The 129251-nt window shown below is 36.5% G+C and overlaps 11 protein-coding genes, 1 long non-coding RNA gene and 1 pseudogene across 16 annotated transcripts; 5 read left to right on the plus strand and 8 right to left on the minus strand.

The window, feature by feature from the left end:
• Nucleotides 1–4441: 4441 nt before the first annotated feature.
• On the plus strand, nt 4442–5449 carry LOC120012444. Its single transcript, XM_038863871.1, has one exon. It carries the CDS (start codon nt 4442–4444, stop codon nt 5447–5449), a length of 1008 nt encoding a protein of 335 aa, XP_038719799.1.
• Nucleotides 5450–6841: 1392 nt separating this feature from the next.
• On the minus strand, nt 6842–20445 carry LOC120013120 (villin-2-like). Its single transcript, XM_038864795.1, has 24 exons — nt 20063–20445; nt 17734–17876; nt 17431–17530; nt 16582–16650; nt 16226–16462; nt 15935–16112; nt 15520–15652; nt 15057–15216; nt 14826–14976; nt 14644–14744; nt 14373–14531; nt 13307–13375; nt 13168–13236; nt 12904–13041; nt 11347–11475; nt 10704–10851; nt 10551–10561; nt 10335–10475; nt 10131–10256; nt 9843–9905; nt 8988–9089; nt 7917–8160; nt 7523–7743; nt 6842–7398 (listed from the first exon to the last, which is right to left on the minus strand). The coding sequence occupies exons 2-24, from the start codon at nt 17787–17789 to the stop codon at nt 7285–7287; spliced, it is 2919 nt and encodes a 972-aa protein (XP_038720723.1). The 5' UTR covers nt 17790–17876; nt 20063–20445; the 3' UTR covers nt 6842–7284.
• A 10230-nt stretch (nt 20446–30675) lies between these two features.
• On the plus strand, nt 30676–36206 carry LOC120013278 (magnesium-chelatase subunit ChlH, chloroplastic). The gene is made up of 5 exons (XM_038865032.1): nt 30676–32265; nt 32512–32594; nt 33080–34882; nt 35015–35491; nt 35654–36206. Exons 1-5 carry the CDS (start codon nt 30861–30863, stop codon nt 36029–36031), a joined length of 4146 nt encoding a protein of 1381 aa, XP_038720960.1. The 5' UTR covers nt 30676–30860; the 3' UTR covers nt 36032–36206.
• On the plus strand, nt 36147–37962 carry LOC120012445 (annotated as a pseudogene).
• An 8129-nt stretch (nt 37963–46091) lies between these two features.
• LOC120012274 (glutathione S-transferase T3-like) lies at nt 46092–50045 on the minus strand. Of its 5 annotated transcripts, none has more exons than XM_038863613.1 (4): nt 49808–50045; nt 49489–49626; nt 48600–49190; nt 47833–48468 (listed from the first exon to the last, which is right to left on the minus strand). In XM_038863613.1, the coding sequence occupies exons 3-4, from the start codon at nt 48990–48992 to the stop codon at nt 47980–47982; spliced, it is 882 nt and encodes a 293-aa protein (XP_038719541.1). In that variant the 5' UTR covers nt 48993–49190; nt 49489–49626; nt 49808–50045; the 3' UTR covers nt 47833–47979. The 5 variants fall into 5 exon arrangements, 3 of the variants coding, with proteins under 3 accessions (XP_038719543.1, XP_038719541.1, XP_038719542.1); XM_038863614.1 differs by having other exon boundaries at nt 48600–48994; nt 49808–50043; XR_005471242.1 differs by lacking the exon at nt 47833–48468 and adding an exon at nt 46092–46544 and having other exon boundaries at nt 48600–49626; nt 49808–50021.
• Nucleotides 50046–54376: 4331 nt separating this feature from the next.
• LOC120012058 lies at nt 54377–56638 on the minus strand. Its single transcript, XM_038863299.1, has 3 exons — nt 56360–56638; nt 55012–55109; nt 54377–54915 (listed from the first exon to the last, which is right to left on the minus strand). Exons 2-3 carry the CDS (start codon nt 55100–55102, stop codon nt 54770–54772), a joined length of 237 nt encoding a protein of 78 aa, XP_038719227.1. The 5' UTR covers nt 55103–55109; nt 56360–56638; the 3' UTR covers nt 54377–54769.
• A 979-nt stretch (nt 56639–57617) lies between these two features.
• On the minus strand, nt 57618–72956 carry LOC120013435 (protein SEMI-ROLLED LEAF 2-like). The gene is made up of 20 exons (XM_038865240.1): nt 72723–72956; nt 72024–72315; nt 71072–71146; nt 70019–70134; nt 67888–68002; nt 67634–67762; nt 65736–65783; nt 64277–64479; nt 63983–64179; nt 63569–63861; nt 63192–63341; nt 62671–63099; nt 61521–61670; nt 60668–60743; nt 59899–60026; nt 59524–59724; nt 59281–59421; nt 59083–59208; nt 58649–58843; nt 57618–58433 (listed from the first exon to the last, which is right to left on the minus strand). Exons 2-20 carry the CDS (start codon nt 72168–72170, stop codon nt 58272–58274), a joined length of 3081 nt encoding a protein of 1026 aa, XP_038721168.1. The 5' UTR covers nt 72171–72315; nt 72723–72956; the 3' UTR covers nt 57618–58271.
• An 11238-nt stretch (nt 72957–84194) lies between these two features.
• LOC120011698 (zinc finger AN1 and C2H2 domain-containing stress-associated protein 11-like) lies at nt 84195–86171 on the minus strand. The gene is made up of 2 exons (XM_038862796.1): nt 85935–86171; nt 84195–85234 (listed from the first exon to the last, which is right to left on the minus strand). Exons 1-2 carry the CDS (start codon nt 86031–86033, stop codon nt 84452–84454), a joined length of 882 nt encoding a protein of 293 aa, XP_038718724.1. The 5' UTR covers nt 86034–86171; the 3' UTR covers nt 84195–84451.
• A 4574-nt stretch (nt 86172–90745) lies between these two features.
• LOC120012446 lies at nt 90746–92260 on the minus strand. Its single transcript, XM_038863872.1, has 2 exons — nt 91108–92260; nt 90746–90796 (listed from the first exon to the last, which is right to left on the minus strand). The coding sequence occupies exons 1-2, from the start codon at nt 92258–92260 to the stop codon at nt 90759–90761; spliced, it is 1191 nt and encodes a 396-aa protein (XP_038719800.1). The 3' UTR covers nt 90746–90758.
• A 1022-nt stretch (nt 92261–93282) lies between these two features.
• On the minus strand, nt 93283–99957 carry LOC120012734 (probable galactinol--sucrose galactosyltransferase 2). Its single transcript, XM_038864189.1, has 14 exons — nt 99745–99957; nt 98134–98341; nt 97405–97652; nt 96991–97081; nt 96825–96873; nt 96630–96721; nt 96404–96511; nt 95902–96024; nt 95165–95717; nt 94944–95011; nt 94684–94818; nt 94356–94573; nt 94040–94128; nt 93283–93953 (listed from the first exon to the last, which is right to left on the minus strand). The coding sequence occupies exons 2-14, from the start codon at nt 98322–98324 to the stop codon at nt 93594–93596; spliced, it is 2325 nt and encodes a 774-aa protein (XP_038720117.1). The 5' UTR covers nt 98325–98341; nt 99745–99957; the 3' UTR covers nt 93283–93593.
• Nucleotides 99958–110415: 10458 nt separating this feature from the next.
• On the plus strand, nt 110416–113634 carry LOC120012447 (protein FAR1-RELATED SEQUENCE 5-like). The gene is made up of 3 exons (XM_038863874.1): nt 110416–110475; nt 112229–112418; nt 112700–113634. Exons 1-3 carry the CDS (start codon nt 110416–110418, stop codon nt 113632–113634), a joined length of 1185 nt encoding a protein of 394 aa, XP_038719802.1.
• Nucleotides 113633–114140, plus strand: LOC120013665. Its single transcript, XR_005471470.1, has 2 exons — nt 113633–113831; nt 113937–114140. It is a non-coding gene; the product is annotated as an uncharacterized LOC120013665 (long non-coding RNA).
• Nucleotides 114141–118001: 3861 nt separating this feature from the next.
• LOC120013570 (calcium-dependent protein kinase 32-like) lies at nt 118002–123186 on the minus strand. The gene is made up of 8 exons (XM_038865416.1): nt 122150–123186; nt 121328–121451; nt 121047–121190; nt 119919–120071; nt 119671–119786; nt 119328–119495; nt 118664–118894; nt 118002–118466 (listed from the first exon to the last, which is right to left on the minus strand). The coding sequence occupies exons 1-8, from the start codon at nt 122654–122656 to the stop codon at nt 118326–118328; spliced, it is 1584 nt and encodes a 527-aa protein (XP_038721344.1). The 5' UTR covers nt 122657–123186; the 3' UTR covers nt 118002–118325.
• Nucleotides 123187–129251: the final 6065 nt, after the last annotated feature.

Consider the following 129251-nt stretch of genomic DNA (forward strand, 5'->3'; position numbering starts at 1 on the left):
GAAATAATGACTAAGAAAATGGGACGGAGGATGTATGTATTAACTTAATAATCAGAGTTCGAATTCCGTCTCTGTTTCAAAAACAAAAAGTAAGGTGTAGAATTTAAAAATTATCTCCAGTTACCAAGGTAGCGTGTGCGGTCTCATTTAACAGCACGTGTGATTTGTCTTATGGAACCTTCCTCCCACGTTAGATTGATTGTTTGAGTAGTATAGATTACTGGGACCCATCATTTATTTCGTGAGATGAGCGGTGATCTCGCCTCCTGAAATCATGTCGGTTCCTCGGCATTTGACACCTCACACTCACCATTATATTTGTTTTATTTTTATTTTTTGGGTCAAAAAAGGACAAGTAGCCTAAGATTTAGTGCAGATAGATTAATGTGTCATGAAGAGCATGATTGGACAACGGTAGTGTAGTACAGGTAACAATTTCATTAACTGTGGATCTATTCACATCCTTTAGTTTTCTTGTTTCACCCTCTATTATTTTTTGACATTAATTATTGGTTTATGAAATGATCTCATTTTTTTTTGTCATTTTTTGTCTGAAATTCAAAAAAAAATGAGGACTTTTTTTTTTGTCTTTTTAATTTAAAAATAAAATGACTATTGATGTGACAAAATAAGAGAGAGGGACGTTTTTGTCTTAATTTTTAAAAATATAAGATTCATATGACGGCTTAGATATTCAATGTAATCTCCCACCACTCTTACAATTATGTAAATTATAATACAATGGTTTCAGAATGAAATATAGAACGTCTACATTGAATGTATGTTGCAAGTTGTTAAGTGTACGATGTAACCCATGCAGCTGCATAATCGTACATATATCTAAACCATTGAATCATAACGGAAGGCATCGGGTAACCCTCTGTCAAGGCAATATGGACAAAGTGATTATTATTAACAAACCTGACAGTGATGGTAACATTTTCATACGACGGTAGAGACATTGATCGAAGTGGTAAAAATGTCAAGCATTGTTCAAAATTAAGGAGATGTAATATGACATTGTACTTTGAAGCAATCAAATGACTCATGTCTGGCATTGTCATCCAGTTCTAAAGTGTTAGTTTATCGGATTCACAGAAGTTCAGTGAGTTGTAAATGGAACATGTCCAATCATAACCACCAAATAGATCAACATACTCTACAGAACAGTTTCATCGCCTTGGAAAATACTTGGGCATACGATCTCATCAATGTCAAATCTCTATCAGTGATAATAATAACTCTTGGAAAAGTGGATTCATCCATTGTTGACCGCAAATAATTCAGTGTCCAAGTATAATTGTCCTCCTTTTCTGATTGCAAGAGTACAAATCCTATGTAAAATGTCATCTTCGTTGAAGTCACGCCCACAATCTCAAATAAAGGCATCCTAAACCTGTTAGTTTTATATGTAGCATCCATCAATAACACATGCGAGAATGCATGCAATAGTTCTAATGAGCTTGGATGTGCAAATAATAATTCTTCAAACACATTAGTCTGAGCAGTGCTTCGATTAAAGAAAACGTACTCGTACTGGTATAGGCATGACATGAGTTGTTGCATATGAGATTTACCAGCTTTCTCTGTAGTCCGAATTCTTTGACATATCTACCAATATGTCATTTTTAGCAGCATAAAGTTTACCGACATATGAATAACCCTCTATATATAATGTCGCGGAATGGTTATGCATTCCACTTACTACTCTTATCATCCAATCATCATCTGTCTTCAATTTCATCCCTTTTACTCTGAATGGACAATCTCGTTTTTTGTGCCAGTTACCCTTGTGGAGGTTTTCTTACTAATGTAGGTGCAACCACGATCACATTGTAACAATAATTTATGTCTCCTCCTGAATCCATCAATCTCTGACCTTTTAGTAATAATAACAAAACCCAAATTACGTCCAGTATTTTACACCCATTCAATTAACGATTGACGTGAATTGAATACCTAAGAATGTATTAATTTTGTTAGAAATTAACAAAATATAGTATGTATTAATTTAGTTATTTAGCATACCATATCGCTGAAAAATTCATTTATAACATCCAGTTCAATATCTTCTTCACTTTCATCTACAAGATCAGGTTCTTCTTCTTGTTTTATTTCATTTATCAATATCATACTGCCAACAATACAAATTCACTTTAATATATGTAATTAATCAAAATAAAAATTGATATATTTACATTATCACTAGAACCACTTGACAATCTTAGATCTTCACCCCATAATTTCAGATGTCCATTTTTTCTCAACCTCGGATGAGAGAAGGGTGATTATAAGCAAAAAAAAGAGATAGGATTGGTATAGGCAGAATTGAAGATATAAATGTCTATAGTTATACTAAGTGAGGAGAAATGTGATTATAAGCAAAAAAAAAAAAAAAGAAGACATGATTGGGGTATACAGTATTGAAGATAGAAATGTGTATAATTATATTGAATGAGGTTAGACGCACTATCAAATTTCACATAATACGTACATAGACTAACACGTCTGACATCATATGCATACCATTAATTTACATTTTTCATTTTTATTTTTAAAAAACTGATATGACAAGATTGATAGAAAAATGATTGAAATAAATTTAAATAAATTTGAAACAATTAACACGATTATCAACATTGAAATGATGACTTTTCCAAAAGGAGAGTTGACAAAGTAACGAGGATGTCGATAGCAGCACCCTTTCATTAAATGGCTTTTGGTACACCACACATCCACACCAATTGTCTCTGACTGCATTTTCAACGACAAGCACTGCGCTTATTCACAATTGACACCCCACCAAAGCGTCGGTAGTCAAACGTCTCTTGTACTATAAGTGATATGGATTGGATACGCAACGCACTTTTAGAGAGGTATGATTGGTGTGGAAATTTAGGACTTAATGGTCATCAATGCAGTTGTTAAATGATGTTGCACTTAAAATTGATTTAGAATTTAAGGTTTACGATTGATTTTAGTGTTTGTGATTTAAAATATAGAATTTACGAAATGATTTAAATTTTAGATTTTAGTGTTTGTAGATTTAAATACGGGTTTAGAATTATTTAATCAATTTTAATATCAAATTTTTTAAGGTTTGAGGTTTTAAAAATAGAGTATCTTACACAAATCCCAATAAAAACGTACTTAATATATGTGTGTGCGTGTGAGTGTGTCTATACATAATTACATACATAATATGGGGTTAAAAGGAAGTAGAAAAAGAAAATCACATACACAAACGATTAGATTACTTAGCTTGCATAATATATATATATAAGTCATGTTAGCTTCACAGAACAACCTAATGAGAGTAAGAATTCAAATGCAAGTAGCTTCAATATCCATTGAAGTGGTATCTCTAATGTAAAACAAAATTAATCTGTGATATTTTCTTCCCTTATTTGATAACATCCTACATTTATAGTCCATTTAAGTGAATGAAACAAAGCTACCTTCAATTTGAGACAGCCTTGAATTGAATGACAATCCACCCCAATAAGACTTAATAGAGTAATAATAGTAATAGGGCACTGGGTGGCTGTTGGGGCATTATTGACGAAAAAAAGTTCTGTTAGTCTAATATAGTTGTAGTTAATAACAGAGGGTAAGAGAAGAATAATTCAATGACAAAACCCTTGTTTTGATTTCACATATACAAAGAAGCGTTGGTTAGAATGATGAACTTGATCATAATAACTCTTTGTAAATGTTTTTGGTCGCAAGTTCAACTCAACTCTCACCAATGTTGAGTTAGCGACTCGAATTTAGAGATGACTCAGTTCTACGATTGATATGTTGAATTGAGAAATTATCAGTTACCAAAAAAAATTGGAATTACAGTTTCACTTTTGACCTTTTTTATTTGTCGATAATGATCGCGTGGCATGTCTTTGTATTTAGTATAGGGGTAGTTTTGTCTTTTAAAATACAACCACAAAGAGCAGAAACAGTCAAAAAAATAAAATAAAAAAAGGAATGGTCACTACTCACTAGAGTTCATTTCTTGGTGACCGCTTCTCTATGTTTCGTTGCCTGTGAGTCGCAGAAAGGTATGGGTTTGACAGCAAAATCCAAATCCAGTAGCATTGAAAACTGAGGTATGGGCTTCCTCCTAGTCTTCTTCCCCGAAGAAACCACCACCACCTCCACCGCCACTGAAAAACCCAATTCCGTCTCCTCCTCCTCCTCCTCTTCTTCTTCACCTTCTCCGATACGGTCTATTAGAAGGAGTAATTCATCAAATCCAATCATAAGCAAAGCCAAATCCACAATCTCAATTTGCGCTCTCTTTGTCTTCCTTACTCTCCTCCTCTTCACTCTCTCCACCTTCGAACCCACCGCCACCGCCACAACCATTTCCTACCGCAGATTTTTGTCAAGGAAAATCCCGATTTTTAACACTACTAATCAATCCCCATCATTTGCGTTGCACGGAATGGGTACTCTGTTTAGGCGAGGAACCAGAGCCATGAACGATCTTGTTGTTGCTCATATTGAAGAGGATGTTAAAGAAGACCATTTCATGCTATTCTTAAGAACCCTTCACCGGTCTGGTCTCACTGCCAGAGCTGATATTGTGTTAGTTTTTCATGATTCTTCCAGATTTGGAGATATTATTCGAGAAGAGAACGACTCGTTCTTGAAACTCGTTCGAAATTACATGCAATTGAAAGGGGCGGCGAGTCGGAATTCTAGTTTTGATTTGAATCAGTTTGTGAAGAATGGGAAGAAAGAAATGGGAGAGCCTTTGTGGGGGAAGAGAATTCGAAGCAATTACAGTGAAGCAGGGGAGGAGGAAGATGAGTTCTCCGGGTTGAGTTACGGGTCGGTAGTGGCTTTCGAATCGGGTGAGCTTGACCCTGAAAATTCTCTTTCCGGGTTCCTAGATCACGTTCCGATGGGTTTGAGGAGATGGGCTTGTTATCGAATGCTACTGGGACGAGTCCGGCATAATTTCAAGCATGTAATACTAGTAGACGTGAAAAGCTCGGTGATTCTCAGTGACCCACTCGTCCGAGTTACGAACCGGAGCCCCGAATCAGTATATATCACAACCAAGCAAGAGAGTAAGCACGGAAACTCGGACAAAACTCAGTCTCATTATCCAGTCAATCCAGCAATTCTGATGGGTGGAACTCGGGGCATCCGGCGATTATCAAATGCGATGTTGACAGAAATCGTTCGAGCGGCCATGCAGCACAAGAAGAAGAACTCCGTTTCCGAGTCGGGAATTCTGAGTCAACTCATCAGTAAAGACTATATCTTGAAGGATGTTAACTTGATCAAGCCAACCGAGTCAATCCCGGAAGCGAGTTCACTCACTGGGTTAACTCCTCGGGCATTGTCGGATTACCCTATAATTCAAAGTGATAATATTAAATCTATTATTAGGAAATTAATTTGTTCATGTGAGGTGGATTCTTCTGTGTATAGGGATTGCTAGCCCAAAAATACAAACTACGTATACATTTTTTTTTAATTTTCTTTCTAAAGATATAATTTTACATGCATAAAACATTTGGTGTAGGAATGCTTATTTAAAGAGAGAATAATTTTTTTTAAAAATTAGGGTTAAATTAAATGATTTACATCTAATTTGGGTTTAGGTGGCATTTGGCAATTCCCAAATTTGACGAATATTTCAAGGTTTTTTTGATCTTATGATTGTAGGGGGAAGTCATATTATAGCCTATTTTATTCTATTTTTCACATTTTTATAAATTTTTACATGGCGATTATGATCCCATTAAAGAGATGTAATTTAGGAGTGCGCAACGACGAAAGCAAAGGCGGGAGGTGATCGTTTCCATGCAAAGAAAAAGATAATATAAATAAGAATATGGAGAGAATGTGAAAGCCATGGTTTGATTGATTTTTAATTAAAAATGAAAGCCACGTCATGTGCTGCGCTTATTCTGATTGGAAAGCATCGTCAAAAAGTGGAAACCCAAAACGTGCTTTCTGTTACACTAGGCTCCTTTGGGTTTCACCGTTTGCCAGCTCCGTCCAGCTCACTGAAAAAGAAAAAAGAAATTGAAAATACTACTGTATAATAAACATATTCACACTTTATACAGGGAAGAGTGAGAAAAGAAATGACAAATAAATAGTGCTATTAAAAAACCGCGCAAACCAAATCCATCGATTGATAAGTTATTATAAAATATATGTTAATCAGGATCGACCAAAAAAACAATCAAAAATCCAAAAAAAAAAAGATCAAACCGTCAATAACTGATCGAATGATTAGTTAAATTTATGTCAACAAATGAAAAACCGATCGAACCAACCATTTTACGCCCCTACAAATAAATGAGGTTTCTGATGGGGGGGGGGTGGGGATTCTTTTATTAAGGGTTTTAATGAGGGTCAAACGAAGGAAGTGTTGTGTGCATAATGATTGACAATGACACTCCCAATGCTGATCTCTTTTTCTCAATGCCTCTTGTGAGTATTATAACTACTGTGCTTTGCATGAGCTGCTCAGCCAATTATTAAACAAAATTTGTAAAGGTAATCACTTGCAAAATATATAAGCATTACAGTATTTAGTTCAAATGAGTTCACCACTTTCGAAATATATTTCCCACATCAGTTCAAGAAACACAGTAAATAAAAAGATCAAGCTGTAGAAACATCCCACAGAATCCACAAAGGATCAAGAGTAAATCATACCAGACAACATAGGATTTGTTCAAGCAAACCCACTTCTTCATGTTTATCTGTTTAGCAAGGTAAATCCATTGATGGGACACATATAGAACAATATGCAGAGCTTAGGTGTTAAAAAAAATTATACTTGCATCAAGTGCCATTACAAAAAAGAAGCACAATATGACAAACAACAAATTTCCATTCTTCAAATAAAGATATTCAGTACAACTGCAAATACATATCCACATTCCACTCCTTTCTTAATACATGAACAAAATAAAAAATAAAAAAAAAAACCACAAAATCAAACACATTCCCACGAAATAAAAGAATTTGACCCCCCAACTGTTCATAGAACAGCATTCCAATAAAATTACAAGAGTCGGGAAAAAGAAATTTTAATGGGAGAAATAAAGAAGAAAAATTAAAAAAAAAATCACTCCTCATGCAGCATCACAATCAATATTAACACTAACTAAACAGCTACATCTCAAAAGGGCAACGAGCAAAATGCTTGACACGACAAAGCCATCATGTCGCATCAATGAAACAACAGAGAAGCAAAAATGAATCATAGTTAGACTGCCAAGATATGAGAAGTAATCATTTCCATGCATATTAACTCTAAAATAGATCGAATTTCTTCTTCTGCATGCCTTGCTTCCATTTAGGGAGTTTATAGAACCCTTCTTTTGGCATCCCAAATATGGTTTCAAACTCCTCTTCGGACAGATATGCCTGAGAATTCACATGGAATATAAAATATAATGTACAAAGATATCAACTGTAAATATTAGAATATAATAACTACCAATAACGGTTCTGAAAACAGAATTAATTAAAAATGACAGACGGCACCAACCTCTCTTCGTTTGAAATCAATCCCAGTAACAGGATTTTCTGAATGAGCCTTCAGTTGGTCATAGCTGAATGTGCTTTGAATACTTTCACTAGCATTCTCATCCTGATCTGTATCTGGTGTACGTTCTGAATCTTCCCCATTGCTTTCTGATGCAGGTGCAGCTTCCTCCGCATTCTTGGCTTCTGCAACTTCTTCAAAATCGGCATTTTCACTCTTTGCTTCTGCCACATGAACTCACATATGAGCTCAACTTATTATCATGGATCACCAATGATAAATCCTCTCTTTTACGATCATAAAGTACCATTAAAAAATCTAAAAGTATCAATGTTTCTTGCAAGCAACCTCCCGCAAAAAAGATTTATGCAAAATTTGGATATGCTACGAAAGCTACCTTCGGAGGGAGGGCCGCTATGGGATCGGGAAGGAGAGGCATCTGGTGATTTCTTCGGCTTTTCAGCAGTAAGAACTGTTGACAATGCAGCCAAAGCGGCAGCTCTTTGTGTTCCACCTGACCCAGATGGCTTTGGAGGAGGAGTTTTGGTTCCAGAGGATGAATTAAAAGCAGAGGACAAGGCAGCTAAAGCCGAAGCTCTCTGTGTTGGTCCTTGGTTTGAGCCATTGGAGCTGTCCTGGTTCTGTCATAAAATAGAACATCGGGCATCCTCCTCACGGTAAACAATTGATTAAGAAAATAAATATCCCACTTCACAGTTTCATCGCCATCATCATCAACAACAATATCAACTTGATGCATAGCATATCAGGTGTATACATATCACAATGAAGAAACTTATCAGCAGCAAAATCATATGGCATCAAATTCAGAAGAGAAAGCCTGAGTTGTAACTCCAATTTGTATAGAATAATATCAAGTTCCTACTCTCAATTTGCAAATTTTTCATACTATACATATTACTACATCATCCGTTAACACCAGTTGAATGACTAAAGTTCGCTAAATATGTCACCAGCTATGCAACATCCAAAACTATGAATCTATGATAATCTACATAATAGCATGGCGTGCATCTCCTTCCAATTTAATATTAACCCCAATGCAGATCCTTTTGGTTTTGGTCCAAGTTCGTTAAGTTAGACAGATGTCCACACCTTGCTCTTATCAAAATTAGAACTGGAAATTCACAAATGCCTACTTCAAAATTTTCAGAATCATGGATGATTTGTCTCAAAAAGTTAAGAACTTTGCACAGCTCAATGGTCTTTGTTTAACACAAGCTTAAATCTTTGCAAAGTTAAATTATGTTTGATTAGCACAGAGAAGCCCAAGTATCCTAATCAGATTCTGGTTTATCCTAATATGATTCTGGTTTCAATAAGCCATGTATACAGTTTAGGTTCAGCCCACTTCCTTGGACAAGAAGAATGAACAGTTGGCAATGGGCCAAACACAGTAACAGAAGGAGATCCAGTAAACAGCCTTTGATATCAAAATTCTAGTTACCTGTTGACCAGGTTTCCCAGAAGTTGAGTTGAAAGCAGAATTTAAAGCAGCTAAAGCTGAAGCCCGTTGAGTTGTTCCTCCTTGATTTCCACTGGATTTATCCTGTCACAAGTGACTTGGAATATCACACAACGAATGTATAAAGTACAAGTATCCATAAGACCCTTATAAAAAATCACCGGAGGCACTGAGCATATTGAAACAACAGGAATATGCACATTGTTGTGCGAGTAAGGAGCACAGAAAAAGAAGGTAGTCTAATCAACAAATCAAGTGAATGGCAAAAGAAATTTTCACAAAAGAAAATAATGCCAAAGAAAAAAAAGAAAAGGAAAAGAATGTTTAGCAGTCAATTACACAAATACCAGACCAAACACCAGAGGGGAAAGCACCATAATCTATCATAATAGCAGGATAAGACATACAAATGCTAAGGGAAACATTTGATAGGCAAGTTCACACTGGACTCTCTATATCTATACACCATGATAATCCATCACAAGAAACCAGAAAAATCTTGAAATTGCAATTTTGAAGGTTCATTGGAACCAAAAAAATATTTTGCGTGACAGATGGTTTTAGCAGAGAAAATGGTCCGCATCCATTGCCTTGTGCAATGTCAAAGAAATGAAACAAAGAATCATGCAAAGCAGAGCGTTGAAAATTTTCACAACTACAAGAAACGGCCAAAATTTCTTCCAAAGTAAAGAAATATTAGCTCCAGTTAAATCCTGAATTTCTAACACATATTAGTATTACACACTTATTTCTCATGTAAATGTTGTCCACAGGCCCGTGTTAAGAGGAGGGTGAGTAGCCAATTTTCACGTGCAATAAATAAAATCAAGCATTTACCTCCACAGCATGGCCTACCCCAAATAGTAGTGCCGCCTTCTTCTGGAACGAGTTTCCTTGAACCTGAGATTGATATAAAAAATAATCAATTAAGCAAACGGAAAATTGAAGCAAGATTAACTTAAACTCGACTGTTAAGGAAACAGGAAATGTCTGCAAACATTTGATGCATGTTAATACTTCCTGAACTTACATCTCCCAAACTACAAGTCTCATTTTGTAAATTACTATGACAAAAAAATAACACAAATTTATTAAAGAACAACGCATCACTGTTGCAGCAGATACCATGGCTTTTGTGGCATCCCATGAAAAATATGTTGTGAAGATTGACGGTTCATTTCCTTCTGTAACTTTAAAAAGTGGTACATTTGGAGATAACCCCTCCATAGTTACAGCCATCTCTATGTATTTCTGCAAAAAAGTATCATACAATAAATTGAGTAGATATTCAATTGGTAATACAACAAAGAAAAAGCACTAAAGTATTACTTTGCCAATTTCAAAAGCATTTTGCTTTTCTTTGGAGTCCACAGACTGACCAACCCAAACAAATACTTCAGCATGTGAGTCCAGTATCAATATATCCTCGGTCAACAGATCATCTTGAGAAAAGTTATAAATTTCCTCAACCTGCCAAAGGAGTATTAAGGCCTCTATATAAATTAATAAGAGTAAGCTAAAATTGCACTTTAAATCTAAGCTCACCTCAAATTTTCCTGGGGATCCACATGGCAACAAAAGTGATCACAAAAAAGAATAATTAGAATGTTATTCCAACTAATTATTAATGATACTAACTCAGGTAGACGTTAATTGAAGTGACAAAGCTTTGACTGAACTTCAGAATAAGCAATCCACCTTTATTTGTTGAGTATGTAAACAAGTGCGGATCTCTGATGATTTCCTGAGAAATCTTTTTGCTGGTGTAACTTTGTTTTCCTCCAAGGGCAAACCAAAAGGCTGAGCTCTCTGTTCCTTCTTTCGCATGTTTCAAAGTAACTCCAGGCTGCATTCATGGTACAAATGATATTTAGATAAATTAATGGCAAAATCGGAGGTAACAAGAGATGCATTTACTTGAATTTCAAAAATTCAGCTTAACAGAATGACTTTAAGCATTTATATGCTATATTTACAACCCCATATTAGAATATAAGTAAAGGAATCATTTTTCAAAGTGAAAATAACAAGTTATTGATAGATTCTCTGGCGTCCGAGAATAGGAGAATCAAGAATTCAGGATCATTTTACAGTTGAAGCACTTTAGTAACTTTATCCTACCAGCTACAACTTAGTCACTTTTAAAAAATTAGAAAGAGTTTGCACTACATCATGATCAACAATACACGTTAGCTGTTTGCCCCTTCAAAAAAAAATAAAAAAATCAAACTAGCAGGAAAAACTATCAGATGACTTAACCAGTAAATTGACTGGCAGCTTGGCTTAAGTTATCTTTTTTGTCATTACGAGTTTAGACTACAGTTCTCAGTAAGGAGCTTACCTTCAAGAACTCAGCAATTTTCGCAGCTAATTGCTGCTGCTCAAATGTACTTTGATTTCCATGCCAAGTGAAAATTGAAGAACCAGATTGCAGTAGGAAACACTCCATAGAATTCAGCGATGTGGCCACCTAAACAAGATTATTAGTGCATATACACGATTGAAAGAGCAATAAAAAGATTCAGAGAATCATGTATCAGATAGCCATGATGCATGCAGGAATATAATATCAGGCTGTCATAGAAATGATGAAAGTTATTGAGCATCAAATTTGCCTTTAGCTTGATCTATCAGGAAGAGAGACCTCATTATTTAGTTTCCTAATTTGTCATTATGCTTTTCGTAGGACAATAAGTTCATGGACTTCAATTTATTAGAACATTTCTGCGCCACTATTATACTGGAAGGACTACAATCTATGGTACTTTAACCTTATTTCTTCTTTTCTTTCTTCCACATCTAAATTATAGGTTCACTATTCTAACTGTCCTTCAACTAAAATAAGTCCTTCTAGATATCAAATTCCTAACTCAAACCCAACAAGCTCAAATATTGTGCATGGCAGAGAAGCAACTCTAGACTGCAAGAATCATCACAGTCAGTCTTGAATCTCTTGATATTGATTCATGGAACTGTTACCAGCTCCTGAACAACCATCTGGCAATTGATCTCTCTTTTCTCTTCCTCAATCATCCCACCAGTTTCTCCTACTCTAACCTTTGAGATCGAGCCCCGACAAAAAAGCATCAAACGAAAATCAAAGCCATAATGATAGTCAGAGACTTCTAGACTTGAGTCCTTGAAGGTTTCCTATATTAATGACTCTGCTAGTCCAAACCATTAAATCTATTTTTCCAAAATCCTAACCTACCATATAACCATCAACAGACAGTTTTCTTCATCATTTCAGAAAATAGTCAAGATTACAAGTAACAGCCATCCGATAGAATATAAGCTTCAAGAAATCAAGGCTTGAGCAGCAAGCCAAACTATGGAATCTCGATTAACCCTAAATACAAATTTTAAAGTCAAAAGCACCCAAAAATGGTTAGCTGATTGATAAAAAGAAAAAAATTTCATTTAATTAATTTTTTAATTGATATCGATACCTGAGGTACCAATTGAAAAGAAAATATAAGTGTGAGAAAGAAGATAAACCAAGATTTGTATTCCTTAAAGGAATTCCAAGATTAATTTACACAAAGTTCATATTATTTTCCACTTTATGCAAAATCCAACAGTTCAGAATAAACGAAGAAAATTTTAGTGGTTGGAAAAATCATAACTAGTCAGAAGCATCAATGATCAAATGTAAGAGAACCAACAGTTGAACTGTCAGATCCACATTATGGTAACAAGATGTCTTATAAAAACATTGACCAGGTGATTATTAGCGAGAGATAGTTAATAGCTCATATAAGCAACACAGAAACATTGAAGAAAGCACTTATTTCCAAAAAACATAAAGGTATGACGAGATAAAGAACAGATGCTTTAACATGTTAACAGAACATCCATCATCATGATGAAAAAAGAAACTTCACACATAGTCACATACCGCATCAACTTGCACTGCTTTATTGGTATGACTAGAAGTCCCTGATATATTAAAGAGTGCGATACACTCGGTTGTGTATGTTTCATCTGTCAAACCTTGTTCTTCGATAATTTTTTTGTAACCAGTGCTCAAACCACCCTAGAAAAATTAAACAAATGAAAAAGGGAATTATAATCCCCAACAGCCTAAACGTTTAGTTACCATAATCAAAATCGAAACGTAAGGCTATTGCTGACAGTTTACAGGAGCATAAGACTTAAGTACCTTGAGGACCACCATAGGCTGAAAAAGTGCAATAAATTGTGGTGGTTCCTTGCCTTGAAATATGTGTCCCTGCAAGAAGAAGGTATTATTATATACGATTCTTAAAATCAGGTTCCCTTGGCAATGTATAGTACGGCACCTGAACAGGTCTCCCCTTTAATGAGTTGGACATTGTATTAGCCAACCGAGCAGCCATCTTCTGGTCCTCCTGAAGATTGGCATAGAATCATAAGCTTCAATGAACCGAAAGCGATCACAGACAAGCAAAATAAAGGAACCACGCATCTTTAATTCATTCAAATACCATCAGTACAACCAACTGACGTTTCAAAACACGCACATGAATATTCAAGTAAAGAGCAGAGAGAATTATTATAGCACCATGATTTTGAAATTTGCAAACTCATTTAGAGAGGCAACTTCAAAGGGAAAATGCTCTTGCTCTGACACGGTTGAAGAAAAAACACAAGAACAGCGCTTACAGGATGGACATAATGACACAATGATGTAACATAGCAACAAATCAAGAAGTCCTTGTTTAGTTTTAAAAAAGTTAAGGCATATTGAAAAAGAAAAAAAATTAAAAATGATCACAGAAAGAGATAAAATTATTCAAAAGAAATCATTTTTATCTTTAAAAAAGGCCAAACGATAGACTCATGTACTCTTGCTTCCAAAAAAGATAGATATGCGACATGAAGATGAGATGTTACGTCAAACAAAAGGGGGTATTGATGGCAATAAGAAATGTCATGTTTCAGATTTTTTGTGAGTGACATAAAGATGAATTAAAAGCAGAGAGGGACAATGTAATGGTGAAAGAAGGTATCAATATAATAAAAATTAGTTTAGACTTTAGACAACCCAAAAGGGAGTTGGGAAAAAGTATAAAGAAAAGTCTAAAACCAGTTTCGTGAAATCATATTAGTTTCCAAAATATCCAGCAAAAGTCATTAATGAAAAATACCCATTAGATATATACACAACTTTAAACTTCCAAGGAGAAAAAAAATTGACTTGTCTCACAAGTCCATTTGAATGATCCTTGTATTCAGGCCATATGCAGAGGCTGAAGATTCATGTATTCGATTAAATATGTCTGTTTCTACATAGATAACTGGTCGTCTATCACATATTTCTTAAGCACAATATTAATAGATGAAAGATCTTCATCTTTTCAACCCAAATTAAACAAAATATAGTACCTCAACGCTATCCTTTCCAAACCAACAGCAGAGGAAATAATCTTCTTTCCTATCACCTGAATGGTAGGTATAAAGTATGATGTAGCAATCCCCACTGTAGAATTTTCCAATATCCTCCTTGGGCAATGGAGTCTTGGCACTGCCATTGATGCACCAGACCTGGAGAAAGCAAACGATACTCAAATTTCTGCAAGATACTGATTTAACCAGCCTAATGAACATGAAAAAAAAGACCCTAGAAGTGACTGTGATAATGCAACATTAGTTATACCTCCATCTTTCCACCTGCTTCAAGCAAAGGAGGGACTTCCTCATTTACAGGCGCACTTTTTGTCGTTCCCTTGATACCAACTCCTTGTTGCTTCAGCAAAGCTAGCATTACAATAAAAAGCAACTTCAGTCATCCAGGCAGAAAGCATATGGCTTGGCCAAATTGTTGAAAGTAGAAAGTACCTGCTACTTTTCCTCGTCCCTCCTCAGCACCAGGAGCTGCAGACCCTGCTGGCCAAGAATCAAACTTCGACTTGAAAGAATGTGTTTCATAACCTTGAATAAGCCGGGTGATGCGTGTTGATTTCGGCCTACTTTGGCTCACAACAAATTCCTTGAGTGCAAAAAAGGAGATTCAGATGAGATTTCATGCTTGTTTGCAAAGAGAAGGATGAAAAAAATATTATCCTCTACCTCAGCAGCCTGACTGGCAGATTTTCTTTCCTCTACTTGCGTCACCCGACCAACCCAAACAAATACCTCAGCACCACAGTCTAGCAGATAGCATTTGTTGTTTTCCAACATGCCTTTGGACAATTCACCATCTACAATCTTTGGCTCGCCATCAGTAATGCTACAGAAATAGTTACTAAAAATCAGTACCTTATGTCAATACAAACACATCCAGCAGCATCTAAAAATCATTGATCAGCACATGGTTGATAAAGAAGTGTCAGTAGAGTATATCTCTACAAATAGGTCAAAAAACTAAAGATTTTAATAGAAAGTTTTGGAGAGTGAAGACAAGTGAAAGATGGTGAACACTGCAATCGAGAGAAATGAATTTCCATACAAGCGTCAAGGCAATATAGCAAATATATATTAAATATATATGAATCCTAACTTCCACAAAAGAAACTGCAGTATACAAATATACCTATAAAGTTTAGGAGCAGTTGTCTCTAGGACAGTATCATCTTCGCTGGTTACTTTCTTGCCAATTGGAGCAAAACCACCAAAAAGGACCCAGAACTCACCAGAGTCCGACTCAGTATCTAATTTCCCATCATCTGGCATGGGGAAAACCATAATGCTAAAAATAAGAATTTAAAATGCAGGTTTATGTCTATGATTAATTAATTAATTGAAAGGTATATAATAACATTAATAATATAATAAATCCCGGCTGGATAACCTATCCGTGTTGTGAAGTACTAAAGCAGGGGAAAGAAAAAAATATACATATTTATACTAATAACTCACAAACTTCAGTGGGGTAATCAATGCCTGTGGCAAAGTACCAAAGTGAGTGAAAATATCATCAACATAATTGTGATGTTTCGCAAGCTTACCAACGATTGCAACATCACATGTTCCCTCGTGATACTTTTCTTTCAAAAACTGAATCACTTCCAAAGCCTTGGCCCTTTCCTGAATATTGGAATTTGCACCATTAAACTGGTAGATTTTCGTTTCAGCGTCCAGGATAAATACATCATCATGATTCAGTGAAGAACGGGCAAAAGGAACCTGCAAAAGAAAACAAAGAAACATTATTTGTTTTCTTCGTACGTCTACAACAGAAACACAACCAAAGGAATTTCATGGCAGTCGCAGGAAATTCATGTCGAGCAAATGTGCACCTGCTTCAACCTGACCACTCGTTTTCCTCTACAGACATACAGCCGTGTTTCAAACTGTTCTTCCTCAGGTTTTTTAAATCCAGATGCAATACCCCCTTTCAATGGTATAATACAAGGTTTGAAGTAAGACAAAAATTTGTCAGATTCATGGCCTTGAATTTCCCTGTGCTGCACAGCGCGCCCTCCAAGTACGGCATCAAGTTCAACAGTTTTGATAGCTGCTGTTCCAGCTTCATCCTAGTAGCATGTGATCACAAACGATGGAATCATATTAACTCAAGTAACTATATGCAATAACATGAAGATATAACAAATCCAAGTTCTTGATGAGAGGAAAATATTCAATGGAAGCAGACCTGGCTTGTGTCTTTTCCAATCCAGAAGTGTATGTCATACAAATAGGCGCCTCCCTTTCCAGGTGTTGTCTGCAGAAATAAGTGAGATAAGCATTTGATAAATTAAACAACAAGTAACACTATCCAGGGTGACGAGGGGGAGGGAAATCAAGATAGACAAAATTAGCAAAAGGCAGATACTGAATAATAATGGAATTAACTCCTAGCCTAATTGGTTAGGAGGGAGTTTTCCCCTTTTGGAGGTCATCATGGGTTCAATTCTTATTGAGCTTTACATCGAATTGCCATGTGGTTACCTGGCACGGGTGGTTTGTGGCTATTACTTGGGCCCATGGGTTTACCAAGTGCACACCCAAAGGGCAGTGGTTGCGGGTTCTCATGTCTTAAAAAAATTTCTTAATAATAAACTATAGCAAGCTTTAATCCCAATATTTGGAAGAGCAACATGAATCCTAAATCAAATAATGAAGAATTATAGTTGCAAATTATTAGAAATGATACTTATTATGTACCACATTATGAGTTTTAATTGGTGCAGAGTACCACCAAAATCCCATGATGAGTGGAATTTGAAGCAAATTTGAGAACAGACGCAACTTTGAAATCAGCATTCGAAATGCTACTATGTAATAAATTATAACACTATGCAAAACTATAATAAGAAGCACGACACTGGAAAGTAAACAAAATTTCTGATACTTCAGAACTGCTATGTCAGAGTAAAGATGGTAACTACGGTAATTTAAAGCTTTTTGATATAGTGAAATCAAGAAAGAAAAAATGGTTTCACAAGCAGGGGCAGGAGGAACAGAGGAGCCTGGAAAAGTTATAGCGACAAGACCAACATACCTGCAATACAATGTAAGAATCCCCCATGTAGAATTTTCCATATTCAGATTTCAACAGCGGGACTGGCTGAAAATTCTCAATTCGCCAAATTTCAGTCCCTCTAAAATCATTAAGTCTAACATTTTCAAAGTAGAAAGTGGTAGCATGTTCAGCATTCAAAGTTTTTACCAAGAGAGTCATCTCTCAAACCCAGAAATAAAGAGAGAGAAAAAGAAAAAGAAAACAAAATATAAATAACAAGAAACGAGAGAACATTGCACTTTCAGAAGTTCAATTGTGGCTACGCTTTTTGAACAAGGATACAGTCTCTGACCCACTCCTTGGAATGCAGGGTCCAAAGCTTTTGCAGCGGTAGACATTGCCGTAAATCCTTCTTGTTACCACTTTCTTTTGGCACAGAAAAAATTGAATAGCCTTTAAAATTCCCACAATGTGCTGTCCGGAAGCTGAAGAGGGATCCAAAACAAAATTGGGAAAATGCATAAGAACCACAAAGTCTAAACCTTATTATCAGAGGTCACCACTGTAAATGAAAAAAACATGCACTGAAATTTGGATCAACTTATAATGGTCCTAGAGTCTGCAATGCACACTAAGCATATCCTGGTCTACACTACATCTCTATCAAGCCAAATTAACCGTTGGTCATTCACATGGAGACACACAGCCAATGCAATAAACACATAATAACAAGCATGCTATCCATTACTTCATCATGGTAAAGTCCTTCACCAAGACCAAGTATCACATGTTCAAATCACCGAAATAGCTCCTCCACAAAGCATAAAGGGGTATGGCTGTTTACATCTATCCTTCATGGCCCCACCAGCAGTCCGGCAGCCTTATGCATTGTTAGTTTCTATCCTCTCATAAAGTCTGTGTAATACCAGAGTTAATTTCTAACTTCTGCAAAGTGTGGTACTATGTGAGATGGTTTCTATGAAACTTCAACTGAGTTTTCATGTTTCTGCCAAAACGGTAAATATCAGAGTCCACCAACATTCATGATCTCTCTTTTTCGTTTTCTGTTTTCAGTGATTAATCTGCATCCGGATTTCATAATGACAGGACTAAGTTCATCTCATTGTGCTGAATCCAATCATACACTCCAATTTAATGAAAATAGCAATCCTTTTCACTTTTTAATTCTTCTTTATTTCCCACAACTGTCCTCTTCATTGGTGTTGCTTGACTTCTTAGCTGAGTATCAATTCACAGTAGTATACTGCATGTAGATTAGGATTGAAAGCTTCCATTATCGACTCTGTACTAAATTAATGAACCGTCATTGAAGCAAAATGGAAATATTGAGCAGTTTTGAATTGAAAGGCTGAAGGCCAAAAGAACATAACCTTGCAGACATGGTTATAAAGATCCTCCAGACCTTATCATCAAGCTTAAATGTCTTTCACACGAGCATGCAATTGAGCATCGATTTGTATGAATCCTGTGAACTCATCCTTGGAAATGAACATAAATACTTAGAATCTTAACATCTTCCATAATAAAAAAGCTAAACTGCCCTGCAATCCACAAGCTTGATCCACCAACCTACTTTGAAAGCCTATCTGAAATAATTACCAGTCCAATGTATTCTCTACATATTGTTCATGGAGTAATAAGCCGCCATAAGAAAGAAATGTCTAAAGTGGACCAACCAACTCGTCAAACTAATTGAAATATTCTTATAAATTCATCATAATTCCTGCTTTGGTAACACAGAATAGCATCAATTGAATAAGCAGAAGCCCTGTAGGATTTGCAATTATGTTCAACTATAATAATTTTCTGATTAGCCAAACTTCTGTTGCTGCCACATTTCCTAAACAAAACCCATATATGTATGACCTAACCTTACCAAATATCCCATGGAATAAAAAGAAACAGCAGGCTATGTTCCCTTGTAGCAGAGTTTCATAACTAATCACTCCATAAGGAATTTCACGGTTCAGCAGCTTGTCAGAAATAGAGCCGTTCACTATCTAATAAGTATTGATAAGAACCCTGCAATTGGTTCTAAAGTACCACTGCATTTGACGAATTCAAGCACTAAACGTCATTGATCACTTGATCTAGGCAGCGATGGTCAAAAATCAACCAACATGTGATCACAAAAACACCATGAAACTTTTCAGTACAATTAATTCCAATACTCCCAAGCAAAGATTTCCACTTTCATGCGCTTACTTACAAATCAAAACAATTTTAATGAAGATCATTGATTCAAGAAAACACAAAGAAAATCACGCTAATGATTCATGCTTCAAGCGTTCAGCAAATACTGAAACCATACGGGGCATATGAAAATAATTGGCAAACAATAAACCATTAGAACAACAAACAATAAACCATTAGAGCAATAACTAGACACAATCCCACAAGAATAATTTCAGGCCAATACCAAGCACTTAGATCAAAACAACAATTGCAAAAAAAAAAAAGCAAACCCAACGATTGCAAAAAACAAGCAAACCCATCAAATCTACGACAAGATCATGCAGACCCAGATCACTCAAAACATGATTGAACGAGCAGTAAACAGAGATCTAATCGAATTCTGCAAGACTATATCAAATTGATCAATTTATCAAAATGAACAAGGAAGGGTAAAGAAATCGAGAACTACACGTACCAAAGATCTCCCTTAAAGCAGAACTACAAGCCGATTATAGAAAAAGAAAGAGACGAGAGAAATGGGTATGGAGAGGACGAGGTACAGTGCTGGCAAAAAAAGAGAGAAAGGGAACAACAACAACAACAACAAAAAGCGAATTATTGCTCCCTGTGTGTAAATGTGGGCATGGGTTTCGCCAGCTTTTCTCAACTTTTTAAGATGGGCTTTTTGAGATTTGCAATTCAGCGAGATTAGAAATTATGATGATGATGTTGTGATGATGTTGCAGAGATAGATAGACACAGAGAGAGACCGAAAAGTCGTTATTGATGAGTGAAATGGAAACGGAAATGGCAATGGTAATGGCCTGGCCAATAGGCAAAGTCAGTTATTTTAAGGCCGAAAAGATCCGGTGACGATGGCTCCGGCCATGTTGGCTTCGCCTTCCAAAATCCATGGATTTTTTTGGGGTTTTCTCGTCTTTTCCAGTCGCCATTTTATGAATATACAAAAAAAAAAAAACCATTTTACAAACTCTTTAGTTTTATTTTTTTTTTGCTTAATTTTCATATTTGTTTTGCTTAATCAAAATCTTGCCATTCAATTTTATATAAGAAAACTTTATCTATCCCTAACTATTTCTTCCATAACCGGTCATAACAATATTACTTTATCTAATTACATTGAATTTTGTTATTACATTGTCTAATTACATTGACTTTCATTATTATGTTATCTAATTACATGTTATAACGGATTATGAATGAATTTATTATGGATATGTAGTGCTCCCGTTTTATGTATGATACAAATTCAATTTCATCCACTTTAAAAATAGTTCTAAAAATAGTCTCCTCTTCAATTGTAACTGAAAAGCATTTTGACAATTAAATTTGTGGATTTTATTGATTTAATTTCTGTGAAAAAAATTTTAAAAAAACATTTTTAGTCTTGGGATATCTTTGCATATTCTCTTCTAGTGGGCCAATTGATTTACTATAAAAGTTTGGGACTGACCTGTCAACTGTTAAGTGTCCCCAAACCAACTTCTTCCTCCTCTTTTTTAAAAATGAATAACAAACTTCTTATTTTTTGGCATAATTTAGACAAGAAGTGATAGCGGGATCTCAATCATCCTAGTAATCAATCATGTCCCTTGATTAATGTACAGCGGTTTTATGGGCAATTAATGGTCAAGATTGACTATTGAGATTACTGGGATCCATAATATTTTTGAATTTTCACTTATGTATTTTTCCTCTTTAGCAAATTAAAAAAATAAAATAAAACCTAAGAATTTTAAGTATGGTTTATGCTTAGAATGGCATTGTGTCAAACTCCTATTTTTCTAACTAAATAAATTAGGAAATTAATTTTTGAAGAGAAATTTGTGATTTGAGTGATAGCCAACTCCTTTGAACATCAAATGGGCTTAAGTGGACCCATTACTATCCCTTGTATGGTTGTATCTTTGTTGGCTTAGAAGTTAAACCATTGTTTAGTGTACATCATGGACCACGGGGAGGAGTAGTGGTGGGCCACTATGACTATCAGAATTGTTAGTCACTATAAAATAAATAAATTATATGTTATATATTAATTTTTATGAATTTATGTGTGCATGTTTGATTTGACTCAGCTTTGAAAAGAAATTGATTGTCTTTAATAATCTTTAAAATACAATCTGAAATTCTCCTAGTAATTTTACATTTTTTTTTTTTTAAAAATCTTATAAAAACATTGGATTTTGAAAAAATATTTCACACATATTTTACTGGCTCCCTCCTCCTACCAATTGAATAAAGGTAAATTTTGATACAACTATGGGCACTACATCAACGTTGCAGCTGCCATAACTCGTTGTTCATCAGGAGAAATCATGTTTGCTTCAGTTTATTGTAGTGCTAGGTGGATTCTACAGTGGGTGAGGCAACAACGTTATGGTTGGGAGCTCAAAGATGTTTAGAGTTTCAGTTGCATGATGTGCAGTTTGAGGAGATGCTTTAATTGTGATTAATGCAGTTGTTTGACCTGATTTGGTTTCCAATTAGGCTATCGAGAATTTGATTGAGGACACGCGTACTAATTTGAATGGACTTCGAAGCTCGAGTATTGTAAAGATTAATAGGTAACAAAATGCCTATGCGAATGCTTTCGCCAAATGGGCTGCTGCCTTGAGACTCTCAGACAACATTCCCATACTCTTTCAAATTTCCAATGCTGATTGCATAGTGGCCATGATCCACCAGATCATCTCTATGGTCTGTCGTGGTGTGTTTCTTTCTTAGTATGTATTTGTGTGTGCCAGATAAAAAAACACTACTAGTCCATGATGCAAATATATTTGAAAATAAAAGAATATTTTTGTACATGTATGGAGACCAACAACAGTGCATGAATTATGCATCAAGAAAATTAAAAACTAAATTGAAATTAAAATAAATGCAAATAATTTTTTGATCCATTGTTGTGGCAAGTCCCACATTCTTTTGGCTGCCCATGTGAGAGGTCACAAAACATTACACGATAAGATTAAGCTTTCTTTGTCATAAATTGTTTGTTTGTTTCAGTCTTATTCGTAACAAACCAAATATAAAAATAAAAAGTAAACATAATACTAGAATTTTCAAGATATCATTCTAATACACTTCAACCCTATTAATTAAATTCATTCCTATATCTTGCATATGTGATTGAGCGTCCTACAAAAGGCCTTGTTTCAAACTATTCGCAGTTGGCTATACGAGTTTGTGAGAAAAATTAATAAGAATTCATTTAATCGGGTCTTACAAGAGTTTTTTTTTACTTTCTGTTTACAATCACCCATTATTTATTTTTGTCAAACATTGGGCTGCCAACTCATTTTCCCAAGTATGCATCGAAATGTGTCAATATGACGAGTCAAATTGGACTCTCATGATTCATTCATAGTCAATGTAACCATTCCAAATGAAAATTATGACTCATATAAATTTCAGATATTCAGGTCGTTCTACTCTTAAATGATAAATTTGTAGGATATTACTGTAAGAAAATAAATTTCAATCTTTTATTGGAAATATTTATTTCCAACGAACTCGGACACTCCTAAATGGTTATACAATATAATTTAAAAATAAATAGTAATAGCAAGAGTAGTCCTACAATGAACATGAAAGATGAGATGGCATACCAAATATAAGATGATATGAAGTTTAGAATATTTATGTTGAAGTTGCCTTCCCAACACAACACCTTTTGTAAAAAAGGGTGGCGGTGCCCACTGCCCACCATGCAAAGTGATGGTCATGCTTCCTTTCTTCACCGTCCAGGCCGTCCTTTTTTTAATTTGTTATTTCTGGCAAGTTAACAATTTAATTTTATTTGCTTACTTTTTCTGATTATTCAAACTTTCTTTTTCTCTTTAAGTTCCTTGAAAATAACAACAATATTTTTATGGTATTTTATATTTTTTTATTTCTAAAAAAGACATTTCAAATTTGGGGGAAATGAAAAAATTTCACTAATAAATAATACAAGACTGCCAAAAAATGGAAAGAAATATGAAGGTTAGAATCAAGAAGCATGATCACGTTTTTATTGTTATTTTATGTACTCTTCTTCTTCAATAACCTGGGTCTGGGCTTCATGGGCTTTAGGAACTGGGCCTATAACCTCACCATTTTCCCTCGGAACTCCAATTAGTTTGCTATCACTCTTCGGCCCATTGGGCTCAACCCCCCGCAAACACCTAGTGACTTCCTCCGCCGTGGTCACGGACCCACCACACGGCTCCTTCCTCAACACCAACTCCGACTAGTATATGCTCCCTCCCTCCGCCTCCTCATTCACACCACCATCCAAACACACCCTTAATTCGAATGTCCCAAATGTCCTTCGCTCGATCTCACCATATCCCTCGCGTGCTTTCATGTCCCATCGAACATTATCATAATCAAACCACAACCGTAGTCATCGTCATTTAACATGGTTTTGAGTTCCGATAGTGGATCCATTTAGGAGTGCTTTATATTTTGACCGGTGAGGTAAAAATCTGTGATAATGTTAGAAGAATTGTGCTAACAAAAAGTGTTTGACATGCCACCATCTCCCTCGCGTGCTTCCACTTGTTGTCTAATCTATAGGTAGTTTTGTCTTAACCCTAAATGTGGAATCTTGTGCGACTTCCTTGCTCATAACCATTGTTCACTATTTACAAGCATAAAAAACTTCCCATACTAATGATCATACTTTGTGGCCATCTAAGCAAGCTTCATAATAAGTCAGTAATTCATATATGATATATATATATATATATATATATATATATATGTATATATGGTCACTGGAGTATATTGATGAAGTAAATATAATGAATACAAATCGCTTTAGTTTTTCTTCTCATCTAGGATGACTGGCAATGTCTTTATATATGTTCGATTTCAATACATTGACTCTCATTATAGTGCAAGACACTTCAAATTTATTACATTCCTAGCAAACAAAGCTAAATCTTGCTTTGTGAAAATAACAAATAATGCCCAATAAACACTTGCATAGCTGAACTTCCCGTACATATTACTGCGGAAGCAAGCGGCACAGAAGCGCACATCTTCACCTGTACCAGAAATTGGGCAACTGGCCTTGCACTTGATGCAGAGACTTTGTTGTGAATCGTTACTCTCAGTGCTTCCTTTTGTGTCGAGTGACGAATCTATCGACTTTTGATTCGGTTCCATTTCTTCTTCGTGTCTGTAGCAGCTATTGGAATTGCAAGCTGAGCCTCTACACGCCATGCTTAAATCTCTCAAAACTGGAAGTTCCCAGCCTTGAGGGGGCGGATGTAGGTATAGCCGACTTGCTTCACGGTTTGATTCCAAATAAACTGCGCGTTTCGGGCTTTTACCAGTCCACTGATCTTGGGCCTATTAAGAAGAGAACTGGGCTAAAAAAGGCCCACTATTCTCATTTCTCTCACACAGTCGCACTCTTTAGAGGGGTAACAAAATTCTGTTCGGTTTGGATGACCGTATTTGTCCGACCGAATTAAATTAAGTTTGTACATAAATTATACTAGTCGAAATCCTGCACGATGCGCGGGTATGCTCTTTTTTTTTGTTTTGTTGAGTTTTATTTGTTAGATTTTTAGGTGTTATCTTCCACAACATCATCGTCATTTTTCGAATCCCTCTTACTTGCAATCTCCCCATCAACAATACCGTCCTAATGATCAGGAAAAAAATGTTTACCATTATTGAGGCAAAGCAATCCACACAATCAAGCATTTTATATGCATCAAGATAAATATAACTCTAGATGCATGAACATGTCACCTCTCCCGATCTTTTCTTTAACATTTGCCTTTTAACATTTTCCTCAGAAATTCGCAAAAACATGTCTAACATTACCGCACAAATTCATTTGCGAGTAATCGTCTTTCTCCAACTTTGTGGAATTTCAAAAGAGTTTTTATATTCAGTAGTAACATATATCAAAACATCTACAACTTAAGAATCTAAAATAATTTTTATACATACTTTGTTTTTCTTATATAATAGTAATACCTCATTGGTTTTCTTTTCTGGTTCTTCTAATTTGATTTAGAATGCACTTGCAACCCCAACCATGACGTCAAGATCAGTATCTAATAAATTTAATATTCTATACTCTTTGTTCCCGTATCTAATCAATCTGTTTCTTTTAGTTGAAACACGTACGAAGAACTTTGAGATTCTTGAGTTGAGGAGGAATCTCAGACGTTGAATCACCGCTTGGGCTATCAGCTGAGATGAAGGTACCAACAATCTTTTGCAACTCTGTATCAAACATTGTGAAAATAGTTTTACTCGTATCGTCGGACACCTGAACCTCAACCTTGAAACTGCAGGAACATGTCTTTCCTTAGGCATCGCTAGAAAACTAAAGCATATCAGAGAAAAGTTATCATAATCTCGATGGGAATACCTGGTAGTAGGAAAAACTGAGTTCATGTTGCATAAATTGTAGCGAAAAAGTAAGAATAAGCTTCTCCTTACAAACCTCGCCTGTAAAGTAAAACCATCCGCATTTATTTTTTGAATTCATGTGATGGTAGCATGAACAGTCACAACAATATAATTGTCCACTTATTTTTCTGGCATCTGTTATTAAGCCAAGCAATAACAAAAATTAGAAAAGCACAAATGCAAATCCATATTGGCCAACCAATGAGAATGACATTAACAAATTCCAAACAAAATATAAGAGCATTATTGAAAAGCAAGGTTCTGGCATGGAAAATTTCTCATTGAATGAAAAATTAGCGCTAATATGTTGATAAATATAGAACAACCATTTATTGATAGACAGAATATGCATAAATCTATTGCACCAAAACCTAGATATATACATAACAAATCATCACACATATGAGATATCAAAAACGTGAATATAAAAATATAATTAGATAACAACGTAAGTAGATTGACAATAATACCAGCAGAGGAAGTTTTGTATTTTGGTTAGCCTCTCAAAACTCAAAGCAGTTTGTGTAGCTAGAATGTGGTGGTTCCATGATTTGCAAAAAAGCAGAAAAAACATTACAATTTACAACAGAGAAGGAATAAAAAATTAAATGATAAGATTAGTTTGTCAAAATAACTTCTCCGTTAGTGCCATGATATTTGTTCCCCGTCAATCATCCTCGATATCTACTTTTCCGTCCATTTTTCTCCTTGCGTAATTGTTCCCTGTCTGAAATAAAAATAGAAATGAATAGCTGCTCAAAACCTCTCTTTTTATTAACCCTTCATGTGATACTGGTCACGTTAACACGATTCACCAACTTAAAATGGTACCAAATTACAGTCACCTGTTACCACATGCACATACTCCACATACATAATTTAATTCATCATTCAACCTCTTTTGTGGGTACCCAATATTTTTGTACAACCTATACTACAGTGAAATCCTAAGAAAATAGCTTGAAATTACAATATATAGAAATTGTTTTAGAACATTTGTAAGTTCTGACGACTCTAGCACCAAATTTATCTTAAATATAAAATCCAAAAGCACGCTATAAATTGATTTCAAGTAAAAGAATCACACTAAGATGACAACATGCATTAAAAAGAAGTTGCAAATAACATGTTCTAAGTTAATCTACATAACACACAAATCTTGGGTTGATGTTGAATTAAAGTTTGGGACCCATTTGGACCAATATGAATAAGTTTTGACGCAATAAGCCCCAAGTAGTGACTGAAAAAAAGTAGTAGTAAATCAAATATCACTAACCTCTTCATCGGGTAAATCATTATGATGCTCGATCAAATTATGATTTTCCACATCTGCCTGCTTGTTTAGTATCATGAGCAATATCCTTTTTTTTTCCTGAGAGTCAGTTCCCCTCCAAAAAGCTAACATTGGGACTATCCATCAGTAAAATTAAAGAAAATCAAGTTCAAACACTAACCTTGAACTGCAGTGGCCAACGGCAAGTCCATTACTTCGCGACCGTCAGCTTCAACAATTTGTCTAATCCACCAGTACCCATCAATCTATGCTTGAAGGAATAAGAAAACATATCAGGAAGGACCTCAATCGGCCAATACATGCATTTGAAAAAAGAACATTATACATGAACTTGCCATAGTATTCGTTGGAAACACGCTGCTGGGCGAAAGGGCCGAAGAGTAGAATTTGATTAAATGGAAAGTTAACAAAAAGCACCAGAACATTAGTATTCAAAAAGGAATTCCGAATCTCAACATTTATAAGGTCAAAACATGGGATCACAGTAGTCATTACGGAGATACAAAGGTGGATAACATTACCTCTCGGAGACTAAATTTCCAATATACTTTAACTTTGCTGGACTTATCAACTTTGTTAGAGAAGTAAAAGGATATGTTAGAGAAGTAAAAGATCTGTATTTCACTATATGTTGATTGTGTACAACATGCCTTATATAGGCGTTGATAAGAAAAGTAAATAAGAAAGAAAAATAATGTCAATAAAGTAAATCAAAGATTTTGTTGATATCTTTGACAAATTCAAAGATTTTGTTGATTTGTCAAAGATATCATTGATATTTTGTTGATATCTTTGACAAATTCAAAGATTTTGTTCATTTCTCAAAGATATCAAAGATTTTGTTGATATCTTTGACATCCCCCCTCAAACTCAAGTTGGTGCAGTAGAAGTAAGCTTGAGTTTGGAAACTAAGTCTCTGAAACGACCTGGCAGGAGTGGCTTGGTGAAGAGATCAGCAGGTTGGTCAAGAGTAGATATTGTCAAAGATATCAAAGATTTTGTTGATATCTTTGACAGAATTGAATAGAAAGAAACCAACAAACCGAGAAGCCAAAGAAGGAGCAGTCCGGCGACACGCACCAAAACCCAAACACAAAAGGATGGGGATCCAGCTCTGAGAATCGAGGCTACCAAAAAGCAAGAAAAAATCCACATGGGAACCCAAGAGAGCAGACAGAGGAACACCAAGACTGCACGCAGAAATCCGGAATGGGACCAAAGAGGGCAAATAGTAAAATTAACAGCAGCAAAACACCGAGAAGGGACCCATCTCTGCACGACAAGACTTCTAAATTGCACACAGATAACCAGAAGATGGCCATCAAGAAGCAGTCAGAGGGCTAAAATTTGCAAGATAAACCAACCTAGAGAAGCCTTAAAAACGCAGCAAAAGGACTCCAAGAGAGGACCGAGATCTTAGCACCAAGAGCGATGGTAGAAACAGCAGGGAAAAGCAGCCAGAAACATGGACACCACCATACAGCAGCAGGAGGCCGAAGGAACGAACTGCGAGGAACCATGCTCAAACTGATGAAAAGGCAGAAGAAGCAATCGGGTCTAGCTAGTGGTCCGAGCAAAGGAGTACCCCTGGAAGAGCACGACTTAACGGCGGAAGGAGCATCGCCACGGAGGACACCAAAACTCAAGAAAAGAGAAGAACATCTCAAAGGAGACCGCAATCGACTGGGGATGGACCCAAAACCAAGATCCCACCTAAGGAGTGTTGGACCAAGGCTGTAATAATATGTGCTGTATCAATGGTAGTACGTACACTACTCTAGAGTGCCTCAACAGGAGTCGCTCCGATACCATGTTAGAGAAGTAAAAGGATATGTTAGAGAAGTAAAAGATCTGTATTTCACTATATGTTGATTGTGTACAACATGCCTTATATAGGCGTTGATAAGAAAAGTAAATAAGAAAGAAAAATAATGTCAATAAAGTAAATCAAAGATTTTGTTGATATCTTTGACAAATTCAAAGATTTTGTTGATTTGTCAAAGATATCAAAGATATCAAAGATTTTGTTGATATCTTTGACAAACTTGATGCTTGACCAATTCTTCACATGGAAAACGTTCAATGTTATCAGACTCATGGGCTTCTAAGGAATCCTCTTTCCTAAAGCATGAAACCTTAGATTTCTGCAAGACATGAAAATCATTGAGTTATTGTGCAAATAGAGATGGAAAAAATTGCAGGGAAAATTAAAACAGAGGGAAAAGGGATATAAACCAACCTCCTATAAAAGGATCAGAAAATCAGTGTTAATTGGGGGGCTTAAGATTTCCATATGCCCAATACAATGCCTCAAAATCGCCTGCTTCTTTCTTCTCGGACAATCCCCCGAGATTCCCTTCTACCTTGCAAAATCAGTGCGGTTTTGAAATCGGTGTGAGACAATGATAGTTCCATTCCTTTGACTGCTATCCAGATAAGCGAAACGGCGGCAAGTAGAAGAGGAATCGTTGAACTGAGAGGGGAGAGAAATACGAAACGTTTGACCTGAACCTTTACTTTTTTTTTTTTGTAATTTTTTTATGGAGAAATCGTGAGAGCGTCTGAAAAAGAAATAAAGGAATTGTAGATAGTCCACGTAGGAAGAAACAGAGAGTTTTAGCAGGTCAGGTGTCAAAAAAATAGGAGCAGTTGTTAGAGCTTCTGCTTTATATATAGGTATAGATATCCGAAATCCGAGTACAAACATAAATTTTTGTCTGATTTAAAATCGCCTCGGAATCCAAACACAGAAATTTTATCCTATGTACTTGTCTGATCCTAACTAGTTCTGCAATAGAATTATCTGCATTGTCTTAAAGTTTTAATCATTAAATTCTAAAAAATATATGAATTCCACACTCATAGACAGATGTATGTGATTAAATTGCCGGGCCTTCTGCTGCAGGCCCCTCTACAGTGGGGAAAAGAGTTGCTCGCTGGACTCATTCACACAAAAAATATCAATTGCTTCACAATTAAAGTCCACAGACTGAGAAAAGAAGTACAAAAGGTGTTTTGCAGGCCAGAGACCCTCCACATCAGTGCAATAAATCATGTTATCCACACTCCACCTCACTCATAGGGGGTACTTTGGGGAAATCCGGCTCAACCAATAAGATTTCAGGAAAGTCCATCGAAGAAACCTCAAGAGATAGATCAAAATTCTCCTCCATTCTCTCTCTCTCCCCACCAAACCTCAGCCTCAAGACTGCAAGAGCTCTTACTTCTCTTGCAATACCCATTTTGCCACGTGTTCCTCCCTTTCACCACTAACCAAAATGACCAACTGTTTCGATTCTCAAAATCCTCCACTAGAAAATATTAATAAACCCACAAGCCTTCCCATTCCAGGAGGAAGAAGAAAGGAGGAGAAACACTGAAACTGTGAATCGAAACACCACCCACAAGGAGTTTGAAGCAGAAACAAATTCATCAATGCCTTTTGTTTTCATGAACTGCTTTTGTTTCTCTCTTTAATTTAGAGACAGAGAGAAACAGAAGACGCTCTTCACTTGCACAGTTTTAAGCCTATTTTTCAATGGCTTCTCTTGTATCTTCAGCATTCACTCTTTCCTGTTCAAAGACAGACCAACTCTCTTCAATCTCTCAAAAACACCACTTCCTCCACTCCTTTCTTCCCAAGAAATCCACTCAAAGCAATTGCAAGCACTACTTCAGAGTCAAATGTGCTGCGATTGGAAATGGTCTTTTCACACAGACCAGTCAAGAAGTTCGAAGAATTGTCCCAGAAAAGAGACCGGACCTCCCTACTGTTAAGATTGTCTACGTGGTTCTTGAAGCTCAGTACCAGTCCTCTCTCACTGAAGCAGTCCAGTCTCTCAACAGGAACCCCAAATTTGCATCATTTGAGGTTGTTGGCTATTTAGTCGAGGAGCTTCGAGATGAATCAACATACAAAACTTTCTGCAAGGATGTCGAGGATGCAAATATCTTTATTGGGTCGTTGATTTTTGTTGAGGAGCTTGCATTGAAAGTGAAGGCAGCAGTAGAGAAAGAAAGGGACAGGCTTGATGCAGTTCTGGTGTTCCCTTCAATGCCTGAGGTGATGAGACTTAACAAATTGGGCTCTTTTAGTATGTCACAGCTAGGCCAATCAAAGAGTCCATTCTTTCAGTTGTTTAAGAGGAAGAAGCAAGGTGCAGGTTTTGCTGACAGTATGTTGAAGCTTGTGAGGACATTGCCTAAGGTTCTCAAGTACTTGCCTAGTGATAAGGCTCAAGATGCTAGACTTTACATATTGAGTTTGCAGTTCTGGCTTGGTGGGTCACCTGATAACTTGCAGAATTTCTTGAAAATGGTATCTGGGTCTTATGTGCCTGCTTTGAAGGGGGTCAAAATTGAGTACAAGGATCCAGTTTTGTACTTGGATAGTGGAATCTGGCACCCTTTGGCTCCTTGTATGTATGATGATGTGAAGGAGTACCTCAATTGGTATGGGACCAGGAGAGATGCCAATGAAAAGCTTAAAGGGCCCGATGCACCTGTGGTTGGGCTGGTTTTGCAGAGGAGTCATATAGTTACTGGTGATGAGAGTCACTATGTAGCTGTTATAATGGAATTAGAGGCAAAAGGGGCTAAAGTGATTCCAATTTTTGCTGGTGGGCTTGACTTTTCAGGGCCAGTTGAGAGGTATCTGGTAGACCCTATTACCAAGAAACCTTTTGTTCATTCAGTGGTGTCCTTGACAGGTTTTGCTCTTGTTGGGGGGCCAGCAAGGCAGGACCATCCACGGGCCATTGAGGCACTGAAGAAGCTTGATGTTCCTTACATTGTTGCACTACCTTTGGTGTTTCAAACCACTGAGGAGTGGTTAAATAGCACTCTGGGACTGCATCCAATTCAGGTGGCATTGCAAGTTGCTCTTCCAGAGCTGGATGGTGGTATGGAGCCAATCGTTTTTGCTGGCCGCGACCCAAGAACGGGTAAACTTAAGTTTCCTTTGTAGCCTTTTGTTTTTTTTCCCTCTCTATGAACTATAATTAATCTATGCGGTAGTTAGCTCTTGTGTTTTCTTTTATTGATATTAGAATTATATTTGCATTTTATGATAACGTTATGCGAACAGTGTTTTAAACCTTTGATGCCTGTTGTTGCATAAGCTGTAATATGCCTCAAGTGGTCAATACACTGAGATCTGTTTCTTAATGGAAATTCCAATGTGTTTGCAGGGAAATCACATGCTCTACACAAGAGGGTGGAGCAGCTTTGCACTAGGGCCATCAGATGGGGTGAACTGAGAAGAAAATCCAAGGTACTTGCCTGAAGTCACTAATTTCACTTCTGAATTTGAATTGGATATTTGTCTTGGACATAGTTGTTTGATAAAGCATTATGTCTCTTCAATGTTAATTCTGTATTAGAAAAGTGGAATAATAAATAGTTTTGAAGAAAACCAGCAGTATAGATTGTCCCTGCTTGCTTTACCTTCTGAAGAAAATGATTCTTTTCCATGGGAGAGAGAGAATTATCTTCCAGCCATGAAAGAATATGGTATAAACTCTTTGAAAAGAAATATACAATGTGTTGCCCTTTAAACTTGTGTTAACAGCAGAATGAAGATCTAAATAGCCTTCATTTATTTTGCTAGTTTGCAACTTGGTGCTAATTTGCTAGCATTTTTTAGGCTTCAATTTCCGCTCGCATTTTGCTATTCATACATGAAGATTAGCTTTTAACCAATTTTAACTATCTATTTCTAATACTTATGATATATTAATACACACACATGTAATGCAGACAGAGAAGAAGTTGGCTATCACTGTCTTCAGTTTTCCTCCGGACAAAGGAAATGTCGGAACAGCCGCCTACCTGAATGTCTTCTCGTCTATTTACTCAGTTCTAAAAGAACTTAAAAGAGATGGCTATAACGTTGAAGGTCTTCCAGAGACTTCAGAAGAGTTAATTGAAGAGGTTATTCATGATAAAGAAGCTCAATTCAGCAGTCCAAATCTGAATGTTGTATACAAGATGGGTGTGCGAGAATACCAAAAACTGACTCCATATGCTACTGCATTGGAAGAAAACTGGGGAAAACCTCCTGGTAATTTGAATTCCGATGGAGAAAATCTGTTGGTTTATGGAAAACAGTATGGTAATGTCTTCATTGGTGTCCAACCAACTTTTGGTTACGAGGGCGACCCTATGCGGCTACTTTTCTCCAAATCAGCAAGTCCACATCATGGGTTTGCAGCTTATTACTCCTTTGTTGAGAAAATATTCAAAGCCGATGCAGTGCTTCATTTTGGCACTCATGGTTCTCTTGAATTCATGCCTGGAAAACAGGTGGGGATGAGTGATGTTTGTTACCCTGATAGTCTCATTGGGAATATCCCAAATGTATATTACTATGCAGCTAATAATCCTTCAGAAGCTACCATAGCCAAGCGTCGGAGTTATGCCAATACGATCAGCTATTTGACCCCGCCTGCTGAAAATGCTGGTCTTTACAAGGGCCTTAAGCAGTTGAGTGAGCTCATATCCTCTTACCAGTCCCTCAAAGACACAGGGCGTGGGCAACAGATTGTGAGCTCCATTGTCAGCACTGCAAAACAATGCAATCTTGACAAGGATGTTGACCTTCCTGATGAGGGGGTAGAAATCCCTGCAAAAGACCGAGATCTCATTGTTGGAAAGGTGTACTCAAAGATTATGGAGATTGAATCCCGACTTTTACCTTGCGGGCTTCATGTCATTGGTGAGCCTCCATCAGCAATGGAAGCAGTTGCAACCCTAGTCAACATTGCTGCATTGGATCGTCCGGAGGAAGGGATATCCTCTCTCCCATCTATACTAGCTGGGACAGTTGGTAGAGACATAGAAGATGTTTATAGAGGGAATGATAGAGGAGTCCTAAAAGATGTAGAGCTTCTTCGTCAAATAACTGAGGCATCACGTGGTTCAATCTCTGCCTTTGTGGAGCGAACAACTAATAAAAAGGGCCAAGTTGTTGATGTGGCTAATAAGCTTAGCACAATTCTTGGGTTTGGCATAAACGAACCTTGGGTGCAGTACTTGTCAAACACAAAGTTCTACCGGGCAGACCGGGATAAGCTGAGAACGGTATTCACGTTCCTTGGGGAATGTTTAAAGCTTGTGGTTGCTGACAATGAGTTGGGAAGTCTGAAACAAGCATTGGAAGGAAAGTATGTGGAACCAGGGCCCGGTGGCGACCCAATCAGAAATCCAAAAGTGTTGCCAACTGGAAAGAACATTCATGCACTGGATCCACAATCTATACCCACAACAGCGGCAATGCAGAGTGCAATGATTGTGGTTGACAGGTTGATTGAGAGACAAAAGGCTGACAATGGAGGAAATTATCCTGAGACAATTGCTCTTGTTCTTTGGGGAACTGATAACATCAAGACCTATGGTGAGTCCCTAGCTCAGGTCATGTGGATGATTGGTGTGAGGCCAGTTGCTGATTCCCTTGGTCGAGTAAATCGCGTGGAGATAGTTAGTCTTGAAGAGCTTGGAAGGCCTAGGATTGATGTTGTTGTCAATTGCTCTGGAGTGTTCAGAGACCTCTTCATCAATCAGGTATTTATTATGATGAAGCACTAGTGTAGCAGTCTAAAAGATATTACTGTACTTGAAATCTGATTTTCGATCTTTATTTTGTGCTGTGTTCTCTGTTGATCATATTTTGTGCCACATCCTTTTTGTTGACAGATGAACCTCCTTGACCGTGCGGTAAAGATGGTTGCTGAGCTTGAGGAGCCAGAAGACCAGAATTATGTGAGGAAGCATGCATTGGAACAAGCCAAGACCCTTGGCATTGATGTTCGAGAAGCTGCAACTCGGATATTCTCCAATGCCTCAGGCTCATATTCCTCGAACGTAAACCTTGCTGTAGAAAATTCCTCGTGGAATGATGAGAAACAGCTTCAAGACATGTATTTGAGCAGGAAATCCTTCGCGTTTGATTCTGATGCCCCTGGTGCAGGCATGATGGAGAAACGAAAAGTTTTTGAGATGGCTCTAAGCACAGCTGAAGCTACTTTCCAAAACCTTGATTCCTCAGAAATCTCACTCACTGATGTGAGCCATTACTTTGATTCAGACCCAACAAATCTAGTCCAGAACTTACGGAAAGATGGAAAGAAGCCTAATGCATATATTGCTGACACTACCACAGCCAATGCCCAGGTGAGCAATGTGAAATAAATGGTCTCGCCAATAATAACAACGCTTTCTGCATTTACATCTATCTTCATAGTGTCATTACAATTATAAGTTATTTGTGATTCAGAAAAACACCCAGTTATCATCTCTTACTTCTTAGCAACCTAAAAACTTGTGTTTATGCAGGTACGTACACTTTCCGAAACTGTGAGGCTTGATGCCCGAACAAAGTTGTTGAACCCCAAATGGTATGAAGGAATGCTGTCTACGGGGTATGAGGGCGTCCGAGAAATTGAGAAACGGCTTACTAACACGGTTGGTTGGAGTGCAACATCAGGCCAAGTGGACAACTGGGTCTATGAAGAAGCTAACTCGACTTTCATCAAAGATGAAGAGATGCTGAACAAGCTTATGAGCACTAACCCCAACTCTTTCAGGAAGTTGCTGCAAACATTCCTGGAAGCCAATGGACGCGGATACTGGGATACTTCTGAGCAGAATATTGAGAGGTTAAGGCAGTTGTACTCTGAAGTTGAAGACAAGATTGAAGGGATTGATAGATGAACATAAACCCTGATGTTGAAATAACATTCTTGATTCCCCTGAACATCATTCTCTTTAGATGGATTGAACTTTCTGGGAATTTTGAGATGTGTATTCTTTGTTTATATGCTGCAGAATGTCATTTAATCTAATTCAAAACGGTTGTTCAGATGATATTTCAACACATCTTGCACTTTGTACCACTGTGAAAACCTCAATAAAGTAAACAGGTTGCTTCTCGATGGCATAAACAAAATGCACATCAGCTCGTGAAGATTCACCACCAAAACCCACAAAAACCCAGATCAAAATCCTAATCCCAATTACAGCTGCGAACGTCCACCGCTTCTCTGAGGCCAAATCCCTCGACTTCTCCACATAATCGTTACAATCTTCTTCTTGATCGCCACCGTCGCCGATCTTTTCTTCCTCCGAATCAGTTGCGATACCGCCGCATTACTATTCTCCAGTCCAAAGCGCAGGAATCTCTCGAGACAGTTCAACTTCCTCGAATGAATTGGAACTTGTCTCTTCAATCACTAACAGGTCTTCTCCTTACGCCACCTTCTGATATGAGAAGTGGATTGTCGTCTCCGCCTCGGATTACCCGTCAGATTCGTTTCGGAAGCTGGTGAAGATCAAGGGATGGCAAGTACTGGCAATTGGGAACTCGAAGACACTTAAGAATTGGAGCTTGAAAGGTATGATCTATCTTTCCTTAGAGCAGCAAGCGAGTTTGGGGCTTAGAGTGGTGGATTACTTACCTTATGATTCTTATGTTAGAAAGAGTGTTGGATGCTTGTTGGCAATCCAACACGGAGCAAAGAAGACGCCGATGATCGTGGGGAAGTGATTGATTGAGATATAGGTAAACATTTTGATGTGGAATTTATTGGTGAGGATGCTTGGCAAGAGACTATATTGCAGTATAGCCATGAAAATCCCTTTAGGACTGTAGTGAACCCTTATATTCATTTCGGTCAAAGGTCAGTTTGGCCCAGAGGTTTGCCACTGGAGAATGTAGTTGAACTACGCTGAGGAGTTTTACACTGAGGTTTTTGGTGGGAAGCAATATATACAGCAAGTGATTTCAAATGGGTTTCTCGATGTTAGTGTTTTACTTTACCAGGAAATGAGGTTTCGAGGCATTTGATATCAGGTTTGGTGAACGTGCCCCCATAAGTGGCATTGCCACAAGGTATGATGGTGCCAGTGCATTCGTTTAACATGATTTACCATTCATCTGCATTTTGGGCTTTGGTTTCAATTAGTTCAATCGCTTCTGATGTTTTTAAGGGGTTATTAGGGACAAAGGCTTTTGTGAGAGATGGGTGGTTATGTTGTGGTGTATCCACCTACAATTCATAGGTATGATAGAGTAGAGGCATATCCATTTTTGGAGGGGAAAGATCTTAATGTTAATGTTGGTCGATTGTCAAGTTCTTGAATTCGTGGATGTAAAATAGACACCGGTTGTTTGAAAAGATATTGGAGTTGAGTTACCCTATATGGCAGAACAGGGGTTCTAGACTGAGAAGTTTACTGCTGCTTGGCTTCAGGATTTACTTCCTGCGGGTTACCAACGGCCAAGATTAATGTCTCCGGAATTGGATCGGCAACGACCTGCATTGGTCATGGAGATCAGAAGGAGTTTATTCCTCAGAAGCTACCTTCCACATATCTTGTGGTCGAAGAAACAGGGACTGTTATGAAATTTGGATTTTGATGAGGTGGAGGAAAATTTTCGGAAATGATGTGCTCATTATGTTTTGGAGTAGTCTGGTGGTACATACTGCCCTTGAATGGAGTTTGCTCTATGGAAGAATATTTAAAACTATGATTATATTGTCAGAGCAGAAAAATTTAAATCTTGCTGTTGAAGAAGCGAAATTGGACCAAATGTACAAGTAAGTCACTGGCATGATCGCTTCTTGCCTTTTGCTTTGTATTTATTTTTTTGTTCCGAATTGCTGAGTCTATGCATCTACTTCAATTGTTTGATCTGTTCCTTCTTGGTAGTTGAGGAGGAGGGACTTGTGCAGGTCGAAACTTTCATCAAAACAATGCTGTTTACTTGGGTATTTTGGACAAGTTTGAAGCTAGGTTTATCTGTTATTCTCAGCCTTAGAATTTAAATGAACTAACGAACTGAGTAAATTACTGATTTTTTTCGGGCCTTTAATTGTTTATTGATTTTACACTTTTGTCTGGCCCTTGTTCTGTGTGTAGGGGGGTACGTTCGTTGGAATCTCATAGAGCCAATGCGCAGAATTTAGACACATCTTACTGCAGTGCAACAACCTCACAGGGCATTTGTTATTATTCAGTAGTTAGTTGCAAATTTAATGTACATAAACATTTGGGTTCAACCAAAACAAATCATATAGGGAAGTCAGGGATTAGGCAAACATAAAGGGTGGGACAAAAAGAGCATGGGATGGAAGAGTGGAGTTTTGTTTTCTGTGGGAGCAATTCACTTTTGTTGTTGATCCTAGTTCATTACCTCTGCTGATGTGAATTAGGTAAGCAACGGAAATTCAGACTGGACTCTTAACCAAGCAGAAATGGTAAAAAGTCGATGGTGCATTGCCAGAGTTCACTTCCAAGTCAAAAATAAGGAAACTGTGAAGGACGATCAGAGCCTCACGACATGCAGTTCTGAGATATTCTACATTCCTCGACACTTTGTTGCCCACCTTGTTGATCTTGTAAGTCTAGTTGGTGGCCTAGAAATCTATCACAAGGTTGCACTACCGATGTCCTTCATATCAATGGACTCACCTCAGAATTTTGACACATTGCTTAGTTCAATGGTATATAAGCCTGAACTGCCGCCTTCTTACTCACAACAGCCTTCTATTCTACTAAAGCTCCTGCTGTTCACCCATGGAATGTGTCAAGTGAACAAGATTTCATAAAGTTGATTAGAATTATGGCACAATGACCCCCCTCCTAGTGGAGTTGTTTTAAATGTCTAAAGAACAGGAAGATAAATCTTTTCATACAGAAGGACCAGAATAGACAGGAAGAAAGGATCATGTACTATTTTGTAACTGTATACTGAATTCTCTTTTGTTCTTTTTTCCCTAATTTTCTCTATGAGGAGGATGGGTGTTCTTGGGTTTCTTTTTCTCTCTCTGTTTTTTTTTTGTATGAATGAGAAGATAATGGTTTAGACTGTCAGCCTAATTAATTTTGCTATTGAGTTTATTTATCATAAGGATGTTAGTGTTTTTTATCCCAATCATTCAAAATGACAATGTTGAGAATGACGCATATGATTTTACATGGATCATGTCGTCCATGATTTCACGTGGATCTTGTGTGTCCATCTCAATTTGTAATTTGGAACATAATACAGGGAAAAAATTGCTGCATAAATAGTTTTGTAGTTGAAACATGAAAATTATACAATTTCATCTGTCCAATTGTAAGCTGCCATGTGGACTTCTAGCAAAACTTACTTGTCACGGCAGAGTTGGCAGAAACTCACTTCTTGTAACAGAAGTACAGAACGACAACAATAGAAACCGTTATAGAGAGAAGGAGCGACAGGTGTTGCTTTCTAGAGTGAGAATCAAAAATTGTGAACTACATCAGCCCGCCAATTCCAAACAACAGATACAAATTCAAATCACTCAGAGCAAACATGGCATCATCACCATTTCCATCTCCTGTTGAACTCTCTGTGGCTTCGGCACTTCTCCTTCTTCACACAAAGCCTCCTTGCGTCTCTCCCTCTCCTCGTCCTCGAGAGTAAACGAAATTCCGAGCTCGATTTTTCAATTCGGTTCTGTTATCGTTAGTGTCTTCTGATTTTGTGTTTTAGGTTTGATTTTCATGGAAGTGCATTAAGAAAGAGAAGTCGCAGTGGAAGCAAGATCAAGAGTAGCTGTGGCAGAGAAGAGAGTAGCGACAACTTGAGCTTGAGCTCAATGTCGCAGAGCTCGAAATCATGCGCTTCTTCTCTTACAAGCGATGGATCGTCTCGTGAGATTCAAGCTCAGAAGCTGAGAGCTATTGCTATTGTGGCTCGCTGCCCTGGAATGAACCTCCAGGTGATCTCGTCTGTCTCGCTCTGCTTTTCACTCTGTTTTCTGTTTGACTAATTTGTATGAACGATTTGATTTTTTTTTATTAAATAAGAAGAAAATTATGAATTAGTTTGGTTGTGTTTAACGTGATTGGATAACTCGCTTTTTCACTGGATCTTCCCCTTAATTTGCTTGCTTGAACCGACTCTCATTTTCATCCTCTTCATGGTTCTTTAATTGCCTTTCAGATTTGTTAGTTTTGGTTGTTGAATCGCTTGTTATATGGAGATGCAGTTTTATCTTGCCTTGTGAGAGCCTCTGTGTCAATATAGTTTGTTTGCCAGAAATTTTGAATTTCAAATCATTCTCGAATTAGAGATGAAGACTATTGTGAACGATTTCTTTTGGAGTTCTTCTGATCTGATACCATCAACGCAGTCGAAACTTCACCACATTTTGGAGTTTAGTGTGATCGACTATCAATGATTCAATGTTAACAAGCTCGATCTTAAAATTGATTTTGAGGCTTGGTTATTTGTCCTTCAACCCTGCATTTTGAATCCCTGAGTTTGTTTCAATCTTTTGATATTTGGATCTCTTACAAATTCACTTTAAAATTCGAATTTCTTTATTAGAGTTTAAACTTTTAAGAGCTGCTATGGCAGGTAGCGCGCAAGAGTCGCTCGAAGGTCGTCTGGAGTTCCGATGACCAAGAACTCGTCGTAGCAAAGCCTTCAGTAACAATGTCCACAGGAACCGTGTCCACGGAGGCTTCTTGCTTGTTGAGTAGCTCTAGCGCCGTCTCAAGCGCGCGGAACCACCATTGCGTGGCCAGAGGGGAGAAGAAGCATGCACCCGCCGGCTCTGTTCCCAGCACCGGTCTCTTGCGTAGCCGTGCGGAAGACATTTTGAAGTTGCTATCTCGCGGTTGCTCCTCCGAAGTGAAGATTCGTAGAGAACTTGGTGATCGCCCTGATACAAGTAAAGCACTCAGAATGTACGACTCTCTCTCTATCTGAAATGCGCCACGTGTCTGTCTATCATTTTTTCATTGCTTTATTTCATCTCGGCCGTCTGATCACATACAAATTTATGTGGTGTTGACGTATCAGACGGTCAATCGACCGGCTACATCTCCATAAGATTAACTTGCTAGTTGATACTCTGCAGGTTGTTAAAGAGGGAAGAAGTCAAAAGATCAGGGACAGGAGGGCGTTCCGACCCCTTCATTTACACGGTAACGATGCTTCTCACACAATTCTGCACTTCCTACTATGCACGTAAATTTGGATTTTACAGTTGTTCTTAATATTTCGTTAATTAGCTTAATTATTCTTTAATAATTGTTTGGTAATTTCACTGCAGATAGCTTGAAAATTTAGGGAATATTTAGAGTCTTAGTCAAGCCTTCGATCAACCCTAAAAGTGAGAAAGAAACAACTGTTGATAATCTGAGACTGAGAGCAGCTAAGTTGATATATCATAGTTATATAGTCTTATTAATTACAAGTTACCCCATATCTGTTGTTCCTGCTGATGGGATATAATTAGCCATATAACTTTGAGAGGATAAATTTCAGGTTTCATTTTCAAGATTTGTTCTTGAGACTCGTAGTAGTAGATATAATGATATATAATAGGCTTATGGGATGCAATACGTGATCTAATGATATGGAAGGATATATAATATGTTGCATATTTTGAATTAGGATCGGATTTACATTACTTCACTGCTTTTTTATTTTTGGGTAAATCCTTTTACCGCTTTATATGCATGTTTGGCTGTTTGCAATAGGAATTACAAAATTGTTTGGTATATTATTTATCAGACCCTAGTAAAAATCACTATGTTGTGCGATTTCTTGGAGAATTGTCTATATGTGCCTACTTCATGGGCGAGCAACCATGACTCATATAGAGTATTTGAATTTCCCAATTCTCCCTAAATACTTGGACAAGTAACAGGGTATAAACGTAGAGAGTTGAATTATATTTTCAAATTGGATTATTTATTAATCAATTCGGTCTTCCCTAAGAGCTTGTTTGGATTGATCTTTTAAAGAGTTAAGCGAAGAGTGTTAAGGAGAGAGGAGTAACTTCACCTTATTTGGATTGTATGAGGGAGAGTTAACTGGGATGAAGAAGAGGGGAAGTTCCCTTTACTCAACTCTCTAACTCAACATTTTATAATCGCTCAATTTGGAGTTTTGTGAGGTGAGAGAAAAGTTTGTTTATCATTTCTTAAATCATCTGTAAAAGTTTTTCATTCATTCTAATTAAGGATATTTTTATAACTTGAACCACTTAATCAACCTTCTACCTAAGTTAAGTAAAGGTGAAGATGGGTAGTTTATTGAAAAAAAAAGACGGTGAAGATGAGTAAAGATATTCCTCTCTCATAACTTGACTTCACTTCACTTTCCTTCCCTTAATTCTACTTAACTCTTTAATTTTAAATCCAAGCAAAGCCTAAGGGTTCATGTTGTAAATGAAAATAGGGCTCCAAATATCTTGACAAGTAGCAGGACACAAATGTGGAGAGTCGAATTTAGATGTCGAAGCTGAAACAGGCTAGAGAGAATTGGGGCATCAACTTTAAAAAATTCTCCTAAAAAATATTCGAAAATTGAGAAAGAATGGTATATAATCTATTGGTGGCTTGCCCATTCATATTTATAGAGGTACTGAGTTTGATTGGTTCTCTGTTTAAAAAGTTAATAATAATATATAATCCACAACTTATAAAAAACAATTGAGGTGCAGCACCCAAAATAAATCACCAAAAGAGTTTAGGGAATTCAACTGGTGAAGCATGACCAAAGAATCAATTCCTTTTTTCTTCTAAATATAGAATCAATCCTTCCAATAACCCAGTTGCCTCAATGGAAGAAGCTTCAGAAATTGGGGCAAATCAGGGTCGCCACAAACAAGCCTATGCGTTTTTTTTTTTTCCTCGGTCTGACCTTTTCATAGGCTTTATGAAGGCAAGGGGACGCGTTTGACCAACAACAAAATTAATTAGTACCAGATCACTAGAGGTACCGAAGCTTCTTCTCTTACTATATTTATAGTTTCTAGGTCGCGTACTCGCGTAGACAATAAGCCACATATTTTCGAGAAACCAAGTTGTAAAGTAAACCCTAAACAGCGCCTCCCGTCAAAGTCACGCGGCAAATGTTTAACGCGCAAGTCAAAAGCTTGACGTGGTCTTATTTGGACCCTCGACAATGGAAACGGCCAGAATTTGAATATAAGGCCAATTTCTTTTGACATATTCGACTTTTCAGTCCTCTAGACTCTAGTTTGGCATATTTTAATTTCCTCCCCATAATGTCTATGAAATTCCAATTTAGCCCCCATTTGTGGGCAGATAATAAAACTATTCATAATTATTTTTAAACATGACTGATCACTAGCTATTGAGACTCCAGGAGAGGTGGGATATTGGGATCAATAACTCTGAGAAGCCAACCATTTATGCAAAGGAAAAAATGATTTTACATTTGAATTAGAAAAAATAAAATGAGTATTTTTTTTAATGGAATGAATTTTATATTATATGATTTAATATGTCCACTTGTCACTTCTTCGATTGAAAATTATCAAATACGCTGTCACTTGACCAAGTAATATCATACATATGAACAACTTGATGAAATCCTTAATAGTCTGAAAACATCAAATCATAGGGATTGATTCTCTTATGTTGTATGCTTTTTTCAAACACTAAAATAATGGGTAGGCAAAAAAAATTGACTACTTGAAAAGAGAGCATTATTAAACAATTGAATATAATTGTAAATGGGGAGACAACTACAATTATGAGAAAGTCAATGGACGAAAATCAAAAAAGGAACTTGCACCGAAAGGAAGCCAAAGAATAAAGGAGAGATGCTATAAAAGCAGCAGCCTTGACCCCTCTTTTGCCATTGAAATCCCAATAAACCTAATTCATATACTTGTCTGAGAGATCGAACGCAGCCTTATTCACTCTTCTTCCCTCTTGATTCGATTTCGATCTCTACAAGCAGAATAGGGATTTCGATATGGGCAAGTACATGGAGTTGTTGGATGCAGGAGTGAGAATAGCTGCCAGGTTTCATTCTCATTGCCCTCACACCGCTCGATTGTACTACCATCCGCCCTCTAACTCCGACGACCACCATCACCAACTTCTCCACCACAAGGCTCCTGCGACTGCTGAAGATCCGACCCGGATGCCCTCAAGTTTCGGACCTTGCAGTACAAAGGCTTCCAAGGGAGTTGACACTGCAGAGTTTGTTTTTTACTCTGTTGTGTAAACGAGATGCGAAACAGGAAATTTTGATACTACCCATGATCGATTCTTAATTGTTCCTGATTACAAAGATCTAATTTTGTCATTTTTCATTTTTTCCCAAAATTATTCATGTAATGGAACATGGTAATATTGGATATTTACATTATTTGTTTAAATGACGAAACTTCTCAATTCTTTTATTTATTTATTTTTTTAGATACTGTTAAGAAATATACTTTTTTATTGGAATCCAACCTTGAACAAATATGTCTAATCCAGTCGATAATCAACCAAATCACCTCTGGTTGGCAAAGGAAAGACGAGAATGGATCCAACTTGATTGAATAAAAGGGCAGAAAAAACAAAGAAAATAGTTGAAAAAAGCCAAGGCTCCTTAATTACTTGGACTCATAGATCGGATATGACTCGAGGTCTCCACAGGAGGGAATATTTGAATGCATAAGTTTGGACATCGAGGTGCAATGCTAGTCATGGCCTCAGTAAGGTTCCACAGGAGGGAATATTTGAATGCATAAGTTTGGACATTTTAAAGCATAGGAATTTACAAACTAATGCATAAATAGGATAGCTACACGGCAGTTAGCATCCAAATTTCCATTTATAATTTCAAATAAAAAAAGCTTACAAAAAAAGAGGTTTTATTTGTAAAAAAAATCTCAAGTTATACAAAATTGCATTCAATATAGCACCAGCTGAAGCATACGTAGCAAGCATTTCACAATTTCATAGTCACCTAACTATCTGCAAATAAAACCAAAGAGCGGTGGTTCGGTTGACAATCGGCTGGATTAGACATATGTGTGTTAAATGTTCGATTCCAATGAAAAGCAAACTTCTCAATGATATTTAAAAAAAAAATTATCTGCAAATATATAAAACAAAGGAGACAAAAGATCTAATAACTATATACCTTAGCAACCATTGATGAGAAGTAAAGAAAATGTAGTATACAATGTAACCAAACAATCAGGATTTTGAAGGATCCATTATTTACAACTTGCAATATTTAGCAAAATGATTGAGAATGACATTATAATTAATATGACTTGTGACAACAACATCATCAATATTGTCAAAGCAAAGTAAGGAGAACCCAACTATGTTGCTTCCAAACACAAGTTTACTCTGCATTTGATTCTTTAAAAACAATATTTCCATTAATCTAGCAAAGACCAAAAACTCTACAATGATTAGAGATCATATAAAGAGAGTTTTCATGATACAATAAGAGTGAAACATATTGGGTCAAAGTGTCTCCAATTTGAAGTCCCTCGGAATTTGGGCGCGTTGTGACCATAGTTTTTAGATCCATTCGAAGTTGAAGGTTGCCCCATATGGTATCTCTCAATTGTTGTACTGGGAGTTTATCTTAAACCAGAAATGGAAAAATTATTTTACAAACATAACAAATTTTTTTTATTTCTACCCAAGGCATACCAAAATTACCTAAGGTTGGTAATAATTCTTATTCTTAATTAATTATTGTTTTATGTTATATATCCAATTTTTTTTATATTTTAATTATAGGAGTATACTTGCTTTTGTATCTCTATTGCTGCCTATGCGAGTGTGCTGCCTAAGGGCATCTCCAACAAGAGGTATAAAAATGGATATGCATAATTGTACTATGCATACTTGAATAGTGATATACAAACCCATATACATATTTTAATGGAATCTCACTCCAACAATCTTATTATTGGTTTCCATCTAATTTACCACTTTTTTTTATTATTTTTAATTAATGTATAAATATGTGTAGCCTTCATTCATCATTTTGTGTCAAATCATTGTGTATTTTACATAAAAATCTTATCACAAACTTCAAACTTCTCCATGGATCACCCAAATGTTAGTTCTGAGATTTTGAGGGAATTCCTTGCCTTTGAGTCCGACTCTGAAGATGAGTTGGAGCAGCTTTTTAATGCACGAGAGACAGATGATCAAGAAGCAAATGGGAGGAGACGAACTGGCCACCGTGGTTCCATTCCAGGCCATAGAATTGTTCAACGTAATCATGTTGACGGTCACTCCAGATTGTGGAATGACTATTTCAAGCCAGATCCTATTTACCACGAAGGTCTATTCAGGAGAAGATTTCGAATGAGTCGAAATCTTTTTCTCCATATTGCAAATGCTGTGGTAGCGAATGATGCATATTTTGTCCAGAGACGGAATGCAGCTGGAGTTTTAGGGCTCTCTGCTCTTCAAAAGATAACCGCAGCGGTTAGGATCCTTGCATACGGGAGTCCAGCAGACTCTTTGGACGAGTATATACAGATTGGTGAGAGTACTGCAATTGCAAGTTTAAGAAGATTTGTTAAAGGAGTCGTTACAGTATTCGGAGAAAGGTACCTGAGGGCACCTGACCAAATCGATGTTCAACGTTTATTAGCACAAAATGAAGAACGTGGTTTTCCTGGTATGCTTGGAAGTAATGATTGTATGCACTGGCAATGGAGGAATTGCCCAACTGCCTGGCAAGGGATGTATACTGGACATTGTCGTTCGCCCACCATTATTTTGGAAGCAGTGGCATCACGTGATCTGTGGATTTGACATGCTTTTTTTGGAATGTCAGGGTCTCTAAATGATATCAATGTGCTTCAAAGATCTCCTGTATTCGCCGCACTAGCTAATGGTAGTGCACCTGAAGCAATTTACATGATTAATGGACATCATTACAATATAGGATATTATCTCGCCGATGGAATATATCCCCGTTGGTCAACGTTCGTGAAAACAATTCCATGCCCACAATGCCCAAAAAGGAAACATTTTGCTAAAATGCAAGAAGCTGCGCGGAAGGACGTAGAACGAGCTTTTGGGGTCCTACAAGCTCGTTTTGCCATAACACGTGGATCTGCAAGATATTGGGACATTGATACACTTGATGATATTATGACAGCTTGCATTACATAATATGATCGTTGAGGAAAACGGAGGTTCCGACCACATAGACTTTGAGGGTCTCACAACTCCACCGACCATGTCACGTACTCAAACAACTGAGTTTACAAGTTTCATCCAAACACATCATCAAATTAGAGATGCTTCAACCCATTCACAATTGCAAGATGACCTTGTAGAGCACTTATGGGCTCGCTTAGGCTCATCCGATTGAGGCCACTATAATATATAGTTTGTGGGTAGATCTGAAAAAGCCCTCACGAGACTAAAACTCGTCCACTAAGGTTTCCTTAGGGGTTTAAAGGCTTGTTGCATGTGCTAAATGTAACCGCGATTCCTGCGTCAGTGAGTTAGGTTATGTAGTAAAAGCAGTGTTATTTTAGGATTATGGGTTTAGGAATGATAATATATGATACTTTGTTTCCCTAAGTTCAATCTGACTCCAAATAGAAAAGAACAACCTAAAAGGTTGAACTCTACCACTACATGATAAAAGCCTGTTGTTTAGTCAACAAAAGAATAACATCTCTGCATTGATACTATCTTGAATACAAGCCAAAATAGAAGTCCACAACATCTTAATCAAATATTGTTCATACCTGACAAAAGCAAATAAAAGATTGTCCAATAATACATATGCCTCAATCATGATCAGAACCTCAATTATACATAAAGCTCAATAATACATAGTCTAAAACATAAAGACATTAGTACAATTAAAAAGCTCAAACATAACCCTTTTTTTCCATTATCTCCATCCTAGCATTCTTCCAATACTCAGCCACCATGGGATCCATGCCTCTAAGGTCTTTAGACATAACTTCAATTTCCCAATTCCTCTCCATCTCCCTTTCTTTTAGCTCTCTATTTCGTTGTTGTTCAAGTAGAGCTCTGTCACGTTGTTCAAATTTTGCGCGTTCGACATCAATTTTCTCTTTCAAGATCTCATCCGAAATGGAGGACTTTGATCCACTTGCAGCAAGTTTTTTTGCGGCCTTTGTGCCTAATGGTCTATCTTGATTAATTGAACGTTCATCATCATCTCCGCCAATCGATGACTCGTGAGTGTCATGTAGGGAGACACTAGAAGTCTTATGCCTCTTGTTTGAGAGAGTTTCTTGCCATTTGACTTCTTCCTTCAATAAAATCCAACAATGTTCAAGCATAAGTGGTTTACGCTCTAATTCAACGTACATGGATTTTGCATTATCAAGCTGTATCAGAAATAGCAAAACCCCAAATTGTCAAATATCATCAAATGGCAAGAAACATCAATAAGAAACAACAATATGAACAAAAATTCCAGTACAAATTTAGTCACATATTTATAAGTAGGAAAAATTACCATTCCTTGTTCGATTTGTCCGCTAGGGTGTCTTCCTTCAATTTGGCTTAAATATCCAGAAAATTTTTGACACTTCTTGTTAATGTCATTCCACCTTTGTTTTAGCGATGCTTGGGTGCGGGGGCCTCCATGGGTGTTGAAAAATTCATTAATTCTTTGCCAATATCTGTTAGAATTTTGAGCATTCCCTTGAATTGAATCTTTGCTGGTATTTAGCCAAGCGGACACAAGGAGTTTATCATCGTCAATTGAGAAATTTTGACTTCTTCGACTAGTTCTTGTTGAAGGCACAACCTCGGATGGAATTTGTGAATCCAATTGATCAATATGATGATCATCGTCTAATTCATCACTCATGAGCAACGATGCATATGAATTGTATAGGGAATTCATATCTGATCAAATTGAAGAAACAATTCAACAATATAGATAATAAGCCCATATAACCAATTCAGAGCTTTCAAAACATCACGCATGAATTCATCAAGTTGGTTTTACTCTGACAAGTTATTTGTAATCTATATATATGTCGAAGTTAAACCAATCAATTCAAACCCAAAGATTGCTCAACTTCACCATCAAACCCAAGCTCTGTTCAAACAGCACAACAATTACCCATAAGAAAATATTAAACGAACTAATATTCATCTATAGAACCCAAACTACGTTTAGAATGAGCCTTAATTCTTAAAGCCACTAACCAATCCATCAACACAAGTTGTTCTACAGAAAAATAAAGTCATCAACTGCATAGGCCATAATCAAAAGTAAACGCACACAAGTATGTTGACACAATAAAATTACCCAAATAAAAAATTAATTCCAATCACATCCTCTATCACTTAAAGCCAATCCTTATCAAAGGAGGAAATAGAATAGAAAAATCTACCTTCTTTTTTCCTTCCTGTTGATTCCCCCCGACAATAAAGCTGCACTTCCTTCTAACAAGTGGCTGAGAGTTAGCAAGCAACCTTTGGCCTCTTGGTTCGCTGTCCCCTTCCTTTCCGGTTCGGCCACCGTACGGCACCTGAACTCGAAGCTACGATCAGATCCAATCTCAACACAATTTCGGTAGATCGGAAGCTTATAAACATGCAAATGCAGAGATCTCAAACTATTCCTCTGCCAATTTGGAAATAGTGATGTGGGAGCAAGAGAAATGACAGTGTTGGTGAGCGAATAGCGATCATAAATGTGAACATTTATACCTGGTTTTTGGCACTATTCATAGCCGTTGCTCAACACCCGCGCTGGTTTGCGACCTTCGTCTCTCTCCTTGCCAGAGTCGCAAATATGGGAACCAGAAATGGGGTCGTAAATTTCTGAATTGGTTTGCGACCTCTGTTGGCTTGACGAAAATGACGAAATGGGTATGCAAATCGTCCGTTATCCATTTACGAACTGCTTTACGACTCTTGTTGGAGATGCCATAGATTATAAAAACTTCATATGTACTTCAAGTGTGATTGTTTTCGTCAAGTTGATGTCATTACTCTATTTACGAGGTGAGATAAACTATTATTATAATTTTTTGATCTATGTTCTTTCAAATTAGCTAGACTTTTTTGTATACTTAGTTTTAAGATGGCGAGCTATCATTGATAAGCAAAAATTTGGAGAAGCTTTTTTGGAATATTAAAAATAGCATAAATCAATTAGAGTCCTATAAAATAGTTCGATTTATTTTATGATTTTATAAACAATTTGGACTTCGGATAAGTTATTTATACCTCTAGACACAAAGCAAATCATGCTAGAGGGGCGTGATAATATAGAGCAAGTTGGTACCATGGAGCGGGTAGACCACGCTATGGAGTGGTTACTAATCTCTCCACTTCTATGAGGTAATGAGTTCTAACGGGGGAGGCGCATGATTTATTTTAACAATTTGGACTTTTTCTATGTAATTGATTTTATAGTAGTTGATTTGTTGATGACTTTGATAAAAATTGACATTGTACCTTTTTGTTATAATGCAGCAATATGTGCATTATTCCGCTCCATTGAAGGGTTTAGTTGTCGGATATGTTATGAGAAGAGTGCAAATGCTTTTGGAGAGGATTGGGGAGAAAGAACCATAAGAAATCATGACTTGAAAGTGCTATATGATACAAATAAGACAATTTATAGGGAGAAGAAAGTCAACTATCATTATTTGAATCCTCGTGGTTGCGTGATGGGAAGTTGTTACAACATAGCAGATTAGCAGATGTGAGAAAGTTCAACATGGTACGATGCTTAGCACGCATAAGACACTTGTACGTACGTACATGATGTGAAGTTAAAAGAAAAATTATTGTCTGCGCATAGGGTAATTACTAGTATGTTTTATTTTGTAAAACTTCATTAGTACTTATTCTTATTAATTTATTTTCTTTGCAGTTAAAGAAAAATTATTGTCAGTGTATATGATAATTACTAGTATGTTTTATTTTGTAAGACTTCATTAATACTTATTCTTATTAATTTATTTTCTTTACACTTATTCTTATTAATTTATTTTCTTTACAGTTAATGAAGTTGAATGTGAACAAGATTAACTCTATGGTGAATCTCTCCAATCACGTATTTTCAGGTCATATTGCTTATCTGGTGAAAGGATTTACGACAAATGGTTGGCCTCCACTCGTGAAATTATTTAGGACTCATCATAGATAAAATTTTATAGGGATGCCAAACCTAATTTATTGGGAATAGTGCTCAAATGGTTATAAAAAATTGTAATTTTTTTTTATCAAAATTGTATTTGTATGCATGAATGTTGAAAATTATTAAGACAAATAATGTGGGTTGGTGCGATGGAGCGGGCAAACCACGCTCGAAGTGGTTACTACTATCTCCCATCCCATTTTTATGAGGTAATGGGTTCGAATGGGGGGAACCGCATGATTTATTCCAACAATTTGAACTTTTTGTAAGTAATTAATTTGATAATAGTTGATTTGTTAAAGGTTTTGATGAGAATTGACATTGCATTTTTTTTATTATAATGCAATAATGTTGAACCAGTTTCAAAAAATATGATATATATTTTGGAAAAATACACATCGATAAAACTTTATCTGTGCACTATTCAACTCCATTGAAGGTTTTATGAGGAGAGTTGCAAATGCGGAGAGAATTGAAGTGAAAGAATGAGAAGTTATCATGACTTGAAAGTGCTATATGATACAAATGAGGCAATTAATAAGGGGAATAAAGTCAACTTTCACCATTTAAATTCTTGTGATTGTATGATGGGAAGTGGTTGCGGCATGAAAGATATGAGATGACATGCTACAATGCTTGGCATGCATGAGAGACTTGTACGTACATACTGTGAAATTAAAAGAAAACTCCTTGTTGGTGCATCGATTAATTACTAGTATGTTTCATTTTGTACAATTTCATTAGTATTTATTTTTATTAATTTATTTTCTTTGCAGTTGACCAAGTTGAATGTGAACAAGATTGACTCCATGATAGATGTTTTTAACCGTGTATTTTTAGGTCATATTGCTTGTTTGATAAAAGGGTTTACGACAAATAGTTGGCATCCACCCATTGAATCATTTAGGACTCTTTAGACTTGAGAAAAATCATTATCCCTATAAGTACAACTTAGACAAATGCCAAAATTGGGGTATTGGTAATAATGCTCAAAGGATTATAAGAAAATTATATTTTTTTAATCAAAATTGTATTTGTATGCATATATGTCGAAGATTATCTTAACTTGTTTGTACTTATTTCATTGGTGGAAGAAACCTTATTAAGTATTATAATCTATTCCCTTTTGTTTTGTTTCTCGCGAGTTGTGTCGTTCGAGAAAAGTTGGTATACCCAACTTTTAGGTGAAACATTTAGCATGTGCCTTCAATTTTTGATTGATTGGTAGTTCACTTCATTCACTCCCTTAACAGGTTATATTGATGTAATAATAAACTTGTCTATTATTGAGGATATATATAAATATGTTGTGCTTCATGTTTCTTTATTATTTATCAAAATGACTTGCAAGGTTTAGGATTTCAGCAATGTGTTGAATGTCAATATTTGCAATATAAGGTATGGAGAGGATTGATGTGGCACCTTTACTCCGACCATCGCTGCTCATTATTCTAAGTCGGTTGATCTTAATTTGTTAAAACATTTTAGTTGATAATTGGATTTCTCATTTCATAATTCTTGTTGTTTCATTAAATACTAAAACATAAAAGATATTCATGAAACCGACATTGGTAAGTAGAAGTATGTCAAGTTTCAGAATGGATCAAGAAAAGATGCTCAGAAAAGGTTGGATAAAGTAAGAAACACTCATGTTGTCAAAGAATAAGGTTGTTTGGTTACCCCTTAGTCAAAAAATGATTATGAACATTACACCATTTTATTATCACTCCTATATTTAGTTGACCCATCACTAGCTATTGAGATTGGAGACAATAAGACTTTAGGAGAGGTGGTATGCTATGATCAATAACTCCAAGAAGCCGACCATTTATGCTAATGAAAAAATGATTTTAAATATATATGATATTTACATTTGAATTTGTAAAATTTTACCATTCTATGATTGAATATGTCCGCGTGCCACTTCTTCCATTGAAAATTAATCAAATACGTTGTTGATTGACCAAGTAATATTATACATGTTAAGGGCAAATGCAATGGTGAAGTGGTATTGGGCCAACAAAGATGTTGTCTTTTGCTGATGTGGCTGTATTGTAAAATGTGTTTTGCTTATGTGGCTGTATTGGGATAAGTGTTTTGCTGATGTGGATGTATTGATATTTGATGTTTTGGTGTAGTTTTGTTGTGGATAATATGGAGGAATGGAATGTTGTTGGGTTGGGTGGAAAGATAAAGTGTGTGGGAAGAAAAAGTGTATAGAAATTTGTGTTTTGCTGATGTGACTGTATTAGAATACGTGTTTGACTTGACTTTTTGTGTAATAGAGATGGGACCGGGCCAACAAAAATATTGGCCCAGCAACCTAAATCCCATTGCTTTTGCCTAACAACTTGATGAAGTCGTTAATAGTAGTCTGAAAACATCAAATCATAGGAATTGGTTCTCTTATATTATATGACTTTTCAATACTAAAATAACGTGTAGGCCAAAAACATTGACTATTTGACTGCTGACGTGTCAGCGTATTATTAGGCCTTGGAAATAGGTAATTGAATATAATTGTAAATATGGGGAGAAAATTACAATTATGAGAAAGTTAATGGGCGAAAATGAAAAAAGGAACTTGCACCGAAAGGAAGCCAATAATACAGGAGAAATGCTATAAAAGCAGCAGTCTTGACCCTCCTCTTTCGCCATTGAAATCCCACTAACCCTAACTCATATCTTGTCTGAGAGATCGAAGGCAGCCCCTCAAAGCCTTATTCAGTCGTCTTCCCTCTTGCTTCGATCTCTGCAAGCACAATAGGTATTTCGATATGGGAAAGTACATGGAGTTGTTGGATGCAGGAGTGAGAATAGCTGCCAGGTTTCATTCTCATTGTCCTCACACCGCTCGCTTGTACTACCATCCACCCTGTAACTCCGACGACCACCATCACCAACTCCTCCATCACAAGGCTTCTACGACTCCTGAAGATCCGACCCGGATGGCCGCAAGTTTCGGACCTTGCAGTAGTACTAAGGCTGCCAAGAGGATTGACACTGCAGAGTTTGTTTTTCTCTCTGTTGTGTAAACGAGATGCGTCCTAACAGGACAATTTTGATACAAGAATCCCATGATCGATTCTTAGTTGTTACTGATTAGAAAGTTCTAAGTTTTTTTTTAAAAAAAAAAAAGTTTATTGGAGGCATTTTCTTTTTCATTTTTTCCCAAAATTATTCATATGTAATAGAACATGATAATATTGGAGATTCACGTTATTTGTTTCAATGATGATACTTCCCAATTCTTTAATATTTATTTATTTTTTCCCTCTGTAATTCCATTTTCCACGAATATCATGATTGAAACTTCCTTAAGAGAACAACCAAACAGAATGCATGCCAAGAAAGCGCTACACAAATAAGACTAGCACAGATGTATAATTCATCATCTGAACTAAGACTGGCCGTATCTTCTAAGTATCAAGTCTCAGCCAGTACACATTATTTGGTATTAAACACATGAATGGGAATAGTAAAAGAAATGAAACCAACAGCGAACAGGATCAAACTGCTCTTCAAGCTTCTGTGCGTGCCTTGACAATAAAATTCTGTCGACTAATGGGATTCATGGCCACTGGTGGCCCGGCAGTTCGAGGCCATGCCTGGAATTTCTTCTGAGTCTCTTCCCACCATTCGTCAGAAACAGTTTTTGGGGTGGTGCCTGGATACAAAAGGGCAATACATAAAACAAAGCAGCAATCAACGTCAAATTCACAGCACATTGCAGTAAAATGTCAAGGACACAAACTATACTTACCTCCAAATAGCTTCTCGTCTGCAATAACTCGGTCAACTGCATATGCAATTACAAATGATCCAACTACAGCAGCTGTGATCTTTGCTGCCATGCCGAAACTAAAATTTGAAAGATGACCCAGTTAGACATTAAACCTGACCATCACAACTTAGTCATCTGACTCATCTGCAGAATTTCTTTTTGCCCTTTTGGAAGTTAGTGGTGTCAAATCACGAAAAATTTCTCTGTATGTATGTTGCAAGATTGTGAACATCTAACCAACCTATACTTGACAAGGATGATATAAATTCGCTATATGCACAAGACTAATACAGGAGATTACTAAAAGTACAGAGTATATAAAGGAAGTCTCTGAAAACACTGCAGGCCATTATATTCATTTGCCTCAAAAATGAGCAAAACCACCTACTCCATTCGACCAGCAAAAGGAAGGAATGGGGATAAATAATAACAAAACAATACATAATTCTCCTAAGAGGTTGAATCACCAATTTTGCTAACAACTAGATGTCAGCCTAAATTTTTTCACGTGTAAACTTTAGTAGAGAAGGATGCAATTTTATCCATTTCAGTTAGAACTTAGAATGCTACATATAGGTTTATAATGGGAACAAAACAAAACATTGACCTGATAAGTATAGTAAACCAAAAAAGAGTAGCAACTATCTAACCTACGCACCATAGATTAATCACACAAACTGATGAAAAGCGAACAATGAACATAAGCTATGCAAATGTTGCATTCCAGCCTCCACCAAGAAAGACTGTCAGAATCTCCATAAGCTCACATATTAGACAAACATGGTGTCTGATGCTTCTAGAAAGTTCTAGGAACACCAATTCGAACATTTTATACGTTTTTTAGACCAACGAAGACAACATATTCTCCCAAATATCAAGACCTCAATTTAGGATTCATAACTAGGAAAATTCTCTGGCATTTGATTCAGAAGCATACAAACCAAAATAGTCACCCGTATTCAATCAATTACTAGATATCACAAATTTCCCCTCAATAAGTTATATAATGAGTGACTTCCAAGGGTTATACAGCACAAAACACAATCACATGAAGGACAGAAGGAGCTCGTTGATAATTATTCACTCGGAGTGCCAAATCGATGAACACCCCAAATCAGAAAACACAAATGTTTGTGATCAACTAACTGATCAATCTTACAACCCGATGTCCCAATCCAAAGGCACCCAACAAGCAAAAATGGCTTTCCATCGAATCTTCGTTTACTCGATTTCAATCAGTCTCGGCTACGTTGATTTATTAATGCAATCCAATAAAACCAGGAAAAAATGAAAACAGATCTGAAACAGTTACAAAAGCAAGACTCACCAGTGACAAATTGAATCTCTCGAGCTGATTAGGGCACCAAGTCTTGCTCTTTGAAACTTCTGACAATCCCTTTCTATCCTGTCGTCATATATAGAGAGGTGTCGGAGGTTAGGGTTTATGGCGTTAGTCCGGAACGGCCCGCCGCCCGTCCCATTGACCCTTCAGGGCTGGGCAGGGGTTTTCAGCCCACCAACCCGGCCCGCCTCGGGCTCGTCGGGCAAACTAACGGCTAGTTTGTTTTTCTTTTTAAAAATGAAGCGTATAAAATGCCCACTAACAAGTAAAAAGTAGAGCACCTAGTTTTGGGATATTAAAATTCCAAAATATCCTTCATAACAACTTGGTTTATGAGAATTGATCTATATGATATCTATAAATAATTTATTCAAGTACATTATTTTTATCACAAACTCTACAATCAATTGTAACTCTCTAATTTCTCTCCATCATCATTATGTCTTCATCAGCGTTGATCGTTCTGGTATCCATTATATGATGCAATCACATTAATTCTAGGCAAGTAAGGAGCATCCCGAGTTGCTTAATTGGGTTGGATTTCTTGAAATACGCATGACGCATCGTTACAATTTTCATCTTAAAATTGTTGATGGTTCGCTTGTGGATGAAGGATGTGATTAGTAACAAAGAAAGCTACACTATTCCGCTAAGAACTCTCCGTGATGAGATTGTGGTTAAAATGTTTATCCGTCTCACATTGATATTAATACTCTTTATCAATTAATTTCTCAGATCGAGTCATTCACGGAGAAGGTAAACGAAAATTACAAGGAGAAAAATAAACAAAATTCCAATATTATGTTTTAAATGAGTTATAGAAAATTACATAATATCCCAAAAAAAAAAAGACGTTTATAGTTTTATTGTGGGTATTTTAGATTTTTTCATTTTTTTTTAAAAAAAATTTGATTATGGGACCCGCTTGGCCTATCCGCAGGGCCATTCACAGATTAGGCGTCATGTTTTCATCTTCGCATGCCTGGTCCGACCAGTGAAGTGGACCAAGGCGGGCCGACCCACATTAACGGTGCGTTTTTTACCTCTTGGTTCCATTACACTAGTTTACCACATCTATTATCTATTTTAAACAAATTACTTGTTTACCACAGGACCATTTTTTACTTTTACCGGGTTAGGTTAATTTTATGAATTTTTTGGTGTTATACTCCTTTAGTGATTTAGTACAGAACAAAAGATGGTCTGAACTCTCAAACATCACAACTTATGCACTTTCGTTGCATTTGATCCAAAAAAATACAAACCAGTCACATACCTCTTCATTTTCCCAACCAATACATACCCATGATCTTTCCTCCAAAAGTAGTCCAGAAATAACAGTTACAAATAAGGATTGGCCTTCAATTCGATGGTAGTTTTGCTCAACATCTGTTCATCCACAGCAAGTCAGCAAAATGGATGGAAACAGGCTAACAGCAACAAAATACATTCTTTGTTTACCATCAGAGATGGAAACAAAAAAAAAAACAAAAAACTCTGGCAATATTGCCAGAACTCCGATGGACAAGGGAAGAAGCAGATAAGGATGAACTTCTCTTCGTGCAGTCTCACCGCAAAATTGTGAAAAATTATCTTAATAAAAGAACAAGAATGAATCGGGTACAAATGGTATGCACCACACCAAAATCCATATGTTTTCTCTCCTCTCATCCAGCTTGCTGAGAATGGTGTATAGAATGGAAGAACTTCTTTAAAAATTCCCCTATTCCTGATTGTGGCTGCCTGCATACCTAAAATATACATGTAATACATTAAGGCGAATTCAGGAACTGCGATGCCCTCAAGCGTCAGAATCGACAACCTATACGCAACACTGATGCTTGCTTTCCCTAGCCAATGAGATTATGTACTTTTCTTACAAAATGTTTCTATGGGATCAGCAGCCAGCAGCTTTTAGGAAATTATCGTAAGGATTTGTGGCCGGTAATCTGAAGACATTGGGTTGATGCTGATACTCAGCTGCACATTGCATTGGAACCCCACCACTGGATTGTTGGCTTGGATTGGTGGTGTTTTGGTCAACAAAAGGATTGCCAACCTGCACCCTCAACGTTCATAAAATTAGAGACTACAAGAGACCTTGCATATATAGCGGTATTAACTATTAACACTTTCGACAGAGGGAGGAATTGGATTTAAAAAAGAGGTTTGTGAATGCAACTCAAACAGAAACCTGAGAACTCTAGCATGGTCTGTGCAAATAAGATGCATAGATTAATGGGAACCCAAATCAACATGAGAATAAGATATCACCTTCTTTGCCTCATTTTCTTGATTTTGTTGTGAAACATTAATTGAACTCTCCTGCCTCAGCTGGACACTCATCAATTGACACATCTTTTGTTGCTTGCCCATCAGAAGTGCCTCACAATGATGGGCCATTTCTTTGTAAGGTACGTCGGGTGCAGTTACAGAAATTCTTCCAGCTTGATGTGCAGTTTCATAGACCTGTACGCAAGAAGCATAAAATCAGTTCTCTTTCTTCATAGTTTGCAGTAAGACTTGTCATGATACTGAGATGGGTCTCAAAACCCAGCCTCTATTGCCATGTTTATGAGGCTTTGACACTAGGTGGCATCTTCGTGCAACCAATAAGAAACCAGTTCTCAATTTAATTACTCTTAGAAGAACCTAAAACACTTTTAAAACAAATGGAACAGAATAAACGTTGATTATGAATAACATACAGATTCTAGAAGTTGATTAACACTTAAAAGATCAGGATTTTCGAGGGCCAACTCCATATCAGGCTTGGTTTGACTTTCACATGACTCTACAAAAGCGTCATCACCTGATGAAAAAGCTGAAGCACCCTGCATGAGGTCAATAAAGCAATTAAGTATCAACTGTCAACACCAAACATGGAAGGTATGCAAGACCATCACCTCCTCAAGGGCTTTATTGTTTTCTGAGTCAACCTGATAGACTTTTCGTGGAGTATCCACAAAAAATTGGGTTCCCAATGGGCAAGCATCATCAGGTAAGAATTCACTGAAGAGCAGCTCCAGCACAGTGGATGATCCGGACTGCAGAATGAGATAGTTAGTCAAGGCTGTGGCGATTACAAGATCTCTGAAAAAAATGATAATGGAGATCAAGACTCCTAAGAATTCAGATAAAATCTTTACATCTGAGACGTCTTCCAAACTCTTTACAATCTCGGAAGCAAAGGATTCCCTAATCTGGTGGTCGGAGATTGCTAGTTCTGAAAGATATTTTAAAGCTGAGTTATCATCTTCTTTAGATCCATAAACATTGGTGTGGTGATTAGAACCAGTATTAACAGCCTGCAACTTTTGCTCTTCAACCAAGCGTAGAAATGGGTCAACCTGATTCAGGTATACATAAGTCAGCTTTGTTAAGACTTCCCAAGGACTCGATTAGTCGAATTAGCAAGAAGGATGAAGCCCCTTCAGTAAATATAGGAGAACTTAAAAGCAACCACTAACCAAATTATGAGATAAACCAATATGACTCATTTCATGAGCATAATAAGCACATACCATAGTTTCTGTAAGAAACACCTTGGCACTATGAACAAGAGGAAGAATATTGTATGCTTTCGAGGAAAAGAGTATCATTGATGTTGCCAAAGTAAAGACGGATCTGCGACGTGCTGGTGGAAGTGGCCCTACAATAACAGCAATAACATGGCTTCAGCTAAGGCTTTTGTTATTAGACTCTTCTTTCAAGTGGTTCTGTTTCTTTTCACTCAAAAGTGCCAATCAAACATTACCTAAATATCTAATTTTGGCCAATAAAAAGCATTGGCCTAAGAATACATACTTCATCCCTATGATCAACCTTTCTTCTAATTTTCAAACCACGGACAAATATCACATCTACAGCAACATTTTATACCTCGTTTCTCAACTATATCATTTTTTTTTTATGGTTGTCACTTGAAACTGCTACCAAGTCTTTGATTAAATTTTCAATGATGCTCTCTTATTTCTGATTGAGTATGCATAACTTCTTTTTAACTTTTTTTTTTTTGCTTGTTATGGTTCGCTAACCCATCTGCAGTTATATTACTTTTTATGAATACTTGATATATATGTAAATTGATTCATAAATTCCTGTCAAAGTTTTTAATACAAGACAGTTTTATAAATCAAATTTATGATTCCCACTTGTACATAATACATATGTTCCAGATTTCTAGTAATGTGAGAAACTAAATTAGTCAAAGATATCTGCCTGTCCCATTTTAATCATAGTCCATTAAAAACCGTGGAACTGTAAGCAGGATAATTAGCTGCTGGAACTCACCTCCTTCTTTAAGAGAAATATTGCACAAGGAAAATGCAAGTTGAAAACTTCGAACTAGAACTTCATTTCTAGAATTCTACAAGACAGGATAAACTGTTGAGCATAACCAAACCAAAAGGTGGAGGAGAAGAAGATAAAGAATATAAAAGTCTAGCCACAATACATATTAATAGACAATCAATAACAGCAAGTGATAAATATGACAATATATACCGACACAGTTTGGAGAATATCTGAAAAAGAAAAAGAAAAAGCCTTAAGAGCTATAATTAACATGTTGTCATCAGACTTTACAAATAAAGTATCATGACTGCATAATAGAAAGTAGGTAGAACTCTGAGACTCAAGATGCAAAAAGCAGCTGCATTAGAAGATTAAATGTATTTCCCAGCAGTGAAAACAAGAAACAATTCCAAGAAAGGCTTTAAAGAGAAGAATCAAGCACATAGAATAATTTGTCAATTTTTATTTGTGGCTAAACACTCGCACATTTTCTCAGGCATGCAAATCAGAAGTTAACCTTGTTAAAATGAGTTCGTAAAACAAGATGTAAAATTGTCGATATAGCCCAAAAGAAATTTTTTTTATACATAATTGTCCATAATATTCCAAAAGAATTACAGCATTTGAAAATAACCCTTATTGAGAACTTCTTTGGAAAAGGGATGCTCATGGTTGGGCTGCAAAATTCCCCCTAGGTTCGAAGAACTAAGCTTGATGATAAATATAAATGTACACTGCAAGCATGCTAAAATGTGAATTTCATTACAAGGGAAACGATATCTAGGATAGTGAAACACAGAAAACATATCATGAACCATAAAACCATCACTCATTTAAAATTGAGCATTACCTTGGCCCGAGAGAACAGCAAGACAAGGCTGTATGTATGAGCAATTGCCTCATAGTTTTCAGGTGTATTTGCAGGACAGAAGGTCTGGGCCCAAATTGATGAAAGCAAGAGCAATATCTGGCGACTACTCAACCTAAGGGAATTAACCTCCTGAGGTATAATGAGTAGAACTAGAAAGTCACCCACCAAGTCACAATTGAATAGAGCAGAAGCAAATTTGAAACAGGTAAAATAAGATGATCATTGAATGTTCAGGTTTACGAAATATTACATTTATAGAGTAGCTGAGTTGGGGCAACAATTGCTCAGATCAAGCAATGCCTTGTACCAAGGGTTGCAATGAGCCAAGCCCAAATATAATGGTTCGGGCTGAACTTGGTATGGGAAGAGCTTGACATGATTTACTTAATAAACAAATCGATATCAGTTCTTGAGCTTAAGCCCACATATAATTTGTATTCAGTTCATTATATATTAGTAGCATTTTACTATTTTAGAATTCTAAATACTTAATTATCAAGCTTGAAAGCTAAATGAGAAAAATCAAGCCTGCTCGAGCTAACTTTTTTCAAATACAAAGTCAAGCCAAACTCTAGCCTCAATCTATATGCTCTGAAACTTAAGATCTCATCAAAAGAAAATTTTCTAACTGTGCTGAAATAGTCTAGTGCTCACCAAAGCATAGCCCATTGTTTTCTACCTATGCCCAGCACAACATATATTTATAAAGCGGGGGTGCGTCTGGTACCAAAATATTACCTGATTGAAGCCTAGGCCTGTTGGTAATAGAATTTTTAAAGGCCCTTTACCCTAGTTCCAGCTATCTAATAGTTTTTAAAATATGCAAGGAGTATCTATTTCTTTGTGAAGGTCTAATCATATCTCAGCAAATACAGAAACAATGATGTTTTGGGAAGAAAAATATTCAATAAGTTATTTGATTTCATAAGTCGGAGTCACCCAACCCAATGAAGATGGATTTTTGATATTGAGGATGCAGCCTAATGGAAAGTTAACTGTTGTAAAATGCCAGTCCCAAGTGTAGCACTGTTAAGACGAATGGAGTAAAAACAGATAATACCTAAACAACTAAATAAAAATAGGAAAGACAAGAAATTTGAAATGCTAGTGGCCTAGTGCCAAGACCTACTTGTTCCTTGATAAGATTGCTTGTAGAATTTCCATCGGTGGTGGAGGGCACAGGAGGATTTTTCATACTGTATACGCGATTGTAGGATGACTTCAATCTTTCGAGCACCCCGACACTGCTGTTTCCAGATTCTCCCTCATTAATGACATTTTCCCTGTCGTCTGTAAAGGCATAGTCCCTTGAGGAAGCTTTCTCCTTGCTTAACTTCTCAAAAAAGGCAGCAGAAGAAGAAAAGACAGAGACAGTTCTTGAGAGTGTCCTTGAAATATCTGAGCCTTTTCCTGATTCAGCAGAAACTGAGGATGGACGAGGACAAACTGAAGAAGGCACAAGAACAACAGAGAAGATGCGATGAGCTCCTACTCGTGTTTCATGGTCTGGGTGAACCATAGCCAGGAGTAACTGGTGAAACAAGGACTCAGGGAAAGCCTGACAGGATATCATATGTTCTGTTAGCAACAAATGTCGAGTTAACTGGTAAAATTACGTAATCTGAAAAAAACAAGTGTTACATTTGTCACCTTATTTTGGTATGACAAAGTTGGAAGGGAAGCTACAATTTGAGCAGTTCGGTAAACAACTGAGATTGTGGTTCTAGATATGACAGTAATAGTTGAGATGTTCTCCAACATTGCTGCCATAACATCAAGAATTGGACCTGCATCTCCAACCTGTCCGCCAACAGCAATTACCAGTTAACACTTTGCAGAACCACTAAGATTGATGATAACAACATAACAAGAACATTACACGACTCATTGCATTAAATATTTAAATTAAATTATAAGAAATTCATAACCTAAAAGAAGAATCAGAAGAAGCTGTTCTAGCTCATGTTTTAATAACCAGAAAACTCTGAACAGGAAGTTGATAAAAGATAGAAGAAGCTCAAAGGTACCTTATATGATAATTCAGTGAGACATTTGTCAATGGCTTCCTGAAAGTTTCTATTCCATTTTATTACGTCCGGTCCCAGGTTTGCATCATCGAGAGAGCAGTGAATGCTTTTCCGCAAATGCCTCATGACATCACTTACTGCGCTAATTATTGCCAAAGAAGACTCAGCCTTTGCATGCTGTGCAAGGAAGGTGGTAACCGCAACGATATCAAGCTGCATGTCAGGTTCTTTAAGGACATTTTTATGATCTAAATGTTTAATCAAAACAGACAGCAAAAAGTGAGTATTCTGGCCTGCAAAATACAAAAGAGAAAATGCAGGATCAGTCTATTGTCATATTACAACTAATAAGTTGAAGGAAGAACATAAGAGCAAGGCCCAATAAACACCAAAAAAAGCAAAAAAAAAAACTACCAGAGTTATCCATCAAAAACTGCATATCCTTTAGAACTTGGAAAGCAAGACCACGTTGTGGTGACCATAAATTCTCATTGTCAAAGTATCGGAACAATGATTCCAGAACACGGCGAACAGTTGTAGCTTCTTTCGCCAGCTTGGCTATGTTATGCAAGCATACCCTAGACCAGAAACATGGATTCTGCGCATCTTCCCTGAAAGAAGAAAAGAAAGACGCATCTTTGAATGGCCGATGATAGAAAACACAATAGAATATGAGCGTCTTTAGAGCACTTTTATCTGAGAAATTACGCAGTCACATTTATATCGCCTTTCTCGTTCACAATTGTCCTCCAAGAAGGAACCCTTATAAGGACATCCTGTGAAGGAGAAACATGACCTTCATTTTTAAGAACTTCCTGCACCCACCGACTCTGGGGACATGGATTATTGCTGTCAAGATTTTGCAAGTCTTTCCTGGGACCCCCATAATTTTCCAGAACCACTGAAACAACCTGCTTGATAACAAGTGTAAATGCCACCAGGTTAAAATATATATATATAAACTAAATATAGTCTTCATAGAGCAGTAGATCAGAGGGCTTCACAAATACAGCTGAACATTCAGTAAATGACAACCAACAGCCACAAATAGAGGACAATTTAAGTCCCCCTATGTAACTGTAGCATACATATATTGTTAGTGCATATACTCCCGATATGCCTGTGACATAGAATACATTCAGATGTGCCTAAAAAAAGTAATAGTGAAATTGGTTTCAAGGTACAAAGGGAATAGACTTAGATTCTTAGGGTACACTGCCTACATGCTTCAGATGAATTTGAGCTTGTTTATCATTATTATTTGAAAATATAGAATACGAATGTAAATCTGAATATATATTATTTTTCTAGATTAATAAAGATGGGCTTTGAGTCTCTTTTGTAAACAGTGCATTTAAAAGTAACATGATCAATGGTTAAGATTGCACCCAAATATAATTGGCACACAATGGATGACTAGGGACAGGGTTGGAGTCTTGATATTAGATGACCTCAAGGTATAAGTTGTACAGAGAAGACACCGGCTTCTTTTCTGATTTAACAAATTTTCAAAAGAGAGTAAAAACCCTCCAGGAGGTATCTTAATAGCGTATTGTAAAATCTATGTGGACGCTTTTTTGTAATTTTTTTTACCTGTTCACTGATTCTATATAAATGCAAATATTTTGATGCTTTAATATATTTTGAAGCCAAAACTAATAGAATGTGGATGATCAGTGAAGGAAAGCAAGAGACATATCACAAGCAAGAGAGAGAGAGAGAGAGAATACAGGACACTAATAGACTGAAACTGACAAATATAGGAGGCTATGGACAATATCAGATCAGCGAAAGTAAACAAGAACAAGAATTAGATTCATTTACACTAACAGACTCAGAAAAGTTTAGGGCACTGAAAATGCAGAAGAATATTCAGAAAATAGAAAAAATGTATGTATAACAGATATAATGTGGCATAATGCGAGTGTAAACGCACTTATTTTTATGGCATAGGTTGAAATTGTCCTAGAAAATCACAAGATTTCTCAATTTCAGTTTTTCTATTCTCTCCTTTTCTTTTTTCCTCCCCTTTTCTGTGTTGATGGGATGATGCCGGGACCTGTTCATTATGATTATGCAGCCCAATGCAAACTTGTAAAGAAAAGGCAACAGATCATGTCAAGTACAGACTAACTCGCAACTAAAATCAAACAAATGATCGGCTTACATTATCGAACTCCAAGGAAATATGAGAGTGTTGCCCCATAAACCAAACCTACAAAGCAGATTGCAAAATCCAATATCCATAAGTATACAACTCTAGATTGAAGACTACATATAGGGTGAAGGGGGATAACATAAAGGCCCTTTGACTTGCTGGCATATAGAGGTCTCTGAGACTTTTTTTTCTTAAGACAAAACCTGCTCATGTAGCGTGTGAGAATATATATATAAATAATGTGAAATGCCCCAATCCAACAAATTAACTTACTGGCAAAATAAATAATCTTAACATGGTATCGTAGCAGGAGGTCTTGGGTTCAAACCTTAACTTCCACAATTTAAACCCCCATTGTTGTTGCCCCAAGTGTGGGCCTTTGTCAAAGTAGCCCTAGTGTTGGGCCTCGTTTGTTGTGCACGTGCTGGGCAGTCGAGTGTTAGAATATATATAAATGATGTGAAATTCTCCAACCCAACACCCAATGATAAGAACCCAACCACCAACACATGACGCACAAGGCCCAACTCCCACCCACGCATGGGCTGAGCTGTCCCAAAAGGCCCACAGGCCCAACCTGGGTATACCCTGGTCCAATCCTCCTTAAAACCTTGGGTACCATGTGAAGGGGTGGACACACTTATAAAGTGCACCCTCATGCCCACATCTTTCAATGTGGTATTTATCAATACCGCCCCCTTCGAGACCAACGCCCACGTTGGTCGAGCACCATGGCCGACATTGGGACGCACCCCGTCGAACACCATGGCCGGCCACTCCGCAGGGGTCGCCCCGAAGGTGAGGATCGACATGCTCCGATACCATTGATAAGAACCCAACCACCAACACATGACGCACAAGGCCCAACTCCCACCCACGCATGGGCTGAGCTGTCCCAAAAGGCCCACAGGCCCAACCTGGGTATACCCTGGTCCAATCCTCCTTAAAACCTTGGGTACCATGTGAAGGGGTGGACACACTTATAAAGTGCACCCTCATGCCCACATCTTTCAATGTGGTATTTATCACCCAACAAGTTAACTTATTGAGTTGAATGACAAAGTAACTAATCTTAACATAGGGGTCAAATGAAATATCAATGTCATATGGTAAAAAAATATTTGGAAGATAAAAATATTGATGCATCTTCCCACGTTAAGATCAAGGCAATAAATACTATATAAGTTCATATCTTAACTTTAAATGTAATTCGATTACCCACGGCCAAAAAATAAATTAAAAATAGTCTGTCAGAAATTTATATACTTAGAAAAAATATAAAACTGAAGTTTAGTTTGGCATTGCTTATTCTTATTGAAAGCAGCTTCAATAAAATCTTATAGAGCTTACAAATTTTAGAGACCATAAAATGTATTAAGGAAACAATATGCAGAAGCAAGCTTTTTAAAGCAAACCCCTGGTTACTTTTAAAAGCACCAAACAACAAGGAGAAGTAGCTTTTCATATGCTACTTCTAAGATTTTATCAAACATCATTTCCCGCAAGAACTATAATATCTGAAAAAACAATTTCAAACTCCCTCATGGAGTAAGCTTTTATAAGGTGTTTCTTTAAGCAGCTTCAAAATGCACAAACAATTACAAACTAAGCCTAAATTCCTCCTCACTGATATATGGAGTATCCTGCCAACACTAGGAGGATATTACGATCAACAAGATGGATTAGATCCATGTACCACTATATCTTAGAAAAAGCTGTAACTCCTCTCTTGCCCCATTAAACTTATCAAAGTGATGTTAAAAAAAATTGCAATTAGAATTTTATTATTTTCATTTAACCAACACCACTAATAACTGCAGCGTAGTTGATTTTAATCTTTCTGAAACCAATAAAATAGTAAACACAATATTAAAAACTCTGTTCATGCAGCAATATGAAAAGAATACCATTGATGAAAGGGATTGCAGCCCAGCCGAACGTAAATTTGTTGCCCTTTCGTCATCTCCCACTTCCTGAGCTAACTGACAAAGTTTTGGTATAAAACCTTCTAAGTTAAACATGTAAGTCCCATCACTCTGCAAGATTCAACAACACAAAATAATTTGAAGGCAGAAGTAAAATTTAACAATAATTTGTGCAAAGCTGGACCTTCTGTTAGTCGATGAATAATCGAGTATAATACGAGGTCAACTGCACCAACCTGATTATTTATAAAGTCAAAAAGAGTCTGGCATCCTATAATTTGCATTTCATCTCTACGTGTTTGATCCATCAGAGTGTGAATGATACTTAAAAAGCTGCTCGCAAATAAAGGCCTGCAAAATGATTCCCAATTAGGAATCCGCTACCCTCAAGGAAGAAATCCAACACAGACCGCAAAGAACGAAGTTAGACGTGGGAGCAAGAAATAGAGCCCAAGTCTTCATCAGCAAGGAATGGGTTCCAATTCATGAAATTGCAAGCAAATAGCTGTTTTTCACAAGTTAAGCAGGAGTTACACACATGCATGACTAGGATTATGAATCAAACTCCAAGACCCTCTTTGCATCAACAGACTATGAGAACCAATTCCAACAAAACTATCTTGGTTGATTCCATTGCAATGTGAGTTTATCATGTGCAACATGGCAGGCTCGAATAATACTTTACCAGTAAAGTTCCCAGGACTTTCACCAATCCAAAGTGTCGCCACATAACCAAATGGTCAATTTATCCACTGAGGGCTCCTTAAGCAGAATAAGAAATATAAAATTTCCAACCTTTTTAGTTTTGGAATTTTGGATATGTATTTTTATATTGCAATTTTTATTTTTCTGGAATTAGACTTATTGGGCGTTTGTTTGAGCAGTTGTAGTTATTAAGTCTGTAATTGGTTACTTAAAGTCCAAAACTCTCTTTCTAGTAAATTTCTACTAGGTAATAGAATTGAATTAGGGTTAATATATATCTACATGTACTCTCTAAAAAGTTGGAAGAAAATTCGCTAGAATAAAATTGAGTATTTGGAATCATGCTTTCCTAGGCTTTCTTCTCATTCTCTCTTCTTTCTAGAATTCCCTTCTCTCCTCCTTCCTTATTCTTCTTCTTGCCATGCCTTATTTTTCTCAATTTCATTCCGTGTTCCATTCTGTTCTGCACCAAAACTGATATCTAAACTTTCCTACATTTTTAGTTTAATTAAAATATGACCTCTCTTTTTTTGTGTTTTTGTGATCTTTTTGTATTTTTGCAGGAAGAAGGTCTATTGGGTGTTCGTTTTACTCTTTTTAAATGTTGAATCTCTATATCAACTTACAGGCTTATTTGCAAATGTTCCTTTTTATTATCTTTATTTGGGTAATTTTTTTTCTGGGTATTGTATTAGTATTAAGGTTAGGAAGTTCTATACTGTACTGGGTATTTGGAGGCAGGCATGCCTAGTTTTTTTTTTTGTTTTTTCTGTTCTTTCTTGGTTCCTCCTCCCTCCTAATTCTTCTTCTCTTGGCCAGCTCTTCATCTCTCCCAATTATGCTCTCTTCTTAGCTTGTTTTCTCTTTTCTTTTGATGAACATATATTAGTTTTAATGTTTGTTAATTTAGCGTGTGGGAGGATTCAAATCTTCAACCGATTCGAAATCCTAAGGAGTGGCTAAAGCTTGTTTTCTCTTAATAATCAACTTCTAGTTCAGCTTTTGTTTTTAGCCACGCCTCATTTAAATTTTCAATGTGAGCATTTTGAAACCCCCATAATGGCCCTCAGCAAAATAAAAGAACATTCACAAACCCTAAAGTGAAGACAAGTAGGGAACAATGTGAAAATTTATAATTTTCCAGTAAACAATGTGCAACCTAGTTTTCTCTGAATCTCTGCTATATGTCCTGATAAGTACTTTTCCCTGCATTCCTATAAAGCATTGCATGCCTTCTTTTATTGTTCAGGGGGATGAGGATTCAAACTACTATCCTGAGGGTAGGGTGATGAGGAGCTTGACCACCTGAGCTAAAGATGCTCCTCAAGTCTACCTATTTTATAAGCCCAATCAAATCGAAATAGCTCATTGATAAAGTTTGTAATCTCATTTTCTTAAGTGTAACTATTCATGCACTTCACCTTACCTTTAAGAGGCAAGGGATACCTCGTCCTCTCCCACTATCCTTTGTTTCAATCAAATGGATTTGCAAATACCTTGAACTGTCAACTTAGGATACCCAAGAAAAATTAATATGAAATAAAGAGGTCTACCGAGAATAATTACTGATGCCTTGAATGGATCCAACAAATAGCAAAATACTACAAATTCGGAAATTCCATAATAAAGACAGCGGAAGAAGAGGAAGAATGATAAACTCACATTTGCTCTTTACAAGAGACCAACAACTTTCTGTAAATGCACAAGACAATTTTTGCAGAATGAAAATTCTCGTTTCTCAATTCCTTGTAACACCTTTGCTCAAGAGAAGTTGTTATCTGAGCAAAAAAAATTTGCAGCTTTCATCACCAACACTATTTTCCAGCATTCCTTCTCATATGGTACTAGCTTTTCCTTGAAATGTAATCAGAGTAATTTGCTTGACAAACAATGACATGAAATATTTTACTTCGGAGACAATTTCCATCAACACATGAAAGCATACAAGAAAAATATGAACATGAACATATGACAAATTCTAATCAAATAATCACTGTTACATTAGTTATCAAAATATGTAACTGGAAATTATCACATTTCTATTCAATAAAGGAGCCATGTCTGGTGGCAACAAGTGAGCAAAATATGACAACACTGAGAGGAGTCAGCCAGTATAACATTTCAGCCAAAATCAATCACCGCTGCATTGTAGGGACTTATAGAATGACTGAACTGACTACATATGTGACCTTGAACTAAAAGGATACGTTTTGCAAATCATTCCTCAAATAATCTAATATGCTAGAGTATTCTGGCACTCACAAGAAAAACCAAAATCTAACTTCGATGATGATGGTGTTCACCGAAATCGGAAATTCAACGTATATCTTAATCCAATGGAAACTTACTCCACCTCTACTTATTTTCATTTCTCATTTTCAACGTATATCTTAATCCAATGGAATCTTACTCCACGTCTACTTATTTTCAACATAGTTAGTCCCATTCCTGAAGAAAAGAGGAGTTGCAGTAGGTTTATAACCAGATTTAAATCTTGTCATGCATAATGAACATGAAACCTAAAGCAAAACCACATCAATAATCTCATTGTTTGTAATCTACTAAGTAGCCTGGTTAACTTAAGTTCTGGAAACTTCGCAACATTAAAGTGGACAAGTAACTATAAATGCCCATATTAAAAATGGAATTGCCATGCAGAGTGAAGATAACATCACATATAAGATATTATCTTGGGTTACATGACAAATATTTTACCTTTGGAATGCGCAAAGGATTTTTGGCAGCATATTCACATAGTTTCCCAATTTTTCTGTCATTAGGTCCTTCCTCCTGTCATCAAATAATAGATTTTATCAAATATAAAAATTTGAAGGTAAGAGATTTAATAAGAGCCATAAATCATAATTACTTATATAAGAGGTCGAATCAGTGTACAAGAGGAAAATGATCAGTTCATATGATTAACCTTGCTTGCTTGGTAAAACAATATTCCAAACTAGAAGAACAGAAAACTACAAGAAATGATTGTGGGTATATAAAAATTACAATGGAGCCAGAATCTAAATCAGTGAAATTCAGGAGCACACATTAGTTGCAGAGAGCTGGAGTCCATAAAAGAGAAATTAAAAAAGCTGACATTCATATAAGCATGCCTCAGTCCAACAAGAAAATGCATAACAGAGAGTCATAGCTCAAGTAACTTGCTAATGATTCTATTCTGATTCTACAAAATCATGCAATGTTTTGAAAGATTGCAAAAGGCAGTGGAACGTGGTAATCTGCATGTAATCAGTTCAAACTGAAATTCAGAAGAAAAAATATGGCATTTTCCACCATTGGATACAGAACCTCATTTTCCATCAATCAACAGAACCAAATAAAAATCATTCCACATACCAAAGTTGCATGTCAAGGAGAAACAAAAAGATCTCTTCGCTCCCAGTCAGCAACCTCAGAGAGCAATCCATGCTAAATGACAAGATTTATGAGTGAATGGCATGCATCTTTAATAGCTTAAACACATCCATAAATGGACTACCTAGTGCATACTAGAAACACAAGGAAACAAATTAAATGATCAAAGAAGCATCAGTACACATATTCATCTTCACTTATCTTCATAAAAAAAGTGACCAACAAAGCAACAATTATGCTCAGTAATGTGATTCAAAAAATGCACAATCAAATAGAAGCCAGAAATACTAACCTGTGAACGGGGAAAAATATCAGCAATGAGCTTCTTGTACCTCTTGACAGGCTGCCTAGACCTAGCCCTCAATGCAGGGCAAAAGAAACAAAGGTTTCCACATACTGGAAACACTTGCCTAGAAATCACGCCAGACACTTTACTCATTTTTGTCTTTAAGTATATTGATTTGCTTATGCTTTGCTCTATGCTCTCTTTCCCTTCCAATAAAATGATAAACTCGGATTTTAACTGCGAGAAGGGAAAGAAAGACTCAGCAGCAAATGGGTTCCACTCAAATTCACTTACCAGCCTGCATTCAACAACTTGAGGTCACCATACAATAAATTTATTTATAGAAGAATCCTAAGGTATGGAATTGAATCAGATTCAAGAATTTGGGGAAAATGAGTAATAAAACAACCACCCCTTTTCAGTTTCAGGGGGTTAGGAAAGAATTCAACAATTTGACATCAACAAACAATGTACATTGCAAGTTGAACAAAAGGGTTATCAAAACCAGAGGCATCGAATAGAATCCTCATGAGTCAAATGAAAAAACGAACAAGGGTTTGTATTATTATTATAATTGAAGCTGAATCAAGCACTGACCTTCATATGATAAAATTGGATTAAATTGGGAAGTAAAAAATCAGCGAATAATGAATTAAAAATATATAGGAAGAACAAATAAAAAAAAATGAAGGCTTCTGTTGTTACCTCGGATCAGAGCCTAAAGAGAGACGACCAGAGGCTGGAAAGAGGGGCCTAGACCATGCAATCTATGCACCGGATTTCCAGCATTACCTTCACCGTCCAATTGAATGTCCTTCTCTCTCCCCTCTCCCTAAAAAAATTGTTAAATGGGTATGTCTTTATGTGTGTATCCGTCCGCCGCCTGCCAAAGAATGATTGAAATATTCCACACGTTGAAAGCTCAACGGTATGGTGAAAGCAATCCCATTATATAAAGTGAATGTGTTTTGTATAGTACATATATTGATTTAGTTTATAATAATTGGATTGCTTTAAATGATACACAGGGGGAAAAGGGGGTAAAAAAGGGGTGGGTGGGGTGGGGGTGCAATACAACTCTTCCATTAAATGTTTGAACTTTGAACAGCTTGGAAGTTGGAAGTTTCCATTCTTTACTGATTCTACAAATATTAGTATAATAGTATCCTTTTTTTAAAATAACATTTCGCATTTTGATATGTAGGTATATATTGTGCATATAATGTAAGTATTCATCAGTATTTAAATAAGCTGTGACCCATCAATTTAACCAAAAGAGATGACAGGGTTGAATCAGACATTTTTGGAAAACCAAGTTGGTTAGCTGCTGTCTCATTAAAAACATTAATCAAAGGAGGTTATGATTTTAGTTGGTTGTTAGATTCATCCAAGTTGTTTCCACAAGCAAAGTAGCCAAATACATAATGGGCTTTACCTTATTGCAAAGAAAGAAAATAATTTATAATTACATTTCTTAAAGCAGACTCAAAACACTGAAATACTAAACATGAGTGCGAATGAGTAGAGGACAGCAGCATCCAGCTGTTTCTTTTAGCAAACTCTGTTGAATATATGTTTGAGTGATTACAACGGCATGTTTTGATTGAACTTTGATCTATTGATTGTATTGAGAAACCTAGGTGCATATGGCTACTTGATTAGTTTAGGAATTCAAGACTTATATTAAACTAGTTCAATTGTGCTTATTTGATGATTTGATTATTGAACTAACGTGGACTAATTGCAAGAAATCCTAAAAGGGTTTACATAGCATGTCTTGAGTATGATTTGTGTGTAGGGTGACCAAAACGTAAATTGGTCCTAATGTCATCCTTGACCAACATTAGTGAAGGCTTAATCAGTGTCAAACATGATTAAGAAAGTCAATTTCGTGGTCAACATAAGTCAAGTTTTGCCAAAGATGTCTTGGAGCTTAATTGGGATCAATTGAAGTAAAATTAACTTTCTAGTCAAAGTCAGAATCGACGGACGTGACGTGGCAGCTGACATGGCATTGTTGACATGGCATTAATGACATGGCATTGATGACATGGCAAAGAAGACAAGTTAACCATAGTTATATCTTAACTAGAAGACTTGGAGCCAAAAAGAGAAGAGAAGGAAAAGTTAATTTGAAAGGAGGAGACAAGAGGTACAACAAGTCTTATGACAAGTTTTTCTCTTCACATGTGTGGGAAGCTTTATTTCAAAACCATTTCTCTTTCCCACCAAGACACTCCACATCCAATGGATCATATTCTCTCTACATCAAAATCACATTTTAATCCAATGGCCAAAGATTCAAGCCTTATTCTTATCTCTCCTACTTTACATCCTATGGCCAAAATTGAATCTTCATTTGATCCAAAGGCCATCATTTATTCCACCTAAGAGACAAACTTTTCTCAAGTCAATTGTTGTATCTTTCAAGATGCCTCTAAAGTCTATATCCATCCAAAAGCCATGATTTGCTCCACCTAAAAGACAAACTTTTCTCAAGTCAATTGTTGTATCTTTCAAGATGGCCTCCAAAGTCTATATCCATCCAAAAGCCATTATTTCTTCCTACCAAAAAAGACTTGTTGTAATCATTTTCACACTTCTCTAAGCCTTCTAACGTCTATAATGATCCAAGGGTCCATATCTTTCATATCAATCCAATGGCTCTCATTTCATGAGCTTACACTCCACAATTTCTATAAAAACTAACTCTTTGTCTATGGTGCATATACTTGGCCGAAAATTACACTCTCTCTCTCTAGTGTTCTTCATCTTCTAAGCTTTCATTCTTTCACTCATTCATTCCTTGATTACATACTTGATTTTGAAGAGAGATCATACACACTAGCCAAGTAAAGCTTTATTGTTACTCTTGAGCCTTTCTTACTTGATTCTTATCATTTCCTCAAGAGCCATTTTCTTACTTGAACAATCTGATTTCCAGAACATAAATTGAGCCTAAACACTTCCATATCTAGCTACTAAAGAGCCAGCCTTTGAGCCTAAACTTATCTCATACCCGGTTATTCTTAGAGCCATTTTTGAGCTTGTATTTTGTTGATTAAGTTAGTGTGGTGAGCTACAAACCACACGGTGTGTAGAGTTTGGTGTGGTGAGCTATAAACCACACGGTGTGTAAAGTTTGGTGTTTGAGCTACAAAAACACTGGTTGTATGAGTTCCGCTTGACTCGGTTGAACAAGCTATAGTGGAGTGTTTGAAATTCCCAAGTGGGACTTGGGGAGTGGAGTAGGCTTGGGTTAAGCCGAACCACTATAAATCTCTTGCCTCTTTTACTTTCCAGCAATTTCAATTAGCATTGCATTCTCATATCATACATACTTGAAATTGATCATTTAGGTTGCTAGAGTCAAGCTTGTTCAATTAATTGTCAAATCTGATTTTGTGCCCTAATTACATTTGTTTTACAAGTGACATATACATACTTGATCATCTTGCTTGGTTCTTGATCTTAAAGTTATCTATCTTGCTTATATCAATTGTCCTTGACTTGCTTGAGCTTATTTGATTGCTTTGTGCTCAAATCTGCCATTAGGAGACCATACAATCATATTAGGATTTTATATGTGATTTGCTCGAATTGATTGTTCTACTTGATTTATATACATCTACACTAGTACTCAATTTGGTATTTAGCTTCCGCTTAGGGTGAAACAAAAAAAAAAGGTGACCTAGTCTAAAATTGACTAAGGACACAATTCACCCCCCCTCTTGTGGTGCCATCCGATCCAACAAGTGGTATCGGAGCTTGTGTTCCCTTGCATATAGAAGTAATTTTCTTGTGCATTATTAGTGATTTATATGATGGCATCTACTAGTAGTAGACATGATCATGTGTTAGAGGGTCAATCTAGTGGTAGACCTCCATTCTTTAATGGAGAAGACTATGACCATTGGAAAATGAGAATGAAACTTTATTTCATGTCTCTTGATATTGATTTGTGGTATGTCATAGAGGATGGACCTTATGAGCCTACCATCACCACCAAGATCGGTGATGTCGAAAAAGAGATTTCAAAACCTAGGGATAAATGGGATGATAATGATAAGAAAAAGATTTCTTTGAATGCTAAAGCTATGTCTATTTTATTTAATGCATTGAATTCAATTGAAGCTAAACATATTTCTACATGCATTTCGGCTCAAGATATGTGGACTAGGTTAGAGATGAAGCATGAGGGAACTAATCAAGTAAAGGAGTCTAAGATTAACATGCTCATGCATTCATATGAATTGTTCACTATGTTTCCACATGAGTCTATTACCGATATGGATATTAGACTAACCAAAATTCTGAATTCTCTTGAATCTTTAGGGAAGACATTCTCCAATCAAGAAAAGGTGCAAAAGTACTTGAGAAGTCTTCCGGAAGCATGGGATGCCAAAGTGACTGCCATCCAAGAAGCTAAAGATCTCAAAATTTTGAAGTTGGATGAGCTTGTAGGATCACTTCTGGTATATGAGACAAACTTGAAGGCAAGAGAAGCTCAAAAAGAGGACACCAAAAAGAAGAGCATTGCTTTTGCCTCCAAAGGTGATAGTGGAGATGATTTGAGTGATGAGGAAGTAGCCTTAATGACAAGGAGGTTCAAGAGATACTTGATAAACAAGAAGAAACAAGGTGGTAGACCTTTTGGCCACTCAAAGAGGGACAACTTCAAATCTGGTCGTGGGGATCAAAGCGACTCCAAAGGGAACCATGAGGAGCAAGACAAAGATTTGAGGTGCTTTGAGTGTGGCAAGAAGGGGCACATGAAGTATGAGTGTCCAAAGAAGAAAGATAAGAGCAATGAGCAATCCAAGAGAGCCTTCAAAGCTACTTGGAGTGATTCGGACTCCGAAAGCTCTTCAAGTGAGGATGAGTTTGCTAGATTTTGCTTGATGGCCAAAGGAAACTCATCCGATCCGGATGAGGAGGTAAATTCTTTTGATAATGATGATGATGATGTGTCTATTGATGATTTGCTTTCCTTACTTAATGACATGAATGATAAGAATAGGAAAATGCATAAGGAAAAGAAACAATTGAAAAATGAGATTGATTGTTTAAATGCTAAGGTAGAAGAGCATGAAAAGACCATTGATGATCTCAATGCTAAATGTGATGAAAAGTGCGATATGCTTGCTGCCATGTGTGCTAATAACATGTCTAAGTGTGATCATGAACCTTTGATTGAAGATTTGCAATTTAAATTTAGTACCTTGCAAGAAGAGTATGATGATTTGAAATTGATTGCTATTGTGCCTAATGAGAACCAAGAGTCACACGATGACTCTATTGTTCAAAATGAATTAGACGCTTTGAAATTGAGATATGAGGATCTAGAGAAATCTTTCTCGAAGTTTAGTGTGGGATCTTCTAGACTTGATTCACTCTTATCATGCCTTAGACAATCTTTGGACAAATCGGGTTTAGGTTATGTTGGTGATGATATAAAATTGAAGAAATGTGATATGCATGATATTTCTACATCTTTCGTATCACATGGATATTTGCATTCCTTGAATGACATGAAGGAGGATTGTTTTCCAAAGAAAATGATTTTTTCACCTCCTAACTACAATGCTTTGAATGATATACATGCTAGTACTTCGAAATCACATCATGAACATGTATCATTTGTCCAATCCGTGAGACATAGGCCTATTCTCATTAGGGGTGTGCCAAATCAGCCTTGGAAGAAGGATATCAATTCTGGTCCCAAGAGACCCGTAGGGTTTCCTAAGAAATTAGGGCAACCCATAAGGTATTCTAGGGCTCCTAGAGCTGCACAAGGCTCTATGTATGCTAGCACTTCATTTCATTCTTCAAATGATGCATATATGCATAACTTGAATGCCAAAGTTTTTCCAAAGTTTCAATATGTGTTTGGCAAGAAAGTTAAGCAAATGTGGGTTCCAAAGGGAACCAAGATTCTTGATGCTAACCTCCTAGGACCCAAAAGAAATTGGGTACCTAAAGCGAATTGAACTAATGTAGGTGTTCTTGAAAATCAAAAGTTCTAAGGCTTCCAAGTGGTACTTGGATAGTGGTTGCTCAAGACACATGACCGGGAACTCAAGTTCTTTTTCTTCTCTCAAGAAGTTCTCTAATGGTGGTCATGTGACTTTTGGTGACAACAAGAAGGGTAGGATCCTTGGTCAAGGATCCATAGGTGATGTATCCTCTTTCTCTATCTCTAATGTGCAATTAGTTGATGGATTATCTTTTAACCTTCTTAGTATTTCTCAATTGTGTGATGGTGGCTTGCGCATATGTTTTGATGATTCAAAGTGTGAGTTTTTAAATGCCATGAATGAATGTGTGCTTGTAGGAAAAAGAGATGGTAATGTGTATTCTATTAATTTGAAAGACTTGAATGATTGCAAACTTAAATGCTTGATTTCCAATATTAGTGATGTGAATATATGGCATAGAAGATTAGGACATATAGGAATTTCTACAATTGAAAAATTGGTTAGAAATAATCTTGTTAGAGGCATACCTTCTTTGAACTTTGACATGTATGATGCTTGTGAGCCATGCATTAGAGGAAAACACACTAGGGAGTCTTTCAAGTCTAAAAACCAGATTTCAACTACTAGGGTTTTAGAACTTTTGCATCTTGATTTGTTTGGTCCAAGTAGAGTTAAAAGTGTAGGTGGTAGATCCTATGCCTTTGTAATTGTTGATGATTATTCTAGATATACTTGGGTGATTTTCCTTGCACATAAACATGAGACCATTCATGAGTTTTCAAAACTAATCAAGAGGCTTCAAAATGAAAAGAACATAAGCATTAGCAAGATTAGGAGTGATCATGGAGGAGAATTTGATAATCATGCATTTATTGATCTATGTGATGAATATGGCATTAGACATGATTTCTCTTCACCTAGGACACCCCAACAAAATGGGGTGGTAGAAAGGAAAAATAGAACTTTACAAGAAATTGCTAGGACTATGCTTTGTGAACATGATTTGCCTAAGTTCTTGTGGGCCGAGGCCATTAATTGTGCATGCTATGTTACAAATAGATTGTCTATTAGAAAGAAGATAAATAAGACACCTTATGAGATTTGGAATGATAGAAAACCCAAGGTTGACTACTTTAGAGTTTTTGGTTGCAAATGTTATGTACTAAACACTAAGGATGACTTAGATAAATTTGATGCAAAATCTACTCCTTGTGTATTTGTTGGCTATGCTTTAACTTCTAGAGCTTATAGAGTTTACAATCCAAAGTCTAGGAGAATAGAAGAGTCCATTCATGTTAAATTTATTGAAACTCTTGCATTTGACCCTTTGCTTGAGAATGATGACATTGAGTTAGGTTTGGAGAAGTTGAGCTTAAAAGATGATAAAGATGACTCTCCTACACCTAAAGATGATGGACCAAGCAAAGAGGGAGGAAATGAGCACGAGGAGACACAAAATAGTGATGCACCCGTGGGCTTGGAAGAAAGTGAGGTTGCACCCGTGGCCTCCAATAGTGAAACTACAGCTCCTACATCATGGTTGCAAGTGAAGGACAAACATAAGCATCCCAAACAACTCATAATTGGCGATTTGCATCAAGGGGTAAGGACTCGTAGATCTCACTTAGCTCCTAATGATAATGATATGCATGCTAATGTGGTAGATAATGTGACTGCAAATTTAATGAATACTGCTTTAATTGTTGATGTGCATGGTTCTTATGCCTTAATTTCTCAAATAGAACCTAGAAACATTGATGATGCTTTGCTTGATGATAAATGGATTATTGCTATGCAAGATGAGTTGAATCAATTCACTAGGAATGAAGTTTGGCATTTAGTTCCAAGACCTAAAGACCAAACCATAATTGGAACTAAATGGGTGTTTAAGAACAAAATGAATGAAGATGGTGAAGTTATTAGAAACAAGGCTAGGTTGGTTGCACAAGGGTACAACCAAGAAGAAGGGATTGACTATGAAGAAACATTTGCCCCCGTAGCTAGGTTAGAAGCTATTAGGTTGCTTATGGCATTTGCATGTTTCAAAGGTTTTAAACTTTATCAAATGGATGTCAAAAGTGCATTTTTGAATGGTTTTATCAATGAGAATGTGTATGTAAAGCAACCACCCGGATTTGAAGATCCTAACTTTCCAAACTATGTTTATAAATTGACAAAAGCCTTGTATGGGTTGAAACAAGCACCTAGGGCATGGTATGATAGACTTTCCTCCTTCTTAATTCAAAATGGTTTTAAAAGAGGAAAAATTGATAGCACTTTGTTCTTGAAGGAAAAAGGTCATGATATGCTTATTGTTCAAATATATGTAGATGACATAATATTTGGTGCTACTAATGATGCTATGTGCAAAGAATTTGAGTTGTGCATGAAAAGTGAATTTGAGATGTCTATGATGGGTGAACTTACCTTCTTTTTAGGACTGCAAGTTAAACAAACTAAGGGAGGTATACATATTAGTCAAACCAAATATATTCATGATATGCTTAAAAAGTTTGGCTTTGATTCTTTGAACCCTTCTCCTACTCCCATGAGTGTGACAACTAAACTTGAAAAAGATGAAGATGGACAACCTTATGATTCTAAAATGTATAGGTCCATGATTGGTTCACTTTTATATTTGACATCTAGTAGACCCGACATCATGTTTAGTGTATGCATGTGTGCTAGATTTCAAAGTCAACCTATGCATTCTCATTTCCTAGCGGTTAAGAGAATATTTAGGTACCTTAGGCATACATCAACTCTTGGCATATGGTATGATAAAAATTCTTTGTTTGATTTATATGCATATAGTGATGCTGATTTTGCTGGGTGTAAGATAAATAGAAAGAGTACTTCGGGTACATGTCAATTCCTAGGAAGTATGCTTATTTCTTGGTTCTCCAAGAAACAACCTTGTGTAGCCCTATCTACCACCGAAGCCGAATATATGGCTATAGGGAGTTGTTGTGCTCAACTCTTATGGATTAGACAACAACTAAATGATTTTGGACTTAAATTAAAAGATATTCCTATATATTGTGATAACACTAGTGCCATTAGCCTTTCTAAAAATCCGGTGCATCATTCTAAGGCTAAACATATTGAAATTAGGCATCATTTTATTAGAGACCATGTGACTCAAGGGACAATTAAATTAGATTATGTGGACACAATGAACCAACTTGCGGACATACTAACGAAACCTCTAAACCAAGAGAGATTTGAATTTTTAAGAGGTAATCTTGGCATGAGAATGAGTCCTTGATATGTGTATGAATTTTATGCATTGCTTATATTGAACACCTTTTGGATGCATTTACAAAATAAAGGGGGAGAAATATACTTTGAACTTTAAAGTTTGGTATGCATAGGTTAAGGGGGAGGAACTTGAATGTCATATTGTATAGACCTTGCCTATTGATACTTTACTTGTCTTGAATTGCAATTCCCTTGTGTTTATTGAAACATATGCTTATAGGAAGTTTATTTGTGTGAAGCATAATGTGAGGGGGAGAGTTTCTCATGTGAATTAAAGAAAATAGCTCAAAGTTACATAAGTTATTTTGTAATCAACAAAAGGGGGAGAATGTTGAATATATGTTTGAGTGATTACAACGGCATGTTTTGATTGAACTTTGATCTATTGATTGTATTGAGAAACCTAGGTGCATATGGCTACTTGATTAGTTTAGGAATTCAAGACTTATATTAAACTAGTTCAATTGTGCTTATTTGATGATTTGATTATTGAACTAACGTGGACTAATTGCAAGAAATCCTAAAAGGGTTTACATAGCATGTCTTGAGTATGATTTGTGTGTAGGGTGACCAAAACGTAAATTGGTCCTAATGTCATCCTTGACCAACATTAGTGAAGGCTTAATCAGTGTCAAACATGATTAAGAAAGTCAATTTCGTGGTCAACATAAGTCAAGTTTTGCCAAAGATGTCTTGGAGCTTAATTGGGATCAATTGAAGTAAAATTAACTTTCTAGTCAAAGTCAGAATCGACGGACGTGACGTGGCAGCTGACATGGCATTGTTGACATGGCATTAATGACATGGCATTGATGACATGGCAAAGAAGACAAGTTAACCATAGTTATATCTTAACTAGAAGACTTGGAGCCAAAAAGAGAAGAGAAGGAAAAGTTAATTTGAAAGGAGGAGACAAGAGGTACAACAAGTCTTATGACAAGTTTTTCTCTTCACATGTGTGGGAAGCTTTATTTCAAAACCATTTCTCTTTCCCACCAAGACACTCCACATCCAATGGATCATATTCTCTCTACATCAAAATCACATTTTAATCCAATGGCCAAAGATTCAAGCCTTATTCTTATCTCTCCTACTTTACATCCTATGGCCAAAATTGAATCTTCATTTGATCCAAAGGCCATCATTTATTCCACCTAAGAGACAAACTTTTCTCAAGTCAATTGTTGTATCTTTCAAGATGCCTCTAAAGTCTATATCCATCCAAAAGCCATGATTTGCTCCACCTAAAAGACAAACTTTTCTCAAGTCAATTGTTGTATCTTTCAAGATGGCCTCCAAAGTCTATATCCATCCAAAAGCCATTATTTCTTCCTACCAAAAAAGACTTGTTGTAATCATTTTCACACTTCTCTAAGCCTTCTAACGTCTATAATGATCCAAGGGTCCATATCTTTCATATCAATCCAATGGCTCTCATTTCATGAGCTTACACTCCACAATTTCTATAAAAACTAACTCTTTGTCTATGGTGCATATACTTGGCCGAAAATTACACTCTCTCTCTCTAGTGTTCTTCATCTTCTAAGCTTTCATTCTTTCACTCATTCATTCCTTGATTACATACTTGATTTTGAAGAGAGATCATACACACTAGCCAAGTAAAGCTTTATTGTTACTCTTGAGCCTTTCTTACTTGATTCTTATCATTTCCTCAAGAGCCATTTTCTTACTTGAACAATCTGATTTCCAGAACATAAATTGAGCCTAAACACTTCCATATCTAGCTACTAAAGAGCCAGCCTTTGAGCCTAAACTTATCTCATACCCGGTTATTCTTAGAGCCATTTTTGAGCTTGTATTTTGTTGATTAAGTTAGTGTGGTGAGCTACAAACCACACGGTGTGTAGAGTTTGGTGTGGTGAGCTATAAACCACACGGTGTGTAAAGTTTGGTGTTTGAGCTACAAAAACACTGGTTGTATGAGTTCCGCTTGACTCGGTTGAACAAGCTATAGTGGAGTGTTTGAAATTCCCAAGTGGGACTTGGGGAGTGGAGTAGGCTTGGGTTAAGCCGAACCACTATAAATCTCTTGCCTCTTTTACTTTCCAGCAATTTCAATTAGCATTGCATTCTCATATCATACATACTTGAAATTGATCATTTAGGTTGCTAGAGTCAAGCTTGTTCAATTAATTGTCAAATCTGATTTTGTGCCCTAATTACATTTGTTTTACAAGTGACATATACATACTTGATCATCTTGCTTGGTTCTTGATCTTAAAGTTATCTATCTTGCTTATATCAATTGTCCTTGACTTGCTTGAGCTTATTTGATTGCTTTGTGCTCAAATCTGCCATTAGGAGACCATACAATCATATTAGGATTTTATATGTGATTTGCTCGAATTGATTGTTCTACTTGATTTATATACATCTACACTAGTACTCAATTTGGTATTTAGCTTCCGCTTAGGGTGAAACAAAAAAAAAAGGTGACCTAGTCTAAAATTGACTAAGGACACAATTCACCCCCCCTCTTGTGGTGCCATCCGATCCAACAAACTCTTCTCAAATGACTCTAAAAGCTAATGCATTGCTGGAAAAACAGGCTGAAAAGGGTCTAAAGTCTGAACTGTTATTTATTGTTTTTTTGGCATGCTGAGTTTTACTGGGCAGATGAATTGGACTTTGATTATCATTCGACCTAGAAAATATCCAGCAAAAGGGAAGAAAAAAAAAAGAATTCAACGAAAATAATTTTCTAAGAGAAAATTCTTCCTCTAAGCAACAATTACTATCAAATCAAAACATTGACTCAGCTTTGGCATAATATGTCTCAGTAATGTTGAGTCGTTTAAGCCAACTACTCCAGATAGAGAAACCACATTGTTTTGTGTAAGGTGCTACAATAAGAGAGAGAAGAAATATAGAACAAGCTTCAACTATAAAATTGTTGGTGGAAAGTGGGAACCTTCTATTTCTTCAACACAACAATGTGTTTAATTGATTGAATCAATAAGTTAAACAATAGTGAAATACAAATAATCAATGTGGCTCGCAACAGCTAAGGTGAACTGATACCTTTATGTGTTCAAACTTATAGATTGAGCCACTACAATTTGAATGAAGTTCTCAGAAGTTATTTGCTCTTGTGCAGCCTCCATCAATGAAAAAAATTTGATGTAGAAGTACGAGTTTGTATGGGAGAATACTTTGTTTGGTGACTAAACCTTTCTAAGCTTTCGAAGTACCACCATGATCCCTCTCAACATGCTCAACCAGGGCCACCGGATCTTGAAATCCTCTACTACACTTGGGGCATGCATCTATTGTAACCTTCTTCACATGACCTTGATTCCCTTTCTTTTCATGGACCTTCTCCACATGCTCTACCAGCGTCATTACCGAAGAAAACTTTGCACCACACTGAGGACAGTCCTCCATTTGAGCAGTTTCTCCTCTCCCGTTGCTGCTACTTGACCCCAGCCCATCTCTTGCCATTTGCCAAGCTTGGCCAATTTCACTACCCAACTTCGTCATTCCTGCTTCAGCAGATGCTCGAACATTTGAAGCTGCATTAAGAAAACTCGTAGCCCACTTTGATGAAGATGTAGGAGGAGCTTTCTTAGGTACCGAAACATCATTTCTAACCCTATTCAAAAGACCGATGAACGGAAACCCCACATCAGGTTTCTGTGGTCCAGGACAATTGTGGTCAGTTCCAAACCTGTGCTTCAAGCAGTGATCTACATTGCAGTCCTTACACTTGAGTCTGTTTGAGAATGTTAGGACCTCCTTGCAGCCAGGGACAGGACACTTCTTCTTCTTTGTGACTTTCTCATAATTAGAAGGGTCACACTCAGAATTGACATGAGTCTCCCAAGTGATGTTTGGATCCTCATCAGGATTCAGGCGAACCCCTATTGCACAAAGTGGGCAGATGACAACAGTTACGTCTTTTCTATCAGCTGTTGGACAATTGTGTTTGACATAGCTACGGTGCTCCAAACAGAACACCTGTGAAGGGTTTAGAACATAAGATTACCACATCCTAAGAGTCCCACTAAACATGAACAAAATAAAACGGCAAGATTCATGAAGAAGAATATCAAAAGCAATGAAAATTAGAAAACCAAAGCAAATGCGAACATTAAAAGCTTTGCTCAACAGAAATTTCTACTCATGCTAAAATAACAAGATTCAATTCGAAACCCACATTCAAATCCTTCAATTTCAAATTAATGGGCAATAGGCAGCAGCACCAAAAGTCTTTTTGTAGAAACTCGACAAACCATGTCAGCTACATTCCAATGTTCAAGGGTCCCCTTTCAATCAACAATTAATTAAAAGATGAAAAAAATACCTACTAATTTTCATCGTGCACCAATATAGCAGACCCAGAAATTTGGGATTAAGGCTTCGATGAAAGTGATGATTATAGATGAAATCAATGCTTTGAAGAGCTACAGAAACAGCTCGAATCATCATTCATTAATAACAAGTTGCGTTCATTGCCTGAAAGCAACGAACTTTAGATGTCTCCATAAGTCATATAAACTCCAATCGTTGCATTAACGAGAAAAGGCCTCTCAACAGTTAACAATATGTTTTAAAAAAATTATAATTCCCGGGGCATTTATCGCCAATCAAACGGAGTGAAATGAAAGTTTTGAAAAAGAAGGAAATCTCGCAGAAGTGTGTATGATTAAATCAATACCTGGCGACAGCGGTCGCAGGTAAAAGGCAAGAAATCGATCTGCTTGCAATCTTCGACGGTGCAATGCTTTCCAAGATCTGGGAATTCGGGTGTTCCCATCTGGGATTTGAATTCCGAATCCTCCGCGACGAATTCTCAAATCCCGACGAAAGGGCGGAGAATGAGAGAGAGATAAACCGCGTAAACCGAAGTCGTCAGTGAATGAATACAAAGTCTTCTCTTGTTCTTTAGTTTTTTTTGTTTTCCCAAATAACCCGATTCATATTCCACCGGTCGGGCTGTTTGGTATGTCTGGGTTGACAATTCATTTTCTTTCGATGACATAAATTTTTTTTATTTTACCATGGGTTTTTTTTTGTCTGAAAAAATAACAACAGTAAAAGATTTTTTTAAAAAATCTACAGGATCAAGATACAAAGAAGCAAAATTAAATTTTTTTATAAAAAGCTTTTTGAAAAGGCAATTGTTGGATTCCATAAAAGCTCTCTCTCTTTGCTTTTACCCCTTTAACGGTTCAAAAATAAATGCTTTTGAACAATGATGCTGTTCCCTGCCCCTGCCGCTGCCACTAGCACGTCCAGAGGAAAAATCCACTATATATTACATTTTTAAAGTGAAATTAAAGGTATAAAATATTTGATGTAAACCCAAAGATTAATCTATCAAGATCCAAAATGAATAAACACTGAAGATGCACAAGAAGAAGAAGAAGAAGAAGGGGAACAGTTTGGGCTTTCGATTGGTAACCCATATAATCTCAAGAAGCAAAGAAGCAGTACAACATAGCCAAAAGAATTAATGGTGTGCAATATGCTAAAACTCATCATTACAAGGAGATAGTTTCTTTTCTGTTTTTTTTTTTTTTTTGCTCTTTCACTTCTTTGCCTCCTCTGTAGCTGCTGGTTTTGTTTCTTCAGGAGGAGGAGGTGGTGGTGCAGCTGGGACTCCACCATCAATACAGCTCCTGCACTTCCTCTCAACCCAACCTTCAATGTCATGCTCTCCACTGCCATCAAAATGCCTTCCTCCACACAAACGAGCAACGATTCCTGCAACTACTCCTACTATTGTGATCACAGCAAGCACCACCACAAGGGTTTCAATGGATCTGTGTGAATAATAGTGACTTGGGGACTCATCATTTAGCCTCCTCCTCTCCATACTCACATAAACAAGAGACCTATAGTTTTGAACGAGATGATGATGATATTGGTAAGAAATAGAAATAAGGGGTTAGAGAGGCAGAGTCTTTAGGGAGAGACTACTACTTTCTTTCTTTTGTTGATTTAGCCACTCTGCATCTTCCTTTGTTTCATTGCTTCTTCTTTTCTACTTGGGATTTTCTAGTTTAAGTTTGGTGTGGCTTTTGAGGTGTCTGATACTTGAACACATTTCAAGTTCAAAGATTACTCATTTTCAAGTGGAAAATCTGTTGATTTCACTCTTCCCAAGTTTGTCCTTATTGAAAAATCACATGTGGGTCTTTGAACACCTGTGGCTCCCTTCCTCCCCCAATGGCCAAGCATTGTCCATTCTCATTTGACAGTATCTTTGTCTTAGAAATGGAGAACTTATTTTAGGTCTTTGTCTCAGTGGGGCATTTTGTCAGTCAACTTGTGTGCATAGCTTGGTAAAAGATGAAGACCTTTAACAGTTAACCTTTGTAAAGAAAACAGAGAAAGAGAATTGTGTATGGTGTTGAGAAAATTGTATGTTCATTTACATCTATGTTAGTGATATATATAGGAGAAGAAAGCACTAAGTCAAGCCTAAACAATGGCAAACAACTAGAAACATTGCCTAATTTATGCATGCATTTAAGGTAATGGAATCAATAATATATTCTCCTTGATATCCTCCTTAACATGTTCCTTGATATCCTCCTTAATATCCTCCTTAACATCCTCCTTAATTTCCTCTTTAATACTCCCCCTCAAGTTGGAATAGATGTTGACTATGCCCAACTTGCTAAGTAAGATGGAAAATTGTGGGACACCTACAGCCTTCGTGAAAATGTCTGCCGGTTGCTTCGAGGTTGAGATGTGAAATGTCTTGAGTAAACCGGCCTGAATTTTTTCTCTTACAAGATGACAGTCAATCTCTATGTGTTTCGTTCGTTCGTGAAATACTGGATTTGACGCTATATGTAATGCTGCTTGATTGTCACAATACAACCTAGCTGGTTGTGGATGCTTGATTCCAAGATCACATAGAATGTACTTTAACCAAGTTATTTCACAACATGCCGAAGCCATGGAACGATACTCTGCTTCCGCGCTTGAGCGGGACACTGTGTTTTGTTTCTTAGTTTTCCAAGAGATCAGTGATTGTCCGAGGAACATGCAATATCCTGTGGTGGAACGACGTGTGTCTCGACATCTAGCCCAATCCGCATCGCAAAAAACATTCAGCTGTATCAGACTAGTGGCAGAGAATAAAATACCTTGTCCGGGGGCTTGCTTGATGTACCGCAATACTCGGTAAGCTGCTTCCAGATGTGGAGTACGGGGCTTATCCATGTATTGGCTAAGAATATGGACAGCATACACTAAGTCTGGGAGAGTAAGTGTCAAGTATATCAACCTTCCAACAAGTCTTCGATAAGAAAAAGGATCACTGATGCACTCTCCATCAGTCTTGTTGAGGGATAAATTTTGTTCCATAGGAGTGTTGACTGACCTAGCAGCAAGGTAGCCTGCATCCTCCAGTATTTCAAGGGCATATTTACGTTGTGAAATAGCAATCCCCTTGCTAGAACGTGCAATCTCTATACCCAAGAAATATTTCAACTCACCGAGATCCTTCAACTTAAATTGTCTCATGAGACCATTTGTAACTTCCTCAATGTCTTGCAGACTATTCCCTGTGAGGATGACATCATCAACATAAACAAGAAGTGCAGTGAAGATGCTACCTCGGGTTCGGATGAAGAGTGAATAGTCCGACTTAGATTGATGAAAACCAGCAAGTTTGAGTGCTGTAGACAATTTTATGAACCATTGGCGAGAGGCTTGTTTGAGCCCGTACAGAGATTTGTGCAACTTGCATACACGAGTCTCCCCCTTTCGTCCGAAACCCTGAGGTAGGGACATATATACTTCTTCCTCAAGATCGCCATGGAGAAACGCGTTATTGACGTCAAGCTGACGAAGATGCCAATGTTGGGTGGCAGCCACGACAAGAAGGAGACGGACGGTAACAAGCTTGGCAACTGGGGCAAAAGTCTCCCTATAATCAAAACCTTCAATCTGACTGTAACCTTTGGCAACCAACCGTGCCTTGTAACGTTCAACCGTGCCATCAGGATTGAATTTGATTTTGTAAACCCATTTGCAGCCAATAGGTTTCTTGTGCGGTGGCAGTGGTTGGAGGGACCACGTACCATTTTCTTGGAGAGCCTGAAGCTCTTGGTCCATAGCATGGCGCCATTGGGGGTCCTTGACAGCTTGGGAAAAGGTGGTGGGTGTTTTGATGGCTGAGATGGATGTGGCAAAGGCCCTGTGGGAAGGAGACAAGTTATCATAGGATATAACATGAGATAAAGGGTGAGAAGTACCTGTATGTCCAGCCAATGATGGAGGCGATGACGGTGGATCCCGAGTGGGCAATGAAACCTCCACATGGTAGTGTTGAAGATAACTGAGAGCATGGGTTGTGCGGCGTAGCCGAGGTGCGGGTGTGGAGGTGGGATTAGGGTGTGGCGGAGACATAATGGGGTCAAGTGTGGTAGTGGTGTCACTATGGAATGATGTGTTTGGTGGAATGTTAGGTGTGTCGGAAGGAATGGGCATGGCACTCGATGCAGGTGTCGGTAATGGGTCAATAGAGACCATTGGAGTGGGAAACAACGTGGAATTGGGGGGAGGGGAAAGAGTGGCAGCGGAAGTAGTGTAGGGAAATAATTGTTCATGAAAAACAACGTCCCGAGAGATGAATATTTGACCAGTTTCGAGATTGTAAACGCGGTATCCCTTGGTACCATATGGGTATCCAAGGAATAGGCAACGGATAGAACGGGCATCAAATTTAGTAGGACGAGTATGGTGGGTGGAGGCAAAACACAAACAACCAAACACACGTAAATGTGTATAAGAAGGTGTTTTGTGAAAGAGAATTTCGTATGGAGTTTTACCTTTAAGAACAGGAGTGGGAGTACGATTGATGAGATAAGCAGCGGTAAGGATGGAATCTCCCCAAAAAAATTTAGGAAGGTTGGCTTGAAAACGTAAGGAGCGGGCAACATTTAGAAGGTGACGGTGCTTGCGTTCGGCTACTCCATTCTGTTGTGGGGTGGAAACACAAGTGGTTTGATGCATAATCCCTTTTTCAGAGTAGAAATTATGCATGGAGAATTCAGGGCCATTGTCACTCCTAATGACTTTGACGCGAGTAGAAAACTGTGTTTCAACATAGTTTATGAAGGAAAGAAGAGATCTACGTGCATCGGATTTGCTATGTAATAGATAAATCCAAGTACAACGAGAAAAATCATCAACAATTGTAAGAAAGTATTTTGCCCCATTGAGTGATTGGATATGGTATCCTCCCCAAATGTCAACATGAATTAATTCAAATGGAACTTTCGTAGTAATAGAACTCAATGGAAAAGAGTTACGAGTTTGTTTGGCAAGAGGACAAATGGCACAATCATCAACTGAACAAAAATGAATATTTTTGGTAGACAAAGATATGGCCCGTAGGCTTTTGTTAGATAAATGACCTAAACGTTGGTGCCATAAATGGGATGAGTTGGAAGGTGTAATTGTTGAGGCGGAATAACACCCAAATATCCTCGCAACGTCCAAGTAATAAAGCCCATTGCGCTCAGTTCCCATCCCAATCATCTCCCCCGATCGTTGGTCCTGAACAATGCAAGACACATCAGTAAAAATTGCAGAACATAGGGATGTTTTGGCTAATTTGGCTACTGAAATTAAGTTTAATCGGAATGATGGAACACATAAAACATTATAGAGCACAAGATTATCAGAAAACCGTATGGTGCCTATATGTGTTATGGGAGCAATGGCATGATTGGGCAGGTATACATGACGATTACGAATTGGTGTCTTGGTGGTCATAAGAGTGGATGAGCAGACCATGTGATCTGTAGCACCTGTATCAAAAATCCATTCCTTATGTGGAATAAGAGAGTTTGCACAAACTGTGTTACCTGAAACGTTGCTCATTGTAGTTGCCGCATTCACTTGACTAGCCATGTTTCCTACTTTGTTTTGATCAATAAGAGCAAGGAGATCATGATATTGATCTGCCGTGAGGTTGTAGGAAGGTGGTGTGCTATCAGTATTGTCTGGTTGAAAACTTACATGATAAGCCTTTGAACGAGAATGAGAGTTTGTGTTCAAATGATTACTCTTATCACCGTGAGAGTTGGCCCTCTTAAGCTTGCGGCAAATGTCGATTGTGTGACCTTTGTGTCCGCAGTAGTCACATTTTAAGTGTGCCCGACAGTTTTCAGTGGAGTGACCAGTAAGGTGGCAACGATGGCAACGGATAGTGGAGAGGTGGGACAAAGGAGCTTTCCCTGTATGATTGAACCTTTCTCTAGCGGTGAAAGCTGCTGCCTCTGGTGCTTTACCCAGACCTTGTGAGGAGATGACTCGTTGTTTTTCGTCTTGATTGACAAGAGAGAACACTTTGTTAGCAGGAGGTAGTGGATCCATGAGAAGAATTTGACCACGTGCTGCTGCATAAACCTCATTGAGTCCCATAAGGAACTTGATGGTACGTTGTGTCTGTTGGTATTGATGTAGAGTCTTGGCAATATCCCCACTACAAGGTGGTAGAGGACAAAGTGCATCTCGTTTGTCCCAGAGACTTTTGAGCTTGGTGTAGTATTCACCAATGGTCGTGTTGCCTTGCAAGCAATCATGGATTTCCTGCTCAATGTGAAAAAGGTACACACTGTTGGTGGTAGAGAGTAGTTCCTTTAGTTCATTCCAGACGGCAAGAGCACTATCATTGTACATGACGCTTTGTCCGATTGCAGGGGTTACTGTGTTGAGGATCCATCCTTTGACAAGAAGATCACAACGAGTCCATTGCTTTACCTCTGCCGTGGATCCTGTGACAGGTTTGGTCACGGTTCCATCGATGAAACCGTCTTTGTTCTTGGCAATAAGGGCCATGAGCATGGCATGACTCCAAAGAGGATAGTTCTCTTGATTCAGCGATTGGGTCACCAGGATAAGACCAGGTTGGTCCGAGTGGTGAAGATAGAGAGGATCACTTGGATCATCGTGCCAATGGTTTTGCATCTTGGTTATCTCAGATTTTTCTGGGTCATTGTTGTCGGTCTTTGCCATGAGTGTGGAGGCAAGGTGGAATAATGATTTGCAGTTGATGTTGTTTTACAGGAAGGGTGAAAGCCTAAGCTCCGATACCATGTAAAGAAAACAGAGAAAGAGAATTGTGTATGGTGTTGAGAAAATTGTATGTTCATTTACATCTATGTTAGTGATATATATAGGAGAAGAAAGCACTAAGTCAAGCCTAAACAATGACAAACAACTAGAAACATTGCCTAATTTATGCATGCATTTAAGGTAATGGAATCAATAATATATTCTCCTTGATATCCTCCTTGATATCCTCCTTAACATGTTCCTTGATATCCTCCTTAATATCCTCCTTAACATCCTCCTTAATTTCCTCTTTAATAACCTTTACAAAAACCCAAGTCCCTGCATCACCTGAGCGGTACGAACAGGTAGATATCATAGAATTGACACCTACATATATATTTAGTTTTATTCAAGTCTTCTATATACATGGACTGGCCATACAAGTATGCAACCTTCCTGTTTTCAAATACAAACAATAAATCATCTCACCCTCTTTATTGTATCTATATACACCAATTAACAAATAAAGATGGTCTAATCTCTTCTGTATCTGTAACTGGTAGTCATGGTTGCATACAGATTCTGCTGCTTTCGCTCCTTGCCTTGCTAAGCTTATATCTTGCAACACAATCCCTTGACATGGAAAGCTCTGCGCTCAAAATTGACTGCCACATCAAATGCATTAGTCCCTTTAATGTTCTGGTACATCACATTGTTCACTTGCACTGCTGATTTCTGCAACAACCATGAATATCTAGTATAGTTTCATTACCCAAACCAAAACTGGACATGATTGATAATTATGAATATCTAGTTCTTCAGTATGGGTTAATCTCGTTATTGAATTTAATTAGGTGTTTGGATTTATCCAAGTTTCATGAAAGCATCAGCGCTGCTAAAGCTAAACCATCACCTAAACGCATCGCTACTTCAAGCAGTTCAAGTTGAAACAAGAGAGACAAAAAAACAAGAGAACAAAAAACAAGAGAAAAGGACCAACTCATATTGGAATTTAAAAAGACCATTTTTATTACTGCAATTTTACATCATAACCAGGAAACCACAAATTTCAGAGAGGGCATTGTTATTACTTAATACTGAGAAAACCGACCAAACGGCACTGGAGCTGGAGCTGCAGCAGCAGCAGAGCATCTAAACTCTTAAATGTGAGACTCCCTCACTCTTATCCCTGAATACTTATAGATCAGCACTTGATGTCATCCCACCCAAGTGAGGGGGCAATACCCCCAACGCGCTCTCGATTACAACATCTAAAATCACAATCTGGATTAACTTAAACTTGGATCTCAACGGGCCATCTGTACATCTCCTCCTCTGGCACTGGAAGAGTGAGGGACACTAATCCAGTCACAGGGTCATAGCTGAACTCGGTTTCAACATCAAGTACAGTGCATTTAAGTGGGCATTGAGAAGAGTAAGCACCAAAGCGTCCACAACCCCGGACCTTGAGTGCAATTGTTGCTGTGGGAGAACGGCCTTCACTGAGTGGAATTGTCATCTCTGATGAGACTTCACCGTCAAAGAGCTCTGGTTTCTTTTCAGTCAAATGAATGTCAAACCGCTCCACAGCACCACCAGAGTTGAACATATCAAGCAGGCCTATTGGTGCAAAGGAAATGTTGGCAGTGACCTCCTACACAAGCAAGAAATAATCAATTAGGAAAAAGAAACATATTTGTCATACAGAAATGACTACAAATGAACTCGAGAGCAACTCACCTTGAGTGGGCAAAAATGGAAGAGTTCATACTCCATAACCTGAAGTGTTACTGGCACTGAAGAGCCTTTCGGTAACCGAATCACCTCTCCTGGAATTCAAAAAAGGACAATGAAAATGTTCAGCATGTTCCAAATTTCTCAAAATAAACTAAGGAAAACAAAATAATTCCACTAATTCTAAGAAACATCCACCTTTATCAGAGTAGTAACAGTATAGTTTCTAATTCAAGTTACCAAGTAGTTGATTATGCCTTCACATGTAAAAAAGCATTTTGACCGACTCCCATGAAATTGTAACAAGAAATAATAGAATTACCTGATCTATAAGCATAGACTACTGTCTCCCCTTCCCAATCAGCACCACCAACTTGAGCAATGACATCAACATCAGTGGCACGGACGGAACCTGTCAGAGTACCAGGAGATGCATCATGGATGCGGGTCTTCTTCTCGACCTTACACCAACCAGCACCTTGACAATTGAAAATCCCGACAACCCCACTGCACTTGTTTGCATTCCACACCTTCAGCAAGCTGCAAAGTACAAAGATTAGGATGGATAAGCCGAGCGTAATTAGATAAATCATCAGTCACATAAACAGGCTTCCTTTAAGATGGAGAGGCAAGGGAAAAAAGTTATCAACCTGGTCCCATCTCTAGCAGGATCAGCAAAGAGACAATCACGAGTGGGTCTGCCAGGTAGTTGGGCACGAAGAACTGTTCCATCAGGAAGGACCAGCTTCTTCAAAAGTTCAAAGTTGTGGTTGCCAGGCTTATCACTGTATACAAAAACAAAAGAACACATCCCAAAAAATCTTTAGCTAAATTTTAATGTCCTTAGCATTAGCATTAGCAACAATGGCATCAAAGGATAATAAATGGAAACCAGCCTCAGCATCTTTACCTCACATATATTGGACACCCACCAATTGCCCGAGCTGCAGCATGATAATCTGCAGTTGGATGCAAACTCTGCAAACAGGGGAAAAGAACGTGAGCTGAGTCATTGAACTTCAATCAAGTTCAACTCTAGCATGAAACAATCAATTAATGAACAGTGCTAAAATATAATGCTTAAGACACAAATTTAAGTACATGGTCTAATTTGTTCATATATTCACTCACATGGAACATATCCCAGTCAGGTTGCATAAATTCTCCAAGGAAGAGAGTATTGTAAGCCACAGAGGAAATGTGAATGGTATGGGAAGCAGGATCTCGAGGATAATAATCATCAGAGGCTCTCACTATGGCCGTCTGCTTGGAACTATAGATTCCATCGGTGTTATGACACATGCACGCAATGCAGCCATTGTCGGTGAAGTTGCGTGCAATTGAAGCTTCCAGACCTTGGACGTAGGCACGAGTGAGAGATACTCTTCCGCCATGACCAGCACCAAGAGTCTCAATGATATTCTGGACATCAACTTTCACTCCATCTACTCCACAGGATGCCAAGTATGAATGGAGCTCATTGTAGAAGTTAAAAACTTTCCTTGGATGAACCAAACCAAGCCCGTGAACAGCAAGGCTATCCATAACAATGTCTGGTTGGTTGCCTAGCACACCAGGGGATGAGACTGGGTATGCCAATGCCGAGTCATAATGTTCCATGCCAGCGGCTGCAGGTTTTACACCTCCCCAGTAGCCAGCCAGAGCATGCCACACATACACATACCTGCATGACATAAGACGAGGAAATTATATCAGCGACTCATCTCTCGTAACAACTAAAGAAAGATAAGCCTCTTTCTTGGGAGTGAGCAATATAGCCAGCTTTCAATTGTATGTGAAAGTCTAGATGAAAATAAAGTAGCAGTGGCAGAGAAGCAAAAATGTACAGAGGACCCTAGATCACTTACTTCACGTTGTGACGTTTCTTAGCATCCTCCACAACATGCTTCAAACCTGAGCTAGGCTCATTGTTTTGTCCATTCTTCTGGAATTTGGAATTCTCTTTGATGCCACTGAGTCGACTTGCAAACCTGTCAGGCATCATTTTTGAACCAATCAGCCATCATCTACCTTAATGAGTCTACAACAATTTTGTCTTCTCCTACCAGTTATTTTTTTTCTATATCTATTTATGATTGTACAGTTCGAGAAGTTTAGATGACATATCCAAGCTCAAGAAAGCAGCCATGAAATGATGATAAATCAAGGAAAGGCATTCCCAAGAATTTAAGAATCTTAATTGATAGTTAATGCTGAAATGTTATTTGCTCTTAGGCTTCTAAAGTATTTTAAGGGAATGGGTCTCTCCCAAAAATCTCTAAAGTTGATGCAAAAAGATAATTAAGCCATGAGTTGTGTAGCAAGTCAATGGTTGTGCGGAAAAAACAGAACAATGGAGAAAAATCTTACTGTGCTCCTTCTTGTACAAGGCAATCAGCTTCCGTCTCTTTCTTTTCAATTTGTTGCCAACCATCATCTATGATTAAAAATCGTGGAGGAGTTCCTCCCTTCGATAAGCTGAAATAATAACAAAAGAGCGGTTCAGTCATTCCACCCCCATCATAATATATAAATTTAATTCCCGTGTATTTTAAAGAGCTAGCTAGATCACTATCAGCTGCAATTTCTTAATTACCTTGCAAGGCCTTCTTCAACACCCTCGGCCGTGACATCTGTGTAGAAAGCATCCCATGTGCACCAGCCAAACCAATCAATAAAAGAAGGCAACTACACAAACCCAATAAGACATAAATTATAAGACCCACATAAAAGGAAAACCACGAAATAAAGAAAGTATAAAATGCCAAAGATAAAAGAGACGTTTTTTCACCTTTTTCTTTTCACGATGAAGAAAAGTTTGCATGTGTTTTTCAACAGCCCTGTTTTGCAAATAGGGGTTAGAGATGTTTCTAAGATTTTCAGATACATACGAAAAAGAAGATTATAATAACTGCTAGAAGGCAACGATGGTATACTCAAAACTGTTGAAGACTTACTTTACTGCCTGGTTGATGACTTCAAAGGGGTTGGTCCCAGCATGCATGTAGACAAGGTAAAGGCCTTGGTTTGTTTCAACAGCATTATCTCCTGCAAAACCAAATCACACACCAAAAAAAAAACATGTCATAGAAGTTCTTTTGAACTCGATCCTTTCCTACTTTTCTTCCCTGTATACCATGAACTCCTTTAATTTCTATTCATTGGTATGGGGAAGTAATTGATTGATTTCTCCAGCCTGACGGTATTGGTATTAATAACAGCTCCAGCCTCCACCCCAAAGTTTGAGATGGTTAGCCTTCATTAATGGACAGTGGGATGGGACTGAATTAATAGAAGATTGGCCTGGGAAATGGGCTAATGGTGTGTTAGCCCACAACAGACACTTTTATGGATGACCATAATCTACTTACCACTCTCAAGGCAAATCTCTAGCTCATTCTTCTCGTTGCCTTGCAGAGCAGCACGGAACTGGCCCTCAAGGAGAGGAAGGAAGACTGTGTAGACAGTCTGGGAATCATCTTGATAGACTCCTTCACCTCCATCCTTGCTCTCGATGAGCATGAATTGAGTCTCCAGAGGAATATCTTTTCCACATTTTCCCATTCTCTGTGTCATCCACCATAATTTGAACCGGAAGCAGCACATGAAACGGAGATCCCTGCAACAGAATCAACAGTGAGAATCCGTGGAAACTTGAGCACATCTACTGCTTCATCGAAGAACATAAACCAACTGGATAAGGCGTGAGGAGGTGGGTAGTCTTGACAGAAACGGTTGGGTCACCATATGAATCTATTTGTCAATTGATGCACAGTCCCACAGAAACATAAAAATTCGTTAATAATTACTTTCAGACCTGACAATAGATTCCAGTGGTAACCTCAATAGTTCTTAATTATAGATAAGTCAAGTTGCATGGATGGAGGCTAAGCCAGAAGATAGTTTGATGGAACCAATTATGCTTGCCATATATAATCGTGTTATATGAACCATCTCAAATAATAGATGATAATATAGTCAAGTATTCAACAGTTTAAGCGTTCATTGTTGACCTGAAGGTAAAGATAAGTAATATCTGATACTATGAATCAAAACACCTTCAATAACCAAAATTATTAGAAAAAGGAGTTCTTGCTTACTCTAAAACACCCACGGGAAAGACGTGGAAACTTTTGGTGTGAGAAGCAGCAGCACCAATGAATGCACCTTCAACAAGCCCCACCCCTGAAGCTGGAGTCAAGACAACGTTGTCTGGCACTCCAGTGAGGATCGTCTTGCCGTGAACAACCAGCTTCCCATCGTTGACGGAGATTTTTGGTGTGACAGTCATTGTTGAGCACCTGATTACTGCCCCACAACAAGAAGAACAAAACAAACATCATTACCTCCAAAATTTAACTACCAAACAGCTATCAAGCACAACAGCCAAAAAAAAAATGAAATTCACCTTAGAATCCAATAAAACCAATGAAATCGACATTCAAAGAACAAAAGCCCTCCACTCATTTTCAAAAAAATGCTCACAAAATTTCCATAAAAGAAGAAAATTAGGGTAGACGAATTTGGTTCAGGAACCTAGGGTTTTCGGTTTCTGAGAAAGCTTAAGCGTGCATTTTGGGTGACTGCAACGTGGTTTCCACGAACAAGGAGGAGTAATCCACCTTAATTGCTGTGCTGATGCCATCCTTGGCATTCTCACAATCTCACCCACCCGAATTAGAAAAATAAGAGAAAGAAAATATTTAGAAAAACAAATTGTTTTTTCATTTTCTACAAATACCCCCAATAAATCTGGGATCTGTTAACGAAGAAGCGTCGTCAGATGGTACACTAAAATAAAACATAATAAGAAAATTAAATTTCTCAAAAAGAATAAAACAGAAAATTATGGTTCGATGTTCCTTGCACTCTCCGCGTAAACACAAAATATCGCCATCGTAACTTTCCCTTTTTTGTTCTTATTTTTCTTGTAATTGTATCTAACGGTGTATATTGTAATCTCAAGCCTTTACGAAACCGCGTAAAAAGATACTGCCAGATTCCAGCTCATTTGGGAATCATAGAAAATCCCGCTGGCTTCGGAGACTTGCCGAAAGAAACACAAAAAGGGTCTTAAACTTTGAATCATTGTGCAGGCCTCTGTGCCTTTTAGCTTTACTGAGATTCGAAACAAAAATCAAGAAAATACAAAATTTGATTTTCTGCAAATATGAAAAGGGAAAAGAGAAAGGTAAAGCTGATCCTGATCCAGCGACAGCAACAAAAATAAGGTATCCGACGAGAAAAAGGTTCACGATTAAGACTATTAACACAGCAGAACGATCGAATTTGCTAATCGGAACTCGGAACTAACTTAAATAAAACTCGAACAGCGAGGAAGGGAGAGAGTCTGATTAAAGTTTAAAAGGCTAAATATGCAGGAACTGGTTAAATTCCAGCTAAAAATGGAGAAGACACTCCGATCTGAAATTAGTAACAGTATAATCTTTCCTCGAAACTCAAAACAAGCCGATCTGAACCAAAATCAGAACATTGGTCATGGATGTCGTCCTCAATCAGAAGTTGAACAATTCATTTCACTAACTCGTCGTCAACAGCCAGTGAGCAAGATCCACCAAAAACAACAAGAATTCTCTCGTTTCTCCACACAAAATCACCAATATAATCTTCACAGTAGTAGCGAGATCTCATAAAAAATGAACGGCAACAACAAAAAGCTTAAACACAGAACCTCCACACCAAAAACTCACCAGTACAAGCGTTGCCGCCGAGAGAAGATACTTCGAAGCCTCGAAGAAACCTTAATGAACAAGGCAAGAGCTTGATAAAATCAACGAAAACTAAAAACAATTAGCAGAAGAGCACTCCAGATGGGAATGCCTTCGCTGAGAAGGAATCACGAACGCAAGCGCTCTCAGTGAAAGCTGTGATCACGCTTAACGCACGAAACAATGGATGAGGAGGTTAAGAAGATCCCGAAGGGGTTTATATACTCTGTTGGGCGTTAAAGGTCGAACAACTTGAAGGACTAGTCATTCCACGATCTTGCCACGTGTAAATCATTTTAATAATTGTCCTAATTAAAATAATTGGAGAATTATTGTCGTTTGGTAAACAGTGTCCATGTGCAGATGCAGTAAGCAAAAAGGCAATCATGCGTGCCTTGTTCATGATACAAAAGTAGTATCTTGTTTTTCTTAATTCATGATACCGATTTCAACCGTTGGTATTCCAATTATTTCAATTGTTGAGTTATATATATAAATTTTTAAATGCACCATGTGAGGTATGTGAAGTCCACGAATTTATTTGAATTCTGTAAATACAATTAAACAGTTGAGATAATTAGATATTGATTGTTATGATTTTTATCATTTGTTGGTTCTTTATTTTTTATTTAAAATGAATATTTAGATTTAAAATAAAAAAGGAAAAACTATTTTTAAAGTTTGTGTCAGAGACAGAGAGGGTGTGACAAAAACCCACGTCAAACGATATGAACAGTATTGTTTTATGTGAAAAGCTTCTTACAAGAGAGGTGCAGAGCCCCGTGACTACGGGGCTCTGTGTTTTGTTGTGTCGCCTCAATTTTCATGACCAGATATCCCTGGAAGTAAAACGTGGGGTGGGGTGGACATGATTGGTTGGAAAGGCCGAACAAAAAAGCGGTGCTGCGGCGGCGTCCGTTGCCCTCCGAATGGGCAAGGGCCAAGGCGTTTTTTATAATTTAAAAAATATATTCGTATTTCATTGATTTTACAAATTCAACTACATTTTTTTATTTGAAACAAAAATTAAATTTGATGAAAAACATATGAAATGCTTTTGGTTTATATTCAACGATCCATAATTGTCATGCACTTTTTATGTTGAATTTGATTTTTATTTGAAAAAATATATATATAATTTAATTTGTACAATTGATTAAATATAATCGAATTACAACAGCATCTGCCATCCCCTAATCATGGGATGACAAAAAAAACTGACTCAGACACTATCTACAGAGTATCCGATTCGTTTAAAACTCGAAAATCGATCATATAGGGTTTGGTAACGGTTTTGGATTTGTATTTTAAAACCCGTCACATTTTCAAGTCGAGTTTGGTTAGATGTTAGGTTTAGGGTACCCAAACTGTTCAATAAAAAAATAAATTATAATAATAACATTATAAATCATCTATATAAATGTATTCTACTAGGATGCTAAATTATATCATGATAAATTATATTTCTGTCTGAAACAAAAATCAAATTCTTCAATATGAAAACGACATAACAATTATAGACTATCGAATATAAACTCAAAACATTCGATGTTTTGATCACAATAAATTTTTTTTTTGTTTCGAAAAAACATTATTAGATTCGAGACCAAATATTACACATTTATGATTTACAAAAAAAATTTAAAAAAATTGATCTGAAAACGCCACTATATTGCATCAGCCCCAAACATTCCTAAACATGGGACTTCCCATGTACTCGTTCATATTAGTTTTTTCTTTTCCTTTTTCTTTTATGAGTATGGCCATTAGTGCACTTTTTATTTTTATGATGCAATCATGAACAAAATTAGACATGTAAATGCATCCCCTCAATTAATTTTCACTAGCATACTCATACTCTAGCTTGTAAATTAGTGACCATTTTGTCTTATAAAAAAATCATAATTGACCATTTTTATGCAATCTAGATTAATTATCACATATAATTATCGGTATGACGAGACAATTGGTGTGTGATTTTGCTAAGGCTAATTAAGCTTAAATAGTCAAATCTAATTTAATTTTGAACTCAATTTGTTCGAAATTGGCCAAGTAAACGTTCACATTTGTGTTTATTTAGTTTACGAATGTAAAAAGCTTTCCATATAAATCGATTTAGTCAGATTTGAAAATGGCTCCAAACTTAAAAGATCCATAATCAGTCCATATATCAAACACGCTTGGCAATATGTTATTATTTGTATATGGCTCCAAACAAGTCCTATCTTTAAATTTAGACTCTAATACTATGTTAAACATCATTCCCCTTAGCCAATAACTTCAAGTTGATAATAATTGTAATGGTCAAAAATCATCTTGACCCATTAAGGTGGTCACGCTCTCTGCCAATAATCAATTTGGCTATTTGGCTCATGACCTATTAACAGGTACAACTACTTGACTTGTAGACTTCCGCCTAAATAACCCGCTACTTTTAACTCTTCCTCATAACATCTCGACTTCGACAAAATCGATCCATATATCAAACACGCTTTGTAACAAAACCCTTATGACCAAGCGCTAAGTTTTGACTAACTTATCCTAGCGTCTAGAGTTTAGGCCCATGTCAATTGTCCAAAAGGATAAGTTTGGCTTATGTCGTTCTCGATTACCAAAAGAAGTTGGACTTTATATTTTTTTAGTCCCAAGACCTGTCATTAAATTAAGACTAATACTACGTTAAACATTAATCCTCTTAGCCGATAACTTCAACATCAATCCTTACCCAATAACCTGAAGTTGATAATAACTTAAGTAGATAAAGAGGAATGAATCTTCATAGTTTATATATTAACACTAGGAAATCTAATCAAGCGATGCTTACCACACACGAGAAAAGGTAATCCCAATTATTTAAAAGAATTGGGAATAACTTATTTTGATAAGAACCAGACACTTGGGGTTGCTAGCTAGTGAATATGCTAGCTCATTTTTTATTAGGAAAAGCAGGGTCACTTGAGTTTAGACCAAATAGCTAGGTCCACAAACAATTTCTTGTTTGTTCAAACAATAGACATGATTAGATACTCTTACGGGCATTTGGTTTGCATTTTGAGGGGGGAATGAGGAGAGGAGAGGCGAGGCGAAGGTGAGAATCACTCATTCTTTCGTTTGGTTGACCCAAACTCATTCCACCCTCATTCTCTCCTTATGGAGATTAGCCAAGCTCACTAAAATGGTGAGATTGACTAATCTCCACAAGAAAGAATGAGTTTGATACTCAAAAGACTATTATACCCCTTGTTAAGAAGTAATCACAACCATTAAATTAATCTATTCTTATTTTTAATTGTACAATTAAAATTCTAATTTCACTCATGGTCACTCTTCATTTCATACCAAAGTAATGTTCATCTCACACTCATCGCATACTCATCTCAAGCTCGCCTCACAATCACACTTATTGGATTAGCAATAAAATGCCCCGTTACTCCCTCCTCCCTTTATTATTCAAGTTTTCATCACAAAATGCCTCTATGTAACAAACATTACAACACCCGTTCCCATAGAACCTTTTTTTTTTTTATTCAATGTGAAATATTCCTAGCTCTTTTAGAATAAAAAGTCATAGATAATTTTTCCAATATTAGTTGATGAACTTATATCCGCCATATATTCTATAGTCGCTTGTTCTTATAAATAAATACATAATTGTGGTAGGAAAATTGAAATGGAATTCGACACGCATCGATATGCCCACGAATATATTCATGTATTTGGAATATCTTAGCCCAAAATGTAAATTGATTCTTATGTTATTTTGGGATACAAGAATTGATTATTGGTTTTTTGATTAATCCAAAGAAGACACCACTTAATTATTTGTACATAAAAAAGACAATTACGTAACTAACAAAGATGAACATATTGTGGACATCTTTATCGTTGTTTAAATTAAAATGAAAATGTCAATCATGGATATAATGAAAAATTAGGTTCCAAATTTAGGTTAGGTCCCATGATTAAACTGGATAGGGGAGCACCAATTTATGCTACAATTGTAGCTAGAATTCTCCTTCAAAACTTTATTAAATCATGAATTAAAATGTATATTTGAGTATTTTAGTGTTCATAATATTGGAATGTAGTAGATTCTTAAAAAAAAAATTATAAATAATAAAATCCAAATCTTAAATTTTTTTTTGGTAACGTGAAACCCACTCAACTATCTACTGGACAACTAATTTGTAAACCTTAAATTCTAAACCCTATACTCTAAAACCTACACACTAAATCCTAACTCATAAACTCTAATATGTCATTTTCAAAAAAAAATCATGATTTAATATGGTTTTGGAGGTTATATTTGGGAAAAATAATTTATCTTATAAGTTGTAAAAAAAAAGAAGCTAATTTTATCTACGGTCAAATAAGTTATTAAGTGTTTAATGATATTATTGAAATAAACAAGTTTATATTAATTGTAACAAGTGAATAAACAGTGTATAAGCTCCAATAAAATAATCAAAGGAGCTTATAAACTAACGTACTTTAGACATTTTGTTGGGTATGAGGGTTGAGTGTATAAACTAATTTATAAGCTCTACCAAACCATCTCTATCCATCCATGCTAGGTTAAGCTAATATTTCGGCCTCAAGGAAAACGTGTGGCTGTAGTGATTTTGGCTGTAGTTAGAGCTCTAATTCTCCACAAATAATTTTTTCCTTTCAATTTTTTTTGTTATTAGGATTAAGGAGTTATGATTTAGGGTTTAGATTTCGAGTTTACGGTTTAGTGATTAGTATTTAGGGTTTATGATTATTATTTTTTTTAAAATCATTTACATTATAAGATTATGATGATCCAAAATACTAGATAAAAAAAAACTTTTAAAAAAATATTATGGAGGGGATTTGTGGGGTAACTACAGCTATTACAGCAAACGATAGCTGTAGTAACGACAACCCCCTTATCCCCGGTCTTAAGTAATCAACGACTTGGGGGACCCATCCACGTCGGATCTGACTGTCATACACCCCCTATGCGACTGGAGATTCGATGTTCGGCTATTCGCGTTTCTTTTACTGCAAGCTAAAATCTGACCGTCAAACACGTAGTGTGTACTAAATTGTTGGTTTATGAGTCAAGTGTGCGTAGTCAGTAGAATCCCAGTAGACAGAGAATATTATCACGCATGAATGTTGGTCAAATATTCAATATCCAAGAATGGTCAGCTAGCTTTCCCTTAATTTCTTCCCCATTGTTGACTTCAATATTGGCACCATTAATTGGACCTTTTTTTTTTTCTCGTAAAATATACAGTGCTATACATTTATCATTTTAATTAGACTTTGTACACAAGTCCCGAAGTGAAGAAAATAACACTTGTTATAAAAACAAATAATTAAAAGGCTATAATCGGGCGTCGTTTTGCTGTCTCTATAGTGTAGGTTTAAGCATTTTTGTCTATTGACCAATTTAGATGGAGAGTGTGATCTATCCAACCAATTTTAGCATTTTTCTTGGGCAAGAAATGAAGCATGTTCTCATAGTGACAAGCAAATTAACATCAATTTGGAAATTGGGGGAGGTTGGTTAGCTAATTCATGGGCTAATCTTCCTAGGACAATGGGGTTCTTGGTAAGAAATAAGGGACGTCAGACGAGGGATATTTAAATTGGTAATTGATTAATTACAATATTTATTATTTGTATGTTTGGATACAACGTATACAACTAAAATGTATAATACATTATTTATTATTTGTATGATAGGACTATCCTACCAGTAGGATACGGTATATTTCCTAGCGATAGGATACTTATGTATCCTACCGGTAGGATATTGTAATTAGATGATACTTAATTCTTCCACGACTGAATTTCTAAGATAAATTAAATAATAAATTCAAATAAATTGATAATTTATTAAGTAATTTATAATTTATTATTATCTATAATTCATTTAAAAGTCATTATATTATTTTTAATAATTAAATTGTTTGTTTTGATACAGCGTATACAACAAATATGCATAATACCCCGACACCTAATTTATCAAAAAATGCTACACAACACAAATGTTAATAGCAAAAGTACAACCAAACACCGACTCAGCATTCAACCACTGTTTCTGCTACTAAAATTGTTCAGCATTTTTGCTGGCATATCTGCTACTTTACAAATGCTCTACCAAACTAGCCCATAGAATGATCAAACAATATTAACAAGTACAGCTAAAGAATCTTATGTTATTAAATTTTTTATAAAATATAAAATGATTGATTAATTAAAACATTTATTTTTTATAATAAAGCTGCGGAATCCACCATTAAAAGTACTTTTATGTTCATTGTTCTCACAGTAGCAATGGCGACCGTTGTGATAAGAAATATGAAAAAGAAATTAAATCCGGAAAACTTTAAAGGCAGAGATGCTGAGATGGTTGGCTTGGGTTTGGTTTTGGAGACAATTAATTGATAAAATGATGATGTTGATGATTAAAAGGGACGGCTACTATTAAGAGTTGATGACTAGGCACAATATATAGAGTCTCTTAATGATGATTAAAATATATTGTCTCATTAATTGAGATTTTAAATCCTCATAGAGATGATGATGAAGGAAAATCATTGTTTTTGTTCGATCCTGTTGGGATTCTGTATTTCTTTCAATGACGGTATTGCTAAGACCCATAGCTTCAAGATGGATATCAACATTACCAATCCATATTAAGTAATTATTCCCCGAGATATCAAGGGTTGTGAAGTTTAACTTTACAATATTTGACATAATAATAATATTATTATAAATGTAATAGAAAGCAATACTTACTTTACTTGTTTGAAGAAACAAGGTTTAATAATATAAATAAATATAGAACTTAATTGATCTATAATTATGAAATAGAAAAGTAATGAAAGAGACTAAATTGAAGTATTGATTACTTATTAAAGACTAAATTGCATATTGTAATATATTCATGCATTGTTGTCTTTAATGGAATCGTTTTGGCTTTCATTCTCTTCATGTGGGTCATCCAGATTAAATGCTTCATAACACAATCTAAGATTAATTATCACATAATTACCGATATTATGAGACAATTGGAGTGCTTGCTAAGGCTAATTAAGCTTAAATACTCAAATCTAATTTAATTTTGAACTCAATTTGTTCAAATTGGCTATGTAAACCTTCAAATTTGTGTTTATTTATCATACGAATTTAAAAAGTTTCTAGTATAAACTGCCCGATCAAACCAACCGATTAAGCAGTCATATAATACATGTAAGTGAAAATCAAACTAATCGGTTATCTTAAGTTAAAAAACAGAAAATTTGGTCGGTTTTTTATTTATCAAGACAAATCAACCGAAATCATATATTTATAAATATTATATATAATATAGTTAAGTAACTTAAAATTGTTGTTTTAAGTTTTACAAATTTACAGTTTTACTTATAAATTTATAATCATATATTCTTAATAATTTGTTATTACTAATGACTTAAATACTTAAATATATTATTATGATAATGCAATCTAGACCATTGATTTTTGAATCAATGGCCCAAGTGTGGTCCTTAGACCTTAAATCCTTTTTGGACTTTAGTCTTTCAATCTTTCTTTGTTTCTTTGGATAATGGATATTGAATGTGTATTAGGTTGCACTATTTATGCCTTATAGGCCATTTGACATAGGCCAAATGGCTATTTAATTTAGTGTATACTAAATTAGTGTATCAAGCCCATATGTTTGACCCAAAAACCGAAAAAACCGACCATAAGAACCAAAAACCGTTGGGTGATTTTCATGTCAAGATAATTGTGACCGTTAATCATCGGTTTTCTATATCTTAAAAAACCAAAATTTCGACACGGGTGTTACATTGTAAAATAACCGACCAAACCGACCTATTCACACCCCTATTAGATTCTGTAAATTTTGAGGCCCAAGACCTATCACAAAACTAAGACTCTAGTACTATGTAAAACATCATTCCTCTTGGCCAAGAACTTAAAGTTGATAATAATTGTACTGGTCAAAAATCGTCTTGGCTCATTACGGTGGTCATGCTCTACGCTAATAGCTCACTTCGGCTAACAAGCCCAAGACTCATTTTTTTTTTTGGAGAGAAATACGAACTTCTATTAAAACAACGCAGCACCATACATAGAGGAGTAGACTCCTCGATTACAAGATAAAAATAAAAACACTCCTACTACATCAAGGGTAAAGGATTGACTCAGGGCAACAACAAATGCCATAAACAGGCTAAAATAGAGTTTAAACTCGTTTGAAGAGGCAGGCAGGGGCCTGAAAGCAGCAAAAGCACGATTAAGGATTGCCTTGAAACCTCGCCAGAGAATGGAGCATGTACTGTAGTCTTGAGACATATTCTTTACAACCTGATGCAGAGTAGTCAAAAGACGGACGTCGTCGTCGCCGCCAGATAAAGCCTCATCGTTGTCCAAGAAAATCAGATCTGGACAAGAGAGGAGCCAAACCACCATATAGGTGGACGAAACCCTTAGATCTGAAGGAAAATCCATCAGATCTAGAGGGACAAACACAGAACAAAGGAAAACAGACTAAAATTTAAAAAGTAGAGTTGGAGGTGGAGAAAAGTGGTTGTGGAGGTGAAGGTGGGTATGGAGGTGGTTAGAGAAAGGGAGTGGGGGTGGTTGGGGGTGGGTGTGGAGGTGAGTGGGGGAGGAGGAGGAGAGACCTCTCCTCCTCCACGGCTGCACTTTTGCTGGAGTAGTTGAGAGAGTTTAGAGAGAGAGAGTTTAAAGAGAGTAAAGGACTAAGCCCAAGACTCATTAACAGGTACAACTACTTGACTTGCACTATATTTGTACTGTATCACATCACACATGTCAAGCTAGGACTTTCGCCTAAATGATCAACTACTTGAACGCCTGCACGACAAACCTACATAGTTAACATCTCGACTTCGACATGCATACACGCTTTCTAGCAAAACCCTTGAGACCAAGCGTTAAGTTTTGACCTAACTTATCTTATCATCAGGTGAGAAAATTTTGTACATGCGTGCATGATATCTTAAGTTTAGACCCATGTCAACTGTCCAAAAGGGTAAATTTGGCTGGTATTGTTCTTGGTTACCCAAAAAAAGGGTTGGAATTTATATTTTATTGAGGTCATTAAACTAATTAAGACTAATAATATGTATGTAAAACATCATTCCTCTTCTTAGCCAATGACTTCAACATCAATCCTCTTAGCCAAGGACTTCAAGTTGATAATAACTTAAGTTGATAAAGACGAATGAATCTTCATAGTTTATAGATTAACACTAGGAAATCCATTCAAGTGATGTTTACCATACATGAAAAAAGGCAATCCCAATTATTTAAAAGAATTGGGAATAACTTATTTTGATAAGAACCAGACACCTGGGGTTGGTAGTGAATATGCTCATTTTGTTTAGGGAAAGCTGGGTCATTTGTACTTTAGACCAAATACCTAGGTTATGTTATAGATCTAGACCACAGACAATTTCTTATGTGTTCAAACAATACACATGATTAGATTCTCGTACTCCTAAAAATTCTCCTGTGTTGATCAAAAGTGTCGACCAACTTTATGAATTTGCCTTTCAATTATAGATGCGGTGAGTCCCACAACGAATGCATGACCCCACTTATGTTGTGTCTTACACCATTATTATTCAATCTTTCATTACAAAGTGCCTTTGTGACTAACATAACAACACCTGTTCCCATATAACCCTTTTTTTTTGTTCAAAGTGCAATATTCCTGGCTCTTTTAGAATAAAAAAAATCCTAGATAATTTTTCCAATATTAGTCGATGAACTTATATCTGCCATATTCTATAGTCGCTTGCTCTTATAAATAAATAAATAGATCGGTTTGTGGAACCAAAAATGAAAGGGAATTCGAAACGCATTGATATTCCCACGAATATATTCATGTATTTTGAATATCTTAGCCCAAAATAATGTATATTGATTCTTATGTTATTTTAAGATAAAAGAATTGACAAAACATTCGACGATTAATCAAAAGAAAAGTAACACTATTTGTTTTTAATAAATGAGAAGGACACCGTACAAGTTTATCCTTTGAATATCTGATACAGGTCTAAACTCATCCCGTTAAATATGTAGGCACAGAAGTTTTCCACCTGACAACAATGTAAGTTGGGTCAAAACCAAGCTCGTGATCACAAGGATGTTGTTCATAATGAGAATTGAATCCAGGACCTCCCGAGTCATACGATGTGGCCCTATAAAAATGCACCAATTAGATTATCATTCAAGTGATTCAAAAGAGGACACCCCCTTAATTATTTATACATAAAACAGACAATTTCATAACTAACATGGAGGAACTTGTTATGGACATCTTTATTTGTTTAAATTAAAATAAAAATGTCAATCATGGATGTAAACCATGGCGTGGCCCACTCACAGCTCAACACGTATAAAAAAATAGGATAGCTTATAATAATTCCAATAAGTGAATGAAAAAGAATATAAATTCTTATGAGTAGTTTATTTTAAGCCAATAAGCCAATGTATAAATATCTTATAAGTTAACGTATAAGATAATTTATAAACTAGTGTATTTTAGGGGTTTAGTTGAGTACCCGATGGGTGAAGCTTATTATAAAAGTATAAACAGACCCATAGGTAGGTGAGGTAAAGGTTGGGGCGGGTGACGCAATGTTTCAGTCTCAAGTAATCAACGACGACATGTGGGACCCATCCACCTTGGATATGACTGTAATACATCATCAACCCAGCGGACTGGAGACTAGATAGATATTTAGGTATTCGCGTTTCGCATGAAAATGTCGCCGACTTCACGTCGTTTTATTAAACTATAAGCTTCTTTTTTTTTTTTTTAATTTTAAATATTGAACTGTAAGCTAAAAACTGTTGCCAAAAATAAGTAAACCGTAAATATTTGTATATGAAGACAAAATCTGACCGTCAAAGACGACAGTAGTCAAGTAGAATCCTTGTAGACGGACAATATTATCAACGCATGCATGCTTCAATGTTGGTCAAATATTATATCCAACAATCGTAAGCTAGCTTTCCCTTAATTTCTTGGCCATTGTTGACTTCAATATTGGCACCATTAGTTGGACTTTTTTCCGTAAAAATATATAGTACTATACATTTATCATTTTAGGTTTTGTACACAAGTCCTGAAGTGAAGAAAATAGCACTTGATATCAAAAGAAAATACAAGGCTATAACCGGCCATTAAGTATAGTTTTGCTGTCTCTATAGTGTAGGTTTAAACAATATTGTCTATGATCAATTTAGATGGAGAGTGTGATCTATCCAACCAATTTTAGCTTTTATCTTGTGCAAGAAATGAAGCATGGTCTCATAGTGACAAGCAGATTAACATCAATTTGGAAATTGAGGGAGGTTGATTAGCTCAGTCATGGGCTAATCTTCCTAGGACACTAGGGTTTTTCATTCGAAATGGGATAGAGGGGTTCAATTATGAATTAAAATGTATTTTTGAGTATTTTGGTGTTAATAATGTGGAATATAACAGATTTTGAAAAAAAAAATCAAATTTCTAAACCCTAAACACTAATTTCTAATTGCTAAACTCTACTGTCATTTTCAAACAAAAGATTCACGATTTAACATGGTTTGGGGGAGAAAAATTGGAGCCCCTCCTAAGTCGTTTGAAATAAAGATCGAATGAGGGATTACCATGTGTAGGCCTAGTTGAAAAAGAAATTCAATTTTATATTTTATTTTCTAAATTAATGGGAAATTTCTCCCATGAATGATTAAACAATATTGACAAGTACAATTAAAGAATCTTATATTATTTAATTTTTTTATAAAAAAATAAAATGAATAATTGAAACATTTATTTGTTATAATAAAGCTGTGGAATCTCACACTAGCAATGGCGACCGTTAAGTGATAAGAAATATGAAGAAGAAAAAAATAAAGCGGGAAAACTTCAAAGGCATAGATGCTGAGATGGTTTGGTGGATACTATACACCAATGGTTTTGGAGATTAATTAACTGATACAATGATGATGTTGATGATTAAAATAGATGGCTACTATTAAGAGTTGATGACTAGGCACAATATATAGATCCTCTTAATGATGATTAGAACATATATATTGTCTAATTAATTAGTCAATAATCATTAATTAGTGTCCCTATCTAGGAGAAAAGGACTGGTTCTTGGCGGTTTGGACAATTGGACCTAACTTTATGGCTTTCTACACCGCCACTACTGATGGTTTGATTTTGACTGCTTTTATATATATATATATATATATATATATATATATATATATATATATATATATATATATATATATATATATCGGCGCTGCTCATATGCGCAGACCCGCTTTCAACAAAACATGCGGGCTTCTAACAACTGCCGTTAGATTAATCCAATAGCTCAAATTAAATGTACTTTGGAAAAATAACAAAACCCAAAAATTCAGTTTTAATTCTAGGTTTCTCCGTCTCCCACAGAGTGCGCGATGGAGGACAGAGTTCGCAAAGCCTCCTTGCACAGTACCTTTTTGCATAGAGTTCTACGGGTCGCATAACAGTAAAGCCATCGTGACCGAGATTTCGACTCCGTCTTTGCGATTTCGCCTCCGACTCCTCCATTTCGCCTCCATCTCCGTCTTTGCGATTTCTCGATTCCAATCCCTCTTAGGTATGATTTTGGGTTTGTTTTTCCGAAGATTTGTATGTTGTTCGATTTATTTAGTGAAGTTATCTTTTATTTGTTTAGAGTTCCTTTCTTTTTGAGTTTAACGATATGGTTTGGACTGTCATTTGTTTAGCTCTGTTCACTAATTTAGATTCCTCTATGAATTGGGTAATGCTTGTTTGACATGACATGCTTTATTTGTTCTATCTTGTGCCCTCAATAGTAGTAGATGTAGGACAATTTTTTAGATCTATGATCATTCTATAGTATGAATTTTTATGCAGATTGGTCAAAAATGGATGTGAGCTCTTCTTCGTCTAATGATTTATCTTTTATTCCTCAAGTAAGGGCCGAAAAAGTCCCCAAAATTGGGCAAGAATTTGAATCATTGGAAGAAGCCCAAAAATTTTACAATGAATATGCAAGGGAAGCTGGATTTAGTATTCGAATGTCGACTACTAATAGAAACAAAAGTAATGAAATCATCAGGAAGGAATTCGTTTGTTATAAAGAGGGGACTAGAGAAAAAGGGGAATTCAAATCCGATGGTAGGAGAAGACGTGGGACAACTAGAGAAGGATGCAAGGGTAAGATGGTTGTTGTAAGGTCAACTTCTAAACTGAGTTTCATTGTATCAATGTTTTGTGAGGCCCATAATCATGTCCTTACAACACCTAGAAAGGTGCATTTGCTTAGGTCTCACCGTACTATGTCAACTGCTAAAAAGGCTTTGACACAACAACTTTCTGCAGCGAATGTGCCAATTCATCAACAGATTAGTATTTTGGAGTTAGAAGCAGGAAGTCTAGAAAATATTGGGTGTACCGAGAAGGATTTTTACAATGCTCGAAGGGATGAGGTGAAACTGTTTGCTGGACATGATGCTCAAATGCTATATGAGTATTTTGAAGCAGAAAAGGAAAAAAATACGGAATTCTATTTTTCAGTCGATGTGGATGTTGAAAACAAGATAACACATTGTTTTTGGGCAGATGCAGCATGTAGAAAGGCATACCAAACTTTTGGGGATGTAGTAGTATTTGATACTACTTATAATACAAATCGTTATGGTATGATTTTTGCACCCTTTGTTGGTGTTAATCATCATGGTCAAACTACTTTATTTGCATGTGCATTCTTAAGTGATGAAACATCAGAGTCATTCCGATGGCTTTTGCAGCAGTTGTTGAAAGCAATGCCAACAGGTCCACCTAAATGATGGAGGACAGTCGTCTACACCTAGTTTGTCTCTATCAAAGGTGACTTACAATGAGCCAGAAAAGGTTAGAGCAAAAGGTTGTGGAAAGAGACTCAAGGGAGGCAAAGAAATTGCCACTAAGAACCCCAAAAGGCGTTGTAATGGTTGCGGATTAGAGGGGCAATCACATGACAAAAGGAATTGTCCTTTAATTATGGGTAACTGATGCATTACTGTCTTGCTGTATATGTTTTCTTCATGTCTGATGTAAAGAGCTTCTCAACCTGTTTTCATTAACTATGTTTTTTTTTTCCTGGTTGTAGGTAGGATGCAGTAGCTTCATGGCCTATGCTGTTCAATTTTTTTAAGGATGTTGAATCCTACTGGACATTATTATTTTGATGTACTTATGTTCATAGCCTATGGTTTTCATTTTGAGGATGTTGAATCCCACTGGATATAACTTATGTGTAATTTTTTGCTTGAGTTGAAACTGGATTGGTTTTCTAATCCTTGTTCACACATTAGTATCCTTGTATCTCATCTTTGTTTCTAATCCTTTTTTCTCATGCTAAGATTCAATAGACAGTTTACAGATTGCCCTTAGCAAAACAATTTACAGTTGATAATGGAATTGTGCCAGTTTACAATTTGGCTTTGCCCTCAGGAGAACAGGGACAAAGGACCCTATCAATAGACAGTTTACAAATTGTATCAAAGCAGATATACACATAAAAAAGTTTAACTCAACCAATTCAGTCTCTCATATAGCAAAGTTTAACTGAAATAATTGAGTTTCTTTCTCACATATACAATGATCATAACTCTATCAAAAGCAGATGGAAAATAATTCAGCCGAACTCAATTTATCCAAACTCTATCACAAGCAGATGGAAAAAAATTCAGATTCCCCATGTCTACTCCAGTCATCAAAGAGTTGTCAAATTCTGTAGCTGTCATAATAGAGAAAAGCAGCAGCAGTCATCAATAAGAAAAGGCTCCCCTGTTCGTGAGTCGTCAAGAAGAAGAAGATGAAGACCTCAATCATCAAGAACACCCAAAATCGTACCTAAGAGGGATTGGAATCGAGAATCCAAAAGGAGGAATCTCCTTCCATCGTTCATTTTGGGTTAAATCTCTCAGCTCTCTTTGGGCTCAAATATGCCCTAGAATTGGAAGCAGACGCAAGATGGAGACAGGTCTGCAGTGTCGTGGTGCCTTCGACGGAGATGGAGGCGAAATCTCGGTGGCTTTGCTGTTATGCGATCGTTGTCGGCTGTTCGTGAGAAAGCTCGAAGACGACGAAATCTGAGGCTTTGCGAACTCTGTCCTCTATCGCGCACTCTGTGGGAGACGGAGAAACCTAGAATTAAAACTGAATTTTTGGGTTTTGTTATTTTTCCAAAGTACATTTAATTTGAGCTATTGGATTAATCTAACGGCAGTTGTTAGAAGCCCGCATGTTTTGTTGAAAGCGGGTCTGCGCATATGAGCAGCGCCGATATATATATATATATATATATATATATATATATATATATATATATATAGAGGGTGACATTGATTCTCCACAATAAGACAATGAGTGGTGTTAACTGGTGTCTTAAAAGACACTTGCATGTTAAGACACCTGATTCACTATAACATAGTATATCATGTTTGATGAACATTTTCTTATCAATTTTTTAACTTAAAGTATATGTCTTTTTCATATTCGAATACACTTTTTTCATCTTTTTAGTGCCCTAAGAACACGGATACACTCATTAACATTTTCCTAACAAAATTGAAGAAAAGGAAAGAAAAAAAAGTTGGAATAGTAAGCTAATGCTTTCTCAACAATTCAAATGTAGCAATTATTTCAAGTCACATCGTTTTGTTTCAAACCAAACCTGATGGAATGGGTTTCTAGGAAGCCACACAATTAAAGGGATATTCTAGCAAGAGATCTTGATCCTTAGTGACGTCAACAACGTGAATGAAAGAGCACTAATGGAGCATGATGTTCGATTTTAAGAGATGATGATAGTGGAGTAATCATGGACTAACATCATGCAACGGTTATTATATATGGTATAAAAATCTATTTAAACTAGCTTATTTCCTTTGTTTGGTGTCAAATTTTGTATTATGAAATAATTCGTGAAATTAAGGAGTGATTCCTACTTCTTTGAGAGTGATTCTCCTCTTTTATTATTTTCTTAGTATCATTGTTCTTTGCAAGCCAATTCTGTTGAGATCACGGAGTTTGTTTGCATCAAAACCTATTTATCTCATTTAAAAATAGTTAAACATGTTTTCTTTTTTATCTTAACTAAGGATACGACGTTCAAGAAAAGTCATTTAGTTCTGATTTTTTAGGGATACAAAGAAATATTTGCTTTATTTTTATCATAAAAATAGGAAAAAGCCTCTGTGACTTATAAGAATTTTGAAAGATAGAAAACACAGTACTACAATTCTTTCGGTGTTTTCTTTTATGCAGAGAATACCAATACGGAGAGATACTGGACTATTTATCCTGAGAGCGACGTTGTTATTGACTTCTTGCACAATTGAAGGCAGAGTCACAAATCGTCTTAAAGAGAGAGATCGAGTTCGTGCGACTCCTCCCGTTGATCTCAAAACTCTATTAAATTTTTCATTATTTGCAAAACTCAAGGGATGATTTTGTGTTACTGTTTCGACAGTAAAATATAAATTCTGTATATGACTAGCAAACATATAGTAATTCCATATATAATTCTAGTAATAATCGAACCTACAATTGTTAAAAAGGAAGACTCTCCATTAACCATTAAGTTCATAGTTGATTCCCAAATTAATGTCATATTTGATCTATTTACACTACCGCCTAATTATCAAAAGTTTTTTTTAACAAAATTTTAGACTGCTTAATTAATTGGGAATTGGGATGAATAATTTCAATTTAAATTGTAAGAAAATGAATCTTCTTGTAATTATAATCTCATTCTTATTTTAAATTATATCCTCAAAAAACTAAAAATTGCCAACATGATCAGTACGAATGGCCCATGCACATGCATGCACCATAACAAAAAAAGAGTTCCATTAATTGCTGGTTCCACCAAAAATCCATTGTCACCGTCACATACATACCACCACATATGATCATATGCTGCCACTTGACGATCAACACTTGTTCTCTTCCACGGATTTTACGTGGTGGCGGCCTCATCTGATCACTATCACAACTTTGTCGTCGTGTCGGAGCTGTGAATGTGGCCATGATAATAACATGATTGATCTAAAGAAGATCCAACGGTCACCATCAATAGATCACTCCAAACTTTGTCACGTTGTGGTCGATTGGGACCCATTTCAATCCTCATTACCCAATCACTACGCAGCATGTGTCCGTCCTTGTTCGTTTGCTACTTTTAGGTATTAGTTACTACTGTATGTCTGCTACTATAAATAGAATCTCGAATCTTTTTAACATGAAAAACTGTTAGTACATTATGATTAAAGTAAGTAATACTAATATTTAAAGTATAAAATTATATATTTTTTAAAGAATTTTTAATTATAGTGTTTATGAAATAAAAATCATGGGATTGGTATAATTTATTTCCTTTTTTCTTTTTTTTTTGTATCGAATTCTGTTCCTCATCAATAATTTATTATTACAACATTCATTCATCAATTATATGATCTTGATGGTGATGGTGATGGTGATGATGTTACAGTGGTCTGTGCCTACAAGTTTTGTACGTATGTTCTTTATGCAATGAAAAAATACCACATAAATTGAACATGTAATCTTTGATAATATTGGGAGTACGAAATGTATAGGAAAGACAAATGGAATGCCACATTACCATGACACTTGGTCCAAACAAATGCGCTCACAAATTATTATATAGTTGTGGATCCAATTAAATCTAATGTTTGGGGCCCAATTTTAATGATAAGATACAATAATATCATTGAAAATAATAACGTCATATTATTATTATTATAATCAATGATTTTTTATGTGAATCTCATCAACCGAAGAATAAGATGGGGGAAGTTTTTCACACCCTATCATTCTCAACTTGTCGAATACATTATTGATTGCCATTTTTTCTTATTTTATTCTCTGATTTCTTTTCGTTTTGGGCTGGAGTGAAGAGAAAAGAATATAATTATTAGTCTACAGATATATCAATCAACTCAAAAATAATACAAAAGAACGGGCGGGGACAGGTTACGAACTGCCCATGTGGTTATGTTCATATTGGATTATATCTGACAGTTTTACTTAGGGCTTGGGGTTGAGCATTTTTACAATGTTGTGGAGATCATTTTTTCACTTTAGTCTTCATGATCATATGTTGTTCAACATTTTGACTACAATCAAAGCCCAATACTAGAAGAAAATATGCACAAGTTCTGGATTTTTAAGCAGAAATCCACTATGATTTGAACAATAGTATGCCAATGTTACACTACTTACAACAAAGCCTTCTTTTTCTCCCCCCAACACAGCTCCAGTCAATCAATCAATCAAAGAAATATTGCCATTCACAAAGATATATATCAAGTCCCTGTGCCCATACTCTGTTAACCTTTTGATAGCTCCCCCTCAAGTGCAGACTAGAGAAGATTTTAACAGATGTAATGGAAGGAAAAAGAATCTGAAACCCAACTGCACATTAATCAGGATTTCGTTTTTCATTTTCAAAGAAGTAAACTTGCATGTTTGGTTATGTACCCAACGATCCATCTTTCATCAAGTTCAGACTGAGACTATTGAACCGTTCTCGAGAGTACTGCCTGGATGCTTTTCTCCAATCTGTACCTGCTTTCATCATTGCTGCAAACTCCTCGTAACTTATCCGTCCGTCCTGCACGTTTACAGAAATTATTCCAATTATGCAAGCAATGCATATCTACAAACTCTCAAAATCAACTTCCAAATAACAATGCCCTTGTAAATATGTTGATGAAAATGTGCATGCAGAAAGGTCACAGGTGAATCTTACCTCTACGAGAATAAAGTAGAGAGATTCAAAAATAATTACCAATAAAACTATTGACTGACCTTGTCTGTGTCTACGTCATGCATGATTCCATTAATGACTTCTTCGCTGTTTGAATGTAATTCGTCAGCTAACGCATCCCTTAACTCCTCATGCTCAATGTACCCACTTCCGTTTCGATCAAATAATTCAAAGGCTTTACGAAGGTGCTCATCATTGCCCACTCTCTTTAGGTGAATAGAAATAGTTGCGAATTCGCTGTAGTTCAGGTATCCATCACGATCTACATCAGCCTTTTCAAAAAAAAATAAATTCAAATCAATTCATCTCATAAAGATTCATGATTGCAAACATTAATCAAACATGGCAGCTCATTTGGATGGCTCGCAAATCAGGGGCAAAGGCTATTATTGATTTCGACTTCGAGGTTAGCAGCAGGGTGCCAACCATTCATTTGTTAATTGGTGAAGACAGAAAGAATATTATAGGGGAAGGATCAACGTAACTCATCAAAAGCCAGAGGGTTTATGAAAGGGACAATTTGCAGTGCTTAATTGGGGATTTACAGAGTTCTTTCTTCTTCTTCTTTTTTGCGCAAGACATGGGCTTATTAAAGGTAAAGAAAGCAATGTAAGGGCGGTAAAATTTTACTGAAAGCCATATGATTCTGGGTCCAGAAGCTAAGGGTTCCAAGTCTTTCAATCATAAATAAATGCCAGTACTCACAGCTTCCATTAGCGTTTGAAGATCTGTATCATTGAACTGGTGACCAAGTTTGTGCAGACCAACTCTAAGATCATCAATGTTGATCTTGCCACTTTTATTGACATCCATCACATCAAATCCCTCCTTTACGTCAGCAATTTCCTCCACTGACAAATGCTCAGCTATGACCTGTAATATAAAATTTCCCAAATAAAATTTACTCCACGAAGAAGGAGCTGTAATGAGACAGTATAGCATGCACAACAAAACAATAGCTTTGCATAAAGTTTACTAGACCAAAAAAGAAAAGTCATCTACAGAGAATTTAACCTTTTTATTCTATCCGAGGAGTGTTGGACATTACCTTCAGGGCTCTTTTCTTGAGTTTGTTCATTACAGAGAATTGCTTGAGCCTTGCTCTCACAGCCTCACCTAAAGAAACATTGGGAGCATTCTTTACATTCTGTAACCAAGGATGTTCTGCATTCAAAGAATGAACTATCAAATGCTATCTTTTGAGGATAAAAAATTCTGAATGAGGAAAAGCAAAATCATAAAACAATAATTTGATGAATATAGAATGTATGCCTTTTACAAGAACTGAACTTTTACCTAGCACTTGCTGTGCTGTAAGCCGACGCTTTGGATCAGGATCTAGCATCTTCCTTACAAGGTCTTTTGCATTCTCAGAAACTTTAGGCCAGGGTTCCCTCTTGAAGTTTATAACAGATCGAATAATTGCTTGTGCAACTCCTTCCTCAGTTTCTGCAAAGTAAAAGAAATTTTACAGGGAAAAATTTAGATCGGGTAGAAAATAAATATAGACATACATATTAAATATGGGGAAAAAGGAAAAGGACTCCAAGCAACTAACAGAAAATGAATTTGTTGCAAGCATAAAAAATATACATAACTAGCTACAGTAAGGATTAGCCACTCTGAATAGAACAATGATGCAAATATTACACTGAGCCATATATCAGTAAAGATAGCACATAATTCAATTGCTGAAAACTTGCACAATAGAATGACGAGGGAAAAGTTTAAATTTGATGATACTACTAATCAAAACAGAAATTCATTTACATGCTACATTACCTGCCATAATGTGCAGAATTCTGGTAGGCATTGAGGTTGGGGGAAAAAAACAAACAAACAAGCGAAAGAAAGAAAACCAAAAATTTTAATTATTGGTTCTTAGTCATTTCTTACATGAACTTTTGCAATATATCTTTCTCCTTATTTCTTGTCAGTAACCAGGTAAGCGCTATTTTGTCAGGAAATTCAAAGGGCACCAAGTGCAAAGGGGCTCTCTACTTATCAGATCGACATAAAAAGCATGTTTGGGGTGGAAACTATTTAATTTTAGGGCACAATGCAACTTGAACCCTGATGTTTGGCCGGCCTGCATACTTCCTCCTCAAGGTTAGAAATGAGATGTGTTTCATACATAAGGGGGTGCAAAAAGGCTGGACTTCAGTAGGTCTGGTGGCATACTACCTTCTTTTACAGCTTACAATAAAAAAACATGTATAAATAGAATGCTATAGACTTCTTAAATACAAACTTGAGATACTTTGTCTGATGTATATGAATGATTTAAATTTTAATCCATGGCATTGACATGCAAAAACTTACCACAGACCATAAGCAAAGTGAGTGACAATCCTACTCGGGCTTACATTTTCTGTTTAATGAAAAAGTAGAACCAAAATATAAGCCTGAAAAAAAAATTCGAACCTGCCCAGAATGGTGGGACGCCACAAAGTAAGATGTAAAGGATGACACCTGCACTCCAGACATCAACTTCTGGGCCATAATTCCTCTTTAGCACCTCAGGAGCCATGTAGTATGGACTGCCAACTATCTCATTCAATTTCTCACCTGAGAATATAACCAATGTTCAATTTATTCATTCATTGATCCTTATCAAAAAAAAGGAAAAGAAAAAGGAAGAGTTCAAAGTCAATTGTAACTAATTACAGCAACAACAAAAACAAAACAAAGTAAACAGACAATACCAGGTTTAAAAAACACTGATAGCCCAAAGTCAATTGCCTTCAAAGGTGCAGTCTCTTTCTTGTTAGCAAATAAAAAGTTCTCCGGTTTGAGATCTCGGTGTATCACTCCATGCCGGTGACACATCTGCAACAGCACAAATCACGCAACTAACAAGTTATAAAAGGAAAATGAAAAAAGGGGAAAAAAACTGTAGACGGTAGTATTGAGAAACAATTGTTTCTTTAAATGCAAAGCATAAGATAAATAAGGCATAAAAAAACAGATGAAGTTTAGAATATATTAAGCTGCCGGTGAAAAACTACATTCAAAGTAAGCTCTTTTTTCTGTTGAAAAATATATTTCCTCAACTACTGCGAGAAAACAGCAGAACAGGCATAGAGAGGACTAAAGCTCAGGCCTGAATAATGTAACACAGAAGTCAATATCTGCACTAGAAGGAAAAAAAATGCATTTAATGGAAGTCAATAGAGAACAAATATTTTTTTTTCCCAAGAAGGAACAGAGAACAAAATATTCATTATTACTACTAATGAAACAATAGGAGAGGAATCAACATAAAATATAATTTGCAGGCTACTCAGAGCATAGAGGACAAGTGAAAGGGACAAAATGAGCACATACACACAGCATGATATATTCTCGAAAATCATATAAATCAATATTTAAGCTCACAAAAATTGTCTTATCTAATCTTATATAGCATAGAAAAAGTCATCAAACTCAAAACAGTTTGATCAGTTCTATATATTTAGCAAAACATCCACATGAATTCAGGTCACACCCACAGACAAAAGCCAATCACGGGCCAGAAAGAGTCTAACCTGAACCACCTCCACAATCGTCTTAGTAACTGCAGCCGCGGCACGCTCTGTGTAATGTCCTCTAGCGACGATCCTATCGAAGAGCTCTCCTCCCTCACAAAGCTCCATCACTAAATGCACCGCATTGTCGTCCTCGTAAGTATCCTTCAGAGAGACAATGTTCGGGTGCTCAGGCAAGTGCTTCATGATCTCCACTTCTCTTCTCACGTCCTCAATATCCACCGTCGTCCTCAGCTTCATCTTCGAGATCGATTTGCAAGCGAATTTCTCGCCGGTCTCCTTGTCCGTACACAGGTATGTAATCCCGAATTCTCCCCTCCCAAGTTCGCGACCCAGCTCGTACGTCTTCTCGATTTCAAGGCCTGTGGGCTTCTTCAACACGACAAGCTTGAACCCTCCGTTGGCCTTATTGTTGCCATAGTCAAGGGAAAACGGGTTCTGCTTCTTCTTTCCTTTCTTCTTGGTCTCGTAATCGTCGGTCTGTGGTATCGCACAACAGTTCCCCATGACTCAGGACAGAGTTCCTGAATTTTTGTGAGGCTTTGATGTCGTTTGTTCAAATGGGTAGCTGAATTTGTTGCCAAAGTATGAACCAGGAGGCCTGACCAACCAAAATCCGATATCCAATACGAAAAACAAAACGAATAGTCTGAATTCGCCAAGAAAAATTCAAGAATCGATATTCAAATCACCAAATCGTAACCCAAACGTCCAGAATCCAGATAGATTTGTTTGGGTTTCTTTTCTAAAAAACTATGATATATTTTTCCAGGAAAAATGGGATTGAGACAAAATTCGGTAGGAGATAAGGTTTCTGGGTGGCTGGGTGTAGAAGGAGAAGAAATTGGTTATTTATAGGAGAAATGAAAGACGAATAACAATGGATTTTGATTCAAATCGAATAAGAAGAAACATAGAGAGCCAGAAAGAGATGAGAGAAGGTCAAACATCTCCTCCTAACTCCCTTCCCCACATTTTTTCTCCCTGTACAGATTGATTTTACTTTACTTTTTTCCTTTTCCTTTCCCTTTCTTCTTCTTTTTATTTTTTTCCTGGCCCTTTCTTCTTCTACACGAGAGAAACTCTGATTTGTTTGTTTTCCCAAAATATCGGAGACAAAAGTCTGTTTTATCATTATGTGAAGAAGCTCTAAAAATGTTTCCTTTGCCCAAACTGTCCTTATGTTTTATGTTTATTTGCACATTTACCATTTTGCCTTTGATTTTCTTTTTCCGTATAAATACCTCAAATATACTTCTTACAAGTCACAATTGATGTGCACACTTTTTTCATTAACATGGTAAATAAATTATTAGCATTAATTAATCATGGTCCAATATTAAAGTTGTTGTCTTGTAACCTAGACATCACATGTTCTATTATTGAAATAATCTCGGAAATGATCAATTTATAATGAATCTTGAAATGATCATAGGAAGGTTGATTGGTTGTCTTCTATTTCAAATTAGGCCGTCTTACTCTTATATCATATCATTCTTGATTTTTTTTATCATTGATAAATTAAAAATTATGACGCAATAAGATATATACAAGTCCATTCTAATGAAACTCATAAATAATAAAGGGTTGCAAGATTATATACCTATAATGTGTATCGATGGTATATGTTTTAAGGAATCTGGAGACTCCGTAATTCGTTTAAAATTGTAAAGTTTATAATTTGAATCCAATAATTTAAAAGTTGTGCCACATCACACCATAATTTTATTTTTTTCATTTTAAAAATTTGTCTGATTTTTTCTCCACCATTAGATATAAATTGTAGATTCTAAGAAAAAGCGGAGCTCCCAAATCCAATATCAGGTGAATTAATAATTTATCAAGTTCATTCTTTTGTATTCAAAACTAATCCTATGAGGTGTCACGAGGGAAGTTCATTATCCTACATAAAGGGTAAATATAAGTACAATTTGGGAACACGATAAAGGAAGGGCTAGTTTGGTAAATACGCTAAGCGTAAATCTACATCGTCAAAAGTTCAAACGATGCTTCTAGTTGGTCAACGACTTCAGAGAGACGCTGGCATTTTCGGTGCCGATGCCATATGCTGGAATATAATTGGTACTCTAGACCTTCTAGAAGGCAGCTAAAGCCCGGTGAAGACTAGCTGCATTTCCACAAATACCCCCATTTGAAGAGGAACTCTATTTTATTTTATTTTTCATTTTAACATCTTTCAAGTCAACTTCATGAACTAAAATTATACATCCATCATTGATCCATTGTCTATGTAAATTTATATATATTAGAATAAAAAATGTTTAGGATCCCAATAAAAAACATCTCAATCATTTTAATAGTGGATTTTGTCCCTTGATTGATTTAAGTATAGGGCATACAAAACCTTGTGATTGAATCAGAGAGTGACACATCCACCACTATTGGGATGACTGTGATGCTTTTTACTGAGATCCTTATCACTTTTTCTGTATTAGAATATATTCATGAGGAGTGGGAGTAACATTTATTCCGACTATAAATAAATGTATAATTATACTTGCGATCACTTTATTGGACAACTTCAACTTGACTTATTAAAATATATATATATATATTTAAAGTGAGTTTATGTTGTTGCTAGCATATACCACTCCTTTTGTTTTTGGAAATGACCAATGATCGGCCGAAGCTAGAGATAAGTGGATAGGAGGAATTGGATTAAAAATTTGTGATTTCAATTATTGAATTCTGGCTTTTAAGGGTATAGATAGAGAGAAGACTCTAGAAGCATAAAAATATCTTGTTGCACACACAATCACCTGTGTAGGCGCACAGCTCCACATGTTGCACACTTGCAGCAGACAAACTAACTTCACGCGCACGGTTTGCAGTTTCTTTCACATATATACCTTGGCACGGATAAGTTCAATAATGAAATGCTCCAAACTTGATACACTTGCACATGCCAAGAATGCTCCATCTAAGTACATCAATCAAATGAATTTACACCTACACAATCAAATAGCATATAATGCGTTCATCATCAAAAAAAAAAAAAATGTAGAACTTATGATCCAACATATTTAGATATGGTTAAAGTTTCAAGTCATTTGGACTTGAGTCGATTAAGTTATGACATTCTAAAGTTCAAAACTATAAGTTATGCAAATTAGGTCATTCTTAAGTATGAATTTTCAGCACTTAAATATGGTTCAAATTCAGTTTTAAGACACAAGACCAAACACTTAGCATATAAGGCACAAAATTAGCACTTAGCACACGTAAGGTCTCCTGTAACATCTTAAAAATAAATAAATATTTGGAAAAAAAATCTAAGTCAACATGAAAAGTGCTTGATGATTTTGGATCGTTGAATATAAAAAAAAAATACATTTCATATGCTTTTCAAGTTGGATTTGATTTTGGTTTTGAACAAAAAATATATTGTTGGGTTCGTAAGATCGATCAAAATATAAATATATTTTTTTCAAGTTTTTAAAAAATGTTTTGAACCTTAAAAGTTATTGGACCTAGGTTACACAAGGAGGGTGAATTGTGTCCCCAAATTAGGAATAGGAATCTCCTTATATCAATTTCACAAATCGAGCACTACACCAAGCACACAAAGTGAGTCTTACTAATACAATTGCCTTGATTTATTTCCAAGCAAATCAAATTTTATCTTTAGACTTGTAACTTAAGTGTATAATGTGTCTAGATGCGAAATCCTATCAATTTAATCAATGTCAAAGTATAATTGCACACAAATGGGCCTATATGAGCAATATGAATAAATTACACAATAGGGACCAATTGAAGCAAAGCTTCTAACAAGATAAGCACTAGAAAGTATTTAACTTGTAATTTGTACAGAGCAATACCAATATGAACAGAATAAACAATAATATAAAGTAAAGATAGATTAATCAAATATAATTATGGTTAGAGTAGATTAGAGCAAAAGAAATAAAATAAATAAATAATACTTGGTTAGATTAGTGTTATGTAAATAAAGTAAATAAAATAAAGCAAGTTATGTTAGATTAGAAGAGTCAATGAAAGCTGTAAAAGTAAGTAAAGAGCACACAAGTAGTTTATAGTAGTTCGGAGACCATTCTCCTACGTCTACTACCTAGGTTCACCAACCTAGGATTTTCCAACCTCCACTAAGGTGTGGCTTTTCAAGAGCCCCACAAAACTCTTACACAAGGGTTTCAAAATTACCCCAACTCTTTTACAATCTCATAAATATAGTACCCGGTTTGGGTTTTACAAAGGTAGGCTCAATGATCCACTCACTCAGTGTTTGCACTCAACAAACTAGGATGAACTCTCAAGAGAATTTAAAGTAAGGCTCACGGATAGAAAATCGGATTTGAGATTAGAAGAGCTCACAAGAAGACAAAATTCTTCACACCTGGAATTGCTATAGCAATCTGTGAAGATAAACAATAAATATCAGTTCTTCACACCTGGATTAGCACTAAGCTAAAGGTGAAGAATATGAAAGAATGTTAAGAGACATTTGTAGCCAAGTGAAGGAAAAAATGAAGTATAGCTCTCTGATTTGGGACAATAGAATATGCTTGAGAGTAAAAACTTTTCTTGTATACTCTCTCTTGTGCCGAGCAGCTGCTTATAGAGGCCAAGAAAAATCACGTTCCCATGATTTTAGCTCTTGAGAGAATGTCCATATGAATTCAAAATAACTCCATATAAAGTCAACAATAATGTCTTGATTCTTCTCTTTTAATTCTGAAATTTTGCGTTCCAAATATCTTTGGAACATGTGACGGAATCAACTTCTCTTGACTTGTATAGATTCAAAACTCCATGATCTTCTAGACGCACAAATTTAACACTTCAAAGTATGAATTGAGATTTGAATTTTGCACTTGTAATTATGATAACATAATCAACTTCAAATGGACAAAGTCTTCTCTTCAATTTCGGAAACCTCTTTGAATTTGGCCCTTCTTTATTCATAGAAGAATCAGCTGCAAAATCTTCTCAATAAATTTCTTGTGATTCGGTAAGTCAATAAGAGAACTCCTTGATTTGATTTTCTTCATTTTCTGGCCTTGAATTGCATTTAATCTTAGAAAATAAACTCTTGATATCAGCTTCATATAAAGAATATTCCTCCATATGGTCTCCGCTGAATGAATGAGAAGTCCTCCATTGATTTCAGATAACAAGTAGGAAAGTAAACCTTTTGCCTTTAATCTCCAAAATATCACCAAGTCAAAAAAATTTCTCATGGAAACTAAATCCTCCTCTTTAATATATATCACATGTCTTGTATATGTAACGAAATAGTTTATATTGAACATTGATTGAACTCTTGATAAAGTCCCTCTCAACTTTCCTGAAAAATTTGCTTGTAAGCTCATTTGAGCTTCATGCTTGAACCATAGGTTAGTTGAGGTTAAATAATTAAAATCTTAGCATATAATTTCATAACATATATAGACTAATGTATATGTAAGTTTCCAGCTCAATTAAATATCATATAGTCACATAAATCAATCGGATAATAACATTACGCAGTAATTTCGGACAGATATTGGGGCAACTATTTTGAGCAGGAAAAAGTCAAAATTTCTTAATCATGTCTTCATGAAAAATGTTCATTATGATGCAAATAATGTCTTTGCCAAATTTGAACTTAATCCGAATTCATTTGATATACAAATGAGTAGTAAGTTCACAAGTAGGTTTAAACCTTTTCACTAAAAACCAATTTCAAATTCTATAACTTTGTAATTAAATTCATCACTAGTGCATGTAATCAAATAGCACAATAATATTGTATCATCAAAATTAAAAGGTAAGACCTTTGGTCCAGCAAAAGTGAGTCATAAAAGTTATGATCTCATTTTAAGATTTTACGAGAGAACTCCTTTGTATGTATATATACACACACACAGGAACAAGAGATAGCATGGGTGTATACTAGCATAAACAATTAAACATAACAACAATAACAATGTATCATTATGAAGTAAAATAACATAAGCAAAGACCAATGAACTACTAGCTTGATGTGGATGAATTCTATTGACTATAATATAGAAAATAAATGAAGTGGACTAGTGTCTTGGGATAGCCACTTAGAAGGAATTGTGGCACATGGTAAAATGAGTGTAAGACGTGTGGCAAACTTGTGGTAACTTAACAAGGAAATATGCCATGCATGGCAGGAAGGTAATCATAAGAAAGGGTACTTGATTTCCACTTGTTGAGCCAGGGATGCTTGGGTGAGATAAGGAGGCACAAATTTGAGCTCGTTATAAACACAAGGAGTAGGAAAGAGATGAAACTAAGAGTGAAGCCGAGAAGAAAGAAGAAGAAGAAGAAGAAGAAGAAGAAGAAGAGAGGAGAGAAATAGAGAAGAAATGAAAGAAGAAAGAAGAAAAAGAATTAGAAGAAGGGGTACATGCCGAGCATCTAGGTAAGATTGATCCAAAGTACTCATTTTTTGTTTCTTTAAGTGGATAGAATCAAATGGATGGATAACTAATGTTAAGAATTTGTCTTCTTACTAAGGTGTGTCAAAGACCAAGGAGAATACCGAGAGAACAAACCAAGGTAAGGAAAAAGTCCATCTTTTTTGCAGTTGTCGTAGCCCATAACCCGTAGATTTTTCTCGCAATTGAGGTTCTGGGATTTCTGACGATCCATTCCAATCTTCTAATCTAGGCTTCATTTAAGATATATGGATAAAAAAGACTTATCGTTGAATCATTTTTAGGCATTAGGCATGTTGCCAATACTACCACTTATTCACTCAAGCAAGCACTTGATGACCTGGCTCTAGCGTTGACATGCGCTCCAGCATTGATTTCTTGGGACGTGTGATTGAATCATTTTTAGGCATTAGTCAACTTGATAATTTTGTCGTTGATGTGCACTCTAACGTTGATTTCTTTGACAAATGTTGCATAATTTGTTGGAAGGTCGAATGATGATGCCCAAGATGCATATACTATACCCCTAAAAATGGAGAGGCCGCTGTAATGTCAATTTTTACGCATGAAGAATGAAGAAGATGAACCGCCGGACCATAAGTGATTAAAATTGATTGAATTTCGTTGATGGGGTATAATATTTGTATTGAACTGAGAGTGAAGAGATTACA

This window comes from Tripterygium wilfordii, chromosome 13, assembly GCF_013401445.1.
Source record: "Tripterygium wilfordii isolate XIE 37 chromosome 13, ASM1340144v1, whole genome shotgun sequence".
In the NCBI taxonomy this organism is placed as follows: Eukaryota; Viridiplantae; Streptophyta; class Magnoliopsida; order Celastrales; family Celastraceae; genus Tripterygium; species Tripterygium wilfordii.

Bases quoted from the DNA above. Each gene is read 5' to 3' on its own strand.
- LOC120012444 (XM_038863871.1), top strand. From the start codon at position 4,442: ATGGGTACTCTGTTTAGGCGAGGAACCAGAGCCATGAACGATCTTGTT.
- LOC120012058 (XM_038863299.1), bottom strand. From the start codon at position 55,102: ATGGCAGCAAAGATCACAGCTGCTGTAGTTGGATCATTTGTAATTGCA. The intron at 54,916-55,011 runs GTAAGTATAGTT...TTTTGTATCCAG, and splicing joins AGACGAGAAGCTATTTGGAG to GCACCACCCCAAAAACTGTT.
- LOC120011698 (XM_038862796.1), bottom strand. From the start codon at position 86,033: ATGGGAACACCCGAATTCCCAGATCTTGGAAAGCATTGCACCGTCGAA. The intron at 85,235-85,934 runs GTATTGATTTAA...AACCCTTCACAG, and splicing joins CCTGCGACCGCTGTCGCCAG to GTGTTCTGTTTGGAGCACCG.
- LOC120012447 (XM_038863874.1), top strand. From the start codon at position 110,416: ATGTTTCAGTCTCAAGTAATCAACGACGACATGTGGGACCCATCCACC. The intron at 110,476-112,228 runs GTAATACATCAT...CGTCTCCCACAG, and splicing joins CATCCACCTTGGATATGACT to AGTGCGCGATGGAGGACAGA. The intron at 112,419-112,699 runs GTATGATTTTGG...ATTTTTATGCAG, and splicing joins TCGATTCCAATCCCTCTTAG to ATTGGTCAAAAATGGATGTG.
- LOC120012734 (XM_038864189.1), bottom strand. From the start codon at position 98,324: ATGACTGTCACACCAAAAATCTCCGTCAACGATGGGAAGCTGGTTGTT. The intron at 96,025-96,403 runs GTAAGATTTTTC...GATGCCTGACAG, and splicing joins CTTGTACAAGAAGGAGCACA to GTTTGCAAGTCGACTCAGTG. The intron at 95,718-95,901 runs GTAAGTGATCTA...TATGTCATGCAG, and splicing joins AAGAAACGTCACAACGTGAA to GTATGTGTATGTGTGGCATG.
- LOC120013435 (XM_038865240.1), bottom strand. From the start codon at position 72,170: ATGAGTAAAGTGTCTGGCGTGATTTCTAGGCAAGTGTTTCCAGTATGT. The intron at 59,422-59,523 runs GTAAAGATTTTA...CTCATTCTGCAG, and splicing joins GTTTGGAAGACGTCTCAGAT to TCCGGATCATCCACTGTGCT. The intron at 59,209-59,280 runs GTGATGGTCTTG...GACCTCATGCAG, and splicing joins ACAATAAAGCCCTTGAGGAG to GGTGCTTCAGCTTTTTCATC.
- LOC120013278 (XM_038865032.1), top strand. From the start codon at position 30,861: ATGGCTTCTCTTGTATCTTCAGCATTCACTCTTTCCTGTTCAAAGACA. The intron at 32,266-32,511 runs GTAAACTTAAGT...ATGTGTTTGCAG, and splicing joins TGGCCGCGACCCAAGAACGG to GGAAATCACATGCTCTACAC. The intron at 35,492-35,653 runs GTGAGCAATGTG...GTGTTTATGCAG, and splicing joins CTACCACAGCCAATGCCCAG to GTACGTACACTTTCCGAAAC.
- LOC120013570 (XM_038865416.1), bottom strand. From the start codon at position 122,656: ATGGGGAACTGTTGTGCGATACCACAGACCGACGATTACGAGACCAAG. The intron at 120,072-121,046 runs GTTCGAATTTTT...TTTACTTTGCAG, and splicing joins CGTCCCACCATTCTGGGCAG to AAACTGAGGAAGGAGTTGCA. The intron at 118,895-119,327 runs GTGAGTACTGGC...TTTTTTGAAAAG, and splicing joins TTCAAACGCTAATGGAAGCT to GCTGATGTAGATCGTGATGG.
- LOC120012274 (XM_038863613.1), bottom strand. From the start codon at position 48,992: ATGAATTCCCTATACAATTCATATGCATCGTTGCTCATGAGTGATGAA. The intron at 48,469-48,599 runs GTAATTTTTCCT...TTTCTGATACAG, and splicing joins GACAAATCGAACAAGGAATG to CTTGATAATGCAAAATCCAT.
- LOC120013120 (XM_038864795.1), bottom strand. From the start codon at position 17,789: ATGTCTACCGCTGCAAAAGCTTTGGACCCTGCATTCCAAGGAGTGGGT. The intron at 13,376-14,372 runs GTACTATATTTT...GCCAATCTTCAG, and splicing joins TTGGAAAGGATAGCGTTGAG to GAGGACCAGAAGATGGCTGC. The intron at 13,237-13,306 runs GTGCCGTACTAT...TTCTTCTTGCAG, and splicing joins TAAAGGGGAGACCTGTTCAG to GGACACATATTTCAAGGCAA.
- LOC120012446 (XM_038863872.1), bottom strand. From the start codon at position 92,260: ATGGCAAAGACCGACAACAATGACCCAGAAAAATCTGAGATAACCAAG. The intron at 90,797-91,107 runs GTAACACAGTTT...TGCATTGTTCAG, and splicing joins TACAATGAGCAACGTTTCAG to GACCAACGATCGGGGGAGAT.